The 114,182-nt window shown below is 35.1% G+C and overlaps 6 protein-coding genes across 9 annotated transcripts; all 6 read right to left on the reverse strand.

The window, feature by feature from the left end:
• Positions 1–16,670: 16,670 nt before the first annotated feature.
• LOC132179081 (HMG-Y-related protein A) lies at positions 16,671–17,851 on the reverse strand. The gene is made up of 2 exons (XM_059591712.2): positions 17,591–17,851; positions 16,671–17,454 (listed from the first exon to the last, which is right to left on the reverse strand). Exons 1-2 carry the CDS (start codon positions 17,666–17,668, stop codon positions 16,957–16,959), a joined length of 576 nt encoding a protein of 191 aa, XP_059447695.1. The 5' UTR covers positions 17,669–17,851; the 3' UTR covers positions 16,671–16,956.
• A 26,175-nt stretch (positions 17,852–44,026) lies between these two features.
• Positions 44,027–48,502, reverse strand: LOC132178876 (Protein kinase superfamily protein). The gene is made up of 6 exons (XM_059591450.2): positions 48,194–48,502; positions 47,952–48,091; positions 46,955–47,165; positions 45,527–45,761; positions 45,120–45,270; positions 44,027–44,567 (listed from the first exon to the last, which is right to left on the reverse strand). Exons 1-6 carry the CDS (start codon positions 48,255–48,257, stop codon positions 44,175–44,177), a joined length of 1,194 nt encoding a protein of 397 aa, XP_059447433.2. The 5' UTR covers positions 48,258–48,502; the 3' UTR covers positions 44,027–44,174.
• Positions 48,503–64,157: 15,655 nt separating this feature from the next.
• On the reverse strand, positions 64,158–68,251 carry LOC132178754 (myosin-binding protein (Protein of unknown function, DUF593)). 3 transcript variants are annotated; one of them, XM_059591282.2, is made up of 5 exons: positions 66,630–68,250; positions 66,354–66,536; positions 66,212–66,268; positions 64,866–66,121; positions 64,158–64,777 (listed from the first exon to the last, which is right to left on the reverse strand). In XM_059591282.2, exons 1-4 carry the CDS (start codon positions 67,981–67,983, stop codon positions 64,893–64,895), a joined length of 2,823 nt encoding a protein of 940 aa, XP_059447265.2. In that variant the 5' UTR covers positions 67,984–68,250; the 3' UTR covers positions 64,158–64,777; positions 64,866–64,892. The 3 variants fall into 3 exon arrangements, with proteins under 3 accessions (XP_059447265.2, XP_059447264.2, XP_088371582.1); XM_059591281.2 differs by having other exon boundaries at positions 64,866–66,268; XM_088515456.1 differs by having other exon boundaries at positions 64,866–66,268; positions 66,354–68,251.
• A 9,770-nt stretch (positions 68,252–78,021) lies between these two features.
• Positions 78,022–88,278, reverse strand: LOC132178623 (putative clathrin assembly protein At2g01600). Its single transcript, XM_059591086.2, has 15 exons — positions 87,923–88,278; positions 87,745–87,814; positions 87,565–87,662; positions 83,201–83,339; positions 82,890–83,017; positions 81,678–81,770; positions 81,495–81,545; positions 80,795–80,860; positions 80,633–80,698; positions 80,378–80,458; positions 80,194–80,274; positions 79,784–79,954; positions 79,607–79,688; positions 79,394–79,515; positions 78,022–78,610 (listed from the first exon to the last, which is right to left on the reverse strand). The coding sequence occupies exons 1-15, from the start codon at positions 88,010–88,012 to the stop codon at positions 78,254–78,256; spliced, it is 1,695 nt and encodes a 564-aa protein (XP_059447069.2). The 5' UTR covers positions 88,013–88,278; the 3' UTR covers positions 78,022–78,253.
• Positions 88,279–97,757: 9,479 nt separating this feature from the next.
• On the reverse strand, positions 97,758–100,454 carry CRR3 (chlororespiratory reduction 3). Its single transcript, XM_059591420.2, has 3 exons — positions 100,144–100,454; positions 99,850–99,992; positions 97,758–98,203 (listed from the first exon to the last, which is right to left on the reverse strand). Exons 1-3 carry the CDS (start codon positions 100,386–100,388, stop codon positions 98,079–98,081), a joined length of 513 nt encoding a protein of 170 aa, XP_059447403.2. The 5' UTR covers positions 100,389–100,454; the 3' UTR covers positions 97,758–98,078.
• A 1,161-nt stretch (positions 100,455–101,615) lies between these two features.
• Positions 101,616–109,864, reverse strand: LOC132177759 (ARM repeat superfamily protein). Of its 2 annotated transcripts, none has more exons than XM_059590204.2 (9): positions 109,266–109,864; positions 107,830–108,180; positions 107,520–107,735; positions 106,627–107,276; positions 105,792–105,888; positions 105,630–105,683; positions 105,432–105,550; positions 103,047–103,237; positions 101,616–102,431 (listed from the first exon to the last, which is right to left on the reverse strand). In XM_059590204.2, the coding sequence occupies exons 1-9, from the start codon at positions 109,533–109,535 to the stop codon at positions 101,794–101,796; spliced, it is 2,586 nt and encodes an 861-aa protein (XP_059446187.2). In that variant the 5' UTR covers positions 109,536–109,864; the 3' UTR covers positions 101,616–101,793. The 2 variants fall into 2 exon arrangements, with proteins under 2 accessions (XP_059446187.2, XP_059446188.2); XM_059590205.2 differs by having other exon boundaries at positions 109,212–109,358.
• Positions 109,865–114,182: the final 4,318 nt, after the last annotated feature.

The raw sequence follows: 114,182 nt of genomic DNA on the forward strand, positions 1-114,182 counted from the left end.
TGAGTTGGTTTGCTCTCCTAGCTAATTCATCGATGTGAGCAGTTGGGGAATGTTTCCCACCACTAGTGGAATCATGTTGCACCCAATCAACAGAATGGTTGCTCCAGCCTGGGTTATAAAAACAATTGCTAATATGATGATAAGGATTGGAGCAACGTGAACATGGTCCATGTAGGTAAAAATTGTGAGGGTAGTTGGTAGGATATGATGTTCTACAACTAAAAAAAACATGTTGTATAGAAAAATTATTAAAATTATCAAATAGAAAATTCATGCCTCACTCTCATTATTTAGCATGCACATGTCCCACATGAAACACTAACCAATTTTTTAAAAAAAAACAAAAACAAAAATTATGAAATCAAAAATTACTACTAACAAAGAAGCATAAAACTAAACAAAAATACCAAAAACTAAATTTGAAAACGTACAAAAGGGACCAAAATAAATTTTAGAAAAATTCAGCTACTATCAGTATGTTAGGGCTGCCCCACAGCGTTGGTGTGCTCGAGTGCAAGCTAGATGGGATCGAGCGCAGGTGCACTAATCCGTCAATGGTACTGCCTTCAGTGCTGGTGCTCTCGAGCTGATGACTTTGCACTACAACCATGGGTCTACACCCACTATCACAAGCAATCGTGGAAACGCTCCTCATGGGCACACTCCTATTGACACAAAAGATAGAAGTGAAATCGCACTATCACCGAGAACAAAAGTGATACATCTGTCATCAATTGGAGCTGTACTCCCACTTTCTGAGAGAATACTATAGCTCTACCATCTCCTGAACCAAAGCTTAACTTAGAAACAGATCCTCAATAAAGGTAATACAATCTGAGCACCAAGACAGATTAAGATAAAATATTCCGAAAAAATGTATTAAAAGGTATTATTATCGCTTAGCGCTTGTGCTAAGGAATTCGTAGTATGGGATCGGTAGTTGGCGAGAAAATCACCCGTTTGATCAAATATGCTACCAATCAATTTTTACCTCTTATTTTAGTGTGTGCTTCTGGAGGAGCACGCATGCAAGAAGGAAGTTTGAGCTTGATGCAAATGGCTAAAATATCTTCCGCTTTATATGATTATCAAGTAAATAAAAAGTTATTTTATGTATCAATCCATACATCTCCTACTACTGGTGGGGTAATAGCCAGTTTTGGTATATTGGGGGATATTATTATTTGTTTAGGGTTTTGGGTTTAAGGAAGCGGCTAATCCCATGCATATTGTCTGTACATCAGATCGTACAAATTGCATACTATCATAAATAGCTACTCCGGGTATTACCCACCCTCCGGGAGAGTTCATAAACAAATCCAGATCTTTGATATCATCCTCTATACTAAGATATACCATAAGACCAATAAGTTGATTCGAGATCTCGCTATCAACCTCTTGGCCTAAAAAAAGTAATCTTTCTCGATAAAGTCGGTTGTTTAGGATAAAATTGTATCCTTAGGAACCATACGCGCACCTTTTGATGCATACGGTTTACCAAAAGAAGTTGTTGAGCGCAAATGTGCTCAACTGGGCCAGATGCTATCGTAGCTGTGAGTCCGCTCAAGCGTACCAGGTGTGCGCTCAATCGCACTTGCGTTGGTGTGCGGAAGGTGCTTCCTACGGCGCGTTGGTCTATTGACTGGTGCTCCATGCGGCTTGAGTGCGCTGCACTTGCGCTTGGTCGCACTCAAGTCAGTGTGCGGACGAAGGTCAGTCAGAAGCTGCGAAACAGGCCAAAAAAAAAAACTCTTTTTTTTTCTTTTTTTTTTTATTAACGATAGGAATAACTAAATAAAAAAATCAAATTGCAAAATTAAAATCCTAACTATAACTAGTAGAAAGATAAACTCAATTTAGAAATAAATTGTTTTCAAAAATCAAACAATTCCCCAGCAACGGCGTCAAAAACTTGTTGTGAAAATTTAAATGTACTCACAAGTGTACGAATCGTTTTTGCAATATAGTGTTGCAAGTGCGAGGTCAAACCAACAGGGAATTGTGTTTTTGAATAAAAAATTATATCTAAACTAATTGAATCTTAACCTAGGTCCGAAAAATGTTTGATTTTTGGTTTTTGACAATAAAACATAAACTAAGTGAGATAAAATAAATCAAAAGAAAACACTAAGGTTTTGGAATCCATACTCACCGAATCATAAAAAAATACTCCATGTTCATCAATATTAATCCGAAATTCTCACAAATAAAATACTATGTATGTTCTACTATGCTTTAAAACTATCCCATATATCCATTCAGTGCACAAATCACAAAAGAAATCTAATTCAAATGAAATCATCAGATGTATCCTTAAATCACAAAAGATATCCAATTTTTATCAAAACATCGATTGTATCCGTAGAACAAATCACAAGGGATATTCAATTTTTTTAACAAAGAAAACCAAGCATTCAATTAGTGAAATTATGTCAAATCAACAAATGTATCCTTGAATCACAAAATATATCCAAGAATTATTCTACACATTGATTAGAAATAAAACAATTGAAACTTTAAACCCATAAAATCGGACAATATTGACTTACATGAAAGTATTGTTGTTCTTCATCGGTGAGGTTTCATCCTCAACCTTAGTTAAGAATTTACCTAACTATGACTATGAAAATAAATTCTAAACCTCAACCTAAAGAAAACCTAAACTAAAAGGGAGAAAATATGTGAAATTTCGTTCTCTGGTCTCCAACTTCCTTTTCTTGAGGCTTAGCAGTCTATTTATAGGGGTTTTTAGGGCTTAAAACTCTAAAAACGGTGCTAGTGCTAGCCCGTCAGACAAGTGCGCTCGAGCGCATGGCCAGTGTGCGCAATCGCGCTCGTGCATATGCTCTTCCTTCTACGGCGCAGCGCTTGTGCACTAACCATTTGCGGGTGGGCGTGGGTGTGCTCGAACGCAACCCTGCTGGGATCGGGCGCAGGATGGTGCGCTCGATCCTACTTCCTCAAATGGCTTTTTGTCCAAACTTTGCAATTCTCACTCTAAAGGCGCAGTTTTTCCTTTAACAACCTACAAAACATTAAAAACACATAATTAACCCAAAACATTAGATTAAGACACAACTAAAGGATTAACAAATGTAAATTAAGGGGCTCAAATATGCAACAGTTGGCACTTATCAAAGTCATAAGGGTTTTCAGTGCTAAGCCCTAGAAAATGTGGTAAACTTTGAATGGTGCTAGGCTTAATTTCATAGTGAGCTGCCGTAATATTCGACAGCCTGAGACATGAGGGGGAAGTGAATGTGGTCAGGAGATAGTGATCTCTCAAAGATATAGGGTCGGTCACTCATGGTCTCATTGGTACACTCTTCTAGCAAATTAGAATTCCTTTCAGACCTAAGTTGTCTAAAAGGGCGTTCAATGTCGGGATCACAAGTAATTAAAGGCAAAGATAATGAATGGCGACCCAACATAAACTAAAAAAAAAAAAAATAGAAATAAAAATAGAAAGTAAAAGCTCACAAACGGCCCGTAGGTGCTGGAAGTCGGAGGCAGCATCTGTTGGAAACTGGCAGACTGGCGTTGGTCTGCTTGATCACACTACAGGGTGCGCTCGAGCATACTACTAATGATAGACGAGTACAGACGTGTTGGGCTCGAGCGTAACTTGCTGAGCTTAAGGGCAGGCACGCATAGGTTGCCATAGGTGTGCTTGATCGCACTGGAAGTTGCGCTCGAGCTCACTGCCTATAGATGCTGGGGGCCTCCGCAGCTACGGACCTAAAACAGAAAAAACAAAACAAAGACAAAAACACCAAAAAATGAAAAATAAAAAGAAACAGAAAATAAAATTGGAAAATAAAGGAAAACAGGAAATAATTATGCTAAATTTAATTTTTAAAACTTAATAAAGCAACCGTTAAGCAATCCTCGGCAACAGCAACGAAAATTGATGTTGTCTTTTGTATACCAAATTATAAAGATAATAATAAACCACTTGCAATAGTAAGAATCTTTGCAGGATAAGGCTATAGAGAGGGTGTTGAACCTCAAAGACTGCAAGAGCATTGTTATCAAGTTTATGAAAATTAAACTTAATAGGCAAATACTTGGTACGTTTTACTCACAAATGCACATAATCAAACGATAGTATAGTTTGACAAATACGAGATCATCCCTTGAGGATTATTGATTTTATTAAGAATTGATTTTTCCAAATTTAAAGATTAGAATTGTCATAGATTTGCAATGTTAAAAAATAAAAGATAATGAAAAGGTTAGAGTTTTGATATCTACCACTAATCCGACTAATTAAGAAAAATACTAGGCCAATGTTCCAATCATGTAGTATAATTAATGCTTGTCAACCTAAGCGCATGGTATCTACAAGCTATTGATTCTACTCTAATTTTTTTCTTCCCTAAAGGATTTAGCATGGTATCTACTAAGTTGTTCTTTAGGGAAACATAATTCTATGGAGATTAACAAACACACGAGTTCTAGGGCATGGTATCTACTCCTAGTTCCCATGTTGCTTAAGCCAAGAACCCATGATAAGGCTATTTTGTCACTTTATTAAGCCCAAGATTCGATCATCTAAATTGACTTAACTAACAAATTCATACCATAAAATATGAGAAATTCAATCACATAGACATAATCAATTAAAATAAACCACAATATGATTGAAACAAAGGCACTAATATTTAATCTTAAACAGACATGATTAGGGCTTCAATCTACCCCTAACAAAGAGTTTAGTTACACATAATGAAACTAAAAAGAAAAGGGAAAGAAGAAACCGGAAAACGCTTTTTGAAATAGTCTCCAAATTCTGCTCTCTGAAATTCTGTATTTTCTAAGAGGCTTAGAGGTCAATTTATAGGCTCTTAAGAAACCTAAAAACCCTAGAAAACCTAATAAAATCGGAAAACAAAAACCCTAGTTTAATTAGGGTTAGTAAAACCTAATTTTAAGTGGAAAATAAGTCTTTCCACATCTAGGTCGCTCAACTGCGCTTGATCGCATGGGCTACACTTGATCGATGCCTTTCGCTCGATCCTATGTGTTATGCGCTCGATCGCAAATGCGCTCGAGCTTGTTTCTAGTACGTTCGATCCCATGCTCCAGTTTTTCCCACATTTGATCTTTTATGCTCAAAACGTCCAAAAACACATGCTTTTCCTTCAAACACCTAAAAAAGGCAAACACACAAAAAGAAAGTAAACAACACAAAATAGCACAACTAAGAGATTAACACATAAATTAAGGGTATAAGTATGTATATTTTAGCACTCATCATATCCCCAAACTTACATATTGCCAGTCTCTTAGCAATACAAAACAAAAAATAACAGGAAGCAAAAAGAACAACTACTCTATCTCCACTGTCGTAGGAAACATGATTGCATTTAGTATATGCAACAAGATTTTTAAACCCCTAAGCATCCTTAGTATGACGAGTGAAGTCTCATGAGGGTTTAACAGAAATGCTACCCATTCATGTACAGTTCATGTCATCCTCAAATTTAAATTATCACTCAAAATCAGGATTTTCAGTCATTAACAAGCTTAAAAGGATGAACCCCATCTTCACAATGAATTGGAATTTCAAAAGTCTAACTACTTGCAAAGGACAAGTAAGGGCATCACAAGCTCAAAATAGTGTAAAGTGATCTAGCACATACATATGAAGCTTCTAATTATTCTCAATTTGTAATGTCTCAATATCTCAAAATTCACTGGGATTCTTATCAGAATGAAAAGATAAGGCATAATTTTAAATTTTATTTTCTTTCTTTTTACTTTCCTTTTTTTTTTTTTTTTTTTTTTTTTTTTTTTTTTTTTATGTCAGACTTTGCAATGCTTGGTTCCCTTAAGTTTTCTAATTGACCCATGTAACGAGCTTTAAGTCAATGATTCCCAAACCAGATGATTTTAGGGCATTACGTGTAAAGAAACCCTTAAGGACTTATTAACTCAAGTCAAAAAGGTTACGAAACTAAACCAGCCATGGTTTTAACCAAATCAAAATTCTCACCTTTTGACATGAACAGTCATTGTTTAGTGAGGTAAGATGTCCAGTTACTCAATGAAAAGCTTAAAATGATCTATATATATATATGCCAAAGTATCCCTTCGATAAGTCACCCAGTTTCACCCAAGACATAGAAACATACACATCAGGCTCACATGTCATACCTTACAATGATGTGCTAGTGTGCTTATGTCAAATTAAATCAAACAGGTGAATTCCTCAATTGCCCAAAGTAAGTAACCACACTTAGAATTCTATCATCAGATCATGTGTTCAAAATTTTAAACTCACTAATGAAAATCAAATCACAATTCTTGGATTAACAAAAATTTTAAGACAGACATGAATATGCACTTTTCCTTCAAAAATAATAACAAAAATAGGAACAAAGTGTGTGTAAAGTGTCTCCCATACTCCCAAACTTAAATGACACATTGTCCCCAATGTGTATATAACATCGAAAGATCTTACCAGGGAGATGGAAAAATTGGCTGGAAACGTATGGCTCGTAGCACACCCCCAAACTTGAATGCAAGCACACTTGTCCCAGAAAATAAAACTACTACAACAAATGAAAAGGAAAACAAGTGGAAACTAAAGATAAACACAAAAATAAACTGAAAAACTAACAGAAAAATAAAAGGATATGCTATGGGGTGCCTCCCATGAGTGTTAAGTTTAACGTCTTCAACCAGACTGTGATGCTCCTTTTAAACTTGAAGCACCGGTCTTTACTTCTCTTGCACCAAAGAGAATGAATTTTTTCTACTGCTGGGTAATTCCAAATGTCTTCAGATCGAGGCAGATCACTCTAAGTATTTTCCAATAGTTTCTTATTCAAAAGGGAATCATGAACTAAAATAACATGAGAAGAATACTTAAGAGGTTTTTCTACCTCGATGGTCTCATTTTGCTCATCACATAGCCCCAACTGACTTCTCTCCTGGCCTCTTGGTACTTCGGGAATAAGAGCTGATGTTGAAGAAGCCTCAGTGCTCCCTTCTTTTTCCTAATGTGGATCCTGTGCAACCTCAATTTGCTCCACCTTCCTCTCTTCTACTTGATTTTCAACCACTTCTTCACTCTCCAATGTGATGATAGCTTGCTCATGATAACAAATACTCTCATCCTCCTTGTAGTGCCCATTGGAATTGGCCACCAACTGATTTTGGAGCTCTTCTTCTTTGAGGGTATCTGATATTTGCTTGAGGTGAGCCTCTATCCCAGTAATTGATTCAGAGTGAGAGTTCTCCATCTCCTGTAAAGAGTTTACCATCTAATTAGACTCGCTTATAAAATTCAATATCTTACCATTAAAAGAGATGGTTCTTGTTGATATTATTGTTGTGGTGGCCAATAAATGGGATATAACTCCTCTTCTTGAGCTTCTATTTTGGTGTTGATGGATTGCAGCAGTTGATTGTTGGCCTCAAATTTACTGAGCGGAGATGAAAGGTCATAACTCTTCAGAGGAGGTGGCTCCTCTTCGTATTGTTGAGGCCAATAGATGGGAGATGCATTCTCTTGAGATTCTATCTTGGCTTCGATGGTTGAGAATATCTGACACATTTTCTTTAAAGCCAGAGCTCTTCGGAGGAGGTGGCTCGACTTGATGCTGTTGTTGTGGAGCTGATTAATCATAAAACTGAGGGTATGATTGATGGTGCAGTTCATGAAATTGTAGAGTAGGAGCTTGTGCTTGCCATGATAGATGAGACTGGTGGCTCCACGCAAGTAAAAGTCGTTCCCTGGTGTAGAGAACGGTGTGCTCATATAGGGTGTTGGAATGACTCCCCACATGAGTCAAGTAACAAAAAGAAATTAAAAATAACAAAAGGAAAATAAAAACAAAAACAAAAACATAAAGAAATACTTAAGCCAGCCCAAGTGTTTAGAACGTGTGCACTCGATCGCAATGTTAAGTGCTCTCGATTGCACTCGGGACGAGGTGTGTGCGCTTGGGTGTGTGGGTGTGTGTGTGCGCTCGTACTCACGGGGGCGCAAGGGTGGGAGTACGGTCAAACGCATAGCTAGGTGCGCTCGATCGTACTCGTGCAGAATAAAAACAGAACGCAGAACACAAATTTAATGCCCTGCAGCAGTGCACTTAATCGCACCAAAGGTGCGCTCGACCGCACCACTGCAGAGCAGGAATACAAGTACAGAAACCAGAAAACTAAAAATTAAAAACAAGATTAACTAATTAATAGGAAACAAATGTACAATTAAAACAAGACATAATTAACTAAGGGAAAACAAATTCTAAACAAAATCAAACAATCCCCGGCAATGGCGCCAAAAACTTGTTGTGCCAAATACCCACCTAAATTAGTAGGCAAATACTTGGTACGTTTTACTCGCAAGTGTACAAGATCAAATGATAGTATAGTTTGGCAAATACGAGATCATCCCACGAGGATTGTTGATTTTATTAAAAATTGATTTTTCCAAATTAAAAGAATAGAATTGTCACAGATTTGCAATGTTGAAAAATATAAAGATAATGAAAAGGTTAGGGTTTTGATATCCACCACTAATCCGAGTAATTAAGAAAATACTAGGCCAATGTTCCAATCATGCGGTATAATTAATGATTGTCAACCTAAGGGCATGGTATTTACACCTTAAGCTATTGATCTCCCTAAGAAATGAATTAGGCATGGTATCTACTCTAATTTTTTTTCTTTCCTAAAGGATTTAGCATGGTATCTACTAAGTTGTTCTTTAGGGAAACATAATTCTATGGAGATTGACAAACACACGAGTTCATGAATTAGGCATGGTATCTACTCTAATTTTTTTCTTCCCTAAAGGATTTAGCAAGGTATCTACTAAGTTGTTCTTTAGGGAAACATAATTCTATGGAGAATGACAAACACACGAGTTCCAGGGCATGGTATCTACTCCTAGTTCCCATGTTGATTAAGCCAAGAACCCATGATGAGGCTATTTTGTCACTTTATTAAGCCCAAGATTCGGTCATCTAAATTGACTTAACTAACAAATTCATACCATAAAATATGAGGAATTCAATCACATAGACATAATCAATTAAAATAAACCACAATATGATTGAAATAAAGGCACTAATATTTAATCTTAAACAGGCATGATTAGGGCTTCAATCTACCCCTAACGAAAAGTTTAGTTACACATAATGAAACTAAAAAGAAAAGGGAAAGAAGAAACCGGAAAACGTTTCTTGAAATAGTCTCCAAATTCTGCTCTCTGGAATTCTATATTTTCTAAGAAGCTTAGAGGTCTATTTATAGGCTCTTAAGAAACCTAAAAACCCTAGAAAACCTAATAAAATCGAAAAAGAAAAACCCTAGTTTAATTAGGATTAAGTACACTCTAATTATGATGTTAGGGTTGGTTCTTATTTGGTAAAGTGTAAGATCTTGGCCTTTTTAAGAATTTACTGTTGCACCGAACATTCAACTAAGGTACCAATGTGTGTAGTACAAACGAATTGGCTTATACGTGGTAACCAATGAGTATGGGATCAATTACGGTGTGAAGGTTAAGGGATAATTACTAAAAGACGAGAAAGCATTGTAAACACCATCTTAAGAGGGAAATATTAGATTTTTGAATCCCAAGAAGTCATTCAAAAATATTGGAATTGATGCCATGACGTTCGTTTCAGAAAGAGCTTTCTGAAATGGGGTCGCATGCGCAATTCTAAGACCCGTAACAAAAATTATGGTTGTTTTACTGAACATTGCACTCTGATCGAACATTCGTTGAAGTATCGAACGTTCGCTGACATTGTGTCAAGAAAGTAAATACAAGATCTGCAGGCATAAGTCCAAAAGTACACCCAAACGTTCGTTGACCATTTTTGGACCATTGGATATTCACCAAACGCTTGACAAAAGCTGGGCATAGTACCCGAACATTCACCTAATAGTACCGAATGATCGCTACTTTTTATAACTGTCACAGTAGCACCCATAGCTTTTCCTACCCTATAAATACCCCTCCCCACTCAACCCAGCTTCATTCTGCCCATGTTGACCTCTAGAACCCCTGCTTGAGTGATTTTTGTGAGTTGTGAGAGTTCTTGAAGGAGAATGAGAGATTTCTTGGAGGTTTTGCTTCAATGAGGTAATCTTCTAAGCCTAGTTTTTTTGCTTACTTAGCTATTATGCTATTGAAGTACTTTCCATAGTTAGCTTAGTTGGTAGTTTTGAGCATTCAGTTATGTTGTTGCCCTTAATTTTGGTTTAATCTTGGGTTAGCGTTTCATTCTTGTTGGGAATATTTCATTTTGTATGGAGATATTATTTTGGGCTAGGAGTATGTTAGGAACCTTGTCGTAGCCTTAGAACTTGCTTAGGAGTGATTTGTAGGCTATTTGGTTCGAAATGGGTTTCTGGGAGAACGTTCGCAGTTTCTGGCCGAACGCTTGGCTTTGAGCCCGAACGTTTGCTAGGTTGGCAAAACGTTCAAGTAGAAACTCAGATTGGATATTTTTAGGTTTAGGACTTGTTTTAGCTCGGGTTTAAAACTAATGATAGGTCTTTTCTTTGTATTCAAGGTTATGGAGCCTCAAGGGGATTTTATGGAGAAGCCTTACAACCCGGGTGAGCACAAACTCACATGGATACTTGTTGTTACTTTTTCCGCATCGCACGGCTATTTTATATATATATCAAATATGCATATTTACAACTCTCATGAAATACATTTTGGACTACTGTGAACTCCCTTTTGTGGAAACGTATGTTAATTAAAAAGATAATCAAATGATGAGACTTTTAAAAGTATGCATGTAAAAGACAGATAAGATTAATTGCACCATATGACATGGTATACCGGTGCGTGTGGGATAACGGACATATGCTTATTATAAAGGTTAACTCTATGGTCAAATGTGTGTGTGTTTATATGGGAATTGGATCCAATGGTTATTCATGATTGGCGTAGCCATGCTTGATTGGTTGAACACTACATGACAGACATCATTAGTAGTGTGGGCCCCAGAATTGTATTACAGGTCCCTCGAGACAACGATAACCCTACCGGAAATGGGTAATATCTCGGGTAGACCATATAGTTGAATTATGACATGATTCTCATATTACATCATATATTATATGTATATTATACCCATGATAAATTGCCACCTCATAAAACTGCATGTGCTTTATAAACAACTAAGTTCACCATTTAATGACTGGTACGTCATGTGCATTTATACTCACTAAATCGTCAGACTTATCCTTGTATTCTTTCTCCATTTTCTCCATATTTACATCTATGCTGTTATAGATAGTTTAGTAGAAGATTGATACCGAGAACCATCCGGTTATTGTGGAGGATTCGATTCGGGGGATGCTTGAAGACTTATTGCAAGCTTAGGCGAGTGCTCATGGTAACTAGTACATTTGGGTTATGCTGTAGACTTAAGAGTTTTGATGCATGCTTGCATATTAAGGGTAACAAGGATCTCTTGTAATGATGATAGGTATAGTATGATTTTAGCTACTACGATGATCCTTGGTAGATACTCTGGTTGTAATGATTAATACTTATAGAATCTTAATGTTTCCGCTGTTTAGCATCCTCTTTTTGTGGAATAGAGATCCCTGAGTCTTGTTTCTCGCTAAATAAGGCTGGGAAACGAGCCGTGAATTTAATTACCAATTAATTAAATTTTTAGGGCTTTACATAGTGAGGGGGAGAAGATTGTTGATTTGGGTATAAATTCTAAAAGTGAAGAACTATCAACTCCCAAGCATAAGATGTTGTATAAAGAACCTCAGTTTTGGATAAGTTTAAATTTTCCTAAGGAAAACATCTTGGGCAAGTTGGTTGATGGAAAAAAAAAAAAAAAAAAAAAAAAAACTGAGGTATAGAGTGGTCAATCAATTGTCTCACATGAGCTACTTGTCTCAAGCTGAACCTAAGAAGGTTGAGGAGGCTTTGAATAATGATAGCTGGGTGGACGCAACGCATGGGGAACTACACTAGTTCACTTAAAATGATGTTTGGTCTCTCGTTCCTACACATGTAGAACACAACATCATCGGTATGAAATGGATATTCAAAAATAAGTCTGGTGAGAATGGTAAAATTGTGAGAAACAAGGACAGATTAGTAGCTCAAGGCTACACCTAAGTTGATGGCATTAATTTAGATAGGTTTTTTTGCATCGGTTGGTATACTTGAGTCCATCTGGATTTTGCTAGGTACTGCTTCCATTTGGGATTCAAGTTGTATAAGATGGATGATCTCCTTTAAGAATAAGTCTATGGAGCAACCAAAGGACTTCAAGTAGGGGTATAATCAAGCCGGTCTTGAGCAGGTATTGGTTGATCGAGTTCAATATAAATAAAGCTGTTGACTTTTATGACAGAAAAAATGTAAAAAGTAGTTTTGGAAAGATGTTAATTCTTTTTCGGAGAAGCGAAAATAAGGGGAAGGAGAGGGGAGGGGGATTTGTCAAACTAGCCCTTAGGTCATAGAAATTTGCCATATTGGGTGATGAAAACTTAGGTTGTAAAACTTTTTCTAAACCTAAGCCTTTGGGTGTAAAAGTTTTAGTCTTTTTATATAAATTGCAAATATGTTACATAGATAGTAACATGTACGTGCTTATGGATTCCATGAATTAAGACATCAATGTTCAACCCAAGACCACCGTTACCAAATGCATCAACGAGCCATGCTTATGTTAGTGGGACTCCCAAGAGCTTTGTTACCTAATACGTAGGGGTGTCAAAAATAATCGGGAAACTAGAATCGGGACCGGGAAACCGGAAACCGAAAACCGGGGACCCGGTTCCGGTTCCGGTTGCAAAAAAAAAAAAAAACCGGGACCCCGATTCCGGTCCCGGTTTTTGGCACCCGGTAAAAACCAGGAAAACCGGAATCGGGTCTTATTTTATTAAATAATATATATATATATATATATATATATATATATATATATATATTCTTTTAGTCTTTTACGCAGCGTTTAGAAACTATTTTTGTTTGTGAGTGTATTTCTTTTGATTGGTAGATTATTTAAATACTTGTTTTATTTTTTATTTTTTTGGGTTTTGAATTGTTATAGTAAGGGTATTTATTTCTTGTGCATGTTGGTTTGTTTACATACTTGTTTTTACTTTTTATTGTTTTAATGTTTTCTTTATGTATCTAATTTAAAATGATTTTTAGGGTATTTTAAAAAATTTGAATTTTTATTTCTAAGGCTCATATAGGCAAAAACATTGATTTTTTTTAGGATTTTTAGGCTTTTTTAGGTTTATTTTTTAATTATTTGGAACAATGACAATAAAGCCTCTTTAATTTAGACAAAAATATTAATAACTTTTTTTTAAATGAGCTAACTTATGAAAAAAAAAATAATGGGCTTATTTTATGCCCAATACCTAAAATAAGCTCCAAACACTAATTTTTTTCAAAAACTGGTTACCGGACCGGGTAAAACCAGAACCGGCCAGGAACCGGGATCTTAACCGGGGTCCCGGTTCCGGTTCCGATTCCGATTTTGGCCAAAAATCGAGAAACCGGACCAAGTTGACACCCCTACTGATACGTCACCTGCCTGTGTTTATGTTAGTGGATCTAGTGAACCTCCAGGAAGATCCTTTACCATAGTCATCTCATGATCTGACGTGGCATCTTTCAATTGCTTTGTGTGTTGATTGAACGGTGCACCGGAATTTTGATATTTATAAATATTTTTTAGAGTCTTAAAATGTTTGTTTCCCGTTTTATATTTCTAGTTCTCTTTATTTAAGAAATTTCTATACTTACAGATATTATTTCCATGAAATTTAATACTTTAAAATTATTATTATTATTATTTATACATGTTATTAGATTTTCTTTTATAAATTACCATGTGTTTCCATGAGGGGTGGAAACGATAAAAAATTACTATTCTCTCCATTCCAAATAACAAAACATTCTTGCTCCGCTTAGAGCTTTCACACTAATTTATCTAAATTTATATTTAAAATAACTAACTAAAACATAAGAATAAATTTCTATTATTAATAAGAATAAGGAAAAAATTCACCTAATCCCTATGAACTTTCATTGCTTTTGCAATTAACTGTTTAAAGTTCAATAACTCTCAATTTAGTGTATCAAACTTTAAAAAATTTACAATGTAATCCATCCTTTAATGAAGGCCTTAGAAATTTTCAAAATACCCATTTTTGAAAATTTTCAATAGCAAATGTTAAGCTAATTAACAAATTAACCAAGCAAATTTAAACCAAAAACCAATCAATTCGGCCTTTTTATTATTATTATTATTATTATTATTATAAAAATAGACCATAAACAAAACTAAAAAAATCAAAAGATAAGCCATTAAAAAAAATAGTTTTTTCAATAGTTTAAGTTTATTTTTTTACTGTTATAAAACATTATAAATAAATGTAAACCTTAAAAAAAAAAAAAAAAAAAAAAAAAAAAAAAAAAAACTAGAGCATCTAAATCTAATAAAAAAAAAAAAAAAGAAAAGAAAAAGAAAGTCCCCAATAGATTTATAAGTTTCAAATGAGATATCACTCAAGACGTTCAAGGCGTGGCATCCAAAAAGGCAACGTATGTGGTGATCTGTTTAGTGCCGAAGATTGCTTGGAAGGGTGGTTGTGATGCGTATGAAACACGGGATTAAGATCCTTAAGAAACATTTGTTTAAGTTAATGAGGTAAACAGTTGGTATAAAAGGCAGCCAACCTATTAGCAACCATCCACATGGCGTCATTCATCCAAAAAACAAAAACCTTGCACATGCCGCACTTTACACAACCTCAACTATTCTATATATATATATAATGGTAGGCCAAATGGATTGCACTCATCAACCAATTTGACCAAACAAACCTCACTTGAAGCAATTGACACAACAACTATTAAAATAAAATAAAATGCTAATGAGGCGTTTTGATGGGGTAATCTTTTAAGATTTTTAAAACATTTAAAAAAAATTATCTTTTTTATTTTATTTTATTGCACTTAACCGGAACCGGAGGAAATTTAGATACCCAAAAAGAATGCGGATGAAGTTAGGTTATATTTTCGATTTCATTGATGATTTTTTTTTTCTCTAATTTAATAGGGGAAAAGAGGCTACAGGGATCATTGATAATTAAATATGACTGATTAAAGCAAAGATGTTGGGGTAACTCCACTATATATGTTATAGGTGACATTGGTCTTGACCGACTTTTTAACTTTTGGAAAAAATGTAAAATTAGTCCCTATGGTTTACCTGATTTATAATTAACTTTTGTTGTATAAAAAAAATAAAAATAAAAACATTTTAGTCTCTACAATCAAACGTTGTCCGCTAACTTAATAAATTTCATTAGTGTAAGAATGACTTAAATGCGACAAGTATCACAATTTTATTGGTTCTGACATTTTATTTTATCGAAATTTGATAAGTTAGTAAACGAAATTTGTCTGTAAGAATTAAATTATTTTTTTGGCATACCTCAAGGACCTTGAGTTCATTTTGATACCACAAAGAGCTAATTGCAAATCAAGTAAACCATAAAGACTGATTTTGTAATTTTCCCTTAACTTTTTTATATTATTTACTTTTTCTCTTGTTTTTTCTATTGAATTTTGCTATGATTATACAAGAAAAGTTAGACTATCTAATAATTTTATTATGGTTATTTTTTTAATGCTACTTGTTGAGTTTGATTAATTGATTGTGACCATTTATTAAACTGTATACACAAGTGAAGAACTATTTTATTCAACAACAAAAAACAAAAATGAACATAAAATCTGTTTATAAAAGGAAAAATAAGCTATGTTTTTTATTAATAGTTTATATATAAACTATTAATAAAAAACATAGTTTATTTTTCCTTCTTGCTAGTTTTTGTTTAATTTTTAAGTAGTTTTATATAAAATAAACTTATATAATTAAAGAGATCATAAGCATGCAAAAAATTTGATAATAATAAATAACTAAAAATCACATTTTTATGGCATAACTATCTCACAAAACTAACATGACAATCCCAACCAACTTTTTTTTTTAATTTTTTTTTTTTTTTAGTAAGAACTAATTCAATAGTTAATTAAAAGGACGAGGTCAATATTGTAAAATAATAATCATTATTCAAAATAATTCCTACAAAAAACCTAATTAAATAAATAAATAAATCAAACATTGAAATCTCATATTCCGGACAACCCTAAAAATAGGAATATAATCATATCCATGAAGCACATTATGTGGAGGTGGAAGATTCCAAAAACCAAACAGGTTGTAATAAGAGTTTTTCTTAACCACTCAAGCGTGCTATCCAAAAGGCAAAATGCCACTCTATTTACTGCACATGTTACCTGTAAAGGTTCCTCACATTTTAAAAAAGGAAAAGGCCTATCCATACCCGACCCGAACCTTCAATTTTTATTATCTTCTTTTACCCACTTTTTGCCAGATTCCTCAGTGCACTGCTCAATCACTTAAGCTGCTCTATAGAATCCAAACAAAAGAAAGTGAAACCCCCAATCCATTTCATGATTTTTCAAGTGTAAAAAAGAGGAATAACAAAAATGCGAAAGCAACAGTGAAAAAAGTAATCAGAATAATTAGTCTCGTTTTAGCCCTTTTCTTTTTTCTTTTTTTTCTTTTTTTTTGTAGAGAGAGATTAAATTATAATTTCCAAAAGCCTAAACAGCCGCTGAACAATTTACATTCAATTACAGTCACATTAAACCCACCTCCACATTACAACCTTACAACACCCACCACATAATTAAAAAAGAAAAAGAAAAAGAAAAAAAGAGAGAGAGAAATTAAATAAAGAGACAAAAAAGTGGATAAAGATAAAGATAAAGACATCAATTAGCAGAAAACTACACCTAACTAAAATAAAAATAAAAATAAAAAACAATTAAAAAAAAAAAAAGCTAACTCTTTCTCTCTCTCTCTCTCTCTCTCTCTCTCTCTCTCTGAGCTAAGCTCAACACCCAACCGGGGCCACTGCCGGCTTCACCTTGGGCGGCCTTCCCCTTCCTCTGGGTGCGCCGCCTGACGGAGCCGCAGACGGAGCCGAAGCGGCAGCCGTCTTGGCCTTCTTGGGTGGACGACCACGGGGCCTGCCAGTCCCGGAGGAGGGGCTCTTGGCCTTGGGTGGCGGCGGCGGCGCGAAGGGGTCCCTGGGCTTGGGCGGACGGCCGCGGGGCCTTGGTGGCGACATCGCGACGCCCGGAGGCAGAGGCGCCTTGGGCTTGGGAGGGCGACCGCGCCCACGCTTCGGCGGCGCGTTGGGATCGGGCTTCATGTAGTTGTTCTTGAGCAGGACGAGCTGGCCGCTCTGTTTCAGCTTGTTGAGGTGGTGCGAGAGCAGAGTGGAGTGAGCCGCCGGAAGATCCGTGTAAGTTGACTCGATGTACCTGGCGATGGCCGACTTGTTCGAGCCATTCTTATCGTTCAGAGCCTCGATCGCCGCAATAATCATCTGGAAAATACAAAATAACTCAAAACCATCAGACCCAGCTGCAATTTCAAAAATAAAAACAAAAACAAAACACCCCAGAAGTGTTTGGATGGCGAGGAAAGAAAGTTGAAGAAAATGGACGAGAAACTGCGCGTACCTCAGGGTACTGAGGGAGTGGGGGAGCTGCCGGGGACGGCTGAGGTGGAGGTGGGTTACTGGTTTCTTCAGTGGCCATGGGAGGACTGCTTGTAGAAGCGAAAGAGAGTAGGAGAGAGAGAGAGAGAGTGTGTGTGTTTGTTTGTATGAAAGACAGAGAAAGGAGGGGACTGTAGGTTTGGTGGGAAGAGGAAACGCAAGTTGAGAGGGTAAAGAGGGGTTGGATTTAAAAGGGCGTTTCTTGAGGATCCGATCGAGGGGAAAGGGAAGGGGATGAGAGCCTAGTGAATGCCATCGGACGGCTAGGGGTTGCACGTTTGGCTGGGAATCGAACGGTTGAGGCTTTTCTGTGAGGGCGTCACACGGATTGCTGACGTGGATGGGGACTCGTTCGGGGTTTTGAAATTTGTTAGATGCCAAGTTACCAGAATGTCCCTCATTTTGAATCCATCCCTTGTCGAGAGCGTTTCGAATAATTTGAGTAGAGGTTCCATGTGCTTTAGCGTGGAATAGTTTACCACGTTTCAGAATCCAATTGGATAAAAGCTAGACATTCAGAAGAGCGGGAAAGATTTTTGGATTTCCAGCTATTGGACGTTGACACGATACAAGTTTCACGTGTACATGACCATGCCTGATTATATTGATTCAAAGACCCAGATCCAACATCCGAGTGCGGAAAGTGGGGCCCCCAGGTGGACCGGGTTTGTGGTCCACCATCCAGGAGACAGAGGTGCGGTTGTGTGTGTGGGATGTGTACGTGTTACCTTGCAACGCAGCGTTGCAGCTTAAAGGATCAAATGGTTGGTGATTGTTTGGTTGACTTGTGTCAGAGACGTGTACACCTAGGGGTACTCCATCACAGCCTTCCGCTCGAAATTCGAGCTGCTATGGACCGTACGACCATTTAAATCGAAACGATGTTTTATGGATAGATACCTCTCGCCACTTTTCGACTTCGTGGGTCCCTTGCATTCTTCTGTGATTTGCACTCGGCCATCGGCTTCCCTGCAATTGTAATTTGGGTTCCAGGTGCGTTTGTTATTATTATTATTATTATTAAGAAAAATTTCATAAAGTCCTTTTGAACTTTCAGCGATTTTGATAAATTTTTTCCGAATTTTTAAAACTCTTACTTAGGCCTCCTGAATTTTCGTTTTCTCTCACTTTTGACCATTTTAACTTTTTATACTCATTTTACCCTCAACCAAAACTATGCCGTTTTACCCTCAACCAAAACTACGTCGTTTTAGACACCAAAATTACACCGTTTTGGGCTTCAAAACTACATCACCACCCAACCCAAAACAACGTCGTTTTAGACATAATATTAAATTTAAATTTAAATTTTAAAAAAAACACACGAAATCGAGAAGCCACCCCCTTACCGGTCTGGGGGTGGCCGGACCACCCCCTTGGCCATGGGGTGGTCTGGCCACCCCCAAAAGGCCAAAAAAAAAAAAAAAGTGAGAGGGATCGGGTGCATTTGGGGGTGGCCGAACCACCTCCAAGGGACTGGGGGTGGTTTCGGCCACCCCATACGGCCGGTATGGGGTGACCGAAACCACCCCAGTCCCTTAGGGGTGGTCCGGCCACCCCCAAAAGCACCCAATCCCCCACTTTTTTCTTTTTTTTTTGGCCAAGGGGGTGGCCGGACCACCCCCTTCGCCATGGGGGTGGTTCGACCACCCCAGATCAGCCAGGGGGTGGCTCAAAAATGGGGTGGTCCGGCCAACCCATTTTGGCCCTCGATTTTTTAAAAAAAAATTTATTTATTTTGCTTTTCTTTTTTTTAAAAAATAATAATAAATTAATGCCTAAAACAACGTCATTTTGGGCTGGGTAGGTGTTGTAGTTTTAGGACACAAAACGACGTAGTTTTGGGAGAGGGTAAAATATGTATAAAAAGTCAAATTGTTTGCCTTTAACGTTCAAATGGTTCAAAGTGAGAGAAACGGAAGTTCAGGTGGCCTAAGTGAGAGTTTTGAAAATTGAGGGGGGGTTTGTCAAAATCGCTGAAAGTCCAAGGGGGCTTTCTAAAGTTTCCCCTTATTATTATTAGGGAAAATTTCACTGAAGACCCCTGAACTTTCACCCGATTTGATAAACTCCCTCTAAAATTCAAAATCTCTCAATTTAGTCCTTTGAACTTTTAATTGCTGTCAATTTGGACCCATCATTCAGATTTTAAACGTTACATGACATTTATACCCCTGATTTTTGTATAAAATTCCAACTTCCAAAACGTTTTTTTTATTTAAAAAAAAAAAAAAACAAAAATCAGGGATATTTTGGTATTTTTTGTATTTTTAACGGCTAAAATTGACGGAGGGGTCCAAATTAAGAGTAATTGAAAGTTTAGGAGACTAAATTGAGAGATTTTGAAGTTTAGGAGGGGTATTTCAAAACGGGTGAAAGTTCGAGGGTCTTCAGTGAAGTTTCCTCTTATTATTATTATTTTTTCTTCATTTTGATATGTTCAAATAAGAAGAGGAAAGAAATTCTAATTAGAAACCTTCACTTTATAAGGCGTGATCACAGCTAGTTAAGCTATTCCTTAGAGACATTAAATATTTTTCCTCAGACATTGTAATTTATGTGACTTGATGTGAAAAAAAAAAAGTAAAATTGTTTAGTATAAGAAAGTGTAAAAGTGGTATGAAAAAATGAAAACGTTTTGTTTTATAGTGATTTTTTTATTTAAATAATAGTAAAAATAAATTATATGATATAAAAAGTGAAATATATATATATTCAAAAAAATCAATATCAACACACACACACACACATATATGTGTGTGTGTGTGTGTGTGTGTGTGTGTGTTGATATCGATTTTTTTGAAAAAAAGAAAGTGAATAGTTTTGAGAGTAGGGGAAGGGGTTTAAAAAATGCCCGAGTAACAACCAATTTGTTTTGATGTCTGCCGTACACACTAATAGATCATCAACATCAATCATCAACTACAAAATCCATTTAGTGAAATTTATTTACTTTTCTTTTCCAAATTTAGGCTAAAGATTTGTTACGTAGATTCTCAAATTATGTAAATTAATGCAATCTTAGATATTCAAAATAGAATTATAATTTTTTTTTTTCAGCCAAGCCTTAGGGTTTTCTCACTTTCCCTCTAGAGTTGCAGCCTCAGGTAAGCCCCCTCCCCCATGGTGAGGGGAGGAGGGATGGCCGTTTGCTGCCTCCCTCCTCCCCCTCGCCTACCCTTGCACCGGGCGCCAGTAGTTTACTTGATGTCCTTGGCCTGGGTTGCCTCCTCCCTACCCTTTCTCTGCCACCCCTTCCTCTTTGTTCTACTTTTGTCCATGGCGGGGCTCTCTGGTTGTTTTCTGCTCCTTTCCTTTCTGTTTTTTTGCTGTGTTTTTTGTGTGATGTTCTTGTAGCCTTGCTTGTGTGCCATTCGGTGTGGGTGCTGATTTTGGGGGTTTCTTTCAAACTTCCCCCAGTTTTGTTTTGTGTTCGCCACCGATCTCCTCCGCCCGCTCTGCCGCCCACCGTCCGCCGCTGGGTCTTTTCTTGTGCCCCTCCAGCGATGAGCTTCAACGTCCCCTGCTGCGATGGTTATCCAGCCAGCTAGCAATCCGTTTCACCACCCTCCGTCCACTATTTTGGGCTTTTTCCGCATCCCCACCTCGTCGAGCTTCCATCGTTCCCTTCCGGTGTCGGTTTTCGGCGAGTGCACAATCGGCATCCATGCTGCGTGTGCTTGTTCCCGTTTGTTTTCTTTTCCTTGTATTGTCTTTGTTCATGTTTTTTCCCTGTATGCATTACATTCCTGTTATTTGCTTGTAATAAGGCTCTGCCTCTTTGGTTCGCCCACGTTTTATTTCGGTTTTCTTGCTTCTGTTTTGTAATAAGGCTTGGCCACTCGATCTGCCTGCCTGCTTGGGTGTAAACCGAACTTTGGTCCAGATCTTTTAGGTCGTGGATGTGAATTTTAGTCCAAACCTTCGAGTTGTGGACGTGAACTTCATCCTGGCTTTTGGGTCGAGGAGGAATTTGCGCTACCTATGTATTGGATTGCGTCTGTCTTATGCAGATCTGTTATTTCAACTGAAAACTAGTCATAGGTTAGCGGAGGTTTTAGGTGATATTGTATCCTTATAGCTTCGGCTATCATTTGCATTTTCAGGGCTTTGTGCTACTGCAATGTAAGAGCTTTATGCTCATGATTATTATCAATGAAATTGGAATGTATTTCTTTCAAAAAAAAAAAAGATATTCAAAATAGACTCCTAGATCCTTAGAATTCTCCCAAACTGATAAATAGTTATTCATCTAAAAAAAATGGTAAATATATTATAAGTCATTGAGTCAACCTGTCAAAACTAAAAAATTCTTAAGTTTTGTTTTTTTTTTCGAATTTTTACTCCCTGGGTCAATCGAAATGTCAATAAAATTCCTACTGTCAAAATTGTGTAACCGCTGTTAGTCTAAATGAAATGATGCGTTTTACAATATGCCATATCAGTCAAAATTTTTATCTTACATGTACATTTCGACACGTAGGATCAAAACTCACCATTTGACCTTGCAAGGCTTTGACCATCTTTGGAAACAAGACTCTTACAATGTCCTCCCTATACTATTTTACCGTCATGTCCACCAAAATGGCATTTGGACATAGATGTGTTTGGCAAAATGCTTGACAAAGAAAGTGGACTGTAGTAGATTTAATTGATGTGAGAGAAAAATGTAAGAATGTTTTGTATAAAAAAGTGAAAAAATTTATTTTGTAGTAATTTTTTATTTGAATAGTAATAAAAAGTGATTGATGTGATATAAAAAGTAAGAATATTATGGTTGATTTTAAGAGGAATTTTTTGAGTTTTTGGGTCTGATCCGGCCCACTCCTTTGCCAAACACAACCAGAAATGGTGAACAATGTTTTCCCAAAGTCACAGTTACAAGAGGATTGCTAAATTTTTTAAATGCTTCAGCAATCACATTTACATTGTTGAAATGGTCCAATCTTCTCCGCAGGACATCATAAAAGTCCCATGGAAGTTGCTCAGTAGTAGAGCTCCTACGAAGCAAATCTAAAAGTAAACCTGAAAAATTCCCACAGTTCAGATGAACCAAACATATTATGGCAACCAATCTCAACACCAACAGTGGATAGAAGTCTTTCACATATATAGCATACTTTTTGATCCATTCCATTGTATCCTTTGAGGTTAATGGAAATGGCATTTTTTTCTCTATTAAAAGCTTGAGTTTTAAACCCTTCAGAATAGATTCTTCAAAAGGGCAACAATAAGGTAAAAATAGTTGTTGCTGTGGGTAGGGCTTTCGTTCTTATTGCTCCAGGTTTATCTATATGACTTCCGGACGGTACAAAGTACACCTCTTCCACAGAGGCAGACCGTAACCTAACCTTTAAGAGTCCATTCAAGGGAGGATCCCTCTTATTTATCAAAGGAAAATGCTATGGGCTCTTCTAGTGTTCTCCTGGTGTCCTCTCAACTGTGATATGACTTTTAAAATTATCGTTGAATTTAAGATTATCATTATTGACTTTTAATCTATTGATGATTTTAAAAGCTGCATCATAGTTGGGAGGACACCAGGAGAACACTAGACGAACACCTAGCATTTTCCTTTATCAAAAGAAAGATCTTTGTGCGTGTCGTGATAAGGAATCCAAGAAAAAGATCGATTGAGACTCCCTCCTCGGTCCCACGAAGATCTCTACGTACTTGTCCAGTCTAGGACAACTGAGATCTTCCGGTCTGCGTGCGTGGGAGTAGCTCAAGCAAAGACGAGTCTGGTCTGGTCTGAATTCAGGCCTAGGCCACCCGTTTGCTTCTAGGTCTAGGAATGGCGCCGGGAGAGGGCGCCGATATGCCCCACTACTCTGTTGTGGCCAGGCCCCGGACGATGCAAAAGAATCGAGGCCGAGGGGGTCTCGCCCATAGTGGTTCCCCTCGCCTTTGGTGATTGACAAAACAAATTGGCCTAGATCTATGCCCTTTCATCCGGAACAAGATACAAGTTGCAATGTGTTAAGCATTTATCATTGGTACAGAACAGGACAATCAACTATGCCCACCCGATGAAGGTTTGGACCCTAAATTGGCAAGCAAGCTCTATTTCAGCCAAAACTCACAGTTTTTTTCTGGTGCTAAAATGGTGAGTTTTGATCCGACGTGTCCAAATGTACACGTAGGATCAAAAATTTCGACTGATATGGCATATCGTCAAACGCACCGTTTCATTTAGACTAACAGCGGTTATACAATTTTGACAGTAGGAATTTTATTGGCATTTTGATTGACCCAGGAAGTAAAAATTTGAAAAGAAAAAAAAAATTGAAAAAAAAAAAAAAAAAACCTTAAGGATTTTTTAGTTTTGGCTAGTTGACTCAAGGACTTATAATATATTAACCCTAAAAAAAATTTTGAGAGGAATAGTAATTTATTAAGGAATATATTGCACCTTTAAAAAAAAAAAAAAAAAAAAACTCTATGCACACCTAATTTTTCTAAAAACATTAAAAAAAAAAAAAAATGGTTCTAAGGGGTAGCCAGCCAACCTAGCTAAACACTGGGTGTAGTCGCACCATCTCCATTGCTATTACACGTCGCCTGACTAGCCTGGGAGGTGGTCGCAGCCACCCCTCAAGCATTCGTCAAGGGGTGGTATTGTCCATCCCCCGCTATTTTGCTAGGGTCGGCCACCAAAGAATGTTTTGAAGTTTTTTTTTTTCTTCAAATTATTATTATTATTGTAATTATTATTATTATAATAATAAATTTTGGGTATTTTAGGAATTTTAATTCAATTCAAATGAGAGAAATCATGTGTTGCAGTCAAACAAAAGAATAAGAATGATCATTCTATTCTAAATCCTTGTATTCTCAATGATAGTTTCTTCTTTTTTTTTCTTTTTTTTTTTTTAGGGTCCGTTTGGAATTACGGTTTCAATAACTGCGATTTTAAAATTTGCGTTATTGAAATCACTACTTTTTAAAATCGTAAAGCCATTTAGGGTGCGTTTGGAATTGCAATTTTGCAAGAATAATCTGTATTTTTAAAAGATATCGCAAAACGTAAAGCGTTTGGCATTGCGATTTAAAAACCACTTAATTTAAAATAGGGAAAAAATCTACAATTTCAATAAGCAGGATAGGGGTGCTTATTTGAAAAAGTGCGAATTTAAACCAAAATAAGAATTCGCATAACAAATATTTAATAAAAAATTATTTTTTAACATATTTTACTAAACACATTTACGATTTTAAACAGTAATGATTTCAAAAACGCTATTTTAAAAACACAATTTTTAAAATCGCACTTATTGAAACCGCAATCCAAACAGGCCCTTAGTAAAACATATTAAAATGTATTTTTTTTTATCAAATATTTGTTTTGTGAAATTGTGATTTTGGTTTAAATGCTTATCTTTTCAAATAAGCATCCCCTAGCTTGCGTATAGAAATCGCATTTTTCTTTCCTATTTTAGATTAAGTGATTTTTAAATTGCAATGCTAAATGCCTTACGTCTTGCGATATCATGTAAAAACGTAGATTATTCTTACAAAATCACAATCCCAAACCCACCCTAAGTCTCGATGATAGTCATTCTTGTTCCTAAAGTAACAACTACTTCATGTACCAAATGTGCGTTAAAGGTTTTTAAACAAGTTCTGCATATTCATTTCTAAATGCTTGTATTTATTATAAAATATTTTTGAAAATAAGTGCGAATTTGTTGAAAAGAAAACAAAGACAAAGGATTTGCATTCAAACAAGGAGGCCAAACAGCCAAAGGAGGACACCAACACAAGCAACAACCTGCAAGAAGACAAAAACCGAAGCAAACAAAAAATTATTTCGGAAAAGCCCCAAAACCCAACTAGCTCTCTATTTAAAGGAAAATCATGAACACTCTATTTAAGCCAATACAATTTCTCATAAGTAATACTCAAGATGTCCATGTTTCTCAACTAGAACAACCTAGTATTTCACTCATGTCAGATAGTGTACACAATTGCTACTAGCATATGGTTGACCACAAATTAATATTCTCCTCACTCATTTGGGCCATTTCACAGAAAACACGTTTCATCTCTCAAAGAAAATCAAAAACAACCAATATATCCTCGATATTCAACCTTCATCTCACAGCAAGGCATATGATCAAAGAGTGGCGAATAATAACTTTACCATGCCACACAAGTTTACACCAAAACATCTCAAGACCATGGTCCCCCAAGTTCTCCTAAGCTCGCTTGTAATACCCCGATTTTTATGTTAGTTATATAGTGAAATTATGTAAATTTCTACTACATTTTTCATACACTTGCAGTAGAAGAAAATAAAGTATACTTTTTATTTTTCTTTTCGAAACCACAAAATCACATTTAGTCACAACATATGTAATGTGGTCTTTTTATGTGCAAAAATATCAATAATAAAATTACCACTCGCAATAGGACGAATCCATGTAGGATAGAGCTATATTGAAGGTATCAAATCTTAAGGACTGCACGGGCGTTGTTATTAAGTTTTTCAAGACTAAAAGCAACTTAAAGAGAAAGTTGTTGATTTTGTTTGAAACTTAAGTGCATATAAGTAAATGTAAAGTAGAATTGAAATAGATTAAGGAGAGAGTAGGGTATTGACTTCACTGCTATCCGCACAACAATGGTTAATCATATATAATCAGATAAATTCATTCTAGGCATGATAAAAATAATCAAGAAAGTACCGTTATTAAGAAATAAGTATAATCCATCTGCCGTTGGCACGGACCGTCCACCTAACTACTAAGATGCGGTACGATCCGTCTTCCCTAGGTCTGGATTATCGAGTTCCTTAATAGGCTGCACATAATCAAGGGATAAACATAACTCATCTTTGGTTGGTGCGAATTGTCTACCTAAATTACACTAAACTATGGTGTAGTACGATTCATCTTCCCTAGGCATGGCCTCTCAAACCCTCTTGATCATGTGTTAAGTAAAACTGTTGTATAATCATCATTCTCATAATCACAGAAAAACAAGAATGATTTGAGTTTAATAAAAGTAAAAGGCTTTCTAAGACATGATAAGAATTTCATCAAAATTGAGTTTTGAAATTAAGAACAATTGCAATAAAACTTTAAGAACAATAACAAATAGTAGCAATCATCTGAATTATACAACCATCATGCACATGCAAAAAATCTCTAAATTAAGATACAATCAATTCATTGTGCTTGGATACGGTTACACCAATACCCCATGAGGAGTTTGGCCACTCATAACTCTGCTAGGATGGCCTCCCGCCATGATCTTATTCTCTTTAACTTTTCAAGCCTCTAAGAAGATATTTTCTGAATTTTTCTCTCAAGTAGCAGTGTTTATTTCTTCATGACTTTGAGACCTATTTATAGAGAGCAAACAAACCCTAGCAACCCTAAAAGTCCTAGAAAAACCGTATTCAATCTCTTAGTCCAAGTAGGAGACCTAAAACTGTTTCCATACTGGATTTCGACTTCTGCCGGATTCAGACACCCACGTGCGCTTGACCCCAAGGAATTGTGCGCTCGAGCTCAAGTGCGCTTGAGCTCAGTGGATGGGGCACTCAAGCGCAGGTGCGCTCAAGCCATTCTGCTTGTGTGCTCAATCCAAGGTCTTCAAAAGGCTCTCAAAGTGTGCTTTAAACCAAATTTTCATGGAGTTTCTTGCATCTTTCATTTAAAACCAGAAAACACTAAAACAAAACAAAATTAAATAGATAACATTGCTAAGAAATTAACATATGCGAGTTAAGGGGCTTGAATGTGCAACATTTGGCGCTTATCAATATGTCTGTTTGGCAAAGTTTTTTTAATGAGACAAGAGGTCCGATTACTCAGTGAAAGCTCAAAGTGATCAATATATATATATGTGTGTGTGTGTGTGTGTGCGCGCGCTAATGTTATTCATCCAACAAGTCACCCAACTGCATTTAAGACATTGATAACAAACATAATTAATTTTAGATTTCACACCTCACAGACTATATGCTAGTGTGCTTGTGATAAACAATTTGAAACAAATAACATTTCATGTTGCCAAGGATAAGTAACAAAATTCAAATTTCTTAGTCAGACGATAATGTGTTCATAACTTTAAGCTCACTAATGAAATATAAATCAGAATTTAAGTTAAATCGCATGCTTAAGAATAACATAATCAACAAAAAATTGGACGGTGTTGGTCCATAACCCCAAACGTAAATCACACATTGTCCCTAGTGTGTATATAACTGAAAAACAATAGTAAGAAGATAGGAATACCTGTATAGGAACAAGGTGGGGCAGAGGAATCATTATCCGCATTTGTTTCAAACTTAATTTGTATGACCCTTTTCTTAAAAGATTATACTTGGATAGTATACCTATTTCCGTTTTGGGTAATGGAATAGTTGACTAAGTAAGAGTTTGCTTTCCTCTACAGGGTTATGGCATCAATACCAGTCGATCTAAATTGCATATCGAACTACTCATTCTGCTAGTTGATTGAATTGGGTGTCGAAATTGATGATAATTGGTACAGTGTGGGCAATATCGAGTATGACGATCTAGACGAATTGCGAAGTGACTTTCCACAATTATTCAAGGATAAAGCAGTGCCAGTTGATGAGAGGGAGGAGATAGTCCAGGAACCTACTGAGCACGATACTGACGATACTATGGATGAGAGGTTAACATTTCACCCCTTTTTAGTGTTGTTCTTTTGGTATTTTATCTTGAAATTTCGAGGAAAAATTTTTTATAAAGAGAGGAGAATTTAGTAACCCAAATAATTAATTATACTTAAGACCGCTTAGTTAAGGGGTTAATTGGACTTTGGTTCACTAAGGACACCTAGAAGGGTATTTTTTAAATTTTGGAGTTCTAGAGCTACAGTATACAAACACTTGTGTGGGGACCAGGCTGAGTGCTCTTTGACTTTTTGTTGACCACTGGGTTTTGCCCACGCGTGCCACCTGCAACTCAAAAACTCCTGGATAAACAGTACATGAGCACTTGACTTTGTAGTACATGAGCGCTTGCACCTTTTCAGAATTTCTCTTGCAGCGCTATAACGACCCCGATGAAAATCAGTTATCTAGTAACTATCTTCATGGTTCGCCTCCCAGCCCTACCCCTCGTGGGACAAGACTCAGGGATCATAACCTCTCATAAGCGAGAGATCTCAGCGGAAGACTTTCTAGACTTTAAGAATAGAGAGTAGTCATAAAACATTCACACAACATTCACTAGAGTAAACATAATTCCTCATAGATTAAAAGAAGTCACCAAATATATCGGTCATCAAATCGTCACCACAACAAAAGGGTTACTTTCCTCAAAACATAATTGTCTTACAAAAGATCAACAGATCAAATCCTAAGTTTAAGTAATGCTAATGAGATAATAATCTTGATCATCTCTGCCTGGGTAGTGCCTCCATCATCCCACATGTACTTCAACCAGGGTGAGTCCATATCCTCAAAAATGACTCGGATCAGGTCCTGTGCAATCACCCAAGTCCGGTCCCTAGGCATCACCTTTTATGCTAGCTAATCTGTGCAATTAATCATAATGAAGGGGAAAGACATAAAATAAAAAGAATGGGGTAAGTCTAAGACTTAATGAATATTCACACAGATAATACCCATGCCAATTTAGTAATGAACTTCATTTTATAATGTAGGCAGTAGTTTAATCATGACAGTTTTCCATGAATGTGATATAGATATATGATATATGCATATGATCATAAGTAACAATGATAGTTCAACAGTATGGTATACCCGAAATATTACTCCTTCTTAGCAGGGTTGGCTATCCTGAAGGACCTGTAATACAATGCTGGTGCTCCAGCCACTGTTCGCTACCGTACATAACATTAGCGGCACGACCAAGTCCGACTTTGGTAGCCCACACCACTAATGATGTCCACCCTATAGTGGCCAAGTCATTTGGGAATGATTGCGCCTGGTCACGAAACCATTGGATCCAAAGCCACATACCACTCACACTTTTGACCATAAAGCTAACATGTATAATAAGCCCATGGCCATTATACCGCACATATCGGTGTACCATGTCATACGATGCAAATTATATTGTTTGTATTTTATATGCATGTTTCTTTACAAGTCTCACTTTCCTTAACATATTCAGCACAACGTTTTTAAGAAAAGCTAGAGTTCATGTGCAACAAGTATACATTGTGAAAGTTGTAAATATCCATGTTTTGGAACAAAAATAGATGTGCAGTTATGGGAAAAATGGTGCCGAGTATTACGTGAGTTAAAACTCACTTGGGTCTACTAAGTCCTCTAAGTAAACCTCCAAACGTTCCTGGTCCTCCAAATCTATGGAAAACCTTCTATTAGCCCTAAGTCTAACATAAAACAACCTCAAAAACATGAAAACCGGAGGTATTGGACGGCTTGGTTAAAATGGCGTTTTCCCTTAATTGCTCATGACCGTACATCCGGTATTGAGATCGTACATTAGCCTAGAAAGTTTCAGGTAGAACCTCATTTGTTCCAAACATCCACCTATCCTCCCAAATCATTTCTAAACCCATCTAAATAGATTTCTAAGACCTCCTATCTCCAAATGAGGTTACCATGCAAAAGATAATACATCTGATCAAGATAAACGCTAACTTTAATAAGATTAAAGCACAATCTAGCTAGAAACTAAAAACTAACAACTAAGTTAGCATTAGAACAACGTAACAACTAAGTAACGAGCTAGGTTAAAGAGCGTTACCTCCTTGAAGCAAAACTTCAAGAACCTCCTCTCCGATAGCACAAAAGCTCACAAATCTCACAAAACACACTCACAAGGCTTTTTAGCAGTCTAGGGGCAAGTTAGGCAGTGAACAGAGCGTGTGAAACTGAAGAGGGTAAGGGTATTTATAGGAGAAGAAAATCTGAAGAGTTCACCAACTCCCATGAAAAGTAGCGGACGTCTAGTACTATTGGGGTGTACGTCTGGTACTATTTACACAGCGATCCAAAGGTTGTAGCGTACGTCCAGATATTACCCAAAGGTTTTCCAAAAAGTAGCGTACATCCGGGTGGTCCCCAAGCGTACGTCCGTGTGGTCTCCAACTTACTATTGTCAGTGTACATATAGTGGTCCCCCTACGTACGTCCTCTACTAACGACAGGGGCGTACGTCTAGTAACCCTAGCGTACGTCTGGTCTGAAAGTCTAAAAATACCCAAAGTGCCCTTCTAGCTGTCCTTAGTGACCCAAAGTCCAAATTAACCCTTTAACTAAGCTACCTAAGCTTAGTTAATTCTTTGGGTCACTACAAGCGCCCTCAACTTTTTTCCTATATAAACGCACCCCCATACGACCCTCAACCCTCATTTCAGCCTCTGTTTCCTTAGAGAAACCCTGCTTGTTTGATTTTTGAGAGTTTGTGAGGTTTTGAGTGTTCTTGGCGAAGGAGGTCTTCTTGGAGAGCTTGCTGTGTTAAGGTAACCACTATCTTTCCTTGGTGATTTTGATAGGTTATTATGTTAGATTCTTGTTTTTATAGTAGCTTACTTGTTAGTATCTAGGAGTTTAATCTTTAATCTCGTTATAAGCTTTTCCTTTTCGATTAGACTTAATCTTGTTGCTTGGAGACGTTGTTGTGGTTAAGAGGTGTTCAAACCCCTTTTGTAACCTTAGGACCTGTCAAGAAGGCTCAGGAGCACGTTGGACCAAATGAGGTTCCACCTGAACCTCAATGGCTGAGCGCTTGCCCCTAAGGGATGAGCACTTGCCCAAAGACGTTCCAGGGAATGTCATCTCGGCCTGATGTTCTACCGCCCTTGTTTCTGAGTCTTGGGTTCATTTTAGTCAGACTTTGGACTAATAGTTGGTTTTCCATACATTGGAGAACCCGAATTACTTGGAGGAGTACTCGGAGAGTTTATTCGACCCTGGTGAGTTCTAACTCACATAATGCTCGCCATTTATTTTCCTGCATTGCACGACTATTTTGTGTACCAAACATGCATATTTACAACTCTCACGATATACACTTTGCTGTACCATGAACTCTATCATTTGTGAAAATGTGCTACTTAACACGATAAAGACTAAAAACGTGCATGTAAAATATAAACAAAACTAATTGCATCGTATGATATGGTACACTGGTGTGTGCGGGATAACGGTCATGGGCTTACTATACATGTTAACTTTACAGTCAAATGGGTGTGTTGTTATATGGGCCTTGAATCCAATGTTTGTTTCGTGACCGGTGCAGCCTTAACAGGCAGTTACTACAAAACGTACATCATTTGTAGTGTGGATACCTAAGGTCAGACTCGGTCCAACTGTTAGTGTTATGGACAGTAGCGTACAATATCCAAGGCACCGGTATTGTATTATAGGTTCCTTGGGATAGCACCAACCTTGTTGAAAATGGGTAATATCTCGGGTAGACCATAATATTGAACTATCACTGATTCTCATGATTATAGCATATATTATATCTATATTGTATTCATGGATAACTGGCATACCTAAAATGTAGCTTACTTTACCAAACGGAGTTTACCACTAAATGGCATGAGTATTGTGTGCATTATTTCTCACTAAGTCTTCGGACTTACTCCCTTTTTATTTTCCCCCTCCATTATGTGTAATTGCACGGTTTAGCTAGCGTAGAAGAAGTTGCCTTCGGACCGAATCATGGTGGTTGCTCAGGACTTAATTCAAGTCATTTTTGAAGACATGGACCCGCTATGGCTGAAGTCCATATGGGATGATGGGGGAACCATACGGGTAGAGATGATCGAGATTGTTATCATGTTAGTATTACTCAAGATTAGGCGTTGATCTTATTATCTTATTCCCAGACAGTTATCTTTTGGTCTGTAATATGTATATTTTGATGATGGGTCTATTGACCGGTACATTTGCGGATTTATCTATGTGATGGTATTTATCTTTACTCTAGTGGTTATACTTGTGGTGTTTAAGTATTGCTTTCTACTACTGTAGTTTAAAGTCTTCCACTGTATTCTCTGATTTATGGGAGGTTAAGATTCCTGAGTCTTGTCATGTGAGGGATGTAGGCTGCGAGGCAAACCATGGAGTCAATTACCAGTTAATTGATTTCCACTGGGCGTTGCACCACCTCTAGGGTTGGGTGGCCTTCGGGCCACCTTTTAGGCACCCTTCTAATTTTTTAGTTTTTTTTAAAAAAATAAAATTAATTTGACTTTTTTATTATTATTATTTTTGTATTATAAATATTTGTTTGGTAATATATATATATTAAAGAGTTATGATGTTTGAACAGTGCAAAGTGTCACATTTCAAAAAGGTGACGCACACTGTTTACATGTCACCTTCCAAAAGGCGACGTTTGGGCTTAAATGTCGCCTTGTAGTAACATTTTCACTATTTAAACGTTTCTAATTTTGAATCTAGTCACTATGTTTAAGCGCCTTTGCCAAATGTCGTAATCCAAACGTCACTACATCAATAATGACATTTTTTTTGGCTTAAAAAGTCATTATTTTGGCCTTTTTATTAGTGAATAGATACGTACAATCAAATTTGACTTTTCCTAGGCTTGCAAGGTTATATAACTCTAGTTGAAATTTCTCTTGCAAGTTGAATGATGATGAACACGCTCTTAATGTTCTTAATTCAACCTTCGGGTCTTTTCTTTGATGATTGAATATGACTGTGAGTGTAGACTCACAAAAACTATTCTCAGTTCTAGAGAATAGCTAGAAACATAAATTTGAGAAAAATAAATTTCCTCTCTTTAATATTTCCCACAACTCTAAATATCTCACAAGTGTGCTCTATGCTTCTATAAGGTGCTCTATTTATGGATTTGGATTTACTTGGTGTAACACCTCCAAATCTAGCATTGACCAATCTGGTAGGGTTACTGACAATTATCCTAATTCGGCTAACTGGGAAACCGCCCCTCTCTAGCATAGGAAGGTGAAATTAATGAATCTGAGGAATCTAAAATCATAACTTAAGCATGTATCATCATCAAGTAAAGAAAAGGAGTTACTAATCGAAATGCAAATATTCTAATCAAATCTAATTACACAAGGTAGGTCTCTGACTCATCTTAATAACTCGAAAAGGCAATCTTGCCAGTGTCCTCTTCTCAGAAAGAGGTTATCTATAAGTTGTAATAATTGTGTAAGTCTAAAGACTTAGTATGTAAACCTCATAGTTGAGTATGAAATGAGCCAGTTATTGATGAACGAAAATAAACATGCATTTTCAATAATAATTTAAGTAAGATGTTGTCTCTGTTAATACACCATGAAGAATAGTTTTATTTGAAATAAAGAGATGTAATTCCAGCGGCAATCGCCTATAAGTTCTAATGTAGAAAAACTAATGCTTTAATAGGTCGTAACTATCATATATGGTCTACCCGAGATATTACCCCATATCAGTAGGATTGGCCCTATCTCGAGGGACTTGTAATATAATGTCGGTACCCCAACCATTGTACGCTTCCATCCATAACTAGCAGTCCGATCGAATCTAACATTGGGTCGCACACGCTACTAATAATGTACGTAGTGACCCGCCAATCAAACATTCGGGCTCGGGTGTGGACGTTCGGCCAGGTTGGGTAGAGAACGTTCGGGTAGAGTCAAAATGCAATGTTTGGGCTTCTATCCTCAAGTCACCATGTTACAAACTACACCCTAGGCACAAGTGTATGCAAACATAGTGAAACATGATATTATGAAAACCAAGGAAAACAATGAGTGCTTCTAAAACATTTGAAAACCCCTCTTTTCATTTAAGGGGAAATGGCACACAACCCTAACATGCCATCTTTAAAACTTGAAGAAAACAAGAATAACAACAAAACAACATAAAGGCTTGATGAATGGCCAAGAGTTACCTTGAAGATGGCAACAATCCCCCAAAACTTTCTCCTTCCTCTCAAGAAAATCTCCTATCACTTTAAGGTTAGGGTTTCAAGTAAGGGAAGGCTTAGGGACGAAGGAGGTATTTATAGGGGTGGGGAGGCGCGCTCCCTCCTACAAGGTGGAGAATAGATTAAAAATGTTTTTCAAACTATCACCGAACGTTCAATACTATTGGGCGAACGTTCGGTGTACTAATACATAGTAGTTCTATGGTTGCAGGTGGAACGTTTGGTCAATACTCAGTGATCAAACTTTGGTCAACGAACGTTCGGTGTGGTCCCCTACCGAACATTCGGCTAGAGAGTCAGGGTTGGGTTTTTAGGGAAAATTTTCAAATGAGGGTTAAAAAGAGTTTAATAAGCTCAAATGAACCTTTTTTTTTTTTGGATAAATCATTCTTTGAAAATTTGGGGCATCACAATTGGAGACATGCAAAAAGAGCATTCTAGAATCCTAGTAGAATGCTAGGTGCCATCTAGGGCTAGGTTTATTCCTAACCCTTTTTTGGAAGCCCAATGCTTGGGCTTATGTTTTATTTCATTGACCCAATGCTCTTTTAACTCCACTTAAGCCTATAGGATTGTGAGCCCAAAGCTCTTTTAATTGCCAAAGCATTTATGAATTAAATTCCTAAGCCCCATTAACTCTAAATAATAAGTCACATAAGAATTAAATTCATTGTCCCTGGTTTTCTAAAATAAAGGGTTAATTCATTTTCTAGTACCTAGGCTTGCACATTTTTATTTTTTCCCACCTGTGGTTTAAAGCCGATCACAAATGGTACTCAACTTACGGGAAAAGACCAACTTACTACATCTGTTAGGTTCCGTCATATGTGTCATCACATCAAAATACCACATGTCCTAAAAATAAAATAATTTTAATAATTTTAAAAAAATAAAAAGATAAAATTATGGGGTGGCTAAAACCACTCCTAGCCACCCCCAAGGCCTTTAAGGGTGGTTTCTGCCACCCCCAGACCGGCCTTGGGGGTGGCTCAATAGCCCAAAATGGGGTGGCCGAATGATCCCATAATTGTTAATTTTTTTTTTTAGGATTTATTTTTTTATTTTAATTATTTTTTAGGACACGTGACATTGTATATGACAACAAGTGACATTCCATTAGTTTGGGCTAACGAAATGTAACGGAGGTACTAAGTTGGTCTTTTCCCGTAAGTCACGTACCATTTGTGATATGATTTGAACCCCAGGTAAGAAACAATAAAAATGTGTAAGCCTAGGTACTAAAAGTAATTAACCCTAAAATAAAACAACCCAAATAAATAAATACATAATTGAATCCCAAAACAAATAGTCAATTTACATAAGCTCAAAGAGTAACCTAAAGGGAAATATACAATTAGATCGAATAGGCATGTGACACTTGTCCTCCATGACTTGTCACATGACATGATTATCACAATTGATTCCATTAAACAAATGTGATTGCATTATATTATGTATTTTTAAATTAATTAATTAATCCACGTAACATATTTATTTATTACATATTACCTTTTTATGGAATCATTCCGTAATCGAATCAAAGTCCATATACTATCACTTTATTCATTATCTCTTTTCCTTGAATACCTAATTTAATTATATGATTATCTATTTGTACCTTGTGAGACTCCATCTCACCTTGTACATATAATTTTCAATAAATCACACTGAAACACTCAGGTGGGAATAATCATTCTCATTAAATCTAAAACAAGTGGAATATTCCACATCACTTTGTCCTAACAAATGATTTGTGTTCCCTCTTGAAGAGGGTGTTCCAACAATGCTACATGATGTGGTGTTTTCAAAGCAAAAATATATCAATAATAAAATACTACTCGCAATAGTACGAATCCCTGTAGGATAAAGCTATATTGAGGGTGTCGAACCTCAAGGACTGCGTAGGTGTTATCAAGTTTGCAAGATCAAAAGTAACTTAATTTAAAAGATGATTGAGTTGTTTTATAACTAAAGTGCATGAAAATAAAAGATAATTTAAATATAAGAGAGAATGTAGGGTATTAACTTCACCTCTATCCATATAACAATGGTTAATCATATTTAATCAAGAAATTCATTCTATGCATGTTATAAATAAACAAGAAAATACATTATTAAAGAATAAGTATAATGCATCTTCAGTTGGCAGGGATCTTCTACCTAACCACTAAGATGTAGTACGATCTATCTTCCCTAGATATGGATTATCTAATTCTTTAATAGGATACATACAATCAAGAGAATAAGTATAACCCATCTTTGGTTGGCACGGATCGTCCACCTAACGACTAAGATGCGGCACAACCTGTCTTCCCTAGGTGTGGCCTATCTAACCCTTTTGATTATATGTCAGTTAAAACCGTTGTATAATCATCATCCCCATAATCACATAAAATAAACATGATTTGAATTCAATAAAAGTAAAAGACTTTCTAAGACAAGATAAGAATTTCACAAATATTGATTTTGGTGTGAGCATAATCTGAGGAGGTCCTTCAATCTCTCCCAGGTTTCATGGAATTGCTCACCCTCATTGATTTTTCCTATTGGGAAATACTTCTTCAAAAATTCCTGTTGCAATTCAACCCAAGAAATGATAAAGTTTGGTGTTAAGGAATGGAACTAATGCTTGTCTCTTTCCTTGAGGGAGAAATGAAAGAAACGCATCCTTAAGGCGTCCGCAATGAATCCAGTCAATTTAATGGTAGAAAATATTGCTAGGAATTCATTGAGGAAGTCATAAGGGTCTTCAGTGCTAAGCCCTATAAAAAGATGGTAAGCTTTGAATAATACTAGGCTTAATCTCATAGTGGGTTGCCGTAATGTCCGGCAGCCTAAGACATGTGGGGGAAGTGTATGTGGTAGGGAGATAGTGATCTCTCAAAGCCATAGGGTTACCGTCGCCCATGGTCTCAGTGGGACACTCTCCTAGCAAATTAGAATTCCTTTCAGCTCTAAGTTGTATAATAGTGCGTTCAATGTCGGGGTCACAAGTAATTAAAGGCAAAGATAGTGAACGGCAACCCAACATAAAATAAAAGGGAAATAAAGATAAAATAAAATAAAAAAATAAAACAGAAAATAAAATCTCACAAACAGCCGATAGGAATGTTGGAAGTTGGATGTAGCAGCTGCTGGGAATCTGGCACACTGGCGTAACTGCAGTCGATCGCACTAGAGGGTGCGCTTGGGCGCACTGCTGATTGATGAGTGCTAAAATATACATATTTTAGCCCCTTAATTTATATGGGTTAATCGCTTATTTGTGCTATTTTGTGTTGTTTTACTTCCTTTTTTGTATTTTTGTTTGTTTTTAGCAGTTTGAAGGAAAATGAAGCGTTTTTTAAAGTTTTGAGCATAAAAGATCAAATTTGGTAAAAACTAGAGCATGGGATTGATCGCACCAAAAACAGGCTCAAGCGCATAAGACATAGGATCAAGCGCAAGGCAACAATCGAGCACACCCCATGCGATCGAGCGCACTCGGGTGACCTAGATGCGGAAAGACTTATTTTTCACTTAAAATTAGGTTTTCCAAACCCTAATTGGGCTAGGGGTATGTCTTCCGATTTTATTAGGTTTTCTAATGTTTCTAGGTTTTCCTAAAGCCTATAAATAGACCTCTAGGTCTCTTAGAAAAAATAGACAAGTCTGGAGAGAGGAGTAGGATGCTACTTCAAGAAGCGTTTTCCAGTTTCTTCTTTCCCTTTTCTTTTTAGTTTTAGTTTCATTATGTGTAACTTAAGTTCTTGTTAATGCTAGATTGAAGCCCTAATCATGTCTTTTTAAGTTTCAATACTAGTGCCTTTGTTTCAATCATATTGTGGTTTATTTTAATTGATTATGTATATATGATTGCATTCCTCATATTTTATGGTATGGATTTGTTAGTTAAGTCAATTTAGATGACCGAATCTTAGGCTTAATAAAGTGACAAAAAAATCTCATCATGGGTTCTTGGCTTAATCAACATGGGGAATTGGGAGTAGATACCACGCCCTAAGCCTCATGTATTTGTCGATCTCCATAGAATTATGTTTCCCTAAAGAAAAACTTAGTAGATACCATGCTAAATCCTTTAGGGAAAAAAAGAATTAGAGTAGATACCATGCCTAATTCATTGATCAGGGAGATCAATGGCTTAAGGTCTAGATACCATGCCCTTCGGTTGACAATCATTAAGTATACCATATGATTGGAACATTGGCATAGTGTTTTCTTAATTAGTCTGATTTGTGGTGGATGTCAAAACCCTAACATTTTCATTATTTTTATCTCTTTTCAACATTGCAAATCTGTGACAATTTGGCAATTTAATTTGGAAAATCAGTTCTAAATAAAAATCAACAATCCTCGTGAAATGATCTCGTATTTTCCGAACTATACTATCGTTTGATCTTGTGTCCTTGCGAGTAAAACATACCAAAAACTTAATAACGAAACCGTTTGCAATCCCCGGCAACGGTGCCAAAAATTGATGTGGCATTTTCAAAGCAAAAATATATCAATAATAAAATACCACTCGCAATAGTATGAATCCTTGTAGGATAAGGTTATATTGACGGTGTCGAACCTCAAGGACTGCGTAGGTGTTATCAAGTTTGCAAGATCAAAAGTAACTTAATTTAAAAGATGATTGAGTTATTTTATAACTAAAGTGCATGAAAATAAAAGAGAATTTAAATATAAGAGAGAGTGTAGGGTATTGACTTTACCTCTATCTTAATCATATTTAATCAAGAAATTCATTCTATGCATGTTATAAATAAACAAGAAAATACCTTATTAAATAATAAGTATAATCCATCTTCGGTTGGCACGGATTGTGCACCTAACTACTAAGATGCGGTACGACCCATCTTCCTGAGATATGATTATCTAATTCTTTAATATGATACATACAATCAAGAGAGTAAGTATAACCCATCTTTGGCTGGCACGGATCGTCCACCTAACGACTAAGGTGCAGTACGACCCGTCTTCCCTAGGTATGGCCTATCTAACCGTTTTGATTATATGTCAGTTAAAAACATTGTATAATCATCATCCCCATAATCACAAAAAATAAGAATGATTTGAGTTCAATAAAAGTAAAAAACTTTCTAAAACAAGATAAGAATTTCACAAATATTGATTTTGGAATTTAAGAACAATTGTATTTAAACATTAAGAACAAAATCAAATTGTAGCAATTCTCATAATAATACAACCAACATGCATAAATTGGAAATCTATAAATTGAAATACAATCAAACCATTGTGCTTGGATAGGGTTACAACAATACCCCACTAAGGGGTTTAGCCGCTCATGACTCCGCTAAGCCTCTAAGAACTATTTACTGAATTTTTGCTCTAGGTAGTGGATGTCTTTCTTCAATGTTTAGAGGCCTATTTATAGGGATTATGATAACCTTAAAACCCCTAGAAACCCTAAGAAAACCGTAGGTCAATCTCTCAGTCCAAGTGAGAGACTAAAAACCCAATCCAAGGTGGAAAATGAATGTTGGCAGATTCTGGACACCCGAGTGCGCTCGAGCACACTGTAGCTGCAATCGAGAGCACTGTAGCTGGGATCGAGCACAGTGCTACAATGCCCGCTATAGTACCCTACTACAGTAAATTTCATTTTAAGACCAAATTCAATGGAATTAATTGCATCTTTCCTTAGGATCCTGAAAACACAAAATCAAACAAATAACAATGCTAAGGAATTAACATGTGTGAGTTAAGGGGCTTGAATGTGCAACATTCAACACTCATCACTACGTACGATCACCCAATGCACAGAGATGTTGACCATAGAAAAGTGTTGGGATCTTATGGCGAAAAGAGCATGCGTAGTAGAAAGAACGAATGCCAAGAACTTTTAAAAATCACACGAAAGATATGAGATATATAAAAATCAAAAGGCATGCATGTATTACCATTAATTATAGACCAGGAGCTATTAATCGAAATATAGTTATTCTAATCAAACCTGGTATATGTAAAATAGACATCTGCCTTCTTCCCTTTAAAAGTCCACTTAAAACAAATAAATCGACAAGCTGCAAACACTACGTAAGTCTAAGATGTAGTAAGTAAACCTCACAGTTGAGTATGAGATGAACTCTTATTATGTGTAGAAGTAAACATGTATTTTTCTGGTAGGCAAATGAGGTGTTGCCTATGTTATTACACCACAAAAGTAAAGTTTTGGTTTCTGAGATGCATAGGTATAATCCCAGCGACAATTGCCTATAAGTTTTAATGCATAAAACAAATTTGTTAATAGCTCCTAACTATCATGAATGGTCTACCTAAGATATTACCCTTTCTCAGAAGGAGGTGTTGTCCGAAAGGACTTGTAATACAATACCTGTGCCCCGGCCATTGTATGCTACTGTCCATAACACTTGCAACCCAACCGAATCTGACTTCGGGTGACCCACGCTACTAATGATGTACGTCATGTAGTGACTTGTCAATCAAACATGGTCGCGCCAGTCATGAAACAGCCATTGGATCCAAGGCCCATATAACAAACACACACATACACACACACACACACACACACACACACACACACACACATTTGACCATAGAATAAAGTTTATATAGTAAGCACATTGCCATTATACTGCATGTACCGATGTACCATGTCATACGATGCATCTTATTAATTAGTTATTAAGGCATTTACCGAGTTGCATGAAAAATAATTATGCTCATAAGATATGCCTACTCAGTTAGCTGACATATCACATGTTTTTATGCAAAGTAGTCATAAGTATTCAATTACCTCATGTGCTTGCTCAAATCCTCTGACATCCCGGGTTCCTGCTACTACAAACATAGTTTATCATTATGTGCAGTACAAGAAAACTTATTTTAAACACATAGAGCCTTAATCGAAAAGCAAATAGGTAAAAGGTCACAATACCCTAATTTTTATTTATTTGGGACACTTGTCAAATGTTCTGTCATATGATCAAATATGATCCGGTTGGAACCCGACAGGGGCCCGCAAGGACCCATCAAGACTCTCGAGACCTAGTCAAGCCATCAGCTGGACTCGATCGGGACTTGCCAAGGCCTAGTCAAGCCACCATTGGGACTTCACCGAGACCTAACCGGACGACCGTTGGGACCTAATCAGGACCACACTTAGACTCGGTCGGGACTTGTGAGACTCGGCTATGTCACCACCAGGACCCAGTAGGGACTTAGCCGAGGCTCGGTCGAGACCCCACAAGAACCCAGTTGGGACTCGCCGAGCCACTGCTTGGACTTCACTAGGACTTAGTTAGGCCACTATCAGGACCCAGAAACCGCTAGGAACCAGTCAAGACACCGCTGGGGCTACGCTTGGACTCGACTGAGACTCGCAGAACCCAGGCAAGTCACTGTCGAGACCTAGTCGGGACATTTTCGTAATTTGAAGTTTATATATATATATATACTGTACGCGCCAAACACCAAAAAATATTTTACAAGAAATTATTTTTGAAGAAATATTTTCTGCTGATTCCAAAGGAAAACATTTTACGTCAAAGCAAACAAAGCCTTAATTTCTACAGTATCTTAAGAAAATTTGCAATTAAACCTTCAATTCAAGTCCAAACAGTACTTAGGTTTAGTGATAATTTATTTTTAATTGGGCAAGTGGGGCTAAATGGTATATCAGATTATTATAGAGGTTTATGAAAAATGTTAGGGGTACTAACTCTTTTACTAACAAAGACTTACTAAACTGATGTGTAGCTCATTCATTGGAGAAAATGACCACAATTAATTAAGAGAAATGTAACAAGTAGCCGAGTACCAATAAATAAACTACACATCAGTTTAGTAAGCTTCTGTTAGTAAAAGAGTTAGTATCCTATAACTAAACCACCTTAATTTGGATTGTCATTATGCAGTGATTATGTAGATAAGCCATTTTTGAATGATAAGTTGACAATTCTCTTTTTCATTCCTTTATTTCAAATTAAATACAATAACCTTTTGGGATATAATCATGACTTTTAAATGGCATGAGAGATTTTTTTTTTTTTTCCTTATTAAGCTGAGGTTAGGTTAATAAATCCAAAAAATTAAAACAAACTAATATTATAAACTAATCTCTTGTGTTCGTTAATTTTCAGTTAAACCTTCTGTTCCTCTCTCTCTCTCTCTCTCTCTCATGATGTTGATTTTTTTGCTAGCCACAGCCCCCTCCACCATTTTTTTTTTCTGCTTTGGCCCCTAAATACTTTTTAATAAGTATGACTCCTTAAAGCTAAATTTTTAGTTAACATAAATAAAAATCTCACTGAAAGTTTGAGAGAGAGAGAGAGAGAGAGAGATTCTTGGCATTCTGGGGAACTTACCTTTGTTCCTACAATATTGCACATGGAGCACAAATACGCATCCTTTTCTACCCTGCACAAAATCAATACATCTTGGTTAGGATTAGGGTAGGTCGAGGGCCCCGGATGTGCCAGGATCCTCCAGCCCAATTAAAGAATCGAATGATCGTACGCCAAATCCTTAACCGAGAGTGTACTTGTAAAGACAAAAAAGTTTAAGCATAAAGTGTCACACATATATATGGTCCAGCGGCAGCGGGAGGCATGCCGATACCTAAGTCAGAATTTGTCTTTGATTGGGACTAACAAAGAGCTCAAAGAAAGTAGCAGAAGAAGAAGAGTGTTCCACTATAATTGTTTTTTTTTTTTTTTTTTTTGGTTATTTTAGTGAGACAATTTAATAAAAGTGTCTTAAATCTCTATTTTTCAGACTTGTGACTTTAACCAAAAAATAATAATAATAATAATAGTGAAATGAATAGTACTCATCAAATATCAAATTTACTGTTTACATTAAACAACTCATTTCTCTCTTTTCTTTTCTGATTTTCGCTTCTCTATTTTCCTTTAATAATTAAAAAAAGAATAAACAAATTTTTGAAAAAGAATATTTAAATGGAATAGTGAAAGTGGATTATTAAAAAAGTAAGGCTACCCGAATGCTCTAAAAAAGTTAGTTATTAAAATATAAAAAAAAAAAATACTTTTGGATATTTTTGGTGAGTAAAATTTGGTTAGGCTACTATAATGTTTTCACGCCCTTTTTTGGTTAAGGGTAGGGTTTTATGGACTAACTGATTTGATTTTACGGCTCCCTTTCCATTAGTTACACATTTTTTAGGCTCCAAGAATAGAGGAATGTCAGTTGTTCCGGTGTCGATGATTAGGATGTAGTAGCTGCAGACTCTTTTTAGTGCATGTGCGCCCGTCTTTCTTGGTCATATTGGGTCAGGCTAGCCTATAAGGCTTTATCAAGAATGGGGCCTTCTTGGGCATGCTAATGGGCTAAAAAGGCCCGCTTTTTTTGGAGGCTTATTATATGTTACACTAATTGTTAATATGGAATCAATGTATAAGATAATATTTAAATTATATTTCATGTGACATAAAATAATAATAATAATAATAATTAGATCGAATAAAAAATAAAAACACGCGGTATACATGCCAAAACTTCAGACCTGTCAAGCTTGAGGCTTGCTTTCATTATATTTATTAATTAAATTTCCAACTATAAGATATACACATAAACAAAACAAAAAAGAAAAGAAAAAATACATATCTCTATAATGCACAAAGAATAAACAAAAATCTCCTATTAAGAATGGGGCTAACTCAGCATGGGACGTTTCCCACGAGGGTCTAATGCTGGGGATGAAGTGCTCGCAGTTGCACTGTTGGTATTGGTCCTATGGGAGGTGGACTCAAAAGTATGGGATTCTGAGTCGCCGGAAGGTCCACTGGTGGTGGAAAGGCCTGGAGGCCGGCGAGATCTTCGATAACGAGATCCGGGTACTCCGGGCCGAGTCGGTTCTTCCAAGGTCCCATGTTTCTTTGATAGCATAACCACCACACGTCTCATGACGGGTCGTAGTTGCGGGTCACCTTGCGTGCATAGCAGTCCTATTTGAATGCACATCTTTACTTGGTCTGTGGCTGCTGACGATGCCAACGTGGGATCCATTATCTCCAAGCTCCTGTCCTTCTTGTAAAGCTTGTATGCCTGCACCAACAAAAACCCACAATATCATCATTAAATAAAGCTAAAAGTTTTTTTTCTTTTTTAATAAACCCCAAACAACGTGGTCGTTTGTTAATGCTTTTCAAGACTTTTTTGTTTTTCAACGACCAAAAAAAAAAGGTAAAAAGCATTATGCACAAATCACTCTAAATTACGTCAACCTTTATATCGCATTAAGTATTATCAAAGGAGTCTTAATACAAGTTTTCCGTTGTATACAGATGTGAACAAGTAATTTTGACCACGTTTCTCAAATATGGAACAAGTAAAAGTTGCGTAGAGATTTGTCATGGAAAGTTCCCTGGCAGCAGGGGAAGTATTCTACTCGTTATTTTTTTGTTTAATGAAAGGTGCGCAGGACAGCTTAGAAATGAGAACGCCTGATGGAGACTGGACTTATATATATATATATATATAAAAAGCTCGCCAACCAATATTTGACCAAGACCCACCAAAGGATTAATCTATAATTAATAATTAATACTTTGTCCATAATAGATCTAAATAATTAAAAACCTGGGATCATTATCTTACCCAATCAATTAGATTCTGTGCATCAACCTGTAAATTGAATGATGAGTTCCTCTGACTGCTGATAAGCTCCAAAACCAAAACCCCAAAACTGAACACGTCAGCCTTCACTGATAGATGTCCATGCATGACATACTCCGGCGCCATATATCCACTAAATACATACAAAAAATTAATTAAAAAATCACTTAAGAGAGTCCAAATTACTCACTTCTCATTAAACTATACAGTATTATTTAATAAATTGTCTTACGATTATGATATAACTTGTTGAAATAATAGTAAAAATCAGCACTCGTACCAAAAAAAAAAAAAAGACTGATTTTTACTGTTACGTCATCTTAATCGTATAGCAGTCTACTAAATAGTATTACTTAACTATATTAACCAGGTTGGTTAATAAAACATACTTGGTGCCAGCCACACGGGTGTTGACATGTGTTTGATCTTCTGGGAAGAGACGAGCCATGCCAAAATCAGCAATCTTGGGAACCCACTTATCATCAAGTAAAATATTGCTGGCTTTGATATCCCGGTGGATAATGCAATTGTGTGAGTCTTCGTGAAGGTAAAGCAAGCCCCGTGCAATGCCCACAATTATGTCATACCTCCGCTTCCAGTCAAGTTCCTCTCTTCTATTCGACTCTGTATTTACGCCCACAACAATTAATATGATCAATATTGGGTATTAAACAAGTCGGTCCATTATTGAAGCATAGAAAAAATAATCTAAAATATGATCGCCAACATATCAAAGTTTTAATTTTTAATCAGCTTAGTGGTTTGAGCCAATGGGTTAAGAAGATGGTGAGATTCCTTTTCCACTGTGAGCCACCACCTTTGTGCTACAGGCTTGGTCAAGAGAGCCGTGCGATTCAGGAGATTTGGTAGCTTAGAATGGACAAATTCAAAACATAAAGTTCAAGTCAAGGTCTTAAGGGCTCTCTTTCACAAGGTTTAGAGCAAGATGAAGAAACCATATTTTAAGATGTGAAAAGAGGGCAAGTTGAATTTTGTATCAGCGGTGTTCGTAGGGAAAAGAAAAAAATAGAATTTTTTTTTTTAATGCAAAATGTCACCCCCTCCAAAAAGATGATCGCTAGAAAAATGAAGAAATTGACTGATCATTCTCTCTTGAAGAAAACGACAGAAATCAAGGATATGCAGTATCTAGAATAAAGTGGGAGCTAACAGAAATAAATATTCCCACCTTGCAATTATTTCATGAATGGAAGTATTGTAAAATTGCCATTAAAACATAATTAAAAACTCAAGACATTGCTTAATATTGTAACACTTAGCAATGTCTTGAGTTGAGCCATCATATTCCTGCTCTGGAATTGGCCGGCTTTGCAGAAAAAGTAGGATTGTTTTAGTGAAGTGTAGCTGACAGGTAAAATTGACGTAAGAGTTTAAAAGATATGAGTTGGGCTTTAACAGAATTTGCAAATTTGCCTAATTTTGAGCCATTTTAATATGGAATAGTTTTCAAAGGAATCTATCCCAAAAATTGAGTCAATACTTCTGTGAATTACAGGAAAAATTTGACCATTTCCAAACTCAGTTGCTGTCCATCTGTATAGATATCATCATCTACATCCAGAAAGCTGTATTCTTTTGAAAAGATTGCACAGTTTAAGAAGAGGTTTCGATTGATCAAAAAGCATATACTTATCAGCTGAACTATGAACTTAGAACCTAAACACATGGCACTTCTCATTGTCGGTCATTCAGTTACTATATATATATATATATATATATATGCCACAAAATGACTGTAAGAAAGAAAGTAAATAAGAAAAAGAAAAGCTAAGATAAGAGAGTAACAGAGAACTTACTGAATAGAAGCTTGTCAAGGCTCTCATTGGAGACATACTCATAAACAAGTAGCTTCTCCACACCATGGACACAATACCCCAACAAATTCACAACATTTCGGTGTTGAACGCGTGCCAACAACTTAGCCTCATTCATAAACTCTTTCTTCCCTTGATTCGAGCTGTGTGAGAGCTTCTTCACCGCAATCTCTCTCCCATCTTCCAACTTCCCCTATAGACGAAAACACCTCAAAACTTAGAACAAGATTCAATTACCCTTTTGAATTACCAAGATAACAAAGAAACTCCCTCCTCCCTTAGGGAGTGAAGCTCTAACCAAAAACATGATACAGGTTGGCAAATTACTAGCAATTCAAATGCAAGCACGTATTTCATCAAAAGTGGAAACATATGCTCAAGCAAATTTGGCAATTTAGCATTTTACAGGAATACTCCACTGAGCTTAGTAGTTATCAAAAAATACAATATATACATGTACATTACATGATATTAGTGGTTGTATATTCTCTTCTAACATATAATTTTCCGCCAACACCACTAATAAGTAAAATCTCAAATTTCCGTGGTTTTAGTTCCCAAGAAAATAGAGAAGCACCAATTTAATTCAGTCTTACCTAGTTAATTGACCAAGTTGCATTCATTTTTCTGGGTTTCCAAAACTATGTATGTTCATTACACTCTCAACTTGCCATTCGGAATGTGCAAATATTATACAGGATATGGCATTTTCGTCATTTTCTGTTCTCTGATTCCAATAATGAAACATGTAACAATGCCAAAATCAGAAACTAGAAACATGCTTAGAGCATTTTCCAGCACGTATCACATTACCTTTTATACCTGTGTTCCAATGATAGAAATTATATAATACGGAAAATAAAAAAGAGTACAAGGCCAGCAAGAATAGTAAATAAATTTTTTCTCTTCAACTTTCTCAGAAACCAAACAGACTTTAAATATTCTGGGAGACCAAATTACACACGGATCTTGAACTTACCTTGAAAACGGGTCCAAAGCCGCCTTCGCCGAGCTTGTGAGTTGGGTGAAAATCTTTGGTTGCAGCAACTAAGGTCTCAAAAGGAAACAACTTCTGTTCCTGCTGAGCAATCTTCTCCAAGTCTTCTTCATTCTGTCCCTCTGATCAATCACAACAGAGCAAGAACAGAAACCAGATCATTGTCAGGAACATATCAAATCTTAAAGCATAAGCAAAAATAGGAACTGGGTTTCGCTCGTTGCCTTTGCTTGAACGAAGTTTGAAGGGCTTGATGAGATTCTGAAGGAAATTCAGGGACTTGTTCATGGCTTTCTGTAGTTTCAGAACTAGCCCATCAAAGATAGAACAAAGAAAGGGCTTTTCTTTTTTTTCTTTTTTTTTCTCGTTTATGGAACTTCGTTTTCCTGTGGAATTGATTTCTCGAATTTTAGGAACTCGTGGGAACTGTTTTCCCGTGGGGAAGAGATTTGGGACGGATGACGATGAAATATTCGTCTGGGTATTTCTTCTGATGCTGAAATAAAAATAATGAGGGGTTATGTTTTTGTATGGGATCAGAGAGGTATCTGGCAATCTGCATAGAATTGAGCGTGTTGACCAGATGACCACCTCTTGACTTTCAGGCTATTCAATTTCTTTTATTTTTATTTTTATTTTTTTCTCCATTTATTGTGAAAGGGAAAAGTCAAATCAATCTGCTAAGCAGCCTTGATTTTGAGAAGCCATTATGTAAACCTCCACCAACTGCATCTTAGCACCTAATCATAATAAACAAGAAGCTTCCAAAGCAGGAATCATATATATGGCATTTCCCCAATCCATTATTTGAATAGAAAAAAATAATAATAATCATATATATGGCCTCCCAAATCGTAATTTGTGATATTTTAAGAAGTTTTGTTTTTGTTGTTAACGAAGTGTTTCAAGATTAGTGCTTTGTTTGGCAAAGCATTTTTCCTAGACTTGATGTGAAAAAAATAATAATAAAAATAAAAATATTTTGTATAAAAAAGTAAAAAAATTTTGTTTTATAGTAATTTTATTTTTATTTTTATTTTGCAATAGTAAGAAAAAGTGAATGATGTGATATAAAAAGTTAAAAAAAAAAAAAAAAAAAAAAAGTAAAAATATTTTGATGTTGATTTTTTTGAAAAATTGTGCATGAACAGTAAAAAATGAAAAGAAAGGCTTGCCAAACAAAACCTAGGCTTTGAGATTTGGTGTAATTGTTGTAAGAAAAAAAAAAAAAAAGGAAAAAATTATATTTAATTCCTAAGCTTCTATCTAATTTAAATTTAGTTTTTAAGTTTTTAAGTTTAAGAATATAATCATTTTGGTTTTGCTCAAGTTTAAAATATGCTCATTTTATAAGGTTTAAGTTAACGATTTGTCATCTAGCACATGTGTCTTGTTTCACACATCATGAACACCCTAATACCATGCCACGTCAACAAATTCCAAGTCATTTATAGAAGAAAAAGAAGAAAAAACAAAAACAAAAACAAAAAAACAAAAATGACGTTATAGACACATAAAACCTAAAGAGCAAACCCACAAGAACAAAAGACTTTGATTCCGTTTACATGGCATTGCATTGCATTTGGGTGTTGAAATGAACGTTCATATGTCAAATGAGACACATGTAATAGATGGAAAAATGTTAACTTTGATGGTAAAGTGATAAAGGGATCCTATTGTAAACTTGACCTAATGATCGTATTCTTGAAATTGAAAACTTAGTAACTAAATTCAAATAAGATAAAAACTTAAAGACTAAATATGATTTTTCTTTAAAAAAAAAAAAAAAAAAATTACAGCACGTATGTTATAATTTTTGTAATAGTTCAAATTTAATTTAATTTTTTTTCTCTTTTTAATAATAATAATAATAATAAACTTAAAATTAAACTTGCACAATTGAAAAAACTAAAGCATATATGCTGTAGTTTATTTATTTATTTATTTATTTATTTACAACATTTAAGCCAAATTGAAGGCTTTGTTGGTTAAATCGTTCTCTTTTTTTACTTTTGTTTTTAAACTAACATTAACAAATAATTTAAAATATAAAATATTTAAAACTATCTTCACTTTCATATTATATATCACATCAGAAATTTTTTTTTTTTTTGAAAAATAAAATAAAATGCACTATCTAAAAGGCATTAATAACAAATTATTATTGTTATTATTATTATTATTTTATCAAAACTCTATATTAAGTTAACAAGAGGGCCACACCATGTAGAGGTAAGCTTAAACTGAGATTTGAGCAGGATTATGTAAAGCTAACACGTACACCCTTTTCATGGGTTGTGGTCCTACTTGGAGTCAAACAAAAAGTCAAGATTGCTTCACCTACATGCAGGAACCGAATCAAACAAATTTATTAAGAGGGCCACACCATGAAATGAAGACCACAAATATGTAGCATGGTAAAGATCCAAGAAAAGTATTAGATATATACGCGGTATCATTTAATAGAACTTTTTTAAAATAAATTATTTATAAAATTTAGTTTTGAAATCACTAACTTAGGATGCTACTCATCTTTTCATTATAAGATCAAGGTGTCAAACTTTTCTCTCTTTAAATCTCAAACGTTCCCGTCGGCGCTATGTCATATGGTGTTCATAGTAGAGCAGACGCCATTACTAAGTGGCTTTAATACTATTTATAATGACTCAGGAACTATCAAACAAAAAAAGACTAGTCAATTTAAAACTTTTCTATAATCACTTATAAAAGCTCAGTTTTATTTAGTAAATAAACAATGCGGAATTTAGCACTCATAAATATCTTTATAAACTACTTGCTCTATGTGTATTGTTACTCTTTTTCTTAATAATATTACAATTGTAATATGGAATAAATTAACTTAAGACTTTCATTAATTTGTTTGGGTTATCTTAAATTCTTTTGTTTTGATTGTTTTGGTGTCTTAAGTTAAATATGTCGATACCTATTTCACACTATGGAATCATCAATTAACTTTTAAGACCCGTTAGAAAAATTATTCAAATTAGAAAAATCTTATGGTGTAAAGATCGAGGCCAAGATTGAATATATATATATATATATATATATATATATATATATATATATGTGTGTATTTTTTCTGTATTTGTCCATCTTTGCCTACTTGTTTTTGATTGTCTTGTCAATTGTGATAAATGATACATTGAACTTCTACTTGTGGAAAAGATTCAGTTTATGGTCATGATCTCTTTAAAGAGATTCAATGACCACAACGATGTCACGTGTCGCACTAAATAGAAAATAATAAAATATTATTTAATATTTAAAAATAAAATAAAAAGTAAAATATATATATATATATATATATATATATATATATATAATCGTTTTTTGATTTAGCCCTTGGGGTGGCAGAACCACCCCGAAGGCTACCGTTTGGCCTGAGGGTGGCTTTGGCCACCTCAAACCAGCTAATCTGGCCACCCCAAGGACCGGTTGGGAATGGCCCCTATGGCTAGGCCTGATAAAAAAAAAAAAAACAATTATATTTTTTTATTTAAAAAAAAAAATGTTATATAATACTTTATTATTTTTTATGTAGTAGAATACTTAGCATCATTGTAGTCATTAAAAAAATCTTGATCATGAATCGAATTCTCACCCGTCCATCAGATTTCGTGTGGAAGGTGGGAAATACAATTGTGAAGGCATCTTGGGATTGGGGAGTTTTCTCTTTTCTTTATTTTTTTTCTTTTTGAAAAAAAAAAAAAAAAAAAAGGAAAAGGAGAATAAATATCTTGCTTTGACGTGCCACATGTCATGCATTCACGGATTCTGACCATTAATTTTTTTATTGGTCTCATGACTTAGACATGGGTTCCGTACGTAAGTCGCTGGGTTGTTTTATGTGCAATGAATTTACTAATTTAGTCAGATATGTTTAGGCAGCCTTTTAAGGAGCTTTTTTGTTCATTCAAAACAAAACAGTAAAACCCTACGGAGCATAACCCCCCCTTTGGTTAAGACATTCTAGTCAACTACAAAAAAAAAAAAAAAAAAAAAATACTGCTCTGCAGCTCTAATATTGATCGGGCTGGTTTGGTAATTGATTTAAAAATAATTAATATGATATAAAAATTAAGAATATTAGAGATTTATATATATATATATATATATATGGCATGTCGATTACCAAACAAGGCCAGTTGCTGGCAAACTGATGCTGGCGATTGATGTAACGTACGAGAAGGTCTTCGCCAGTACTTTTTGCAGAGATGTTAAGTAATGATGATTTTGTACATCAGCATACCAATTGTTATTTGGGAATTTGGTTTAGGTGTGGTTAAAAAAATTATAGTATTTATGCCTAGGGGTGGGCAAATTAACCGTTACCGTTTAACCGGCTGTCTACCGGCTTCGACCGAACCGATATAAACCGTAGCCGATATGCCGATATCCTTATCGGTTAAAAAAAGTATACCGGAATTCGGTCCGGTCCGGTTAAGCGGTTCTTATCGGTTAACCGGTTAATCGATAAGAAACCGGATTTTTTTTTTTTTTTTTTTTTTTAAGTCCTAGTCCCAAAACGGCGCCGTTTAGTCTTTTAGAGAGGTTTCCAAATTCCCACAAGTGACACAGGTTTCCGAATTTGTGTAATGGTGTTGCACATGACTTATTTTCCTTTTGCTAAGTGACTTTAATTAGTTAATACTTTGTTTATTATTCATTAATGAATTTTATTTTAATTTGGGTTTGGGTAGGTTTGATGTTTTTTTTTTTGAAGTGATGGCATTTGATGAGATTTCTTTACCTTTGGTAAAAGCATTTTTCATTAACTAGTTTTGCTAGTCTAATTAGCATTCATTATGTTAATTAGTCCATTTGCTTTTGAAAAAATGTATTTTATAATATTAAAAAAAAAAAAAAAAAAGAGTTGAAGTGGATCAATATAAAAAAGTTTCAATTTTTAGCCCAAAAAACAAATATTTGGGTCCCAACAAAAAGTATTTGGTCCCTAAAACAACTCATTTTTAATAAATTATTTTAGCCCAACAAAAGGTATTTGGGCTCTCAAAAGTCAAAAAAACTCATTTTTGGTTTTTGGCCCAACAAAATAAATCAATATAAAGCTCTCGGTTAAATCGGTTAACCGGTTTAACCGGACCGTTTAACCGTGTACCGTTTTAACCGAAATTATCGGTTAAAATTCTTATTGGTTGGGTATCGGTTAATAAACCGTTTAACCGAAAATTATCGGTTAATAACCGATAAGGTCCTTAACCGGACCGTTTTGACCGATACCCAGGCCTATTTATGCCCTTGTTTTTTTAACATTTAGATTTACTTTAATATTCTCTTTTTTTTCGTAGAAAATTTAAAATTAGATGGATACCACGCTTTGTAAGTCACTAATTCGAATTTTTTCTTATATTTTTTGTGTGGACATGTCAAAAAAAAAAAAAAAAAAAAGAACTTAATTTATTATAAAAACAAAACACATATGCCCACGACTTAAATATTATTAGAGAGAAATACACGAGAGAATTGAAAGAGATTCAGAATTTCAAATTCTAAAACTGATTGATTGAATAAATATTTAACTCTCATCCAATGGGTTATTTATAACCAACCAAGGGACACAACTCATGGTTATTAAAGTTACAAAAGCAAGAAACACAAATCTAAAAAAATATATTAATATGGACGAGCTCCACTTTGGGTATACTAAGGTCCAATTGTTAATTAACATCTCACGCTTACACATCTCTCATATCAATACATATCTCTTATCAATATTTGAGATTATTCATGCTAGCAAATGCGCCATGCAACAGAGACTAGCATAGCAACATCCCTACAAATTTTAAAAAAAAAATCACATTATGCCCCAGACTTATTCGATCACATCAAATCTCAAATCCCTCCTGAACTTAATCTCTCAGAATTATGTTAAATCCCCACTAACTATAATGTATTCACGATTATGTCGCAACATTCAAGAAGCAACATAAGTAAATACAAAATATAAATGTGCTACCGAATAATCTTCCCTTGCCGTCATGTTACTTAGCTTAGGTTCAGCCGATTTCTTAATCATGTTTCTTTAGAACACATCCTTCATGGCCATAAACAACAAGCTAAAGTAGTCAAAATTGAATCATTTGCCTCATAACATAGTCAAAGGTCACATAGGACATAATTTAGGTCTTAATAATAAGCCATAGGACTCACACTATGGAAAAGTATGGATCAATTCACTCACCTCCATTATCGATCGACGAGCACATATAGTATGAAATATATACTATAGTTGAGTTTTCTTTCCAAAAGAGTGATGTCAAAGGAAAATAAAAGAAAATTTTCCTCTACCACATTTCTAATTTTTTTTTTTTTTTTTGAAAGCATTCAAGCATCTCTTATATATAAATCAATTTAAGTACAACGCTTGAAAGAAATAATATCAAAGATACATTGAGGAACTTCCTCTTAGAGGACATATTCATCACTAAGAGAAAGGGTTTCTTTCGCAAGCTAGTGAGCCTCTTCATTGCCACTTCCCCTTGCATGACAAATCTGCCATTTTTGTAGACAACTCAGTGCACCTCGAGCATCATCAAAGAGAGGGTCAATTATACTCCAATTTGTGTCATCTTTCTGTAGCACCTGCACCACCTGAAGAGCATCACTTTCCAATTTTACCTTTTACAGTCCCAGCTCTCCCAAAAACTAGTAGCCGTTAAAAGAGCCTACGCTTCAGCAACATTTGGTTCAATGATAAAGTTTTTTGGGGCCGGTAATGTTGCGAACATCTCACCATAGTTATATCTTACTATCACACCAATGCCCATCATCCCAATTAAACATTACAAAACCATTCTCATGACCTCCATGGTAATAGCCTTCCGCTGAAAAAAGAAAAGAACAAAAAAGAAAAAAAAAAAGGTGGATCTCCTTTCCCTTACCTTCCCATCCCATTGACAAGGGGTTGTTTGCAGCTACTTACATTAACTGAAGGGGTGGATCGCAACTACCACTAGTGGACTTGTTGGCACTTGACTTGCGCAAGTCTTAATTTGTTTAAACAAATTCAACTCTCTAGCATTTTTATTTTTTATATCACATCAAATATTTTTTATTATTTTCTATTACTATTTAAACCAAAAAAATCTACTACCAAACATTTTTTTTTTTTTTTTTTTTTAACTTTTTCGTACTAAAAATTCAAAACTTGTATCTACCTTATATACAAGTTTCCAATCATTTCCAAACCAAAAATTCACTACTCAAGCCCATTGCCAAAAGAGGAGGCCATAGGGAGTGACTCCTTGCCACCCCTTTATCCCTAATTATTTTATTCTTTTATTTTTTAGAAAATGGTATAAGTAATTTTTTTTTTAATAGGCTTTATAAAGAAAAAAAAAATGACAGAATTGGATGGAAGGATTGATTTAATAATGGGAACAGACTCAAGAAGCTAAAGGATAAAACAATTAAAAAATAAAAAATCATGGAGCGGTTTGATAAAGGCTCAAAACTCATATCAATTTTTCTTTTTTCTTTTTTTAATTTTATTCAAATGTGGACCTATGTAACACTTTTCAGTTTTCAAACACTAAAAATAATTTTCAAAACACAAAAATAGAAAACAGCTTTCAAGAACTCATTCAAACTCATCAATGTCTGTAAATATTTAATATTGTTTTGCATATTCAGAGGAAGGTGTGTACTTCATTACAAAATACACATAAATATTGTTAGATTCAAGGCTTGTTCTTTTTTCTAATTCTCTGATTATATTCTGAGCTCTAGCTAGTTTGCTGTTTTGTTTTTTGTCTTACTTTTTTGTGGTTCTTTGTGTAGGGGTGGTGTTGATGGTTTTCTCTTTTTATTTATTTATTTATTTATTCTAAGTTGTTTATCTCTTCTTATTGCTTTGCTAGAAGATAATATCCCCTTGTATATGTTCTCTTTTTTCTTTTTAAATGTAGGAGAAAATATATTTAACCCTTAGAACTATCACTCATTTTGAAATTATGTCTCTAAATTTTAAAAAGTGACATCGAGATCCCATATACTGCCATCATGCGGTAAATTATACACTTTTACATTTTTCTCTCCAAAATATTCTTGAAGTTATTAATAAATAAAAATTAAAAAATATATAAAAATAACCATTTGAAAAAATATATATATATATATATACTAAGGGGGGGGGGGGGGGTGGTAATATGAAAATGGTAACCCATTTTTGTTGTTTTTACTTTTTTCTTTTTAATAATTTTAATTTTATCAAATGGTTATTTTGAAATAAATTTAAAGGTATTTTGGAGAGAAAAATGTAAAAGTGTTTAATTTGACATGTAATTTTTCAATATAATTAGTATTTGATAATCAGCTAGGGGCGAGCGCTGAGCTCCTTTATAAAATAGATGTCATTAATTTGATTTTTCTTTCTCCATCTATTGGATTCCTCCAAAAGAATAAAAGAAAATTAAATTGTATATATCCTTGTTAATTAAATAAAAACATTATCTTCACACTTTGGAGAATGAGGGTAAATGAAAACATCCAACTCTTTCATTTTCACTTCATATATATGTTCAGGGCTCCATGGTTCACCGTCCGGGTATCAATCATCATATCATGTAATTACATTAATAGAAAGGCAAACAAGGTTTTTATTTTATTTTTTATATAGATGAGGAAGAACAAAATACAGAAAATCAGCATAAATACAAAAAAAAAAAATTACAGAATTTAAAATATAAAGACAAAAAAAAAAAAAAAAAAATCCAAGTTGTTTCTTATTGGATTTGGATTATAGTAGGAGAGGTCAACAATTTTAAACAACTTTTTCAAACATTAACGTGAGCATTTATTTATTATAACCAATAGCAACCTATTAGAGCACTAACAACAAATACAGCCTCGTATATTAAATTTGGCTGATCACTTGTATCATTTTGGATCCTATTTTCACCACTCTTGTTTTTTTTTTGTTTTTTTTTTTTAAAAAAAAATAAAAATAATAAAAAAGTCAACAGAAGTGCAACCATCAACACCCCTATATCATCCAAAACCACCTGGTCACTATCATCATTTTAGATCCTATTTTCACCATCCTTTTTTCGTTTTAATTTTAATTTTATTTTTATTTTTATTTTTATTTTTTTTAAAAAAAAAAGTCAACAGAAATGTTTCTTCACCCTAGTAGGATCACTAGAAGAGGCGGCAAAACAGGTTAGTGGGTCGACCCATTTAGGGTAAACCAAAATACGACCCGTTTAGTTAACTGGTCAGCCCCACCAAACCCGAACACGACAAGATAATTTCCCTGGTCACCCGACATGACCCGCTTAGCCCATTTAATTATTATTATTATTTTTAAATGAAAGTGATGAGTCGGGTCATAAACGAGCCAATTGATCCGTTTATCAAAGTAAACGAGTCATAAAAATGAATCCATTTATGACCTAAACTCGTTAAGGGAAAAAAAAAAAAAATTTAATCGTGTCTGATGAGTTACCTACAAGTGATTTACGACATGATTTGTTAAGAGCAAAATAAACGGGTTAAGCTATTTATGACCCAATCTTGATACTTTTGTATTGTATTCGTGTCAGATGTCAAGTTGTGTCAAAATTATCAGCTGTAATCGCTACCACTATTTCGTTATAACAAATCTAAATATTTTTGTTTATGACTTTAAAAAATAATAATTAAAAAAAAAAAAAAAACCGTTCAAGAACATGGGCACAGAGTATCACAGCTCCTAAAGGAACATGTTTGCGTTACAACTCCTTCATGCTCAAAGTCTACCTAACCTTAACATAATCATCATTATCTTTTAAACAACGCCGAATGTCAGTGATATTAATGATGACAAATACAATACATGAGCTGCCTCTACCAAAAAGGGAGAAAACATGTATATATATATATATTATATAATTTTTTTTTCTTCCACAGAAAGCCTGCTTGGGCATGTTCTCACTGCACGAGGAACAATTAATTCAGCGACCGCATCGGTAGGTTCCCTAATTTTGCCTTTTGTAGTCCCAGCTCTCACAAAAACTGACTGGTAGCCGTTAAAAGAGCCTACGCTTGGTTCAATGATAAAGTTTTTTTTGGGGCCGATAACGTTGCGAACATCTCACCATAGTTATATCTTACTATCACACCAACGCCCATCATCCCAATTAAACATTACAAAACCACCATGAGGTTGACCCCATGGTAACGGCTTTCCGCTGAAAAAATAAAAGAAAAGAAAGAAAAGAAAAGGTGGATGTCCTTTCCCCTTACCCCCATTGACAAGGTTGTTTGCAGCTAATTACATTAACTGAAGGGGTGGATCGCAACTGCCACTTGTTTGGCAATTGACTTGTGCAAGTCATAATTTATTTAAAAAAATTAAACTCTTTAATATTTTTAATTTTTATATCACATTAATTATTATTTTTTATTATTTTTATTACTATTTAAATAAATAAAAAATTACTACAAAACAAAATTTTTTACTTTTTCATAGTAAAAATTTAAAACTTCTATTTATTTTATATCACATTAATTGCTTCAAAACCAAAAATTTACTATTCAAGTCCATTGCCAAACAAGGAGGCCACATGGAGTGCTCCTTGTCACCCCTTTATCCCCAATTATTATTCTTTTATTTTATTTTTGAGAAAATGGTATATGTATTTTTTTTATAGGCTTCATAAAGAAAAAAAAAATGACGGAATTGGATGGAAGGATTGATTTAATAATGTGAACAGACTCAAAAAGCTAAAGGATAAAACAATTAAAAATAAAATAAAAAATTCATGGAGCGGTCTGATAAAGGCTCAAAACTCATACCAATTTTTCTTTTTTTGTAATATATTCAAATGTGGACCTATGTAGCACTTTTCAGTTTTCAAACACGAAAAATAATTTTCAAAACACAAAAATAGAAAACAGCTTTCAAGAACTCATTCAAACTCATCAATGTCTGTAAATATTTAATAATGTTTTGCATATTCAAAGGAAGATGTGTACTTCATTACAAAATACACATAAATATTGTTAGATTCTAAGGCTTGTTCTTTTTTCTAATACTCTGATTATATTCTGAGCTCTAGCTAGTTTGCTGTTTTGTTTTTTGTTTTACTTTTTTGTGGTTCTTTGTGTAGGGGTGGTGTTGATGGTTTTCTCTTCTTATTTATTTATTTATTTTTTCTAAGTTGTTTATCTCTTCTTATTGCTTTGCTAGAAGACAATGGGGGTGTTTGTTAAACCTCACCGCAGTGTTCATTACCCACCACATTATTCATTTCATTTTTCCAAAAAAAAAAAATGTTCTTACTTTTATATCAAATCATTCACTTTTTATATCACATCATTTACTTTTTATTATTATTTAAATAAAAAAATCACTACAAAACAAAATGTTTTACTTTCCAATACCACCTTTTCATTTTCCCATACTAATCATTATTTTTATTTTTTAATTCTTTTTATCCATGAACAGTGCGGTGGGGTTTAACAAATACCCCCAATATCCCCTTGTATATGTTCTCTCTTTTCTTTTTTAAATGTAGGAGAAAATATACTTTTCACCCTCAGAACTATCACTCATTTTGAAATTATGCTTCTAAATTTTAAAAAGTGACATCGAGATCCCACATACTACCATCGTGCAGTAAATTAGACACTTTTACACTTTTCTCCCTAAAATATTCTTAAAGTTATTAATAAATAAAAATTAAAAAATATATAAAAATAACCATTTGAAAAAATATATATACTAAGGGGGGAAATATGAAAATGGTCACCCCTTTTTGTTGTTTTTAGTTTTTTTTTTTTTTTAATAATTTTAATTTTATCAAATGGTTATTTTTAAATAAATTTAAGGGTATTTTGGAGAGAAAAATGTAAAAGTGTTTAATTTGACATGCAATTTTTCAATATAATTAGTATTTGATAATCAGCCTTTATAAAATGGATGTCATTAATTTGATTTTTCCTTCTCCATCTATTGGATTCCTCCAAAAAAATAAAAGAAAATTAAATTGATATTTTCATGAAAGAAAAATGATTGAAGACCCAAAAATACTACTTTCATCACAATTATATATCCTTGTTAATTAAATAAAAACATCATCTTCACACTTTGGAGAATGAGGGTAAATGAAAACATCCAACTCTTCATTTTCACTTCTACCCCATTCCATGGAAGAGAGAAATTGAATGGTTTCATTTTCATATATATATGTTCAGGGCTCCATGGTTCACCGGCCGGGTTTCATTCATATCATGTAAATACATTAATTGAAAGGCAAACAAGGTTTTTATTTTAATTTTTATTATTATTTTTTATATAGATGAGGAAGAACAAAATACAGACAATCGGCATAAATACAAAAAACAAAAAATTACGTCCCCAAGAGGTAGTTCAATTGGCTGGGACCACACTTAATGAAGTGGAGGTTACTAGTTCGAATCCCCCTCCCCCTCTTTGTGCGGACATGTCAAAAAAAAAAAAAAAAAAAAATTACAGAATTTAAAATATAAAGACAAAAAAAAAAAAAAAACTCTTAACAGCTAAGAGCATCTTCAACAGTGTAGCTAAAAAGGAGATATTAGCTACATTTAGCTATTTTTGTCATTTTTTTTTTTGTTCCAATATAATAGCTTCATATTAGCTATTATACCTTAACTGTTACAGTGAATAGCTTCATATTGCTATTCACTGTAGCACACTATATTGTTGAATATAATATTATTTCCACATTATTTTGTCTCTCTTCTCTCTCTCCGTCAACGTTTCTCTCTCTTCTCTTTTCTCTGTCCATGAATTTATGATACAAATTCAAGTCTTTTGAATTACTAAAAACTCTCAAAAAAAAGAAAAAAAAGAATAGCATGCATATAATTGACAAACTAAAAATGGAAAAATAAAAATAACACACAGATATGCTGCGTGAATCAATTCTATTGCAATTTACAAGATGATGCAAAAGCGGTCGTGGATTAAAAAAAAAAAAACTAAAGATTAAAAAATAATATTTAATGAAATAAAGAATCTGTTGGAGTTGATATTAAAAAATTAGTAGCTAAAATAGAGAATTGTGTTTTTCAACTAGGTAAAATACCTCTTACTGCTGGAGATGCTCTAACGAGGTTGTTTCTCATTCGATTTGGGTCGTAAACAATTTTAAAAACTTTTTTTATTTTTTTTTTATTTTTTTTTATTGTTTCAGAAGTTGACATAAGTATCAATTTTTCTATACCAGACAAAAGAAAAGCAAAAATCCAAGTTGTTTCTTATTGGATTTGGATTATAGTAGGAGAGGTCAACAATTTTAAACAAAATTTTCAAACATTAACGTGAGCATTTATTGATTATAACCGATAGCAAGCACTAGCAACAAATACTTATCAAATACCCTCGTATATCAAAACTGGCCGATCGCTTTCATAATTTTGGTCCTATTTTCACCACTCTTATTTTTTGTTTTTTTGTTTTTTTTTTTTTTAAAAAAAAAAGTCAACAGAAGTGCAACCATCAACACCCCTATATCATCCAAAACCAGCTGATCACTATTATCATTTTGGATTCTATTTTCGCTATTGTTTTTTTTCTTTTCTTAAAAAATAAAATAAAAAAGTCAACAGAAATGCAGATTTCTTCACCCTAGTAGGATCACTAGAAGAGTGGCAAAACGGGTCGACCTGTAATGACCCGCAACCCATTTAGGGTAAACTTAAGCACGACCTGTTTAGCTAATGAAATGGCCCCACCAAACCCAGACATGACACGGTAATTTCGTGGATCACCCGACACGACCCATTTAACCTATTTATTTTTTATTTTTTTAAATGAAAGTGATGAATCGGGTCATAAACAGGCAAATTGACCCGTTTATCAAAGTAAACGGGTCATAACATTGACCCGTTTATGACCCAAATCCATTAAGGGTAAAAATAAAAAATAATAAAATAATCGTGTATGACGAGTCACCAACGAGTGACCCGTGACACGATCTGTTAAGAGCAAAATAAATGGGTTGACCCATTTATGACCCAAACTTGTTTAAAGTAAATCAAAACCCGGTAATTTCGTGTCGTATTTATATCGGATTGTGTTAAATTTGTCAGTCCTAATTATTATCACTATTTCGTTATAACAAATCCAAATATTTTTGTTTACAACTTCAAAAAATAATATTTTTTTTTTTTTTTTAAAAAAAAAAAAAAAAAGTACAAGAACATGGGCACAGAGTATCACAGCTCCTAAAGGAACATGTTTGCGTTACAACTCCTCCTCGTTCAAAAGGACAAATGAAAGCCTAGCTAACCTTAACATAATCATCATTATCTTTGAAACAACGCCGAAAGTCAGTGATATTAATGATGACAAATACATTATATGAGCCGCCTCTTCTACCAAATATATTATTATTATTATTATTATTTTTTTCTTCCACAGAAACCCTGCTTGGGCTTGTCCTCTCTGCACGAGGAACAATAGCTACGTTTGGCAAGGGGAGGTCTAGCACTGTAGCTGGAACAACACTGTTTCAGCTACAGTGCGGAGCTGACATTTGGTCAGTTTTTTTATTATTATTTTTTTTAAGCAAAATATTCAAAAAAAAAAAAAAAAAAGAAAACAGAGGGAAAAGATGGGGTGGTTCCAGCCACCCCATCGTTCTCCTCCCTCTTCTTCTTCTTTTTTTTTTTTTTTTTTTTTTTTTTTTAATATTTTGCTTTGAAAAAGAAAAAAAAATTATAAAAAAAAAAAAAAAAAAATTCACGTGGTGTCAGACAGCACTGTAGTTGGAACAGTACCGTTCCAGCTACAGTGCTGGACCTCCCCTTGCCAAACGTAGCTAATTAGTTCGGCGACCGCATCGGTTGGTTCCCTAATTATTTAAACCTCTTTATATATATATATATATAACAACTTTTGTTCATTTTTCATTAAAATTATAATCTCAAATGATCAATTTTCTGCAACAGTACTTTTATTTATAAAATCGCAAATTCAAACACGCTCTCGGCCATGCACTGATTGATTCACTTGCAAAATAGAAAAGCCTAAGTTCCACAAAGATGTGCATTCGAATCGGTATGTGTTCAGCATCTTCATGCGGACAGTCTTGTTTGGTCAGGCCCAGGCTGAGGGAAACTCAAGCCTATTTTGAGTTTCAATAAATGCACCTATTTTGACTTCTATAATATATATATATATATATATATATATATCAGCCTGGGCTGACCAAACATGAAGATGCTGAACACATACACACACACACATATATATATATATATATATATATATAAAAAAGGTTAAATTCACTTTATTCCTAAAATTTTAGAAATTTTTTAATTCGAATCCAATGTTTAAAAATTAGCAATGTACTCCCTTAATGTTTTAAAAAATTTCAATTCAGACATTCTGTTACTAATTTTCATTAAATTGGACGAAAATTTATGAAATTACATAATTACCCTTAATGTTTTTTTTTTTTTTTTAATTTCTGTCCAATTAGATGGAAATTAGTGACGGCAGATCTAAATTGAAAATTTTTGAAACATAAAGGAGGTACATTGTCAGTTTTTAAATATTAGGGTTTGAATTGAAAAACTCCTGAAACTTCAAGAGTAAAGTGAATTTTTCTTATTTTATTTTATTTTATTTTTTTTATAAGTAAAATGTCAATGTTTCTTTAGACGGCACTTAATATGTCATTGTCAACATTGGTAGCACAATGTATTGAAGGAAACTCTAGCCCTGCCACCAAATACAATACCCTTTTCTTTTCTTTTTTTGTTTTTTTGTTTTTTTGTTTTTTTTTTTTTAAAAAAAAATTGGTATGAGTCTGAAACGTATTTTATAAAATTTGCAATATTACTTCCACAAGATACCTACAGTCCTACCTGTTAACACCAACCTCCTTTTGTTTCTATTATATATTTTATTCTACTTGATACCAAGAGTTGTTTATGCTTAAAGAAAAATCCATTGTCAAAGGAATATTTGCTTCTTGTTCTCAATATAATATCTCATTTTTGTACATCCATCTCAATCATAACCCTCAAAATAAATAATACATTATACACGATAACTCCACTCCGAATAGGATCAACTTTAAACCCTAATCATGAGATGGATACTATCAGTTTCCAGTATAAATTAACGCTCGCTTTATATACTATACTCTGAGAAAGAAAAGAAAAAAGAGAAAAAAAAAACACTCATTTTATGTACTTACAAATGGATATATGCAGTATACAAGTAACTCTCAACTCCTCCTCGATAAGAAACAAACCTCATATGATGAAATGATGCAAAGATGAGAAAGAAGGGATTGCTTACCCCTTTTGCTTCCTCCAAAAGATTAAAAAAATGACAAAAAGAGTGCCCTAACTCTAACTGTCTAAATAGACTAAATGCTATGTACCTGGCACTGGAATCTTTGTTGGATCTCTCCAGCTTTGCAAGCCAGGCCTTTTTCTCACAACATACAAATGACAGGGTGCCTACACACACATGCTCATCATCCTCCTTTCCCTCAAAAGGTGGTGATGGGCACTACCCACAAAAATTTGGGCTTACATGGACACAAAAACCAGAAGAAAAAAGAAAAAAAAAGAAAGAAAAAGAAGAAGCGGACTTCAGATTTGTAGTCCACCAACATCACCAAATAGACCATGCCAGGAACCTCCCTCTCCATTAGGAGACTCCCACTGAGTTTCTTGAAAATGCAGAGGTGCATTCATTGATGCCATGTAACATTAAGCACCCCAAGGTTGGTGCTTTCTTTTCCTAATTTGCAGGTGTGAATCAGCTCCAATAGAGAAATCTGCATTTACCAAGGGCACAGAATTAATCAACAAATGGTATTCCAATGTAATTCTAGGAGAAAATGAGCAAAAGTCAGAGGATAGTACCTATTAGCTTCATGAGTATAGTTAAGCTCAAAGTGAATACAAAACACCATCCCCCATGTTCCTCACACGGAGCTCCACACTCCTAAGATCACGAAGATTTTCTAAAATCTCTTGGAGAAGATCTAAACCCTTATCTCCTTTTCTCAAGGAGCTGATGCAATGCTTTAGAAACTCCCTATCTGCCTCAAGTGCTTGTAGCCTCTCATACACATGATCTACCTCCTCTTCAATAGCAACCTTCTTCTGAAATTCGGTGTCCAAGGACTTTTGCAGTGCAACAGAATCAAATCCTTCTTCATGATGTCCATTCACCAAACCATCTTTACCATCTTTACCATCTGTACCAATGGCATCAAAAAGGGGAAGAAGTCTCTTTGCATTTGCTCTGATTCTTCTCTCTTGATGATGCTTTCCATTCATTTCTTTGGAATGGCCATTTTCAACACCATTTTCTTCACTCTCAGAATCTGAGTTCTTATGGTATCCATTTCCATTCTGTTGGAAGGAATACTCAACTGGTTTGACATCCTCAAAATGTTGTTCCTCCTCATCACTCAATGTGAAGAGCTTATCTTCCAACTTCTTGAGCTGCTGTAAAATTGATTGCCTCTCTTCCTCAAAGTTTGCAAGCGACTCTTCCAAATATAGAACTGCATCGGCCGGAGTGTTTAGGTTGCTACTTTCTTGACTGCCAAAGAAGCTATCTTCTTCCTTTGCTCCATGATTCAAATCAATAGATAGCACATCACTATCCTCAGCATTGCTACAAGAACCTGTGCTTCTTGTACTACTATCTCTTCTTCTCCTCGACATCATTATATTTTCTTTGGATTCATACTCCTGGACCTTCTTCCGATATACTTCCAGCTCCTTTTCTACCTCTTGCTTCTCCTTTTCCCTTTTCACCATAAGCTCATTCAAAAGCTGCAAAGCTTCCTGGTCATACTCAGATTGCTCTTCCATCATTCTCTGATAGTGCAAAGCTTCCATTTGCATTGCTGCCTTCTCTTCCTGCAGCCTATTTATCATTGCCATTGTCTGGTTGGTGGCCACTGCTGAAGAACTTCTCTCTTCATCTAGTTCTGCATATAAAGCATTCAAAGCCTTCCTTTCGGCTCTCAATGCTGATATTAACTTCTCAACGGTCAGCTCACCACCTTCAATCTCACTAATGACACTTCCATCCAAGGACTCTTCTGTTCCCGATTCTTTCCTCTCAAGCAGTAATAATTTCTTGTGCAAGTGATGCAAACCTTCTACATAAGTAGGTGTATCAGGAACTTTTTCTTCCTCAATTTCATTAAGCTCCGAACATAAGGATATATCGCAGTTTACAGCTTGCTTACTTGTTTCTACTGACATGGTTTTAAATTCTAACATTTCTTCTTCTGTTTGCCCAGAACCTAACATAAGAATACCAGATTAACATATGCCAAAACATGAGAGTCCAATTTCTGAAGTTGGTTAAACAATAAACTAAAAGCTTACCATTATCATCATCAACTTGCTGTAAGACTGCGCTGGTGGAAGGATCTTCTTGTCTGTGTTCATATAATGGGAGAAATTCTTGGGTTTGAGCCTCATCAAGTGGTTCCTGATCAGGAATCTCCGTCCCTATTGAGATCTCTACTTTGAATTCATCGCCTCGCATTTGAATTGCTTCTTCAGGTGCTGCATGTAAGAGAAAATCATTAGAACTATTTATAGACACTCCAAATATAGCATACAAATAAAAGTCGAAGGAAATGAAACAAATAGGACTACCATGATGAGCATCTGAATACATTTCCCTGGCTGTTGCAGCTGCAGCTGCAGCTGATTGATCCTCATGATCATCATCTTTAGATGGTGTTTGAGTTGCTTCAGTGGTAGCAACTTGTTCATATTCTTCCCTCACTAAATCTTTTTCTTCTGTGTGCAAGACAGAGATACTGTCACTCTCAACCAGAACCAGGGATTCAAGCAATTCAACCTCGTCTTTTGAAAGTAATGCCACAGTCTCTCCTAAATTGTGCCAATTCTCCACAACGGGTTCTGCCTGTTCTTCAACATGCATATCAAAATCCAAAATTACATCTTGATTATTACAATTTCCTTGATCTTCCACATTATACCTTGGTTGACCTTGCTCTTCCACGGCAGCAGAACCAATCAATTCAACTGGAATCAATCTACAATCTTGATGATCGATGTAAAACTCGAGATGCTGTGGCAGAATTTCAGGGCATCTGTCCGTACTACAATTGACATGAACCGTGGATACATTCAAATTCTCCACTTTCACGGGTTCTCGCTTTTTTTCCATAACCATATTCAAGTTGCCGTCTTCATCAGCTACCAGTTCCTTGCAGCCAGAGTCACATACAGAACATGTCTCCTCCGTCTCCTCTGCTTTTCTTCCAGAACCATCATCAACGACATCATCAGAAACCATCTGAATTCCCCTGCTTTCTTCAATACTCTGGGCATCTTCACAAAGATTAATCGCGAAATCCGATCCGCTTCGATCTGAATAATCACCTTCATCAATTTGCGCATCAACCCCAGGTTCTTCAGTCAAATTCTGCTTCTGGGTATAATCGGAATCCCCCCAAGATGGCTTAATCAATATACAAGGAGAGTAGAACTTGCTGTCCAAGAGCACACCACAGCAAGAGCAACTGAAATTCCTCTCCCCGTTTTCACTGACCTTCTCATCACCGTTCTGGATCAAACCAATCTTGTTCATCCATGGAAAGAAAGCAAACCTCTTTGACAGTTCAGGAGAATCAGGCTGCGATGAGGACGAGCAATCCTCGCACATATCTCGCGATTCGGCCAGTTTCCGGTGATTCAAGCAGTAACCCAGTTTGGAAATCTCAGAGGCATGAGCTTCACAAACAAGATCCCTATAAGAATTACTATACTTTCCAGGCTCCAAGATGTGATCAAGCCTAGAACACCATAAGCAGGGCTTTTGAAGGCCAAAGTAATCGGCGAATTTAACGATCAGATAGGAGAAGAGAGAATTAAGGAGCAAAAGCACGATCAGAATCCATTCTAGGATGGCGTAGATGAGGGTAAGGGTGATTTTGTTGGTGTTCCTATGCAACATGGTGGCAAACTTGTTGGCAGCCATTGATGATGTTCTGCTCTGTTCTTAATATGTACAGAGAGCAGAGAGATATAATTGAGAGAATTTTCAGAAGAGAGTTTGTAGGCTAGTATTAGCGATGATGCTGAGAGACCAAGAGAATATTGGAGAAGATCAAAAGAGAAAGGTATTGGAAGGAACAAGATGTTGAACTGTTCCAATAGAGAGAGATAGAGAGAGTAGAACAAATGTAAATGAGAGAGTGGTTTTATTTAGACTGTGAAAGGCGGTTCGCGTGGAATGACAACCAAAGAAGACTAAACAATGTGTGTTTGAGTCGAGGAAAATAAAAGAATGTCTTTTCGAAGCATCTTCTTCTATATTGCTTTTCACACAATTAAGTAACATTTAACGTTTGGCAACTTGCAAATTCCAGTTGTGGACTTTACATGTTCAAAATGGAGAGCTTGATTAAAGGAAACACAAGCATTGAAACTTGCAAACAAATAGTTGGGAGGCTACAGAATCACCTACTTTCATTCAAATTGTTTGAGGCATTTTTACACCAATGTTATGTCATATGTGTATGTGGGTGCCATATAGAGAGAATACAATTTTACTAACATATTTCTTGCAACAGTAGCTTATGTTGTTGCCGTCCTACCTTACCAATACTCCTGCACCACTCCGTATGAACCAAACTGTATACAAGTAGGGTAGCAATTTTTTATACGACCCATAAGGCGTAAATTCAGTATGAATTTAATACAAAATTAGCGATTAGGGTTGAAGGGTCTAACTCATTTAATTAAATAGGCCTAGTTAAAGTTGACCTATATTGTCTTATACTTATGTCCCAATATGACTATGAATCTGTCTAAAACCCAACACAAAATTAGTAACTTAGAGTTGACGGTCTGATCTGTTTAATCAAATGAGTTGGGTTAAGATTGACTTAGAGCATGTTTGAGATTGCGTTTGAGACATAGAGCTTTTAAGGCAAAAAAAGTTTTTTGGCAAAAGTTTCATTTTTAACATTTTGTCAAAAATGTGTTTTGGCCATTTTTAGGTTTTTTAGACTTTTAAAAGCACTTTCAATTTTTTTTTTTTTACCAAACATACTTTTTTCTTCGAACGGATTTTTGAGTTTTGAATGCATTTTTAAATTTCTCAAACGTAAACCCAAACATGTTCTTATATAGTCTTATATCTATGTTTTGACACAATTTAAATTCGACACGAGTACGAATTATCATCCCTATATAACCCTACTCGACCAGGGGATAAGAGTTAAGTTGATATCCAAACACCTTCTCAAGGTCATTCCTGCCAGCTCCGACCCATTTTCTTTTTCGGCCAGCAAAATGGGGTGGCCTACCAACCACGTACCAAGAAGCTGGTGGACCACTTTCAAAGTATTTTGTGGGCCCCGTTAAATGTACAGATGCTTGGGTTCATGATGCATCTCTATCCATGGAGCTTTGAGAATGTTTTCATATTCAAACTCTTTTATTTATTTTTGTTTTACTATATTATATCAAAACTATTATTAATGTCTAGGCGGCTACTTTTATTTTCTGGCTGTTTTCTATTACATTTCATTTTGTTAAATATTGTGGATGTACGTTATTATTATTATTAATTTTAAACACTTCATTTTTCTCTTACAATGTTGATGTGATAGTTCTTACCGGTCTTTATATTAGTCATTAAAAAAAATCTAAGGGTTAAATTTTTTTTTTTTTTTTTTTTAATAAAAAAAATCATTCAATAAAAAGGAAAGGAGTTACAAGGAACAAAAAGTTCAAGAGAAGTGGACTCCCCAACAACAAACTAAACGAAAGAAATTATGTCGAATTTAAAAACACTAAACAGGAAATGAGTGTGCTAATGACCTCAAAGGTATCAAATGTTTGTGTCCTTTAAACCTTGGGCAAAAGCTAAGGAATGGGCCGCATAAAGCGGTATAGGCACCAAAACAGAGGAGGGTGACATGACTCTAGCGAAACTCTTCAACCCTACCCAAACCCCCAATATAGGGGACACGAGCAGAAACATGACCCTTGAAAGATCCTTTAACCCTACCCTAACGAAACCCTTCAACTTTACCTGAACGGGAAGATGCATGATCTTTGAGAGACCTTTCAACCTTACACAAACCTTTGTACTGTTGAACTCAGAATCAGTTGAGGCTATTACATCAGTATTATAGAATTGTTGTGAGATAAAAATATGGTATATATCATTACTTCATTATTATTATTATTATATGAAGAAAAATGTTAGAAACCACATTTTTATCCCACAATTATACAACAATAATAACATGGCATCTCCAATCAACCCTTGATTTTTTTTTTTTTTTTGGGGGGGGGGGGAGGACGGTACAACTCAGAATCAGTTGAGACTATTACATCAGTATTATAGAATTGTTGTGAGATAAAAATATGGTATATATCATTACTTCATTATTATTATTATATGAAGAAAAATGTTAGAAACCACATTTTTATCCTACAATTATACTACAATGATAACATGGCATCTCCAATCAACCCTTGATTTTTTTATTTTTTATTTTTAAATAAAGATTGATGCAAAGATTAGTTAGTAGTGTCACATTAACATTGTGTGATAGTTATGAGAATCCCCAAAATGTTACTCAAGTGGTAAGGATCTTGGTCTTTGTGGCATCCCGATCAGGTCTAAGGTTCGAATCTCATTGGGTGTAAACAATGCTTTGAAAATATGGGCATCAGCGAAGCCGGAGTCTTACTCTATTCATATGGAGGGGATGGTTTACACGAGTTCAGAATTTTCCCAAGAAGAATGAGTACATGAAATAACCCTAACTTAGAGGCATTTCCATCATAAATAAATTAAAATAAAAAATGTAATTTCTAGGCTTTCTCGTGTATGAATGAACACATAGTGAAGGTTCATAAAACTTTAGATTGTACAAGGAAAAATAATTAATTAATCTTCTTAGTACTCCTTGAATACTTGTGTATTCTATATATACATGCATTCATACATACATATATATGCCTACATCGAGATGATCTCATGTGGCCATCTTTTTTTTGACAGAAAAAGAATAAGGAGAGACTTGATGCTTGGCATAATAGGGTTGAAATTAGGCTTGGGGCATTGCCGCCATACACCGACCCATTGCCATGCCTCTTTCATTTTTCAAACCTTAATAATAATTATTTCCATAAAAATTCTAACCATAAACAGCTTTATCAATCATAGTCTCACAACGAAATTTGTATATATTTACATCCACACCCATATTTAATAGCTCTTATTCTTTTGAGAGGAATCTTACTTTTGTGCTTGCTTTTGCTTTTGTCAATTTCACAACATGAGTTCTAACTTAAGTGTCTCCATATTTGTCCCACCAGTTCCTAACTCTGATTCCATTCTAAATTAATTAATTTAGCAGCAAAATATTACAGGAAAATAAAATAAACTCTTTTTTTTTTTTTTTAATAAAAATGCTAAAAATGCTGTAGCGTTACTCAACAAAAATAAAGGCAGAAATGTGGGCTATATCCAAGAAATTAGATGTTTGTAGGATCCATCAGTGAGATAAACATTGTTTTCTCTGTTTTTTAAATATTTTTGTGTGAGAGCTATATTTGGAAAACAATATCGTTTAGAATTTTTTTTCTATTCAAATTTGATCTATACTTTGTTTAACTCTTTGAATGTCACCGTCTTAATCCGTTTTCAGATTTGCAGCATATTCCAACGAATTACGAGCTCAAAGAACCATTTTTTTAAAAAAAAGAAAAAGAAAAAGAAAAAGAGGGCTTCTTCTTCTTTTTTTTTTTTTTGCTGTAATTTTTTATGATTAACCAAAGTATTATTTATTTTTTATTTTTGTCAAAAATATGGGGAGCCTTTTCAACAATTAGATGAAAAGTTTATAGGGTTAAAAACCAGAATTTAAAGCAAAGACTATCTTTGTTGTGGGACACAAAAGCTTAATCTTCTTTCAAAAGGTTTATTTAGAATATATGTCATGTTTTCCCTTTCACTTTATTTCTCTTAAAGCATTAATTTTTGACCAAAATGATAATCTTGTCCACACAAAAGGCAATTAAATTAAAATATGAAAAGAATGGGTGCGATTCAATGTCCAAAAAATCAGATCTAAGCATTGTTTAGAATGGTTAATTAGAGATTAAATAATTTTCTATATTATTGGCCCACTCCCAGAATAATGGTCTTAAAAGGGTTTTCCACATGGCTCCTAATTCCATGCTTCACAATTTCAAATGTGACTCACCTAAGAACACACCATATAAATTGATATTAAAAAAAAAAAATACCATTGGTACCCTCCAGTTACTCAATTCGATAGCGGACCCGTGGCATTATCTACACGGCTAGCGTGGTTATAAAGACATCATCCTACAAAACTAATTATTTATAAAAAAAAAAAAAGGTATTTTGCTTAATCGTTTTACAATAATCATACAGTGGACCCTATTTTCGTTTTCAATGATAACCCTTAATTAATTAAGCCTTGATTTCAAGCATCCCATTTAGGTTGTCAAGCCATGGCTATGGTCCATTAAGGTCACTGCCACAAACAAAAACATGGGACCCTTTTTATTGTCTCAGCTTTGTGTTTGCAATGTGGTTCAAAATCAAGGCACTTGTGAAAAGGGTGTAATTTAATGCCTAAATTCTCCACTTAAAGGTGTCATATTTTTTTTCAAATAGGTGTAGAGCTAGGGCATCAAATCAGATCCCTTTTCTTTTGGGATAAGCTCTGAGATTGTTGGACTGTCGGCCTCTGTGGAAACCAACCCTCCACGCCGCCCCCCCCAAAGAAAGGAAAAGAAAAAGAAAGAAGGAATATATATATACATAAACCTTGTCCAACATTGCGTCTACAGTCGGACCATTGGGATGGATTGAGTTTGACAACAATTATATGCTCCAATTTTTAGCAATTGTAACATGTAATGTCGAGAGGGGTTGAGACGTTATAGTTTTAAAGAAATTGTAGATTCTTAAATTATGAAATTTATGTTGTTTTTTACATCCTAACGCTTGAAAAAAAAATACTACCTACCTATTAAAACTGTTGCATATTACAGTTGAGAAGTTATTAATTTTTTGCTCTCTATGTTATAAAAAAGCTTTCTGCAAAAAATATTGTCTTTTAGTTTTCTGAAAGAGGAAGGGTCTATATATGTGAAAATGAAAAAAGCATTTTCAAAGGAAATTTCTTTCTAGTTACCTCGATAACATGCCACAATTTTAGTTGGTGTTATTTTTCAAGCGTTTCGATATAAAGAAATGACCTAAATTTCGTAATTTGAAAATTAACAATTTTTTTTGAAATTTTAGGAGATCTTGATCAATGTAAGAGAGTTTATATGAGACCCATATGTTCAAATAAATTTTAGACTGTTTAGCTACTTACTTTGATAGATAGGTCTCATATGATCTGTCCCATATTATTCACCTAAATTACTAATAATTCAGACAAATAATTGCCGTGAATTCTTACCCCGAATAGAAATACCCATTTTTATGAGTTTGCAGCAACTGTTGACAATCCATATATATATATATATATATATATGAATTTTAGGTGCTTGGACATCAACTTTATCCACAAACCCAAAAAAAAGAAAAAAAAAAAAAAAACTCATTATAGGATATGCAGGTGTGTGGATGGAGATTGGAGAGGCATGTGATGATAGAGCCTTAGTAAGGTCCCACGCAAATAGCCCGAATTTGACCGTGTGCTGTGATTTGTGACACGGCTGCTAAAACATCATACATATTTATGTGTCTCCCATCAGTGCTTCCATAACATCATGTTACCTACTTGCGTGCACTTGCCATTTTTTTTTTTTTTTTTTTTTCTGAGCCAATAAGGGAAAGGTTACAAAAGGGAGGGTTTTTTTTTTTTTTTTTTTTTTTTTTTTTTCATTCTTGATTCAAAAGGAAAAGGGAATGAGAGACCATTTATAAATGCTTTGAACACGAGATTAAAAGAAGCCCATCAAAATATATGCACAATAAAATGCACTACAAATATAGCAACTAAAAAAGAAAACTAAAAAAACAAAAGTCCATTCTAGAGACGCTTGCAACACATCATGGGCTTGGACAGAAGACAAGAGACACGTAGTGGTAGAATGAATAATTTTATCATTAGATAATCTAAGAACAACAACTGCAACTAAGAGACTTCTCTTAACCACAATAACAGAGCACAACAGCAAAATATGCATTGAAGGAGACAGGCTTAGTCAAAAACAATGTCTCAACCCAATAATAATACAACATAAGAGCGGGAAGACTAAATCTAAAGTCTACACAAAACAACAAAAATACATAAAACACCCGACTACAAAAAAAACAAGAAAACATCCGACTACAAGAACAAGTGCTGAAGCGGGATGGGTAGATGATAGTTGTTGACTAGTACTGAGTGTAACACTCAAGGTTAGACTCAATTGGTGTGCTAGTGGGCAGATGGTATAATGTGTATGATTTTCATAGTATCGGTATTGTATTACAGGTCCCTCAGAACAGCTCTAATCCTACCAAGAAGGGTTAAGAGCTTGTATAGATCATATGTAGTTGAACTATAACATGATTATCATATTATAGCATGTACTATATTTATATTACATTCATGATCATATGACGAATTATAATCTCGTATTGTTGCATGTGATTTATAAATAACTTAGTTCACCATATAATGACATGTGCGTCATATGCATTTATACTCACATATATTATTATAGATAGTTTAGACGAAGAAGGATCCCGAAAAACATCCGGTTATTGTATGGAAAACTAATTTTTCTAACTCACTCCTGTGACATCGAATGTATTCCATCTTATCTTATATGTGCACGGTTTTGAATGGGAGAAAAAGGTGAAGAATTCTTTTTTTGAATGAGAGAAAAAAGTAGCAAATTGCTTTTCTGTGTGGACATTATTGTGAAGTAAAAACTCAAAATTTGTTGAAACAAATATTTTTAAGAAAAACTTGTCTTGAGAAAACATCAATACAACGAACCAAGCCCTTGCTTTTCAATCTGGTAGTGATGTTTGGAAACTGCTTTTGACTTGGGAGCTCATGAGGTTGTTGTTATTGCCGCAAAGAGACCATAGTGAGAAATATTTGGTTCCCTTGTTAAAATCGTGAAGACAAGAATATGTCAAAGTCGATCTGTCTAGCTTCTAGAAGAACTTTTTAAACAAATTTAATGTTTTCTTCCCTAAAACTAATTAGGGTTCTAAGATTGATTAACAACAAATGCCAAATGGTGGTGCATGCGATTGTAATGATGAGTATTTGAGAGCCTTTACTCCTTTCTCTTTTATGCCTCCTCTTTCCTTCTCACCCTTCCCTCTCCTTTGGCTTTTCAAAAGTACTCTCTCTCTCCCTCTCTCTCTCTAATACTCTTAATTAATTTCCATTATATTTTTGTCTTATAATACTTGTAATTTAACTTTTTTCTTTTGCGACATTATGATAATTAATCATTTTTCTTTTCACTAAGATTATTAATTACTTGACTAAGCAACATAAATAGTTAGTCATTAGTCATATCTCTTTAAAGGATTATATTTTTGTTTAGTGGAAAATTCACATATCCTCTCAAACTATCACCCAATTGACAATGTCTCTCCTCTCATTACCAAAAATTGTCAATGTCCCCTTAATGACGAAAATACCCTTAATAAACTTCAAAAAAAAAAAAAAAATTAAAAAGGGAGTGGATTTTTTTTTTTTGGTCGAATTTATTGGGGTATTTTTGTTATTTTGACAAAAACTTGGGGTCATTTTTCTTTTTGCAGGCTTTGAGGGAGCCATTAGCAATGTTTGGGGGGAGGGGGAAGCCATTGTTCCAATTGAAAAGTTTAAGAGAAACATTATCAATTGAGTTGTAGTTTGAGGGAGTCACATGAACTTTTCTTTTTTTTGAAAAAAAAAAAAAAAAATTAAATCTCGAATGAGGTAAATCAGAAATGTATGTTATGATTTTCAGATAGCACTATCAATGTTTTGATTTTGATACTATCAATGATATTAAAGGTCCGATAGATATCTGAGAGCTATCAGCCAGTATTTTCCATAGTGGCTGATATTTGGTTATTTTATGTGTATGATATGTTTTAATAATTTTTGTTTATACTTTTTGATATATCCATCGGTGAAAACTATGCTTCAGCGTTTTTTTTTTTTTTCCTTTGTCCATATCTTGTAAACATTTTATCAATACATACAATGCACTGGCCATTCATAAATTATTCATGAATAATACTTTAAAATGTTTGTTTTTATTCTCTTACACATCTTTTGTCCTCTGTACAAGAGATGTGCAAATTCACCATCGAATATGTGAGATTCACATAATAATAAGGAAAATGCTAGGTGTTTTTCTAGTGTTCTCTTGGTATCCTCTCAACTGTGATGTGACTTTTAAAATTATCGTTGAATTTGAGATTATTATTATTGACTTTTAATCTATTGGTGATTTTAAAAGCCACATCACAGTTGAGAGAACACTAGAAAAACACCTAACATTTCCTTAATAATAAATTTGTAAAAGAAATGAATAAAAATGTGTAAAAAAATAGCACCAAACACATCTCATTCAATATGAAAAAATTTGGGAGAATTGAAAGATTACAAGTTTACAACAAAAGAATAACGAACAAAGAAATGGAGATCCCAACAACAGCCTAAAAAACCACAATAGTGCAAAAAAAAAAAAAAAAACTATCGAAAATGTGCCAAATTAATGGCCGCCATAATAAATAATTATTTTATTAGTAGTGGGATACGTGACAGAACAATAACCCTTAGATGAAAAATAAACGGCCTGAATTTGAAATTCCAAAAACTAAAATTTCCTAAAAATTTATGTAAATCCTGATCCGGCCATAATTGGCTATATAGCATGTGCCAGGCAGGATAATAATTGAAGTGAGTCACCAGTATTCATGGCAGCTAGGTCAGATCCTTCTTTGATGGCATTGGGAACTTTTTTTCCCCTCCCTTTTCTGTGGCTTGCTTTATTGATCCCGAACTAACATTGATTAAGATACCTTAAACAAAGGATTGTTTGCGTTGGTAAATGATCTTGGATTACCCCACTTAGTTTTAAAAGTTAATAATGACAAAAAAAAAAAAAAAAAAAACATTTCCAACAGTACAAAATTATGAGTGATACCATTTTTAGTACCATTACCATACGCCTTTGTGATTTATTGTTAATTGTATTTGCATTAAGGCTCCTTTTGAAAAAAAAAAAACCCTATTCTTTTGACCGAAAACGAAACAGCAAGTACATGATCCTCTGCCACATTGTAAAATATAAATACGTTCAAAAGAACATTATTAGGTTGGGTAGGTATCCTCCAACCAAAACCAAAAGTCGAAAAGTTGATGAACGATCACAAATTAAAGCGTTTTGATCTTCGCAACATCACAGATCTTGGTAAACATTGGAAATCTCGATCAGGGGATCTATTAAGTGCTTTAGTAAATTCAACAACCCCTTTATTTGGGATGCCATTGTGCTTTATTTACTTTAAGTTTTGCATTTTTTTTTTTTTTGTTGTTGTGTGAATCCGATGGCAATTGATTGAGCGAAGTGGGCCACTGCAGATTATGATGGGGCCTACTTGTCCCCTGATAATCACAACAAAAGGAGATTTTTATTTTTTTATTTTTTGGATCAATTGCCAACGTCTTCTCAATCAATTGTCACGTCTATAATTTTCCAAAAGGCATATAATAACCGCTTTAGCAGGCAATGAAAGTTATAACTTTCACAAGCCACTAACATTAGGAAATAATAATAAAAATTGCTCTCTCCTAAAGGGGTATCTTTCCAACAAGCTGGGCTTCATTAATACACACAATTTTTCTTCTAATCATGAAATGCTAAAAACTCATATATACATACACATCATGTAACATGCATCAAAAGAATGCAAACAAACCTTGCCCAGAAGTCAGGAGAAGGAAGCCGTTCAGTTCATGCATATCTCCATGTCTGACTCCTGGTAAAAAAAATTGCGTAAGAGAGTTAAAATATTTCCAAATTACTGGTAAAAATCTCAATCATATCAACTAGTTATTACATATTTTCGCTATTCACTCGCTCACTTTTATACCCCAAACATATCTTCATTCCAAAAACCCTCTCTTCCGTGGGTCAAATACCCTACTAAGACTGTTGCACTCATTTCCAAATACACAAACCAACTTCACTGACTAAATTCCATTTTCTGGATGTGCAAAACATTGTCTTTACAGTAGGCCTGTGCTTCCAAATGGATTGTTTGTTTGCGGGTGAGCAGCGGGATTCGCAGGAAATGCACCAAATGCTGTATCACCAAAAGGATTAGTTGGGGCCATCATCATGTGTTGCTGCTGCTGCGGTTGCTGCTGGAAGGTAGGTTGGTACGGACCAAAGGGATTTGCCTGCTGTTGAGCCATTGATGCCATCTGAACTGCAGACGGTGGAGCAACACTAGTTGACAAAGCAAACGGATCGTGCACCTCAAAGGGATTCGGCGCAGGTGCTCCATAAACAGGCTGCTGCGAGGCTCTGTATGCTCCTTCATCGTACAAACTGTTGAGAATGAGCGAGTCCAATCCACCAGCCTGAAATAGGCAGAATGAGACAGTTTAAGCCATTATGCAAGAGGCATATACATCTCCCCTGATTTTCACAGCATTCCTAATTTTTAACTTCGGAAAGATGCATATCTTACTGCAAAATTAAAATTGACAATGGAACCAAAACCAAAATCAACAGAACTCGTCCCAAAAAAATTCGGTGTCAGATGCATAAAATTGAAGCATCCACCAACAATTGAAATTATTTCAGAATTCATCTGACTTTCAAAACATCTTTTTGTTAAAAATGCATTTTCATTATTCAAAACAAGTGGGCCCTTATGCAAAGATACCTCTTCAAAATTTAGGAATATAAGAGGTCTATCATACCATATGTGCAAGCACCAACTAACATATATGTCCAGTGTCATATGATTCCAAATAGGCAAATAAAAACCATATACTTGAATCTAAATTCTTATGCCATGTACAATTCTCAAAACCAACCCCAGACACGTCTAAACACAGCATCCCAAGTCCACACATCATTTTTTTCAAAAAAAAACAAAAAAAACCCTAGAAGGATGCACACTAGGCAGACACAAAAAGGCAAATAACAAATCTTACTTTCCAATATGTGCTGTTCATTCTAAATGAAAAGCAGACATATTTTGGCCAATATAGTCATATCAAAAATATGCATGTCTATATTCTTATGACAGCTAATCAACCAATGTGAAAAACCACTACTTCAGTACTTTGTAAATCAGTAAAACGACCACAAAAAATAAGCAGAACCATTACAAGGGGAAGACAATAAGGGCTTACCAATTGCCTCTCGTTAACTGATGAAATGTTGCCACTCGGAGTGGTGACCAGGGCAAGCTCCCATCCATTGGCATCAAAATCTTTTGCTTGACTGGCATTAGAATTGAATGTTGGGGCAGCACCTGCGAATATGAGTAACAATTGGTAGTTAAACAAAAGGCCACGCAAAAGTAGAATTATTAGAAAGCAACAAAAGGTGCAATAGAAAGTGACCAGAATCTGATGGAACTATGGCTAGAGCCAAAGCATTTCTGTCCTCAATTGCCGATGCATCAGCAGTGTTATAATCCAATCCCTGAAGTCAGCAGAAAAAAAGAGAGATAAGAGACGAGAAGTTGAATAAACTCAGCAAAAACATAACTGAATTAATGAAACTCAGAACATATTTACCAGTAGATCACCAGTTTCCAGGTGGTTTTGAGGAGGAGGAGGAGGAGGAGGAGTAGGAGTAATCTCAACTTTAGCCACATCAGCATTATCAGAAGCTGATACCTCAGCTTCATCACTGGATATTTTTGATTCTTCAGAAGGGCCTTCATCTGTTCTGTATGTCAATTGAAGCTGTCCAAATTGACTACATATTAGTTCTGTAGCATGTTTTCTACAAGCAATGTTCCATCTCAAGGTTGATAAGTGTCAATAAAACACTAAAAAAGATCCAAAGCGAACAAAACAGAGACAGATACTAATACAAATTTAATAAATGAATAAACTAATTAATAATATAAACTGGATTCTATTTACCAAAAGAGATATATTATTGATCGTCACAAAAAAAAAAGAAAAGAAAATGCACTCACCAATGGCTCATTTGGACCAAGAACCACCCGGGGTGCCTCTCTTATATACTCTTCCATGGTTGTAAGGAAGGATTGTGGAGGCTGGAAAGGTAAACATAGTACTTAGGTGGGTAAAATTATATGGCTGTGAGGTTAATACCCTAAAATCAACTAAAATACTAATTCACTGTAATAGCATCAATACCTCTCTCAGAACAGGAAACTGGAAATTCCTAGCAAGTTCCAATCCTTTGCAAACTTCATAGAAGTCAGAAAGGCTTGCGGCCTGCAGCAAAATCAATGTTTGTTAAGTGAAACGCCATAAAACAGAACTGTAAGACCTTATATATTTCATGATTAATTAGAGTATGAAAAAAGAAACCATAGACCACAAAATAGCAATCAATCAAGAAAAAAAAGACTTGAAATCGTATTTTGAAAAGTCAATAAATAACATCACCTGCTGGCCAGCTCGTTTATAGACATCAAGGGCTTTTACAGCTTCATGTCTTGGCATCTCAAAAAACTGCGACAAGCTTAGATTATTGACGGCACAGAAAATATATAGAACAAAGAATATTTTGTTGCAACTCTTGGTTAAATGATGATAAAATCAATTCACCTTATCAACAAGATTGATGATCCCATCATTAATAGCGCAGTATATTTTAAAACTCTCTTTCAGTACCTACAATTTTCAGAGAAGATCAAAAACAAATTGGAATAAAGATCTTTAAGTATTTAACATTTTATATGATTTTGATATGGAGAGGGGAGGGCAAAGGACAGGAAGTGAAAAAGTAGTGTACAAATTGGAATAAAGATCTTTTAATTATTAAACATTTTATATGATTTTGATCTGGAAAGGGGAGGGCGAAGGACAGGAAGTGAAAAGTGGGTGTCAGCTTTTGTTTCCCTTAGTTCATACAAATTTCTAACACAGATGCTCCAACACCCCCACCCCCAAAAACAAAGAACAAAAAAACCAAGAGAGAGAATCCTAAAATGTAATAAAAAATTTGCAAGAACTGCTAAATCATTTTCACACATTTACAATTAACCAAAACATACGCAATTGCTGGTCATGCAAAACAACATTCAGCGAACTCTTCATAATGAAATGGAAGTCAACTTATTGACACTTGGGACTTGAGAACATTGTTGTACAACTTATACATGTTTTATATGGAAATTCTTTTCTCAAAATAATGAAACCTTTCATTCTTTGAAATATTCAAGAAAAGGAAAATAGAACTATTTGCAAACTCAAATCACAATTCATACAAGTATTTGATTACAGGAAACAAAGGTGCCACACATACCAGAGCCAGGGCATATTGGATAACATAATTACCAAAAGCTGCTCCTTCTGGCTGTAAAAGCAGAAAATAAGTTATATTCTTAATCCCCAAATATTAATATAATGGGGGTATAATAAAGAAATATCCAGAACAAAATTGTATTAAAAATATGAAAACAAAACATCCACAGGTCATAAAAAGTACCCTGCAACCAATAAGACGATACAGCAGCTGCTGCAAAGCTGGCAATTGCTCCAACAGTTCTTCACTGTCCAAATCCCTGGTTCTGCTGTAACCCTGCTAGCGAAAAAAGAAAGGAGAAAAGATATATATCAAGGGTTGATAGAAACAGAGTCATCAACGTTACCAGACATAACTCCCTACCAACAAGAGACTACAGTCTAGAAAGAATCTCAACTTCATCCACACAAAACCACCTATGGTCAACAATAGCTTTGAAAATAATAAATAAATAAATAAAAGTGACAGCAGCAATGATTTTCATGAAATGAGTTGTTGGTGCTTTTAAATAATAATTTTAAGATATTTAAAAGATAATACAAATGCATCTTTATCTTTTAGATTTAAAGTTTTTATTGCAAAAAGAAAAGGCAGATAAACTGTTAAAAAAGACTTCCAATATACTAATAATAGCACTTCCCGTTGGCATCCAAATGTACAGAGGATAACTGTTAATTGAACATAATCCTTGGAGGCAATGTATACAAAACAACTGCTTTACGGTGTTGAAACAACTAGGGGTACTATGTACCAAACTGAGTTGAACATTAATCGCTCAGCTTTGAATTGATATCTACTAAAGGTTCAAACTTGACCTGAGCCTTAAGAGGTTTGTGCTTGGCTCAATACATTTTTTTATGAGTTCACAACGGCTAGTGAAACTATTCTAGTAGTATGGCTTGCTAAGCTTCACTTATTTCCCTAATGTGCACCTTCAGAGGGGCCAATAGAATATTACCCACTGAGCAGGGTGTGCACTGAGGCCCCCACTCTTTTTTAAATTCAGATTATTTTATTTGAAATTTTTTTTTAAAAAATAGATATATAAATAAGCCCGGCAGGCCTGTTTTCTATTATGAGCAAGAATTAAATTTCTATGCGGTAGAAGGCTTTTTATTGGGGGTAAGGTGTCCTCCATTTTGCTTCCCCAATATATTAGTGAAACTAATAGAATCAAGTCAATGGCCATTCATATAAGCAAACAGATAATTCACACACACATATATATAAATAACGATACGAATTTCCAGAGTTAGACTTTGCAAACCCAAAATCATATTCTTCTAATGTCCCTCATTTGTTCTTCCAAGGCAAGCAATATTATTAATACAGCTTTTATTTACTTGTAAATTCCTCATCTTGGTAACGAAAATACTAATTAATTTGGTCAAATACCTTCTCCTGCGCTTGGGAAGGTCTTGGTAGACGTTCAGCTTCAATATCATACTTAATAACCCTGAAACATTCAAGTCGTTCCTCCAAAAACAATGCATAAGTCCGTACCCAGCCAGAGCAATCCCAAGCTGAAAAAAAAAAAGAATTAAAAATAAAATAAAATAAAAAAATGAAAGGAATATCAAGAATTCAGAAGTACTGAATGCTATTAAATGGAGAACTAACACAACGATAGTTCAAATACATCAGTTAGAGCTAGCATTAACAACCAAAAGAAAGAGAATCAAAGAGATGAGTGTCTAGAAACTAACCAATTGGACTTGAATCATCCTTGAAGTTAGAAAGCTGGAGAATGCGTGTTCGTTGTGAGTAATTCAGTAGTTCTTCTCTGAAAGTAGGATCACCCTCCCTCAATAACCTATGGATGACTATCAGTGTTTTCAATGCCACCTGTTGAGCAAGAAGAAATGAGAGTAATATAAGCATCTTTATCCATAGGAGAATAATGAAGATAATGAGAAAAGCAAGTCGTCCAGTTGTATAATTCTCTTTTATAATCTTCAAGTATCAAATCTTAATAGTCTAACAATACACCACAAGACATGAAAAGTGTCCCCGCTAATAGAAAACGATGACATATTATCTTACACCACAAAACCAGTCCACGTTCCATATTTCAAATGAATGGACAACAGAAGAAACCCTTTATTTAACAATAATATAAAGAAGCCAAAAAACCATGTACCATTACTAATGACTCTCACTATCCTTGTTCACATATTATGCTTTAACCGTTAAATATACTAGCTTTTAGTCCTTTGCATTGCAACAAATCTTTGAAATTCCCAGACGTATGTTAAATAAATCTAGGGGAAAATACATTTTACCCCCTGAACTATCCACCCATTTGCACTTTGACCTCCAATGTTTAAAAAGTGACACTTGACTCCCCCCCCAAACTTCCAAATTCTAGCAATTCGACCATTCTGACTTTTTTGGCTGGCCACCCCAGTTGGGCCTAGGGGTGGCCGTGGCCCCAGACCGGACACCCCTTAATTTTTTATTTATTTTTTAAACTTGGGATAGGGGCATTTTAGGAAGAAAAAAAAGTGAGAATGGTCAAATTACAACAATTTGAAAGTTTGGGGAGGGGGGGTCAAGTGTCACTTTTTAAACATTGGAAGTCAAAGTGCAAATGGGTGGATAGTTCAGGGGGGGTAAAATTTATTTTTCCCATAAATCTAAGGAGAGCCAAACTTTTCATACATGCAGAAGCCATACCATTGGGACAATGTTGGATATCCGGAAGAAGATGAAAGCAAAATAGCAGCAGGTCTATTTGGCATAAAACACCCCTAGTTAAGAATGACATATCATAACATTTGTCTTTTAAGAACCCAATATACTTTCATTGGGAAATAAAATAAAAAGGGGAAACTTCACTTTAAACCCCTAAAGTACCATGCGCATTTTGAGAAGACCTCTAAATTTTAAAAACTCTTAATTTCACCCTCTGAACTTTCAATTTGATGCAATGTCCCCCTCCGTCAATTTTTAAACGTTAAAAGTGATAAAATGACCATTATACCCTTGACTTTTTATAAAATTCCAAATTTACCCTTATTTCCAAATTAAAAGTTAAAAAATCACAAGGTGACCGTGGGTAATCCTGTGACCCTTTTTCTTCTTCATTTTTTTTTTTCGAGAGAAGAAAAATCGAAGGGTAATTTGGTCTTTTTAGGTATTTCCGTTAGGATTTAATGGCAAAAATTGGCGGATGGGTTAAATTGAATCAAAATGAAAGTTTGAGGGGTGAAATTAATAGTTTTTTAAATTTATGGGGGTCTTCTCAAAACGCATTGTAGTTCAGGGGTCCTTTGTGAAGTTTCCCCAAATAAAAATAAAAAAGAGCAAACAAATTTAACCAGAGCCGACATGTTTACATAAACTCAAATCAGCATAAAAAACAAAAAGGAGCTAGACCACAGTAACCATCAACCAAATCAGCATGAATTGACCGCTGCCCAAAAAGAGCTAATACTTTATGTATCTCTTTTCATAACCCTTTGACATTACAACCCACAACTTGCAACCATACAGACCAAACACCTTCACTAAAAGAAGTTCACGCTACTAGAGAACTAGAGATACATCAAATTTGTGTTAAATGTGTTAGGTTTTCTATTTGAGTTGGCAAATTCATGTGTCAAAACATGGTATTTGAGTTGTAATGTTTAGTATTGAGTTAAGGGTTAAGTCAGCATAAAATTCGGTCCAAGAAATGAAAATTTCAAGTTTATGAATGTTGTAAGCACAAACCTAATCAAAGTAGGACAGTCATATCTTTTTATTCCGACATCAAATGAAGGCAATCTTGGTGGCATTGGAAAGCCGATTTAAAGGGCTACAACTTTGTATTTTACAAAAGTTTTACAATTCTGATGTTAAAATGTCAAAACAAACTGTCAATCGAAGTCTGAAAATCTAGTACAGAGAGGCTCGATTGTAATCTGGATCGAACGAACTTGCAACATGTTTTTACAGTAGCCGACTTAACTTTTAAAACCCAGGTTTCACCCTACCTATATAGGCCTATTGAGGCATGACTTTCAAAGAGAGAGAAATGCTACTATTCAGAAAACCTTAGAGAGAAAAACCAAACACGTTAAGCCTATTTTGTAACACCTCTCTCTTGTAGAAAACCTTCACCCACTAGAGTTTTCGGTTGCAGTGGACAAGGTTTGTTCGTGAAGGTAAGTCCTATAGAAGAAGGTCAGAGGTTTTGGAACCACTGCAGTGGGAGGTGAACCAGTCGTTTGCTGGGGTTGCAAGCTGATTTAGGGTTTACACAGGTTTTATAAGTTGACTAGTTGTAACAAGTCTTCTATCATGGACACCTTTGGGGTTGACCAGAGTGATTTTTCTTTTGAAGAACTATTTAAACGTTTCCACTTCATTACCAAAATCTCTTTGTGATTTGTTTTTAACGCATACTTTGATTTTAGTATTGATATATGTGGTGTTTGTCTTATTTACTATCTTGTTTGAAAATCAGAATTGTTTTAACTTGGGGTATAAAACGAATTTTTCAAAATGGACATGGTTCAAAATTTGGTGAGCATTATTCATTTGAAAAACGAGCTCTAATTGGCAATAGACAGTGAGTGGTCTAAAAAGCCAACAAAAGAACAAAGCAAATTTGGATGTAAAAATATTTCAAAGAGACACCCAACACTCATAAGACAACAATCTACCCAACTCTTAGGGTTAAAAAAGAAATTCAATCTTTCTAGCTTCTTTGCAGTTGCCTGAAGTTTCTCTTTCCTAGGTGCTTTTCTAATGGCCAGTCCATACTCAAAACTGACTAAAGCCCATATAAAATCAAAATTCAGCCACGCCAAATATCAGCACACCGTCGACTTCAATGACTTGGATAAGGTCTGACGACACTTAGATTGAAATCAAATTTTAGCTGTGCTCAAACCGGTTATTTGCACCACTAGAAAAACTTAACCCAGCCAAGCTGGCCTCATTTTTGGAAAGAGGCTCAAGCTAGAAGTTGATCACACAGATCAAACTTGAAGAAATCTCTAAATACCAATGATATTTTAACTCAATCATATCCATTTCCACATATCAGATCACACTCAAATCATGAGCAATTCATACCATTTATTCATTCTAATCCTGGTAAATATGGACATTCAGACCGAAAAGAGACCAAACACTGAGAGCTTTCACACTACAAAAAACAATATAGACTGATAATTTCCAAAGAACTCCATCCACTCCACAACATGCTCATCCAAATTAATATGATTTATTTGATATCCCACAAGTTAATAAAGCCACCCAACCAACCAAATAAGCTCCAAAGTCAATATTGAATGAGCTACTACCATGGCTACATATTGGCCAACAGATACCATTATACAATAGAACAATCGGGTCCCCTCTGGTAATAATAGTTAGAGCATAAATGAAATTTAAAACTCGACTATGAGGTACAAGGCCCTAATAATTTCTACACGTCAATGGCAACAGGCCACCCTCTCATGCCATTAGCATCTTCCGATGGGCAGATTACATAGAGCACGGAGCAAGTATAAGTCACAATGCAGCAATAACCTTTCTCGCAGAAGACCCATCAAAGAGAGTTTGAAAAATAAACAGGCAAAACTAGTTCTATCACTTGTTTATTCATTTGAAATGAATTGAATTTTTAAGTTCAAACCAAGCACGAATTGAGCCCTCAAGGCCAATTTTCCTCCCAAAGTTTGTCAAATGTCAAGCACAGCACAATATTTCAATATTCAAAGCTTCATGTTTTCGGAAATTCAGTTATTATATTCTGGTTCAGAAGTAGGAACCAAACCAAAAGCACCAACTCCACCCAAAAGATTATCCACAAATGCATTGAATAGAAAATTCAAGGCTCTACTTGCAAAGATGTATAACCTACTATTTACATTTTCAACAGTATCGGAATGCATAGTTTCCTAGTAAATTAGATGCGAAAATGAAAAGGAATGTTGACACAATCACCAACAAACTTATCACATGCATTATCCATAAAATCGCAAACCGCCAAACTCAACAAACAAACATGCAACACGAATCAATTAGGCATAGCAATCGAAAACCATAAACAGTCAAATCCAGAAAGAAATTATACCGTCCAGTTACGCGTCTTGGCCAATCGCCGGGAAAGCGCATGAATGCAGTAAGCAACATCGGCTCGCGGGCGAATCGCTGAGGTGGCAATCAGAATCTCTGCAACATGAGTGAAAAAGAAAAATCACATATTGCAGACGAAATGGAAGAGGGGAGAAGATCTGTGAGAAGAATTACTCACTTCTGAGGTGCCTCTCTTTGGGCGGGCACTCGACGTGGTTCGTAGCTTTGACTATGGCCACATCCAAATCCTAAATTTAGGGAACCGATTTGAATATAGAAGTTGGAAAAACAAACAAAAAAAAAATGGAACCGATTAAAAATAGGGGAAAGAGAGAGAGAGAGAGGGAGAGGAAAACCGCGTAATCGCTGTTGACATGGGCGAGGCCGACTTTGGTGGTGTCTTTGAGAGCGCCATAGGCTTTCCTCCATGTCTGTAGCGTCCCCATTTTTACCGCTCAGATCTCTCTTTCTCTCTCTCTACAAGAATCGGCTTACGTGGTTTCTACGCCTTGCTTTTCTCTCTCTCTCTCTCTCTAACTGTGTGTGGGGGGAGGGATGGTTGAGAGAGAGAGAGAGAAATTGATCAGCCAGCAAAGGGGGGAATGGGGGAAGTCGTTGCTATTCGTTTCTCTCTCTGTTTTTCCTAATGTCTTCTGATACCTTTTCTGAGATGGTTGGCAGAGAACGCATATTCCGATCAGGTTGACGTTAGCTTTTTTTTTTTTTTTTTTTTTTGACGGCCCTCTTTCGGTGCCAATATTTGACTTCAACGCTGCGGTTAATAAATGAAATGAAATGAAATATGGTTTAACTTCCGTTTGTTTTGGCTTAAAACGGAATGATTTTTTATAAAAACCAAAAAAAAAAAAAAAATTGATTTTTTAGAAAATAGTTTATTGACCTTTGATTTGTATGAAAAACGAGTGACCGCAAAAGATGGCTGGTGACTTCTGAAAACCTCTGACGAAAGTTCGGCAAACTCCGATAGAGGTTCGTATAGAGGTTTGGCGATGGTTCGAAAAAGATTTGACAGTAATTTGACAGTTTGAGAAGGAGAAAGTTAAATTGGAAAAATCGTTTTATAATTTAAAAAACGAACTATTTTTTGAAAGTGAAGAAGTTTTTTTTGTCAAACCAAAAATAGTTTCGATTTGACTATAATTTTTTGTCACACCAAATACCTACAAAAATTTTACGCCAAAATAGATGGAGCCTTAGGTGTAAATAATACTTTTCTCCTACAAATTGGTGTCATTATTTTATAAGAGTAATGCTATATTCCATGTAAATATTTCACAAAGTATTTAGTTTCTTGAGTGTAGCAGTTAGATTATCATTTGTTAAGAAAAAAGAAAATATTCAATAGCCATTCCAGTCGGAGACGTCAGCATAATGAAATAAAAGCTTGATGAAAGTGTGTTATGTATCATTTATATACGTTAATTAAGTACCAACACTATTTTCAAGTTGAGAAATGATAAAAATCATTTTACATCTCATCTTTCACCCACTTTCATATGATGAATAAATGAATCCATTATTAAATTTATATCATTTACGTAAAATATGAGTACATTTTCACTTTAATGACAATTTAATCACTTCACATACCCTTCCATCTAATTTAATGGTGAATTTGGTGAAACTTTTCGAATTGCACTTTTAATTAAAGTTATGGTAAGAAATGATACACTAGTAATAGTTTATGAAGGAAAAGTGTAATAATAAGTGATACTTTACGAAATAAAAAAAAAAAGTGTAATTAAAACCTTTAATATAGTTGTAAGATTATTGGTATACACCTCACACTCGCATCAAGGTAATCATAAGGAGGAAAAAAAAAAAAAAATCTCATAATCATTTTTTTGACTTTGAGGGCTGCTAGGCATTCCAACATTTTTTTTTTCCAAATGATCTGGACTCTATATTTATTTAAGAAAAAAAAATATAAATCTATTTGTTTATTGAATGTCTAGCATTTTCCTTTGAAAAAAGAAAAATATAAATCTATTGAATAGACGAGATCATTTGGAAAAAAGAATTTGAAAAAAAAGTGTTGGAATGTCTAGCATTTTCCTTTGACTTTTAGTGGTCGATCGGTTGAATGACATGGTTGTAGTACCAATTTTGTATAATGGCACGAAAGAAAAAAACTTTTGACCTACTATATAAATCTCTTTCATCTACCAAAAATGGTACAATTTTTATTTAATTACGTACATTCAATGAAACTAAAACAATGTTACTTAGTTCCTATCTTTGGTATGAAATCGGTACTTCCAATATATTCATTCCAAAATAATATTGGTATTGATAAGGACATGCCTACGAACTCATGAATAATGTGCAATTTGGGGGGTTTAGTATTTGGTAAAAGAGTAAAAAGGTGTTTGTTTGTACTTGAAGTGTATTGCAATTTTGCAGCTTTGTTAAGACATTTGACAACCCGTTGATAAATCTGTAATTAAAATTTTGGATTAAGTTTACAAATGCCCTATAAACTCTTACGCACATTTTGAGAAGACGGATCAAAGTTTAAAAACTCCTAATTTCACCTCTTAAACTTTTAATTTGAAGCAATCTACCTGTCTATTAGGGTTTGGCGTTTGTTTAAAATATATGAAATGACCTTTATACTCTTAAAATTTTTATAAAATTTCAAATTTACTTTAATTTCCTTCAAACTGGGTTGGAGGAATTTTCTTCAAACTAGTTTATAAAATTGACATATGTCCCTTGAACATGTTTAAGGAACACGTGTCACTTTTATAGATTAGGTTGAAGGAAATTTCTCCAACTTAATTTGAAGGAAAACTATGTCCTTAATTATGTATATAAAAATAAAAAAAATAAAAAAAATAAAACCAAAAATTTGAGAGTATTTTGGTATTTTTTTTCATATCATCTATTAGGATTTAACGCCAAATCCTAAGGGATGTGATAGATTGCATCAAATTAAGAATTTGAATGATGAAATCGAGAGTTTTTTTTTTTTTTTTTTTTAATGTCTTCTCAAAACGCGTAGAAGTCCAAAGAACCTAAGTGAAGTTAACCCTAAAAATTTGAATGCTTATTTTCTGACATGATAGTAAAATTTATTATTAAATATTATATATAATAATTTTTAATGTCACATTAAAAACGAAACATTTAAAAATATGTATTGCACACCTATGAAATTAAATGTTTGACTGATAAGATGGTACAAGGACCCTACATTTCACGTGTTTAGTTGATGTGCCAGGTGTTTTAAGGAATAAAGGGTATAGTTTAGAATTAAGGTCGCTTTTGCAGCCTGTTACCCTAATTGTGTTTTGGAACCTTTCCAAATCAGCAATTAAAAATAAATAAATAAATCTAGATTCGATTCCAAGTTTTCTTTTTTCATGTGGGCAGGTTTAAATTCTATGTCTACAGCCCAAAGACAGTTGTGTTACTAAGGTGTTAATTTTATTTTTCATGTTCTTTTCCATGAAGCTCCCTCCAGTGAAGGGGACGACTTCCTGCTTACCATCCTTGCTATAAAGGATCTCCACCTCTTCTTGGACCGGAACTCGGCACTTGTTATTTTCGATATGCAACTCCAATTGTTTTCCATTCCAAATTGGGAAGCTGTAAAGATTTTCAGATGTGCGAATATAGGTGCACACCTTGTAACTAGATGGGCCGCTTTTCATTTAATGTTCGAAAGTGTAGTGCTCAAATAATTAACTAGGCTTAGGTAGCTTAGTTAGAGGGTTAATTTAGACTTTTGGTCACTAGGAATACTTGGAAGGGCATTTTGGAAATTTTGGACTTTTTGACCGAACGTTCGCAGGGGGACCATGTGAACGTATGCCTGCCAACATGACACGAAAGTACGCCTGGCGACTGGCCGAACATTTGTTGACTTTTGGTTGACCACTAGATAATGCTCGAACGTACAATATAGCCTTTAGATCACTGAGTAAACAGTACGCGAACGTTCGCCCATATAGTACCGAACGTTCGCTTCTTTTCAGAACAGCCTCTACAGCACCTATAGCTTTTCCCACCTATAAGTACTAACCCTTACCCATTTTCACCCTTGTGCCTTCTAAAGACCTTGTGTGAGTGTTTTTGTGAGTTTTGGTTGTTCTTGAAGAAGGAGAAGTTCTTGGAGGTCTTGCTTCAAGGAGGTAATCTTCAACTCTTAAGTTTCTCTTTATAGTCGTTATATTGCTTTTCTAGATTAGCTTAGTTGTTGATTTGGACTTTTAACTAGGTTATATCTTGAATCTTGATTTAAGCTCGGGTTAGTATTTTATTCTAGTTGAATGCATTTTCTTATGCATGGACACATTGCTTTAGGATAAGAGGTGCTAGAAATCCTTTTGATAGCCCCAAGACCAGTTCCGAAGGTTTAGGAGGACGTGTAGACCAAATGAGGTTCCACCTGAATCTTCTGGTCGAACAATCGGCCAAGGGACCGAACGCTCACCCAGAAGCGGCCAGGGGAACACCACTTGGTTCAGTCGTTTCGTAGCTTTTGTTTTCACGTCTTAGGTTCATTCTAGTTTGGACTTAAGTCTAATGTTAGGTTTTTCATAGATTTGGAGAACCCAGAACATTTGGAGGACTTTTCGAAGGATTTGTAGGACCTAGGTGAGTTTTAACTCACATAATGATCGCCATTTATTTTCCTGCATTGCGCGACTATTTTGTGTACTAAAACATATATATTTACAACTCTCACGATATACATTTTGCTGCACCATGAACTCTATCATTTGTGAAAATGTGTTATTTAATAAGATTACGACAATGAGATTTGTAAAAGCATGCATATAAAATACAGTTAAGACTAACTATATCGTAAGACATGATACACCGATACGTGCGGGATAACGGCCATGGACTTACTATACATGTTAACTTTATGGTCAAATGTGTGTTATATGGGCTTTGGATCCAATGGTTATTTGTGACCAGAGCAACTATTGCCTAATGGTTGGTCACTATAGGACGTACATTATTAGTAGCATGGGCCACCCGAGGTTGGACTAAATCGGGTTGCTAGTGTTATGGATGGTAGCGTACAATGGTCGGGGCACCAACATTGTATTATAAGTCCCTCGGGACAGCGCTAATCCTGCTGAGAACGTGTAATATCTTGGGTAGACTATATCTATATCATATTTATGGATAATTGACATACCTAAAATGTTGCATTCTTTACCAAACGGAGTTCATCAATAAAATTGCATGGGTATTGTGTGTGTTACCTTTCACTAAGCCTTTGGACTTACCCATTTTTATTTTTCCTTTCATTATGTATAAAATTATGCGGTTTAGCTAGCATATAGGGAGATACCTTCGGACCGGATCTTGGTGATTGCTCAGGACTTGATCCAAGTCATTTTTTGAAGATATGGACTCGGTGTGGCTAAAGTCCATGTAGGACGATGGAGGAACTATCTGGGTAGAGATGATAGAGATAGTGATCATGTTTGCACTACTTAAGATTAAGCGTTAATCTTATTATCTTAAATATAAAAAAAGTGTTGGGTTGTAATATTTTGATGATCGGTCTTTGACTATACATTTGATGACCTATTAATGATATGATGCTTTATCTTTACTCTGATGATTGTACTTGTGATATTTAGTTATTGCTTTCTATTTTTGTAGTTTTAAAGTCTTCCGTTGTATTCTCCTGTTTATGAGAGATGTTGATCCCTGAGTCTTGTCTTGTGAGGGATGTAGACTGGGAGATAAATCATGGAGTTAATTACTAGTTAATTGATTTACACGGGGTGTTACAGGAAGCATTCCCGCTGTTACTCCTTTTCTTTCTTCTATGAAATTAAGTAGTGGCAACTCTTTTGTAATTCAATTTTCCCGTTTCTCCTTTATTTGAATAGAAACAAAAATATATATATTTTTCATTTTAAACCATACATTGAAGAATAATGTTAATTTAATTATACAACTCTCATATAACTTGATGATATGGTAGTGTAAATTAATTATTGAATCTTCTAAGAAAAAAAGAACTTATTTTTTACAATGGCCTAGGAAAAAACACTAGCTACATCTATAGTATGACCCCAAAAGAACTTAGCTAATTTGAAGTTTTCCTAGAATTTCTTATAAAGTCAAATTTCATATAGTAACTAGGTAACGTGGGACTTATAACTTATAACTATTTCTATAAATCATCCACTCTATATGAGCTACTCTTTATCTTCTCAATTAGTCATTTTGGGGTGATAGCATATATGTAGTTAGCGCTTTTCTTGAGGTTATTAGAAATAGTATCAGAGCCAGCTAGAAACGTCAGGCCATATGGTATTGGAACACTGCATGACATGGCACTGGCGAGGATATCAGAAGTTTAAGCAGTGGAGTTTGTAACATTCCGACCTCATATTGAAAAGATGATGAATAGTCTATTCCTTTTGATCTGATGGTACATATGTGACTAGCCATTTTTCTTGGCTCATTACATCATCTCACTGAGAACCTTAGGACTAAGCAAGTGCAATTTACAAAAAAAAAAAAGAAAAAAAGAAAAAAAAAGCAGTTGTTTTAGGATTTCTCACATGAACATTAAACTCAAAAAAATGAGAAGAACTAAAATAAAAAGAACCTCACTACTGCCCCGGAAATGATTACTACTTGGAAAGTAATTCAAAGTGTATAAAAGAAAAGAAAGGCATGTGTATGGGAGGAAATGATTTCCATATCCATTATAGATGGCACAGGACAAAGGGTGACGAATAGTAGTACAGAAATTTGACATGGAACCCTAAATGATTATAGATCCCCTTCTTTTTTCATTTTTGCTTAACAAGGAAGAAAGTGGGGGATGACTCGAATGATGAACTCATATTTAAGACCCCATCTAATTATTAATTTGGTCCAAAATCTTGACACCATACCATACTGGGAATGGCTTTTTTTACTGCTTAGTAATTACAATATCTTTAATGAATACCAAGATAATCTTCTATTCAAGCTTGTTCTAATGACTGATTAATGGCCGCCTTTGTTAGATGGGACTAGGATCTTTTTCAATTTAAATGAACGAGAGAGTATTCGGTCCTTTATATCACAAGGGCAAAATTGTCAAAAAATATGTCAAATGACAATTATGTCTTTGTGATATAAAGAACTAGAATAAACTGGAGATGATCTATTTGCTATTAGATGGCGAGCTACAAAATTGGCTTCCCTTTTGATGTGCCTCACAGACCATGATTGGAGACTACTTAGCACAATCTTCACATTATCAATAAATTGTCCATACCGACGGATTAGGCTTTGCTGTAATTTTTCAAAAGTTCAGATTTAGTTTCAAGTGTTTCATAAAAAAGAGATATAAGTAAAATTAAATCTGGATCCTTAAAAAATTACAGCCGGTGCTGTAACCATTTTTTTTTTTCATTAACCTTTTTATTTATTTATTTTCATACCAATCATTCAATCAAAGAATACTGTTCAACAGACTTTAAAATTAACTTTCCTCACAAAATTTTTTTTTAAAAAAAAAGAAAAAAAATTCAAAGGAAAAATTACAATTTACCTCCCAAAGTTGACAACGTTTTTCAATTTGAACACCAAAGTTTCAATTTTTGCAATCCACTCCTACAAAGTTCCTTTTTTTTTTTTTTTTTTTTTTTCAATTCGACCAATATTATCTCAAAATTTCCATATTACTCCTAATTTTTATTTTATATATATATATATATATATATATATATATATATATAAACAAATTTGGAGGTGCAAAAACAATTGGTCAAATTGCAAAAATTTGGAACTTTGGAGGGTGAATTGCAAAAATTGAAACTTTAGTATTCGAATTGAAAAACGCTATCAACTTTGGAGGATAAACTGTAATTTTCCCAAATTCAAAACTAGTACCACAGTGTGTATATATATATATATCAAAGAATATGACAGAAAAATATTTGTGGCTGGAGGCGGCGCTTCCATCTAATAATTGTCACTCTTTTTCCTTTTTTTAATGTTCTGGGGACCATTTTTTAGGAAGAAAGTTTGACCATTAGCCCAGAAAAAAAACAACGTTGACCATGAAAATGTCATTCGATTCTCATTTCCCCATCCAAAACTGATGAACACAACAAACTCGACGTATGTTACAAAAAAAAAAAAAAAAACTCGACGTAGAAAGTTGACCATGAAAATTTCAACTTCTCTTTTATATTAATTAATTAAAATATTGGTCCTACTTTAAAAAAATGTTTCTAAAACCAAATTCTCTTAATTTCAACTAAATAAAAATAGATATTGAATTAAAAAAGGTCAACACAATATTTGTGGGGAGAGTAATTGATGAAGAAATGCTATAAATATATACGAACAGAAACAGACAGACCTGTAATCAAAATTGGCACGCAACAGATATGATGTGCCTTGCACAATTAAATGTGAAAATTTATATTAAAGTTTTAGTTTAATTTATTAATTGTGGCACTTCCAATATTTGTTCAAAAGACATGGCTATTGATCGAGTGCCCCCTCTTGTGCCAAAAGAGTTTCTCGTGTTTATTATGAAACTTTACTTACTCTTTTAAATTATCATGCCATTTGTAACGTTCTTCCTAAATTTTAAAAATTTGAAATGTGGGATTTTAATTTTTTTAGCCACTTTTAGTTATCCCCTGAAGTTTAAAAATTTTCGTTTAACTTAAACGGCTAACGTGAAAAATGTCTGTTAAAAAAAAATAATAGTAAAAATTTGTAGCTAATTGTAACACCATACCCAATGACATACAATATTGTCTACTTTTGGTTCCCCCGAATTAGACTTTCCAAGAAGTCACTCATCCTGGTACTATTATCGCAGAAACACGCTTAACTGCAAAGTTTTGATGGGTTCATGACTATCATGGCTTTAAAATACATTGTCATTAAGGATGTAAGTATACATACAAGCACATCTTCATCTCCATACCCAGACGATGTGGGACGCTACACTAATTTTTTTCCATTAAGAATGGATAAGTGATGTTTCCCCTATTTCTAATGCATCAGGGATAGCTCATAGTCCGGTGACGACTGATCCAAGGGGGTAGGCTTAGTGACAAGGGGGATTATTTGTAAGTGGTTTGGTAAAGCCATGAAGGAGAGGTTATAGGTTCTTTATGGATACGATGTTAAGAGGACGAGATTCAAGCCCAAGCTCGGGGCTAGGCTATGGATTGACTTGTCTTGAGAGAGCAGTTATTGATCTCCTGCATTATGAACCCGTCAAAACTCCTCTTGAATGGTATCCTTAAGGTTAAGTTGCTACTATAGTTACGTCCATGTAAGGAGTTTTAGCTTTTGGTTGCCCCCCAACCCTTTTTGCTTGTCTTGAGAGACCGGTTGCTGATCTCCTGCATTGTGGACCCAACAAAGCTCATCTTGAATGGTGTTCTTAATTACTAAGGTTAATATGTTACTATAGTTACGTCCATGTAGGGAGTTTTGGCTTTTAGTTGCCCCCAACCCATTTTGCTAAAAAAAGGAACATAAAAAAAATGTCATGGTCTGGTGCAAAATTGCTTGCTATCATTTGTTAAAGAGTATAATGGCCTCCTAGAGGCCATTTAAGTCACTTCCAGTTTAGATTGCTTTCAAAAGGTAATGAAGAGATGAAGAAGACTAGACTGCTCAGTCACCTCAGTTCCACTTTAAATTGCCAGAGGCTCCTAACAAGACAAGATTGCATGATCTTGCTTTGCTGATTTTCTTCCAACATAATGAATGATATTGGAACTGATGTGGCTCATCATTTTTGAGTAATTTGTTGTATTCTTTGGAGATTGAAACCCATTTCAATTATTGAAGTTTTTTTGTTTTTTTTTGCGCACTAATAGTATTGTTTGTGAATGTTGAAGAACATCTTTGTCTGTTGGTTACTGATATGCATTCCACGGCTGCCCTGAAGAGGCCATGGCCAGTGCACTGGGTAAAGAAGCAGCAAGAATGCAAGAGCAGTATTTTCACATATAATATACCATTTGGTCTAAAAGAACCTTCCGAACTAGAAATTACTAGTTATTTGGTATTGAATTGTTAAGTGTGACTGAAATTACAAGGAATTGATATTGAAATTATTAAAAAGGATTGAAATTACGAGTAAATGATGATGCCTAAAATCAATGCATCAACTTCATAAACGATAGCCTGATTAAGGATCTTAATGGCAATTTCACAACATAGTGAGCTTCTTGCTTGCCAAACCGAGTTTGCTATACAAAAATTACCAATTACAGAACTTGTATTGCCAAGAAGCGGCAACTGAGTTCTTAACACAATCGTTATACATGGAAATGCATGACTTATATTGATATCATAAGATGGAAGTAACTCCAAATATCTCAAAATCCACATTTCGAAGTTGTAAAGCAAGAAGTGTACATTGTTAGGCAATTGATGGAGCCACTTTCCACTTACTGGAGAAGCCATTCAGAAGCAGTGATCTTGCTGTCTAAGAATTTCAAGTTAAAATTGGAGTCTGAACTCCAACTGACATGTTCTTCACATCAGCAGGTCATCCAGAATTGGGGTACTGAACGGTAGCTTGATAACCCCAGAGGCCATAAGGAGAGACAAAGTCCAAATTGGTAGCATCCATTGAAATACAAACATGAAAATCTTTTTCCCTGAAATAATGGGGAAATGTTAATATAAGGTCAATCACAAGACCCCCTATGTTGCTCAAACATGTTAATTCCTATAATGATGAAGGCTGAGTTTGGAAAATCCCCCCTCTCCTTTTTCATTTCTCCCAAAAAATTCAAACTCCTTTCTTCACATCACCAAACAACTTTTTTTTTTTTTTTTCATAAAAAATTCAAAACTCTTTTCACATTTATATCATATCAATCAATTCTTATTACTATTCAAACAAAATAAAAATAAGAAAAAGCTTTCCCAAATATTTGGGATATTCTTCTGAATTTGTTGCGCTTTTTAATCTTTGTCTAAGGTGATCCTTTATTGTATACTGTTTGGACACTTGCACCTCACTTTGTGACCTTTATTTATTTATTTATTTTATTTTTATGTCGGGGAACCTCTTTAAGGCAGGACCCTTCGGACCCACCCCTGCAGAATAAACCTCAGTCACTTTGTGACCTTTATTAAATTGAAATTTCTTTATATTCTGCAACAAACTAGTCAGGAGATACAACATTTATCAAACAGCTTACAATATAGCCATGCACAATCATTTAGGAAAACTGTTCTGTGGAGAAAAATGCATAAACCTTGACAATGCTTGTGCTCTTGCTGTTGTGAGCGCATTTATGAGTACTGAGTCTCATATTAAGAAAGTATAGAGAAAATGAGTAGTTAAATATACTTAATGGACCCAAGCCCATTAGTTTAGGTTTTTTCGCTGATTGGTGTTCAAATATGTATATTAATGTACTATTTGTTTAAAACTCCCTAATCGTTTATCTCACCAACAAGTAGTATTAGAGCTATGGTTCGCTTCCTAGGAAAAATGTCTGGATGCGTCTGGTTTAGAGTTGCGTTTTGTGGCCTTCTAGCGCAATTCTCGATGCGAGACACTCTTAGAAATGTAAAAAGACTCACAAGCGAGTTACTTATTGTTATGTTGAGACCAGATCTCTCATTTCCTTTTCAATGTTAGCCTTTTGGATAAACTGGATGTCCATATGAGCAATAGAATGGCCAAGAGGTAACAAAATATGAACTTTTACTCGATAACCTAAACCACAATCCTCACTAGAATATCAAGTTTAACTACAGAATCTGATAAAGGTCATACCAATTGTTGAGGAAGAATCAGGCATCAATAATTCAACTGCTCATTCCAATCGCAGCGCAACAATATGAATTAGGTGTGCTTTTGAATATGGATTTTTGCAGAGTGTTATAGATAATAATGTTCCTTTAAACTCTGAACCTTCCTTGAGCTGCAAACTAATTTATTGACTCAAATAGCCTAAACAATTTAAATCTATGACCACCAAAACAAAGCTAAATCCGAACCCATCTATTAAAATACCTTTTCATTGCCAACAAATGGCAAAACCCATTAGAACTGAGCTCACAAAAACTCAAAAGAACAGTTCAATTATTCCTATTTTCTTTTATAACAATATTCACTAGCACAGTAAAGCTAAATCTATAAATCAAACAAGCATTAGACATCAAAAGATTATCCTGCTGAACTGAGCCACAAAGTTTTACTAACTAAAATTTAAGTGGGTACTCTTATTTATTGAGTAAAAGATAATAAAAACTTCAAATAATAATAATGAAGTTGAATAATGATTACCAGAGGCTCGAAACCTGCTCTCGGTGGAAGTGACTAGCCACTCTCCCGTCTCACGGAGCTTCTTCTCGACCGGCCCTTCAAACTTTCCAGTAAAACTCATCGACATGAAGTCGAAGTTGGCCACTTCTTCTTCCTTCAATTCACTGATTATTGCAAAAAAGAAACGTCAAATTTTCAGAACCACATAAACATTATATTACCTATTTACCTACATATAATCAACAACAAAACTTCAAAAACAAACAACAATTTTGCTGGATTTGTGGAGAAGGAAGAAGTGGGACTGGGGCATGCCTGGCATCAATGTCGCGGTACCTTCCGGCACCGATAGCTCTTTCTATTTCGGCGATGGAGGGCCGTTGTCGTTTGTTCTGCTGCTGCTGCTGCTGCTTTTTTGGTAGAGACGTTATGGGTTTTGTTGTGTGCATGAGAGGTTTAATGGGATTTGTTTGGATCGTCGGAGGAGGAGGAGAGTCATTAGTGGGGAGAGAGGCAAGAGCTAGAGGTTTGGTTATGGAAACGCAGGATAAGCAATACATGGTTTCTGTGTCCGCTACTTTCACTTGAGGCGTTGGACAATGGATTGGATATTGCTTCTCATTCTCCAACATAAACTGCCAAGCCAAAAAAAAAGCAGCTAATTGAAATGAAAATATCTTGCTTAGAAATTTTTTTAAAAGAGAAATCTATCTGAAAATAGAGCAATGTTAGAAACAAAACTCTTGTCCTCTCCTCAAGTAAAATGGATTTTAAAATTATCTTTTAATTTCCAATGACTCAAATTTTGATTTAATAGTAATTTTAAAAGTCCAATCACTTTTTTTTTTTTTTTTTTTTTGAAAAATTTAACTTTATTCATCTTCAAAAAAATAATATAGAGCGTGAAAACTCTAAACATATCAAGAGCATATAACTCAAAGAAACAAGAGCACTTTGTTCTAAAATTATAACGTCACAGATATCTTCCGGTATTTCTTCGATCCACGCCTTATCCATGACCTGTTGCTTTGGCGAGTCCATGAGCCGCCCAATTTGCTTCTCTTTGAGTATGCCGAATTTGCCAGTGTCGTAACCTGTTTAACACCACTTTGACATCTGCAAGCACTTGCCCATATTTGTTCCAATTTTGATCATTTACATTGAGTGCCTTTGCAACCTTTAGTAGGACAAAAGATAAACAAAAGTCTTCATTCTAGTATTACTCGTTGTCTCGAATCACATCTTACGTTTAAGAATGAGAGCTATAGATGCGTCTAACCTTTTTCTTTCTCACACTTATGTTATGTTAACTAACTAACATAACTTGTTTTAAGTGGCTTACATGTCAACTAGTGTACAATAGTATGATATATGGACGTAAAGAATAGACATCCTTCATCAAGTTTAAGGTTGAGTGGAGGAGGTTAAGGTCCTAACCTTTACCACGTAAGAGGCTATATAATGTGGATGAGGTGTTACTCCGTAAAAATATGTACTTTCCTAGGAACAAGATTTTTTTTTTTTTTTTTTGGGCATCTTTTAAAGATAATGAGCGGAGCCTGCAGCCTAATTTGACTTGAAACGAAAAACAAATCAAGTCTAAACATAGTAAGAATTGACAAATTGAGAGCTCTTTCTTAATTCTCTGAGTGGTAGTGCATGGCCATTTTTAGTTGGTTGAGCAATTTGTCTAGTTAATTCCGTCAACAAATGAGACCTCAGCATGTTACCTAGCAAATCTATATTGAAATTTTGAGAATAACAATGTCTAAGGTATGAGAAAGGCAAACTCTACAAGACAGTTTAGCATGTATTGAACTAAACAATATCACTATGATCTCCATGTAAACTATCCAGTTGGTTTACTGAGTTGAGCAAAAAGGATATCAGTACAATTGCTCCTACAAAAATACGTATCTTTTTACCAACTTCTTGGTCTAATTGTAGCATTTGCGCAGGGTAACATCAAGTAGGTAAAGTCCTCAACAAATGAATTGCTCGTGGCCATTGTGGCCTCTGAGAAAGTACAATTCTCCTCAATGCCGGCACAGCTCTAGCAGCTATAATTGCAGAATGATTCTCACTGTTCATGCTTAGATTATACAGAATTGCCAAACCTGCTTCAACACCCCTCTCACTTCCTTCTTCAATCAGTTTTACCAATGGAAATATTCCACCCTTAGCAGCAATAGCTTGAGTTGAATCCACCACCCCTTCAGAAATTATTCTGTTCAGCTCCATTACTGCAGCTTCCTGTACTTCCTGAGAGACAGAGGTTTTCATCTGCTCTATAAGTCTTGGGATGGTCTCATAAAGAGTTACCTCCATGTTGATTGGATTCTCAAAATCAAAACTGCGACCAGAAATAGAGCTGACTTTAACTAGGGCAGCAGCAACCCAATCTTTTTTGTGAAGGGGGATGTTTGATTTTAGGATTTCTCGGAGCAAATTAGTGAAATGGGTGGAATTTATATTTTGGCAAAAATGCTGAGAGTCGAGCAGCTTTGTTAATAATCGGGATGCTGCAGAAATTGCAAGACTGGCTTCTTCAAGATCAAGAACATATTTTTCTGGCGGCTGGTCTTCTGCATCAGAATCTATGTCTGCCAAATGTAAGATATACACAAACACACTTAAGGCCTCAATCAATGATTACTGCATAAATTATCATGCGTCTCAAGAAAAATGTATGAGCGAAAATTATGATTTCCAGAAGATTTCCAAGGGAATGTTATGATAAAGAACAAACATGTATGAGTTGGTTACCGTAAATCTTGAATTACAGAAACCAAGAGAAACCAAAAATAGAGTTGGAACTTTCTCCTAACTCAGGTTTCATGACAAACAAAAGATCAGGCAATGGTAGGACCTAAATCAGAATTGTGGTCCACCTTATTCAGATGATGATTGGACAATCCAATCAACACGAGCAGCGAACATAGTGAATTCATTTCATCTCTTCTTTTTCTTCATATTAAACTTCCGTTGGCAACTAAATGCATGCACCAGGTTTTCAAAAATTACAATGATGATGACGATGCTAATTAGAATCACAACTATAAAGATGATTAAGGACATTGTGAAAGTAAAAGGGTCATTTCTTTTTTCTTTTTCTTTTTTAATCTAAATGAGTTACTCAAGTTGGATGAGATGAAATACAATCAAATTTTCTTTAAAGCAATTCAAGTCTTAGTAATGAAGGAAATTGTTTCCCATACCTTTCAGAACTTTTTGTTGGAAAACAGCATCCAAACCTGATTCAATATCTACTGAAATGATCGAGTTCATGCTTGGGTCAATAATTGCCACAAACTCAAGAATCGAAGCCGCTTTTCTTTGTAAACTTGGGGATGAGGTCTTTAGAACCTCCACAAGGCGAGCAATGAAAGCAGTATCCACCACATCTTCCCTGTAATTGGTTTCCAGGATAAGAATACCATGTCAATGAAACTTCTGTGTTAGAAATAAACCTTTAAACTAGCTTTAGTTCAGGCATACACACAGAAATACCGACAAAGGAAAGGAAAATGAAAAATAAGTAAAGAAAGGAAGAGAGAGAATAGTGTTCTCTTGAAAGTTGGCACCCATCCAGTATCTCTGGTTACAATAAAATCAATGAAATCAAGGGATCAAAACCACAACAACAATGCCTAGCAATCCCCCAACTTTGGTATAAGCTCTTTTAGAGGGGAAAAAAAGGAACAATACCTCAGATCCTCCCTAGATCAGGAAGTTTCTTATCTGGACCAGCCAGCCACTCAAAATAGATATGTTCCCAGCAGAAGACTCATGGCAGAATTCATTTGGAGTTGCCATGGCCCAGCCTTGTTATTGCCAGGGTAAGTCCAGGTTTGCCCAATATGCTGGTTGAGTGTTTAATTTAAACATACCTTTGAAGTGTCTGCTAATAGTGACATTAAATCTATATTATAACTGTTACAATAAACAGGTTGATGTGTTGGCTGGATAATAAATGGCGCTACATTAGGGTTAAGCAGAAGAATATGACACAGAGATGATACCTCCAACGTGGCCAAAATTGTTGACAGAACAAAAATTAAAAAGAAAAAGAAAAAGGAAGATACAACCAAATTTGAGAGAAAATAACAGCTTGTAGTTATAAAAGTCAAGCTTCTGTAAGGACTAGAGGACCATGACACAACTTATGCTATAAAAAGATTATGTATTACATCAACATCATGAGGTTGTATATCAGAAGTAGGGTTGTAATCAAGTCGAATCGAACCAAATATTAAATGTTCAAGCTTGGTTCATTTAATTTTATTTCGAACACAAGCCGAGCTCAAGTTTATCACCAATCCTAATCTGTTCAAGCTCGGTTCATTTATTTTTTGAATGAACTCGAGCTTGTTCACGAGTTGCTCAGTTAATTTAATCATTCTTTTCATAAAGTAATATCATGATTATTTATTTTTTTATAAATCCATACTAATCATTAGTTAATTAATTATTCTTAAGAATTTATCATTTGAGTAAATTATATAAATTAACTTGAATCTTAAACAATCCAATCTCGAATTTATCATTTGAGTAAATTACGCACACACACAAACATATCTATACATACACCCAAACACACTTATGTACACGAAAACACACATATCTATATCAAGACTCACAATAACAATAATTCAAGCTATATCTAAATCATACTACAAAGATAATTCTCTTTTATCTTTTAAAGTACTTAACATGTTCTCTTTAGAAAATTAAATTAATACTATAAAAAATAATAAAAATGAATATAGGAGTTTATACGAGCTTATACGAGTCAAGCCAAGCTTATACGAGTTCGGCTCATTTAATAAGTGAGCCTAAATTTTTGTTCAAGCTTGACTTATTTATTAAATAAACCAAACTCATGTTGAGTTTACATGAGTCAAGCTCGAACTGTTTACAAACAACTTTGTTCATTTACCGCCCTAATCAGAAGACTATCATCTTTTACATAAAACGAGCATGCTGTATTGTTTGCAAGAAGATGGAAAACAAAAATATCAAACTTGAATGTTTCATAGTTTGGTGTTGGAAAGATTGTACAATTAATCCAAGTTTCATTTTCTTTTCCTGCAATATTTTCGCAACCAAATGACTTCACTAGATCAATCCAAAACCTATGCGTCTAGCTGCAGTTTCGCAAAACCTAGGCGCCTAGCTGCAGTTTTTAAAATATGTCATACATGCAATGAAAATGTTCCCCATCTAAATTTTTAGATCATGTTTATTCTTCTTCTAAGCACCAAGTAATGGAGATGGAAGTTTTGAGAAGAAATCCTTCTTGTAAACTATACACGCAAACTTCATTTTGCCTTCTCCTCCCTGTAGAACTACAAGTGGTCACCATCAAACCAAGAAACGTATGAGCAAAGCAATGAAAATGTGAGGCAAACATATGCAATCTGCTTACTTTATTCTTTTCATGAAAAATAGACAAATTTATTTTAGCAATAGATAATAATCACTCAACAAGATATAGTAAAAGGTGACATAAGCCAAAGACAATGATGAAAAGGCAGTTCTGAAACAGAACAAACACCAAGTGGAAGAAAAATCAAAAGGGCGGAGAGGGCGGGGGAAGAGACCTGGTATTTGCTTTCAATATGGATTTTTTGACCATATTTCCAGTTAATACTGTGGAATCTTCAGGGCTTCTTGCTGACTCTGATCCTCTTTTTGACCCATTAACTGGTCCATTATAAAACTGGAAGGCATCAACAAACTTGGTAAGTCAAAAGACAATTACACACTTCCACACATGCTGCAAGAAACTAGACACTAACCTTTGATTTCATCTCTTTACTAGGGTCTAATATCCGAGCAAGAATGTTTAAGCTCTGCAAGTGCAGCAAGGATTCTTAGCATCTTCAAGATTATTTCCCAGAAAGATGGACTGTGGATGATGACAAATAAAACAACCAGAAAATAGGAAAAAAAAACAAAACCTTTTCCATCAGGCTTTCAGAGGTCTGCGACTGCTTTACAATACTGACCAAGGGATCAATAACACCTTCAGCTTCAATTGTCTGGCAGACACCATTGCTGCATCAAGAAAGATAAGAACATGAACTTATGAGATGTAAGCCATATTTAAGCTAATTATTAAATTTTTTTTATAAATAAATCATTTCATTGAAAGGCGCAGAGGGGCATAACCCTAGTACACAAGATGTATACAAAGAAAGGCCCCACTAAAGATGAAAAGAAGAACAAAATTCCACAAATTGAGATAAGGTAGAAAAATAGGAAATAAAGCCCCCATCTAATTATTAAAATTAAGAAACTATTCATACTTTAAGAGAAAGTTTAAAGGGAAAAAGAATGCAATTTGACTTTGGGGCTATGTGACATATACACTAAGATAAGTATCAGTGCCTAACAAAGAACAAGGTTTCTAACATGCAAACCTGCAACAAATAGTGAGAAACATGAGTCTCATCGCCCAAAATGGTATGAAAATAAAGAAAAGATAGCAAAAGATGAGAGTGTATGAAGCAAAGAAAATATGGAGAAGGGAAGAAATAAATTTATTGACAGGGTAAAATAAGCAAAATGGGGAAGCAAATGTCCACTGAGGTCTGCTTCTCCCAGGACTTTGCCTCCTCTGTTTAAACCGCTGATCTGGGTAAAATATTTAGCCAGGTAAGAGTGGAAGCAAAGAGGCGAAGCCAAAGCCAGAAAGATTTAGGATTTTTCTCAACCAAAGCCAGAAAGAATAGCTTGGGCCACTATCGCTGTAAATACATCAAGAAATTTGAAAACCAAAGAATGATAAATTACCTGATAGACAACCTCTCCAAAGCTTGAGTGACAGCCAATCTGACAGAATCATTAGTATAGCCTAAAAGCCGAACTAAATGCTTGATTGCTCCAGCATCTTTGAATGCAACTCGCATATGTTCATTTATAGATGCATCAGCAATTGACTCTGCACCTCTTGATATGGCCAACTCATCTTCAAGTTCAAGAATCAAAACTAATCGAGCCACGCCATCCATCCACGGTAAAAGTGTAAGTCGGTGATCAGTGGAGCATTCAGATTGAGATTTATTTTCATTCTCCATTTCTATAGCTCCAATACGAGCAAGAAATTGCTGTTGTGTCCGCCCAACTATTGCTTTCATCTTGGCCTCCTCCATGTTTACATTCTTGTCATCAATATTTAATCCAAGGAGTAATTCAGAGGCACCAAATCTAGAAGGAACTTTAGAGCTTTGTTCAATCTTTGTACCATCTGGTAAACTAGGCCAGGAATGCAAACCTGGTCTGAAGGACTTGTATGCAGCTGCACCAATCAAGGGAACAGGAACCAGACCTTCCTCTATGATAAGAATTCTGTAATATTCATCCTTGGCTAGCTCCAATAATGCATTTCTTGCTTCCTTTCTAATGATTTTAGATCCTTCCACATCAGTTTTTAAGATATTTGCCTGCATTTAAAATCCAGTCTATTAGAATGCCAAAGAATAACATGATCAGATATCCAAATAGAGGCAATTTGCAATTAAATTGTGCTTAAACTTAAGATGTGAATTCGAAACCAAAAATCATCCGCATGAATTACTATACTCCATATAGCAAGACCATGTAAAATAGGCAAATCTTTCATCCATTAGATATAATAATCACCTGAATTCTTTCCAATAATAGAGGAAATGTAAAGGAAGCCTCACCAATTTTGGTATAACACCTGCTTCAACCATCATGTTGTGGTTAAAGTGGCTCAATGCTAAATTTGCCAAAACCCCTCCTGCTGCTTCCTTCACTTTTATGTCCTCGTCATCAAGGGACTTAATTAGTAATGGAAGGATATCAATGTCCGCAATTTTCACTCTAAGCTTCTCATCTACAGACAAGTTCCACAAAGTACAAATACTTTGCTCCTTTACCTGCAAAATTGAGTTCAGGATATACCTCCATTCTCTCAACCTAGAAATATGTTGACAAGATGACAGAAATTCCGATGGTAAAGTCTGTATATACCTCAGGAATTAAGGAAGGCCGGCTCAGCAAGCCAGTTATCTCTTCAACTGCTCCACTTTCTGCTACTAATTCCCTGTATAAATTAACTGAAGAAATTGATCGTAGAAGGCCTGCAGCTGCTTCACAAGTGGAAGTAGACTCTGATCTAAGAAGGTTTAAAGTGAGATTTATGCAGCCAGGAAACTGCATGATAGCATCAATATACTTCTTTCCTCCAAGGGAGTATTTCCAGAGAGCCACTATTGCCTGCTCCCTATCAAGGTCATCATAGTCCAGCCCAAGCATTCTAACAAACAAGGCCACATAACTATCACCAAAGCTAGGAGAAGTGCTTTTAATTGCTTCAATATCCTGAAAGTAAGAAGATGTCCCATCATGTAGCTTAAGTAAGCGTACATTTGCCACTCTCAAGGAAGCATTTAAAAGCAACAGACGACACTGTTATATTAAGTAACAAGATAAATTTGTATTTCATGACCCACACAATTTTTAGAAGAAAAATGCTCCAACAACATAATGCGATTTTCAGGAAGAAAAAAAACATTTTAGTAAAGTGAAACTTTTAATCTGTTAAAACAAGTTGCTTAAGAATGTGGATATGTAGCGAGCATTAATTTGACAGCCCATAACAGTAGTAATAACACTCAGTCTTTGCGAACTTGCAAAGCTAGTATCAACTTAATTGTGAATAGCATAAACTTTAGTAATATATTCTAAACTTTAGTCACTTATACACAAATGGAATGCTGATGTAAGGACTTCAATGATGAATTGTACAATTCCATCCTGATTCACAATAGCATGAGTACATTGTGCTTATAGTGGTAGTTATTTCGTGTAATCCTTTAACTTAAAAGTCATTTCAAGCGCCAGGACTAAACTTCTCAACAAGTTTCTCTTTTGTGTTCAATCTTCTAATGATCATTTTGTGATGGGGCATATATGTCAATCTAGCTCCAATCTAAATCTACCAAAATGATTTTTGTTTTTCCTACTCAATGAAAAACAAAATGGAGAGTTCAAATTTCATAAGCAAACAAGCGATATGCAACCCGATTTCCCAACCAACTTTACTATATATATACCTATATTAACACATTTTTGCAACGCATTAGAATTGCAATCCAGATGGGAAAAAAACCCAAAAAAAAAAAAAAAAAAAAAAAAAGAAAAGAAAAGAATGCCAATACCCATTCTTCTACTCCATATCCAAAATCCATGGTAACCCATAACACGATTCCAAAAGAAAAGTATTACACAAAGAAATCCAAATTCCTCAATACAAGCAAGCTGTAACAGCAATAAATTAATCAACAGCAATACATAACTGAAACATAAACACTTGCCCAACAAAACTCGCCACGGCAAACAAACCCATATACCTAAACGAAATACAAGCAAGACCCAGAATAGAGAAAAGGCAGTTCAGAGCATACAGGAGGTGTAGAGTGCTGTGGAGTAGCATCAACAGCACCATCACCATCACTGCTGACTCGGGTGACGACTGCACGGTTAGAGCGAGAAGTGGAGTTGAGGCCATGATATTGATGATTATGAGGTTGGGTTGCATAGGAAATGACTGTTAAGTGGCTTCTTTTTGCTTTTCTGGTTGCAAATGGAATAGCTTCCACATGGGTTTTTGGGATTTTGCGTTGGGCATCAGGGGGCTTCAAGGTGAAGGGTGTGGGAGTTGCTGAGGCCAACATTTTGGCCTAAAACTGGGAGAAGGGATTGAAAAGTCACACAATCTTGGGGTTCCAGAAGAGTCAGTTTTCTTGGGGTTTTGATTTGGGTTTGCGTTGTTCGACTACAGTAACTAGATGTTCGGAGACTCGGAGTGTTCGTCCCTTCGTTGGAGTCAATCTCTATGGCCTAATTATGGTAATTAATTCTTCTTCTTCCTTTTTTCTGTCGCTTGGGTTTGTGATAAAATCCAACAGAAGAAATGTGACGGTAAGAACAGCGGGGCGTGGAATTAAGATTTATGAAAGATTTATCACAGATTTTTGTTTTCGAGTGGGGGGGCATTGTGAGGTAAGCCTTGCCATAATGCGTGTGTGAATTAAGGTTGTGTTTGCCCCCGACCAGGGTCGGTACTGTTCCAGCTACAGTACTAACTGATTATTGTTTTATGCAAGTCAAAAAAATCATCCCAACTTTCAAAAACAAGTCTTTTTCTATTAAATTCCCAACCGATAATTCCAACTATATATATAAAAGAAAATGAAAAATATTATTAAAAAAAAAAAAAAATCGGAGAACCATCGGGGTGGCTCCTTGGCCAACATGGGGTGGCCAAACCACCCCATTTTTGGCCAAGGGGGTGGCTGGAGCCACCCCCATGGCTGGTATGGGGGTGGTTCGACCACCCACGTGGCCAAGGGGGTGGTCCGGCCACCCCCTTGGCCAAAAAAAAAAAAGGGGATCGGGTGCATTTAGGGGTGGTCTGGGGCTGGGGGTGGTTTCGGCCACCCCATACGGCCGGTGTGGGGTGGCCGAAACCACCCCAGCCCCTTGGGGGTGGTCCGGCCACCCCCAAATGCACTCGATCCCTTTTTTTTTTTTGGCCAAGGGGGTGGCCGAACCACCCCCTTGGCCATGTGGGTGGTTCGACCACCCCCAAATCGGCCAGAGCCACCCCCTTGGCCAAAATGGGGTGGCTGGAACCACCCCCATCTTTCTCCTCATTTTTTCTTTTTTGTTTTTCCTTTTTTTTTTTTTTAATATTTTGCTTTAAAAAAAAAAAAAAAAAATTTAAGTGAAAAGTCAATTTTTGCTGTTTGCACTGTAGCTGGAATAGTGTCGTTCCAGCTACAGTGCCGGCCCCGGCTGTCGCCAAACATAGCCTAAGTTTCTTGGTAGTCTTTTTTTTTTTTTTTTTTTTCTTTTTCTTTTTCTTTTTCTAAGTTTCTTGGACTTGGACCTTGTGTCAGAGGATTGGATGCCACCATATGCCCTTGAGGACTAGTTTTGCAATATAGGGATACAATTGCGAGGTCGAACTTATAGGAAATTGTATTTTTTAAAACTAAATATATCTAAACAAATTAAATTCTAACTTAGTTCTAAAAGATGATTGAATTTTGTTGTGAAAAATGGAAATCAAAAGCATAAACAAAATTAAGTGAAAGTGATCAATTAACGAAGCACTAAGGTTTCGAAGTCCGCACTGACAAAATCATAGTAACATATTTTCATGATTAATAATATTTTCAAAATTCAAAATAAAAATCTTATGTATGTTCTACTTTACTAAGTGAAAGTGATCAATTAATGAAGCACTAAGGTTTCGAAGTCCGCACTGACAAAATCATAGCAACATATTTTCATGATCAATAATATTTTCAAAATTCTCACAATAAAAATCTTATGTATGTTCTACTTTACTTCAAAGAATTAATTAAAACCATCCAATGCATCCATTCATGCACAAATCACAAAGATATAAAGTTTAAATTAAATCATCAAGTGTATCCGCAAATCACAAAATATATTCAATTTAAACCAAATCATCAAATGTGTCCATAGAATAAATTACAAGGGCATCCAATTTTTTAGACAAAGAAAACCAAGCAATCAATTAAATGAAACTATCTCAAATCATTAAATGTAGCTGTAAATCACAAAAGATATCCAAGAATCATCCCACTAATTGAACTGAAATAGAACAATTGAAAAATCAAACACATTTAATTAGAAAATATTACATCACATGAAAATATTGTTGCTAATCATAAGTGAGGCTTCATCCTCAACCTTAGTTGAGGGTTTAGCTTCTCATGGAATTGAAAAATAAAACAAAAATAATTGCATCCATAGAGAATTTGAGATACTTACAAATTGAAAACCCCAAAATTGAGAGCTCCAAAGGTTAGGAAAACCCTAAACTTTCTTCTCTCTTCTCTGAAATTTCGTACTCAGTAGCCTCTCTAATTTTTTCTTATGTCTTTCCTATTTATAGGGTTTTAACCTAAAAAATGGCAGAAGTCTGAAAAGTTGTCCATCCGGACAGGATTGTTCACCGTCCGAACGCATATTGTCTTCCATGTGCGCTCGAGTGCACCGCCGTCTGGACGGGACTTTCCACCGTCTGGACGGGCACTTGACTGTTTAGGCTTGGTGACTTTTCCCTTGGTGATTTTTCTTCCAAACTTTGCACTTTTCGCATTAAGTCCACAACTTTCCCTTAGTAGCCTGCAAAACACTAAAACCATAGAATTAGCACAAGATATCATATTGTAATATAGCTAAAGGATTAACAAATGCAAATTAAATGGCCCAAATATGTAATATTTGGCACTCATCACCTAGTTCACTAAATTCCAAGTGTAATAGCACTTCTTGGATTATGGAAAAAATTGTTTCATCAACGAAGTTTAGTTCAGATCATCCTATTGCATTATGCAAAGAAGTCAAATCATACAACCCTAGAAGAAGCCATAATTGGCAATAGGTCAACGATTGCACGAAGATTACATAAAAGACATTTCATTGGCCTTGTTTGTTAAACCCCACCCCATTCCCCACATTCCACCACACTATTCACTTCATTTTTTTCAAAAAAACATTTTTACTTTTATATCAATTTTATACCACATTATTTACGTTTTATTACTATTCAAATAAAAAAATAACTACAAAACAAAATTTTTTCACTTTTCAATACCACTTTTTTATTTTCCCATATCAATCATTATTTTCTTTTTTAATTTTTTTTTTTAAAGATGAATAGTGTTGTGGGGTGTTGTTGTTTAACAAACACCCCCATTGACTCCCATATCTAGTACAAATTAGGTAAATGAACATTTTCAATGCTGCCAACCAAAGGGTAAAGGCATACCAAGAAATAGCTTTCCTCTTACCCCTATCCCTTGCTTAGTTATTGGTTGCGAAAGGGTATGAATAGGGTTTTTTATGCAAAGCAAGCAATAGTCACTCTTGTAGTAATTCCTTCCTTTCCTTTCTCTAACTCAATTTGTAGTACGTCAACAAGCAATTCAACATCTTTTTAAAAGGGTGGCGGGCAATGGCAACATTTATGTGAAAATTAAACCCGATAAACTTGGGAAGCTAAGCCTCATTGGTGCAATTCGAAATACATATAAAAAAAGAAACAATTCCATGTTATCATGTAGTGACCCAAATAATTAACTAAGCTTAAGTAGCTTAGTTAGAAGCTTAATTTGGATTTTGGGTCACTAGGAATAGCTAGAGGAGCATTTTGGGAATTTTAGCCTTTCGGATCGGACGTACATTAGGGTTGTCGGACGTACGCTCTTGTCTGTAGTAGAGGACGTACGCATGGGGACCACCGGATGTACGCCGTACTCTGCCAATAGTACACGGACGTACGCTGGGGACCACACAGACATATGCTACTTTTGGAATACTCCTTGGATAATACCTAGACGTATGCTACAGCTTTTGGACAGTTGGGTAAATAGTACCGAACGTATGCCCCAAAAGTACCGGATGTCCATTACTTTTCAGAGAAGTTGGTAGCGCCCTCTACTATAAATACCCCTACCCTTCTTACTCTCACATGCTGATTTACGCCCTCAGGCTCCCAGAACTCTGTGAGAGTGTGTTTTGTGAGATTTTGTATGTTTTGTGGAGAAGAGAGGAGGTTCTTGAAGTTTCGCTTCAAGAAGGTAATATCCTTAAGCCTAGCTCGTTTCTTAGTTGTTATGCTGTTTAATTGCTAGCGCAGTTATAGGTTTTTGAGTTTCTAGCTAGGTTATGCTTTAATCTTGGAGGTTTAGTTGTTTATCTTGATTTAGCGTGTTTTGTATTGCATGGAGACATTATTTTGAGATTGGTAGTCTTAGAAAGCCTTTTGGTAGCCTTAGAAATCGATTTGGGATGATAGGTGGACGAATGAACCAAATGAGGTTCTACCTGAAACTCTCTGAGCGGACGTACGGCCACGAGACCGGACATACGAGCCTTTTGGGCGAATGTACGGCCATGAGCCTGGACATACGATTATAAGCGTTCTAGGAAACGCCATTTTGGATAGTCGTCCGATAACCTCTGTTTTTATGTTCTACGTTCGTTTTAGTTGGATTTATAACTAATGATAGGTCTTTTTTCAGTATTCGAGGTTATGGAGCCTCAAGAAAATTTTACAGAGGAACCTTACTGAAACGCCCCAAGTTCTAGAGGTAGAGCGACTGGGAGTAATTGTAACATATTCTTAATAAAAATATTCTCCTATCATATGATCACCACAGAAACATAACATCACTAGAGTACTATAAACTCTCATTATGAAATTACAAACACATAATGTACTAGTATTCAAAAATCTCATAAGCAATAAAGTTACACAGCCTATGCTTGTCCCAAGTGGT

Source organism: Corylus avellana, chromosome 4, assembly GCF_965113065.1.
Source record: "Corylus avellana chromosome 4, dhCorAvel1.hap1.2, whole genome shotgun sequence".
In the NCBI taxonomy this organism is placed as follows: Eukaryota; Viridiplantae; Streptophyta; class Magnoliopsida; order Fagales; family Betulaceae; genus Corylus; species Corylus avellana.

Bases quoted from the DNA above. Each gene is read 5' to 3' on its own strand.
- LOC132179081 (XM_059591712.2), bottom strand. From the start codon at position 17,668: ATGGCCACTGAAGAAACCAGTAACCCACCTCCACCTCAGCCGTCCCCG. The intron at 17,455-17,590 runs GTACGCGCAGTT...TGTATTTTCCAG, and splicing joins CACTCCCTCAGTACCCTGAG to ATGATTATTGCGGCGATCGA.
- LOC132178876 (XM_059591450.2), bottom strand. From the start codon at position 48,257: ATGAACAAGTCCCTGAATTTCCTTCAGAATCTCATCAAGCCCTTCAAA. The intron at 48,092-48,193 runs GCAACGAGCGAA...GTGATTGATCAG, and splicing joins CAAACTTCGTTCAAGCAAAG to AGGGACAGAATGAAGAAGAC. The intron at 45,762-46,954 runs GTAAGTTCTCTG...GCGTAAATACAG, and splicing joins CCTTGACAAGCTTCTATTCA to AGTCGAATAGAAGAGAGGAA.
- LOC132178754 (XM_088515456.1), bottom strand. From the start codon at position 67,983: ATGGCTGCCAACAAGTTTGCCACCATGTTGCATAGGAACACCAACAAA. The intron at 66,269-66,353 runs GTAAGCTTTTAG...TTCTTATGTTAG, and splicing joins GCAAGTTGATGATGATAATG to GTTCTGGGCAAACAGAAGAA.
- LOC132178623 (XM_059591086.2), bottom strand. From the start codon at position 88,012: ATGGGGACGCTACAGACATGGAGGAAAGCCTATGGCGCTCTCAAAGAC. The intron at 80,699-80,794 runs GTGAATTGATTT...AGCTTGTCGCAG, and splicing joins TCATCAATCTTGTTGATAAG to TTTTTTGAGATGCCAAGACA. The intron at 80,275-80,377 runs GTATTGATGCTA...TTACCTTTCCAG, and splicing joins AGTTTCCTGTTCTGAGAGAG to CCTCCACAATCCTTCCTTAC.
- CRR3 (XM_059591420.2), bottom strand. From the start codon at position 100,388: ATGTATTGCTTATCCTGCGTTTCCATAACCAAACCTCTAGCTCTTGCC. The intron at 99,993-100,143 runs GCATGCCCCAGT...TGCAATAATCAG, and splicing joins TACCGCGACATTGATGCCAG to TGAATTGAAGGAAGAAGAAG. The intron at 98,204-99,849 runs GTAATCATTATT...CCATTATTTCAG, and splicing joins GAGCAGGTTTCGAGCCTCTG to GGAAAAAGATTTTCATGTTT.
- LOC132177759 (XM_059590204.2), bottom strand. From the start codon at position 109,535: ATGTTGGCCTCAGCAACTCCCACACCCTTCACCTTGAAGCCCCCTGAT. The intron at 105,551-105,629 runs GTTAGTGTCTAG...GATGCCTTCCAG, and splicing joins GTAAAGAGATGAAATCAAAG to TTTTATAATGGACCAGTTAA. The intron at 103,238-105,431 runs GTCTCTTCCCCC...AACCAATTACAG, and splicing joins ATATTGAAAGCAAATACCAG to GGAAGATGTGGTGGATACTG.